The 143884-nt window shown below is 45.0% G+C and overlaps 8 protein-coding genes and 1 long non-coding RNA gene across 11 annotated transcripts in view; 3 read left to right on the plus strand and 6 right to left on the minus strand.

Annotated features, from left to right (window-relative positions):
* Positions 1-697: 697 nt before the first annotated feature.
* On the minus strand, positions 698-5936 carry LOC117840058 (sucrose transport protein SUT3). Its single transcript, XM_034720510.2, has 6 exons — positions 5452-5936; positions 2826-2891; positions 2447-2545; positions 2256-2320; positions 1240-2159; positions 698-1147 (listed from the first exon to the last, which is right to left on the minus strand). The coding sequence occupies exons 1-6, from the start codon at positions 5596-5598 to the stop codon at positions 930-932; spliced, it is 1515 nt and encodes a 504-aa protein (XP_034576401.1). The 5' UTR covers positions 5599-5936; the 3' UTR covers positions 698-929.
* A 14148-nt stretch (positions 5937-20084) lies between these two features.
* On the minus strand, positions 20085-21277 carry LOC117839904 (transcription factor ILI7). Its single transcript, XM_034720338.2, has 2 exons — positions 20723-21277; positions 20085-20559 (listed from the first exon to the last, which is right to left on the minus strand). Exons 1-2 carry the CDS (start codon positions 20852-20854, stop codon positions 20407-20409), a joined length of 285 nt encoding a protein of 94 aa, XP_034576229.1. The 5' UTR covers positions 20855-21277; the 3' UTR covers positions 20085-20406.
* Positions 21278-35246: 13969 nt separating this feature from the next.
* Positions 35247-36923, plus strand: LOC117840758 (uncharacterized). Its single transcript, XR_004637071.2, has 3 exons — positions 35247-35713; positions 36042-36222; positions 36374-36923. It is a non-coding gene; the product is annotated as an uncharacterized lncRNA (long non-coding RNA).
* Positions 36924-47098: 10175 nt separating this feature from the next.
* LOC117838601 (F-box/kelch-repeat protein SKIP11) lies at positions 47099-50566 on the plus strand. Of its 3 annotated transcripts, XM_034718684.2 has the most exons (3): positions 47267-47524; positions 47732-49215; positions 50277-50566. In XM_034718684.2, the coding sequence occupies exon 2, from the start codon at positions 47840-47842 to the stop codon at positions 49169-49171; it is 1332 nt and encodes a 443-aa protein (XP_034574575.1). In that variant the 5' UTR covers positions 47267-47524; positions 47732-47839; the 3' UTR covers positions 49172-49215; positions 50277-50566. The 3 variants fall into 3 exon arrangements, with proteins under 3 accessions (XP_034574576.1, XP_034574575.1, XP_034574574.1); XM_034718685.2 differs by lacking the exons at positions 47267-47524; positions 50277-50566 and adding an exon at positions 47099-47259 and having other exon boundaries at positions 47732-49510; XM_034718683.2 differs by lacking the exon at positions 50277-50566 and having other exon boundaries at positions 47268-47524; positions 47732-49510.
* Positions 50567-66835: 16269 nt separating this feature from the next.
* LOC117840345 (transcription factor ILI3) lies at positions 66836-67973 on the plus strand. The gene is made up of 2 exons (XM_034720851.2): positions 66836-67387; positions 67570-67973. The coding sequence occupies exons 1-2, from the start codon at positions 67280-67282 to the stop codon at positions 67726-67728; spliced, it is 267 nt and encodes an 88-aa protein (XP_034576742.1). The 5' UTR covers positions 66836-67279; the 3' UTR covers positions 67729-67973.
* Positions 67974-71772: 3799 nt separating this feature from the next.
* LOC117836063 (uncharacterized oxidoreductase At4g09670) lies at positions 71773-74624 on the minus strand. Its single transcript, XM_034715424.2, has 2 exons — positions 74019-74624; positions 71773-72604 (listed from the first exon to the last, which is right to left on the minus strand). Exons 1-2 carry the CDS (start codon positions 74511-74513, stop codon positions 71984-71986), a joined length of 1116 nt encoding a protein of 371 aa, XP_034571315.1. The 5' UTR covers positions 74514-74624; the 3' UTR covers positions 71773-71983.
* A 2785-nt stretch (positions 74625-77409) lies between these two features.
* On the minus strand, positions 77410-81027 carry LOC117835073 (uncharacterized oxidoreductase At4g09670). The gene is made up of 2 exons (XM_034714433.2): positions 80436-81027; positions 77410-78209 (listed from the first exon to the last, which is right to left on the minus strand). Exons 1-2 carry the CDS (start codon positions 80922-80924, stop codon positions 77589-77591), a joined length of 1110 nt encoding a protein of 369 aa, XP_034570324.1. The 5' UTR covers positions 80925-81027; the 3' UTR covers positions 77410-77588.
* A 16673-nt stretch (positions 81028-97700) lies between these two features.
* LOC117839923 (uncharacterized protein At4g22758) lies at positions 97701-98691 on the minus strand. The gene is made up of 2 exons (XM_034720358.2): positions 98053-98691; positions 97701-97953 (listed from the first exon to the last, which is right to left on the minus strand). The coding sequence occupies exons 1-2, from the start codon at positions 98399-98401 to the stop codon at positions 97871-97873; spliced, it is 432 nt and encodes a 143-aa protein (XP_034576249.1). The 5' UTR covers positions 98402-98691; the 3' UTR covers positions 97701-97870.
* A 39028-nt stretch (positions 98692-137719) lies between these two features.
* Positions 137720-143884, minus strand: part of LOC117840305 (probable protein transport Sec1b) — an 8182-nt gene continuing 2017 nt past the window's right edge. Inside the window, exons 8-21 of the mRNA XM_072290463.1 lie at positions 143829-143884; positions 142682-142867; positions 142481-142564; positions 142306-142401; positions 142151-142221; positions 140883-140979; positions 140204-140329; positions 140012-140107; positions 139008-139127; positions 138817-138894; positions 138263-138462; positions 138045-138138; positions 137866-137955; positions 137720-137755 (exon numbers count right to left, since the gene is read on the minus strand). The exon at positions 143829-143884 is cut by the window's right edge and continues 73 nt beyond it. Coding sequence (XP_072146564.1) covers positions 137720-137755; positions 137866-137955; positions 138045-138138; positions 138263-138462; positions 138817-138894; positions 139008-139127; positions 140012-140107; positions 140204-140329; positions 140883-140979; positions 142151-142221; positions 142306-142401; positions 142481-142564; positions 142682-142867; positions 143829-143884 — 1430 coding nt within the window. The remainder of the gene's footprint in view (positions 137756-137865; positions 137956-138044; positions 138139-138262; positions 138463-138816; positions 138895-139007; positions 139128-140011; positions 140108-140203; positions 140330-140882; positions 140980-142150; positions 142222-142305; positions 142402-142480; positions 142565-142681; positions 142868-143828) is intronic.

The raw sequence follows: 143884 nt of genomic DNA on the forward strand, positions 1-143884 counted from the left end.
CTTCACCCTGGCGTAAGAGCATTGGTATTTGAATGCAAATAACACAATGTAGCTTGTCTTCTGACAGCAGCCTCAGTTTTGCATGCAAGTTTTGTGGCCCACGGCCATCGAGCAGCTCAGCATTTCTACAAAATACGGTATACTTCAATAATGCGAGGCCTCTAGCTTTCTTTAGGGAATCCAAAGGCCCTCTGTCGTTGTGAAGAACAATTTACGAACTGGGCCATTCTAACAGGATTCCGAATATGGGCCATGATCTTCGGCTTAAACAAAAAATTGGACACGATCAAGCCCAACTAAGGTACCATCGAAGGCTTCTATTTCTTGAGTCGCCTAAGTTGTTACTATAGTTGAATCGGCTGGAGTCGTGCAAGTTCTATTTTTTGAGGAAGGTCATGCAAGTTCTATTGTTTTGTAGGAAGTAGTTCCCAGTAATAGAAGCATAATACTGAGTTATATGAAGCAGCCGATTCAACTACTCGCATGATGTCCCGTCGTTGTGACTTGCTGTCCATGTTGTCATAGGTAGCATGCGCAGTTCAATTGTATGGAAAAATAAAACTGAAAACAAAGATAGTAGAAACTTTCAAATCACCAACATTTGAACTAGATAGTCTACACAACCAGAGTATAATATGCTTATAAGAGCTATAGCTAAGGTTATCAAAGAAAATGCTAAACAACATGGCGCCAAATGTGTACCGATTAGTACCAAACAAGGGTGCTCCTCAAACTGAAATCATCTCACAATTACTACCTCCAACCCTATACCTATTAACTGAGGTCCAACACCCCAAAAGAGAAATAAAATTCTCTGATCAAGCAGTTAACTGAATCGTCAGCGACTAATCAAGGGGTAGTTACGATGTGCTGCATGCAAAAGACGCCCCCTGCAGAGTGGTTACCATGCCCAGCAAGAGTTTGCATGATCAGTGGCCTCCTCCCATGGAGACGGACCGGAAGCTGGTCTTGGACAGCTTGGGCAGCATGAAGATGCCCGCGACGGCGGAGGTGAAGGCGAACACGGAGGCGACCCCGAACGCCGGGATGTTGCCCTTCCCGAACAGCTCGTCCCACGGCCCGGAGCCGACGGCGATGATCATCTGTGGCACCACGATGGAGATGTTGAGGACCCCCGTGCACAGCCCTGCACAACATGCACAAACGCAGCAAGTTCATCAGGGTCCGGCCGGAGCAATCTTATCTTGGAGATTCTTCGATCATCGGCAAGCGACTCACCCTGCCCGCCGCCGTTGCTCGCCGCCAGCTGCGCCGTCACGGCGAACGGGACGCTGCACAGCACCGCGAAGGGGAAGCCGAGGGCGACGAAGAGGGCGAGCGCGGCGCTCTTGAGGCCCTTGTCGGCGGCGGCGGCGTCCTGCACGTTGCCGCCGATGTCCCCGAGCGACCAGGAACCGAGTATGGTGACGAGGGCCATGGCGACGCAGACGATGAAGCTGCTCATGACCCACACCACCTTCGCCGTGAGCTTCCGGCACATGGGCTCGATGAGGAAGGAGCTGAATCCCAGGACGACGGAGTTGAGCAGGAGGCCGAAGGCGCCCTGTCTGACGCCCTCCTGGAAGTTGGCGACCTCGGCGGGGCTCCCGTCGGGCCTGCCGTGGTACATCTCGCGGCCCATCCAGTCGGTGTCGAAGAGGATGAAGGGGAACCAGGAGAGCCAGGTGAGGCCCGTGACGATGAGCACCTGCGGCATGCCGGGGGGGAGGTCCTTGAGGCCCTTGAACACGGCCATCGGGCCCGACGGCTCCCCGTCGCCCTGCTGCTGGGCCACCACCGCCGGGTCCAGCGGCACCTCGTTGGCGAAGATCATGGTCACCACCGTGGAGAGGCCCAGGAACACCACGGAGACCAGGAAGGCGGCCTTGAGGTTGGCGCAGGCCTCGCAGCACGCCCGGGTCTGGAGGAACGGGAACCACTTGTGCCAGTCGTTGGTGGAGCCCGAGGAGTAGCCCAGGATGTTCCCGATCGCCATCCACGACACGAAGATGGCGTTCGCCGCGCTGGGGCCGTGGCTGCCGGCGAGGTCGGCCATCAGCGCGCGCGCAGGGCCCTGCACCGTGTTGTTGGAGAAGTCGAGCAGCCAGAACCCCATCACGAAGAACACCGCAGCGTGCAGCCGCTTCCCCGTGTAAACCCTGAGGCATGCACCCATTTCCATTCCCAGCAGCGTCAGCATCAAGAACGCATCCATGGCTGCTAAGTATCTGGAGACTCTGGATCGAGCAGCTTACTTGCAGTCTTCCGTCGTGTCACCGAGAGCGTACCCGATGTCGGACGAGAAACCAATGACTACCACCTGTTGATGATCGGATCAATCACTTATCTTGATCAAGAACCGTGCAGGCAACAGGGGCAACTGATGAATTATGAGCTAGTGCAAAAGGAACAAGAGACTATTCATGTGTTTTTAATAAGCTCTCACTGATATACAGATGATGATGCATCCTGTAAAGATGAACGGCCTCCGCCTCCCAAGTTTGGAGGTGCATTTGTCGCTGTACAGGCCGACGCAGGGTTGCACCTAAGTGATACAATCGGCAGTGACTGATGAAATTGATGAACAAGATTCCTAACTCCGGAGATTGGTGAAATTAATTTCTAGGATGTAAATACTAGATCGCTTGAAATAATGAAGTATACATACATATCAACATTTCTAAGAACAAGAACAAAAAAAATATTGCATTTGTTCCTAAATTCTATAATCTTGGTTTTTTCCTGTCGAATGCTCAATATAATCTTTTGGATAACATAAAATAAATTCTTCAAATTTTATTTTCCCTAGCTATGAGGGTACTCACAAGTAAGCCGGCAATAGGTCCACAGAGCCACATGACTGAAGTAAGAGCATGAGGAATTCCCAGTGTCTGTCGCAAACAGGGTCAAACAGTTAGCGCAACTGAGTTTGTATATGCAAATGCTGATTTAAAACTAAACTAGGGGTCATCTCTGGCAAACTTTCTCTGCAGTTTCCAAGAAAACTAGAGAAAGTTTGCCAGAGATGACCCCTAGTTTAGATGCAAAACAATTGCACGTCGATCATATGGGCTAGTTTCTTTTCAGGAACTTTTGAGCATTGGTTACTTGCGAGCTGTGATATTTACTATTTGGATTTTGACCGAAACATTGTCCTTCGTCCAAGTTGACCTTGTATGGTTGTTGTCTGGTTCCGCATGCTAGAGTCAGCAGAAGTAGAACTATGCTAATACACTTTGTCTCACTCAGTTAACGCTCACTAGGAATACAGTAACATTCAACCCAGAGCCATACATGCTATAGCCAGTGTATTACTAGTAGCAGAATTACAGGTGTTTTTAGAACAAATCATTAATATGCCCTCAAAAGGTAGAACCCCTATGTTCCATCACTGTCTTTTTTCTGAAATTAAATGGCAAACAACATTACATCAATACTTTTTGGTTTACAGAATTAATCACAGTTTACCTGCAGTATCAAGAATATAGTATTACTTAAGGAATAGCTTACCCAAACTGTAGTTAAGTTTGAGGTAATATAATATGAACGGTATGCTATCACGCACTGAGGTGAATTCAAGGTTTATTTCTATGAGGGATATCCATCTAAAAACTATTGATGAATGTGTTTGTGTAAACCACTTTGTAAACAACTGCCTCAAGCAAATGAAATTACTGCCAAATTTGAAAAACAAAAAAAGGAAAACAATAAAGAACAACAACTTTGACGGCAAGATTTAAGAAATCAACAACTTTGGCATCAAGATTTAAGAGTATGTAGTGCAAAAAATGCAAACTTTCTGAACATGGAGAAAAGAAAATTTCACACAAAGATGACATCCATTGCACTTCTTCAAATTTTACAGCACTCCTGAAGATGTTGATACAAACAAATACATAAATTATTGAGTAAAATACACCAATCAATGTGTCATTTAGGTCCACAAACTCCAAAAATGCATTTCTGCATCCATAAACTTTCTATGTTGTGTCACCTAGGTCCATATCATTCCACGTGACATCTATTGCTGACATGGCATGCTAACCGGATATGTTCTCTATCAACTCTCTCTCTCTCTAGCATGGATGGGATGAACCAAATTAGTCTCAGGCATTTCGTCGAGCACGTCATGAGCAGCGCGAGCTCCTTTCGCCGTCACCCATGAGCTCCACAGCGCCATATCAATCCGTGGTCTGTCGTAGGCCGCGAGCTCTGTTGTCGTGCCGCCTTTGCTGCCGGACGCCACCGTGCCACCGTGCCACACTGTCGCCACCGCCGTCGAGCACACGCGCGCTCTGCGCTCGCCCACGCGCCGTCGCCGCCACGGCCCACAGCGGCAGCGCTCACACCCGAGGCTCAGTACCCACAGCAGCGTCGAGGGGATGGCGGTACGGTTCAGGCTCGCTGATGCCGTTACTCCAGGCGCAGGCAGCCGAGCGTGGCCACAGGCGGGCAGTGACAACTCGCGGCGAAGCGGCCGTGCGGAGTATCCTAGCTAGTTTGTTACTTGCCTGTGTTGATCCATAGCCTGATGGCCAATCCATGCAGCAGGACGAGCATGCTGTCGGGCATTGCACTGAGATAATGTTGCATTAGCACGCCGTACACTACATGCAGAACTCATCCGTCTAACTCTGAACACACCAGTGCCGTCGATGATGTCATGATGACCATCTCCCTGACGGCGGAGAACACCGCGTTCCGGGCATAGAGGGCGATGGTGCTGCCGTTGTACTTGCCGGCCTAGAACACGAAGTTCATGTTCATCATCAGGGACACCGCCTCGTCCTTGCTGGCGCCATTGTAGGTGCCCTCCGTGCGGTCGAGGGCTTAAAGGACTTGAAGTCGGGCCTTGAGTGAGCGGGTCGTCGATGACCACCGCGGCGCTGAAGCCCGTCTTTGAAGTGTTGGTCACCACTGTGCGCGCCATCGGCATGCCGTCGGGTTCAGCCAAGGTGCGGCGGCTAGGATTGGCAGGAGGAACGCGACGACGGCGGCGGCCATAGCGCCTGGGCAAGCGTTCGGCACCTGGGTGCTCGATAGCGGTGGAGTGGTGGCATGAGGACGCAACAGTAGCAGCGGCACGATGACAGATCTCGCGACGCTCACGAGTGCTCGACAAAATGTCCGTGACATGGATAAGAGAGCAGACGTCAGCGTGCCATGTCATCACTAGATGCTCATATGGAGGGGCATGGATCTAAATGACACATGTTTATGGATCCAGAAATGTACTTTCAAAGTTTGTGTACCTAAGTGATACACCATTACAAGATAATGGACCTCCGATGTATTTTACTCTAAATTATTTGCTTTATCATAGAACAAAGGAATAATCGCAACAAAGGTCTTGTGCAGCAAATAAAAAACATGACCCAAGGAAGAAAAGAACAAACACAGAAATGCATGGTCACACTCATTTACGAGCAACATTAACACACATATGGATACCTGGACGTAGGGTGTGAGGAGTGAGAGCTGCAGCGCCCACCCATACTGCACGCCGCCGGCGACCATGCATGCGAGGAACAGCCGCACAAGGCTGATCTGAGGCTGCATCTTGCCGCCGCCGGCAGCAGCCTCCATGCTGTCGCCCATTGACCGGATCTAGTGTGGTAGCCTATAGCTCGAGGGAGATCGTGGGAAGACCTGTGGAGACGGATGGAAGCGCGCGGAGGAAGACGAGGAGACGAAGATGCATGCAACGGAGGGAAACCAGGAGCAGGAGCTTAAAGCCCGGGGAAGCGAGGTAAGGTCGCTGACACGTGGGGCCAGAGAGAGCGCTCCGCGTTGCGCTACTACGCGGCCACAGGGAAAGAGGCCGGCCTCCCAGTTTTATGCGTGGCTTGTTTTGCTGTCCTAGCCAGTTTCTAATTTGGGCAACCTCTAATTTCTAGATAATCATCAGTTCATTCGGATGGCCTGCTCATTGTGAGGTCAGGGGGATGACGGGATTGCTCTGCAAGCTACTCTAATTTTTTAGATGCATACAGGTTAATCAGACATTTTGAACATGCTGGTGGATCGGAGCCTTGGAGGTGTTTGCTAGAGCATGCCATGTCTTTTGTTCCTATCAGACACGACATAGGAAAGCCTCGTCTACCTTACGTGTATACTTAATCCCGAGTTCGCCACCACCTCACGTGCTACTCCATCCTTCCCAATTCGCCTCGCAGGTAACGCCCCCCCCCCCCCCCCCCCCCCCCCCCCCAATTTTCAAACGAGTAATACCGAAGTTTAACAACAGATCGATCCAATTAACTCGAACTCCAATTGTACCTTTGAATTCATAACACAATGTTCTTACTTTGAACTCATCACATGAGGAACTTTGACGCCAATCAGATCAACATTGATATTTCACTCAGTTCATCAAGATTTGAACTCAACAAATGATGAAGTTTAAACTTAATTTAAAACATTTAAATTCAAAATTAGAAAAAAATCAACTACATTTGGAAACATATCGAACTACAAAATCATCAAATTGAAGCCCTAAAGGCCTTGCCCTCCAATATTTTCTTACTCACATGGATAGTAATAAAAATATCCTGCTGATGGTGGTTTAGGACGCATGACGATTGGCGAGGGATTTCACTAGTTGCATAGGAATATATCATTAGGGTGTAGGGACGGGGAAACAAGGGTGATGGAGCTAAAGATGCGGCTGGGACATCACATTACATGAGAGAAGCAAGTGGCTGGGTCAAGAGGAACCTTGTTGCAACCTCAACAAGAAAGGAAACAAGGGATGATATAGAAAGACAAAGGAGGGTTAGTAGGATGCTATGGGATCCTCTGACGTGATTTTGTCACTGACATGTGGACCCATTGCAGTCAAGTATGCATGTCCGTGATAAATGTGATAGTGTGGTTACGTTAAAGGAAAGGCTTCCGCAGATTCGGAAGCACTCTCATTCAGTTCCATCATGACTTATTTCTTATCTATGCAGATCTATATAAGAAAAAATAGTGCAGCTCTATTCAGCAATTTTATAGAACAATGTTCTGAAATCTGTCCTAGGTGAGCACACGGACAGGGATCTGGTTCATTTACTGCACGTGCAGTTGTGCCGCTGACGTGTGGGCTCAGGGAGTGCAGGGTCCACATGACAGCTATAATCAGTCTCAGTCCCAGATGGTTTGTATTGTAATGTGAGCTAGCTATGATAGGAACAATAGTGGAGACAAATAGTGGAGACAGATGGTTTGTATTGTAATGTGAGCCAGCTATGATAGGAACAGTAGCGGAGACTAGTCCCCCACCCACCCACGCACCACGAAATGGAAAATAAATCGAGTTCTAGCTACGTCCTTAAGTAGGAATTATCCCAGCCCTTAGGTAGGAATTATCCCAGAAGGTTTGAAACATGCTACGTGGAGCAATGCACTTGGAGGCCATGTAAGGATGCAATGCAAGGACGAGTTTGAATAATTTGTATGGAGAAAAGCAAGAGTAATGATTATTATTTAAAGTAAAGAAACAATCAAATGCAAAGGAACCATGGTCCAAAAGATGGATTCTAGAGTTTGATATCAATAGATTAATAAAGGAATGCAAAGTTACTATCATTTAGGTGGGCTCCTAAATCTTGTTGCTAGCTTCCTTCTAGTGGTAGCAACACACATTTTCAGACCATTCCATGTCCTTTTCAAATGACGGTACTTGGAAACAGGGTTAAAATATGGACAATAGTGTTGACATCTACGAGATAGGAGAGTTAAAAAGTCACATTCATTTATCCCCATATAGTCTAGTAATACCAAAGCCTAGGCTGTCTCTTGCTCCATCTGAGTCTTTGCATTTTATTATTTTGCATATAGTTGTGTATATTGGTTCTTTAGTTTATTTCTGCACTTATATTTACCTATTCTAAGCTATTCAAAATGTAAGTGGATAATATTGTCAGAATACTTACATACCAACTATGAAAACATTTTCTATAGTAGTTTGCGCAATCTAGTGTCAAAATACAAGTGGATACTCAAAGTTATGGATCATTACTTTGTTTCATTGATTTCCCAAAGTTTGCGCAATCTATTGTCAAAATACAAGTGGACACTCAATAGTTATGGATCACTAGTTTGTTTCATTGATTTCCCAGCATATATGAATTGGAAATGCATTATTAATTAAACAGAATGAGTAAGATAGGTCACTTTTTCATTGATAATATCCACAGTAGAACGGTGGCGCAGCACGATGTTCCTAGAGAGGATGAGGGCCCATTTGTGTGTTTAATCCAGTGAAGTGGGCCTTGTTGATTTCTTGGACCTTTTTGCCTTGCCTGCATGGGCCACAGATAACCCTGCTTATATAAATGGGTAGTTAGGTTCAAGAAAATTTTCTAGTAAAAACAGACCATTTTTGCACTTTGCACAATTGCCATGTGCGAGTACTTTAATTTGAGAAGGAAGATGTTACCTTGATCTACATTTAAAGCTTTGTTTCCTGCATTTTCTTGCTTACTAGGTTTATACTTTAATTTATTGTTTACTATTCGTAATAATTCAATTAAATAACCTCCCATTTATGGGCTTTAATGTAACCTTTTGTGGATACTAGATATTGCAGTGCCAGCCAACACACAAATATATGTATGGGGATGCATCTAATGAAATAATCCCTTACAATGATGGCTAAGTTGTTCTCAGGTTAAAAGAAAATAAAATCAGCTAGCTAGGTGGGCATGTTGGTGTTTAGATCCGGCAACCTACCGAGAGGGTACCCGAGGTAGTGTTTTATGTGTGGGGCTCGCCGAAGACCAAGAACTCGAAGGTGAACTCGAACACACGATTTAGATAGGTTCGGGCCGCTTATATCGCGTAATACCCTACGTCTTGTGTGTGGTTGGATTGGATTGATTGATAATTGTTTGGAGGGGGTCCCTACCTCGCCTTATATTGTCGGGGGGAGGGTTACAGGTCGGTTGTTGTACAAGAGTACTAGTCGGATTCGACTAGAGAGTCCTACTCTAATTGCTACGAGTAGTTTCTTAATCCTTGACTAGTCCTTGTCCTCCAAGTAGACCACATCGTCCGGCACCGTAGTCTCCATGTCTGATACATCTTGGTGTACAGCCCTGTATTGTAGGACTGTCCAAGCCTCCTCGTGGGCCCATAGATGTATGACTGACAAACCCTCGAGTACTTTTTAGTCAAATGCAACCATCCCGAGTACTTCTGTGGACATCTCCAACTAGTTTATGGTGCTCTTTTTGAGTACTCCCTCGGATTGAGTCCTCGAATGTGCTCGAGTACTGCCATACAGCTAGAAGGTGTTAAGCCTCATTTAACTTAGTCTCGAATCGTGGGTCTTCAAACTTGACTTTTATATGGAAGTGTGATGAAAATCGCACTCCATATAGAGTAGCCCCTGAGTCTTATGTTGAATCGAAGAATCAGGTTGGGAGTCAATCTTATAATTTCACATCTTTTTCCCCTTAAAACCCAGAGAAATTTTTTTTTGTCCAACGGGCACGTGGCACACAGCCCCTGAGCCGTTCCACGACTAGTTTGGGTATAAGCGTCAACAATTGGTCCATGTGATCATTTATCTTCAGAAATCTTATCTCTTCCAAAAATATTGGTAACCGTTCCGGCGATAACCGATGGCTTTAAAAATGGAATATTCCCCGTAATTCTCGCCGCTCGGTTACCTGTGCCACGGTTATAAATATCAGAGGAATCTTATCCCTTCCATTTACCCGAGCTAATGCGCCCGAGCCATTCATCTTCTCATTGTTTCCCTAGCGCCGCACCGAGCATTGTTGCCCTAGCGCCGCCACCCCCCACTGTCTAGCCCTCCAGCTCATGTGCTAGAAGACCATCGGAGCAATGGGGTCCAAGAAAGCATCCTCAAGCAAGGCGGTGGAGTCCAAGAAGCGCAAGGCCACCAAGAAGGAGATCCAACTGCCGGCGTGAAGTACGGGAAGACCAACCAGACAACGCCACCGAATCAAGCCAGCGCCTGGAAGCCATCCACCTTGAAAGCGGTGAACATCCAGGTACTGGTGAATGCAAATCTTCTCTAGGAGAAAGAGTTCGCGGATTGGAGGGAAGCAGCTAGAAATCCGTGGTCTTTTGAGATCTACCCGGATAAGACAGTCATCTTCGCGCACTTTGTGGAGCGCGGGCTGGCTCTGCCGTTGTCTGACTTTTTCCAGGGGTTACTGAGGTACTACAATCTAGAGCTAGTCCACCTCAACCCAACTCTATTTTTCACATTGCTATCTTCGTGCACCTCTGCGAGGCCTTCCTGGGCATTCCGCCCCACTTCCAGCTGTTTAGGAAGTTCTTGAGAGTGAAACCCCAACCCTGGATGAACCACACAGAAGTAGTCGGAGGGGTAGGGATCCAGGTTTGGGAGCAGTTCAAGAGCCAATACATCAAGTACGAGCTCATAGACTCCCATTCCGGTTGTTGGCAACGGTGGTTCTACATCGGAAATCATGAGCCCCATCTTCCCAAGGTCACCGGCCACCGTCCCATGTGGAACAATCACTAGCTGGACGAGCCGAATACTTTAGACGGTTTTCTGCTGCCAGAGTTGATTGCCAAGATCGTCCGCCTCAAGAAGGATGGACTAACCGGCATCGGAGTAGCCTTCAGCTTCATGAGAAGGCGTGTCCAGCCCTGCAGTTGCGTTGCACAGCAGGGTATGATTACTCGGGTCCCAACGACCCGTCGCGGATGACGTCAAAGGAGCTGTCCCCTGACAAGGTGATGGCGCACCTGAAGTATTTATTCAAGCGCGTCAAGGATATCCTGGCGATCTTGCGAGAGCACTGCGCCACTAACCCACCGAATCCCGTAAGTACCTGTGGCCTGCAGCCCCTGAGTACTAATTTTGACATCTGTCATTTTGCTGACTACTCATATGTTGCTTACAGGATGAGTTGAACTTGTATGTCTCCAACCCTCCTCCACCTAGAGCTGATGTCACGCCTCGTATGTTGTCCATTGTGGCTGTGCAGAGGGCACTTGAGGAGGAGGAGGAGGAGGAGGAGGAAAAGGACAAGGAGAGGGAAAATTCACCAGACTGGTCCTCCTTCAACAACTCTAACTCAAAGTCTACTGAAAAATTTGTTGTCAAACCCTGTCTTTCCAACAAGGCGGGGTCATCGTCTAGGACGTCCAAGTGTGTGGCGAAGGACATTCCAAAAGTCGGAGTGGCGCCACCCCTAAAGAAGGCGCGTACTGTCGCTGCCAAACGGGTGGCCAAGAAGTCATCGGTCGATGAAGTCCCGCCTCCGGTAAGTTTGTTTGACAAGATCCTGAGGATCGAGTACTCTAGTTTGTTTGCTTTACTCTCAACTTTAACTCTGACATGGCTGACCGACAGGTAGTTGAGGTGGAGACAGAGGTGAGAGAAACGGCTACTGTAGTCGTGCGGCAGAGGCTGCTGACAATATAAGAAGTCCTGTCAGCAAGTACCTAGAGGGAGGAGACGGCAGCTAAGGCTGGCGAGGATCTAGCTACAATCCGGCGAGCCGTGCCAAAGAAGTCACCGCCTACCATCAGGAGACGGTGTCTGGGAACTGGACCCACCAACAAGATGAAGAGGTCCACCAAGTAAGTGTCCATGTATCGATGTTAACTTGATGTCGCGAGTAGTGTCGCCGAGTAGTGTGTTCTGACACTTGTCTCGTTGTAGGAAATCTGCCAGTGTAGAACTTGAAGGCCCGAGTTCAAAGTCTAATGCTGATAGCAGTAGCCGCTCAGCGCCCGAGGTCGCCTTGGAGCCTGCAATTCCACTACCGGAGGAGCAACCCGCGCCTGAAGTTGCTCTAGGTGCGGTATCTCTTGTCGAAGTTCTTATGCACGACATATTGGCTTCACTTGATGTATCTCCAGTGCCAGCCCCTGAGGTGCCAAAGGCTGAACCCAGCGTGGAGAGTACTTCCGCGGTGGTGACGTATTTGGTGGCCATGATGCTGAATCCGGATGGTGAGTAGGAGCCGGAGGTCGAGGTGGAGGTGGCAGCCGCTGGTGAAGTCAAGGCTGCGCATGTAGCCCCCGAGCCATAAGTTGTCGTGGAGGCTGCCTGGGCGCTACATGTGTTGGTACTTGTCCCGCCATCCGAGGCGGGGCCGTCGACTAGTCACGGAGCAACTTCCTCCTTGCTTTCAGAGGCTGATCCATCAACTAGCCAGGCGATGGTCCCTCTCAATGCTCCAGATGCTAAGGAGCACGATGATATTCTACTCCCTCCCGCGGTGAACCCAAAGAAAATCGTGCTGATAGCTGACCGCCTGGCTAACATGGAGTTTGAGGCCACGTTGATGGACATGTATCACCAAGTAGGCGAGTATACATAGGTAAGCTTCACTTATGTTCTCGATCTTCATCTTGAAAGTGGTACTTGATGCTTATACGAGTACTTTGCTCTGTGTTGTAGACACTGATCCAGCGCTCCCGCGAGAAATCAAAAATTCTCGAAGCACTTGGAGACACCATCCAACGGGCCGAGGCGTTGGAGCATAAACTAGCCGAAGAGCGGCAATAGTCCTCCCAGCTGTTGATGAAGTACCACGGCCAAGCCCCCAGGCACCGGAATGCCATGCAGGATGCCACGAAGGAGAAAGATCGTCTGCAAAAACTCAACAAAGGGTTGAGGAACCATAATGAGGGTAGGCTTCTGCAGTTTCTGAGTACAGATCTTGTACTTTGTGATGCTAATTTTATCCCTTTCTTGTGTTCTTGCAGAGCTCACCAAGGAGAATAAGGATCTCCAGGGTCATGCCATAGACTGGCAGAACGCGTACTACCGAGTCACTGATAAATTTGACAAGGTGACCACGAAGTACGAGACTTTGGAGCATAAATTCGATAAGGAGAAGCAGCTGCGCAAAGATGGGGAGGTCCAACTTGTAGATCTGATGCAGAAACTCCGAGCGCAGCAGGCTGAGTTGGAGGCGAAGGATCTTGCTCTCAAAGAGCTAACAGGAGTCGCTCAGCCCATTGCTGATATGGTAGAGCCACCAGAGGAAGGCGTGGGGCCCCGTTCCTTGGCAGAAATACTCAGGGATGTACCTGAGAAGGTCACCGGCTACGTGAAGAAGACTGCGGAGTCCATCTCTAAGCAACTGCTGGCGATGGTGAAGTTATTCTACCCACAAGCCAACTTGGCTCCTGTGTCCGAAGGCATTGCCGAAAACTGCTCCGATGAGCAATTCTAGCAGTATTTGGAGGAGATATCTCCTATTGCTCAAGAAGTAGCCAGTCAAATAGACCTTGAGTAATCTGCAAAAAAACAATTCTTTCTAATATAAACAAGTTATGTGTATGGAATGAAAATTATTTGAAGTCTTGTCACAATTTTGTTTGCTTGTCGACTTTGTTTGAATTTTTCTGGTTTAGTGCATCTCACGAACTACCCTGATATTTGCTCGTGTGATAGTCGTGAGTGTCCGCGCACAAGGCTACTTCTATGAGCCTCTTTAGATACATTATGTAGAGTACCTTTTAGGCTGTGGATCCTTTTGCGGAGTTCCAGTACTCGTATATTTGGGTAGTCAAACTCTTCAGGTGAGTAGACTCTTCAGGACTTCATGGCTTGGAGCCTACCTTTGCAACCTCTCTAGGTTGTCTCGGTATTGTGCTTCGAAGACCTGGAACTTGCAGACTTGTTATTACAAGCCACGGCTAGACAGACTTGACTAGATAAGGACTCGGGTAGTGTAGATAACTTCCCAAGTTGTTTGACAACTTCTGTTTGCGAAGACCATCGATGGACAGATTTGTCCAAGGAGCTGATTAGCTCGAGATTGTGTGTGCAGGCTTGCTTTTGTGCAAGTTGCTGCTATCCGACAAGTTTTATAACCCGAAAGATATGTGTGTAGACTTGTGAATACAAGTTGCGAGTGGGCAGAGACTAGTCTTTTGCGACAAAAAATAACTCTACTTTATTAAGTTGTAACTATACAACTATGGTCGATGGCCAATTTACATGAGTATGTAGGCTGTGGGTAGAATTGACACAAGTGTTCAATGTTCCACGAGTTGTTGACTTCTTCGAGGTGAGAGTTTGGAGCCTATACAACCTAGGTCTAGTGACCTTGGACAGTATCACTTGTGTTGAACGAACATTCCTTGACGTTGCGATCATGATAACGGCGGATTCTTCAAGGTATCTTGCTGATTGGACGAGTGATGCACAACGAGCTTCTTCGAGGTTGTCTAAGTCTAGATGCCTTGTTTCTTCAGCCTCACCTTCCTCGTATTGCTCGACTACTGGAGAGTTCCACATGATGTTGGCAGGGAGGACAACTTCTGATCCATAGACTAGGAAGTAGGGACATTACCCTGTAGCCTTTCACAGTTGTGTGCGAAGCCCCAGAGGACATTTGGTAGCTCCTTGAGCCACTTGCTTCCTTTGGTGTTGCCAATGTCGTGTAGTCTCTTCTTGAGAGATTCCAGTACCATCCCGTTGGCGCGCTAAACCTGGCCGTACCGGACGTCAATCCCGTTGTTCTCCCAGGACTCCCAAAACTTGTGATTGTTGAAATTCTAGCCCATGTCTATGATTATGCGATTGGGGAAGCTGTAGAGATGGACAATCTCATCGAGGAAGTCGAGTACTCTATCTGTCTTCGGGCAGGTTACTGGTTTTATCTCGATCCACTTGGTGAACTTGTCGATCGCCACGAGTACTCGGTTGAAGCCCTCTGGTGCCGTAGGCAGATGGCAAATCATGTCTAACCCCCAGCATGAGAAGGGCTAGGAGGGCGGTACAGTGATCAACTTGTAGGCAGGGATGTGCTGCTGCTTGGTGAAGAATTGACAACCCTAGCACCGATGGACTAGTTCTTCGGCGACCTTGAGAGCTGTAGGCCAATAGAAGCCTACTTTGAAAGCTTTGCCCACGATTGTTCTTGAGGATTCGTGGTTGATAGCAAGGACATACTGGAGGAGATTCACAAAGGCATCTGCATCAACCACTCATCCTCAAGAACGATCATGGGCAAAGTTTTCAGAGCATGCTTCTATTGGCCTACAGCTCTCAAGGATGCCGAAGAACTAGTCCACCGGTGCCAAGGTTGTCAATTCTTTGCCAAGCAGCAGCACGTCCCTACCTACAAGCTAATCACTATACTGTCCTCCTAGCCCTTCGCATGCTGGGGGCTAGACATGATTGGCCCTCTACCTACGGCACCCAGGGGCTTCAACCAAGTACTTGTGGTGATCAACAAGTTCACCAAGTGGATCAAGGTAAAACTAATAACCTGCCCGAAGGCAGACAGAGTACTCGACTTTCTCGACGAGATTGTCCATCGCTACGACTTCTCCAATCACATAATCACAGACATGGGCTAGAATTTCAACAATCATGAGTTTTGGGATTACTGCGAGAATAGCAGAATCGATGTTCGGTACGTCTCTGTTGCACATCGAGAGCCCCTACCTGGCTCGCCAGCTGTCGGTGTTTAGACCTGGCAACCTACCAAGGGGGTACCCGAGGTATATTTTATGCGTGGGGCTCAACGAAGATTAGGAACTCGAAGGTGAACTCGAACACATGATTTAGATAGGTTCAAGCCGCTTATGTCATGTAATACCCTACGTTTGTGTTTTGGTTGGATTGTATTGATTGATGATTGTTTGGAGGGGGTCCCTGCCACGCCTTATATTGCTAGGGGTAGGGTTACAGGTCAGTTGTTGTACAAGAGTACTAGTCGGATTCGACTAGAGAGTCCTACTATAATTGCTACGAGTAGTTTTCTAATCTTCGACTAGTCCTTATCCTCCATGTAAATCACGATATCCTGCACCGTTGTCTCCATGTATGATACGTCTTGGTGCACTGCCCCGTATTGTAGGACTGTACAAACCTCCCGGTGAGCCCATAGATGTATGGCCGACAAGGCCGATTCCTAATACCAACATAGTATGTTGGTAGACTAGTTTATATTGCAAATAATTTATTGAGCTAGCACCAGTATCCATGACATCACGCACCCTTGATTGCTTCAGATGTACATTAGGATGCGTAACCTTCTGGCAGTGTACAACTTCAATAAGATGATGGTGTGAACGATCTTTGGCTTGAAGTGACACGTGGGAGTGTAGTGGCGTGAGATACACCGTGATCCTCGACAATAGCCTATTGATGACGACGTCCTCCTGGGCTTGTTGAGGATGCAGAACGTGATAACCTTTGAGCACCGGCTGTAGGAGCCGATGCGATGATCCTCGGCGACGAGAGCCGCCGATGATGATACGGTTTCGATTATGGCAAAGCGATGAAGGAAGGTTTCCAAGCAAACCAACAAAGAATGCTCTGTTTACGTGGAAGCAAAAGACCGATTTACAAGCTAATCGGCAAAGAGTAACTAACCCTAGCCAAAAAAGTAAGAACCAGAAATAATAGATGTGTTTTTTGATTGTTTGGGGATTTTCCAATCAACTGTGTCCGAAGGCGGCTGGACTTACTTGCCGTATAATTCTAAAAATTCCATCTCATCTAAACCTTATGGGGTGTTTGGCAACACTTCACTCCAAAACACAACAAAACACAACTCCACTCCACCAACTCCATCCTTTTGCAGCTCCACTCCACCAACTTCGCAAAAACATGGAGTTGTTGTACGGGTTTGGCTGGTTGTAGTGCTCCAACTCCAGAAACCTGAGGACTTATTATGAATAGTCTATTTTACCCTTTGTGAATGGTCCCACATGTCAGTCTCTCCTCTTTTCCCCCTTCCCTTCCTCTCCTCGCGCTTGCCTTCCTTTGGCTCGCTCGTGCGGCCACGGCGAGCGGCGACGGCGTGGCTACACCAGCGTGGGAGCTTCCCCTCCCACCTCTTTGACTACCCCAGATGATTCCCTACACCTAAGAGCACCTCCTCCCTCTCCTATCTCCGCGAAACCCAACCCTAGACCTACCCACGGTGAGTGGCGGTGCACGACCGGCGGCGAGCACAAAATTGAGCGTGGAAAGTTGACTAAGATGGCACAAGAACTAGAGCACGAGCACCAGGACCTCACCACGGTTCAGTTTGTGTAGTTTGTTGAGGACGAGGAAGGCTGGAGGGTATTTGTCAATGTGTGGGTGGCCGGCGGTGGCTCGCGGCACACGGTGGGTGGGAAAAGTTCAATCCCCAACCGCAGGAGCCATGGCTGGCGGTAGGTTGCGGCTGAGGGTGGAGCTGGGGAAGTGAGGGAGCTGCGAGTGGAGGTGATTTGATTTTGTTGGAGGGAGTGGGGAGGATTTGGCCGGCAGGCGGATGGTGGTTGAGCTCGGCTCTGCCTTGCTTGCTGTGCCGAAAGAAGAAGAAGGAACAAAATGGGAGAGGGAGAGGAGGCTGGCGACCCGGGCAGGAGATAGGGCCGCGGGGTCGTCGTCCGTGCTCTGCGGAGCAGTGGGCGAGGACAGGGCTGCAGTGCCGCAAGGACGGTGCAAGGACGCCACAGCACTGGGGAGCGCGGGTGAGGTGGCGCTGGTGCGGACATCAGCGTCATAGGCGCACGACACAAGTGGCTGGGTGGGTGGCGTCGTTGCGTAGGGCCGTGCGAAAATCGCCGTGAGAGCTAGCGCGTGGCGGCGGCACAGTTCGCTAGCGGGCCGATGGCCACCGCGCGTCGTGATGGTGACCCGACCGTGGAGGGTAGCGGCAGCGCGGCCACGGTGGGAGGGAGCGACGGGAGGAGGTGAGCGATTCTTTGTTTCGCAAACCAGTAAGTTGTGTAACGAGTGGTAATGGTGGGTAAATAACCCGCAACTCCACGAGCAAGTCTAAAACGAGTGTTTTTGGAGCACCCCTTGAGGTACTCCACTAAAAACGTAGATCTGACCCTTAGCTCCACCTTTTTTCTGGAGCTAGAGTTGGTGGAGCTAGATGTGTTTGGCTGCGAGTTTTTTGAGTTGGAGGAGTGGAGCTAATTTTGCTAAACACCCCCTTAGTCCACGGTCAAGCCTCGTAGCAATCAGGTAAATTTGATTAACCGATGCCTATGGGGTGGCTAAATAACGTGATGCTTAGCTTGTACATGCCGGACAGGTACAGCCTGATCAGGAAATTGATCCGTCATGTAAAACTTGGTGATGATTACACCCTGTCGAACTGGAAAGATATCTATCAATACTAATAATTAATTCAAAGAGGTACCCGAAGCTACACTTCTCATCTCTCATTTTGCTAATTGATTGGCCTTGCTTACAAATGATAATTAATAATAAGACGATCAACTAAACTGTAATAAAATCAACACTTCACCTTGAGCTTGATCATGTAAAACAGCCGAATAATCTAACTATCAACTTAACCAAAATAATCAATTACTCGGCTAATAATATGAGTGTGTTCTATACAAACCTGATATGCCATTTTTTTGCCAACAACTAACACATTTCCTAATTAGACTGAGTAACCGGACCCACAACACCATTATTGCATACCACTCCAGCTAAAAAATATGTAGGGAAATGTATAGCATGAGAAAACGTCTACCACACGTAATTAACTATATTTCCAAGTAGAGTAGTTTGTTATGAAACATTTCGAAAATGGTTCTTCATATGCAAGCAAATTAGCAACGAAATTATGGGAAAATCTATATTAACTACCAATTAACATTACAAATTATGTGCCTTTTCATCGAAGCCATTACGACCTTCGATAGATTTTCAAAATTTATTACTAAAATAACGATCCTATTTTAGGGAGCTTATGCTTTTGCATCTTCATCTTTTAAGGGAAGCAGGTTAGCCCTGGCTCTAAACTTCTAGATGTTGAATGTGTTTTCGTTATCTAAAAGCCTAGCATGGTGGATGAGAATTAAATCTCTCTGTTTGGTACATCCTCAAAGTCACGTGTATTTGATGCTTTATATAACAGCATGATTTCCAAAATAAATAATTTGACCACTATAACTTATCCAAATTTATTGGTAAAATTAAATAAAATTATGGTGCCGTTATTTAGGCAGTTCATATCATCCCATACATAGTGTTTTGATCTAAGATTGTGGAAGCCATCATGTATAGACAAGGCATGTGGACTACTTACCAATTCAACCACAAAACTTTTGGGAATTGATTAGGATCAAAGTTACTGAAAATGTTGCGTGTTTTTTTTTTGTAACGTGAACAAATCAACCTGGTCGGCAGAGCATCTCCTGAAGCGCACAGGTAATGAGGTGCGCATCTGACTCTGGAGTAGTATATGATCATGGATGTGTATATAGCTAGTTAGCTAGGTAGTTAATTAGGCAATCATAGGATGGGGACTGCGTCGGAGGTGGGGGAAAACATATGGGGTGGCAGCAGAATCTCCAGATTTGTCTGAAAATGATATCCTTGTTTAGTTTTCTTTTCCATCCTGGAGGCAATTGAAAAGGTTATCATCTGACCTCTTAGTAAACAAGGCAGATCAACCACCGACGAGTGAAAAATCTAGCACTCACTTTCACTTGTTATTTTACCCTGCATCCTGATCGGGAGGCACAGTGTTTGTCGGTAACTAACAGATATTTCTGTTGAAGTACATTGTACCGTAGGTATTCGGTGGTCACTGACCTTGTCTAGCTCAATGGATGCCTTAAACATGACGCCCGGAATTCAAGTCAGTACGTTTTGTCGTGTACTAATGACCGTAAAAAAGGTGCAAAAATAGGTTCTCTCTGCGCTGAAGCACACCACTCTCATAACCAACACACTGTTTCTTTTTCTATGGTTGCACATTGTCATACAGATCTGCTGCCAGTTCGAATTGTTCCTGCATGACTGTCCTTGAAATCGGCTTTAGTATCACATTGACGCTTTGCTTAGGGAAAGAGGATTGTTCTAGGAATTACCTGGATATATATGTAATTATCGCGATCCTCTATCAAAATGGTCACAGCTTGTAATAATTAAGAATTGTAAAAGAAGGAAGTACAGCAGATTTTGTAATCCAGATAAAGTAACTAAGATCTGAATCCTAATCCCCCTATTACCTTGTACTGCTGAAGGATAAAAAAAATAGAAGTCATAACAAACTCCCTTGATGAGTTGCAACTTGCAAGAGAAAACAAGACAAATTTTAGGAATCTCTCCTTACGAAAAGACAGTCAGTCATGTTAGCACAGCACAAAGCAACGTGTGTCATCGGTGGCTCCATCTGGCACAGGAAATGGCAAACAGCATACGTGCAAAACTTCACGCGGCAAAAATGAATACTGACGGTTCAAGTTACATAGAAATTACTAGGTAGTGAATTCAATTATTTAACTGACTCTAGGAAAAGATTTAATTTATTAACGTAGCCGATGATCCTGACCAAAACATTCTCTCTCCTCTCTGTCTCTAAGCTACAAATTGACTTCCGATGGTCACTGAGCTTTGTCAAGCTCAATGGATGCCTAAACATGATGCCCAGAATTCAAGTGGTCCGACACGGCCTGACGGATCCGCCAGGCGGGCAGCTACATGAGGAGGCTGCGGATGACGGCGGCCTGCGCGGTGCTCACGTCGGCGGTGGCGAGCAGCTCGGAGAGGCGGTCGCTGAGGTCGTCGACCTCGCGGTGGAGGCTCCGGATGTAGCTGCACGTCTCCTGCAGCACCCTCGCCGACGGCACCTGCACGCACACATATGTATAAGCATCGTCGTCGACCATCTAGCTTAATTATCACCAACACTCGTCGTCGACCATCTAGCTTAATTATCACCTCCACCGTCCTACTACGTAATGATTGGCTGCCGGAGTTGCTGACACCGGCGGCAGGATTAACGTAACGTACCCTGTCGTTGCTCCGGAGGCGGGCCTCGGGGAGGAGCGCCTGCAGCTTGGCGACGAGGTCGCTGATCTGCTCGTCGCTGATCCGCGACGCGCCGCCGGACGACGCCCTCGACCGCGACCGCCGGCTGGACATCTCCTCTGAGCTCTAGCTCCTACCTGCCGGCGGCAATGCCGGTGCCCTGGTGGATCTCTAGCTCGTTCACAATGTGTGCACGTGGGTGTCTGCAAAAGGCAGCCCAGTAGAGCTTGTGTGCGTGGGAGGAGACAAGGCTGAGAGCGAGGAGGCAACAAGTAGCTAGGTAACAAGAGTGTAGAAGCAGGATGGTGGTAGAGAGACACTGGGAGGGAGAAGACCGTGTGGTGCTCTAGTGCATCGGCCGTTGGAACGGGCAGGTGCCGGGGGAGTTAAATAGAGAGACGCGGACACGCGGTGGTGGCTGCGGAGAGAAACCTCGAGAACCAGAGACTCGGACAGTAAGATAGCGGCGCCGCAGGGGCACAGTGCTGTTCTTGACTCTCTGCTGACACCGAGGGACAGGCTGAACTGCTAGAGCTAATGTCAATGGCCAGCTTGCTAAGGGTTTTCAGGCAACGAAAGATTGTCTTTTCTACCCCTCCCACGACACTTTCAAAGGTCCCGTTTGGATCCCGCAGGCTAAAGTTTAGATGGCTTGCTGGGAGCAATGAGCTAATAGCTAAACTTTAGCTGGATGGTAGGTAAGGGATTCAAACAGATTCTCAGCTAAAGTTTAGTTGGTGGGATTCAAACAAGATCTAAGTTATTCTTCTCCAACCTCGGAAAGTTCTTGGTAGGGTAGGATTTATTATCAGGGGTTAGAATTTAGGGTTGGAGTCCACCCAAGTCTAATGGTTTAGAGGAAAAATCATAGCAACAAATTAAATCTGCTTCGTGGTGATGGTAAGTGATGGTCGGGGTGGTGAGGGCCAAGTTTTTTTATTTTAGCCCGTTTCGCAAAAAAATTCACAAATACGCCCTTGACGAAACTAATTCTAAAAATGGATCTTCACCTTGGCGCCAAGCTAACATGTCATCTAATATGTACTAAGTATACAACTACTTAACTAAATATCGTAATAACTATATTACTATGTAACTAACTATATATCTAGCTACGTAAACAAGCCTACGTACGAGGAAAATTCTATCTAACTATCTATTTCTCTATCTAACAATTCTATCTTCTTATCTATTTATCTATCTATAAGCACATCCACCTAGTTAAATAGTATCATGAGTATTCTCTATTCCTTCTATCATTGCATTTCATACACAAAACCTACCAAATTAAATTAGTTTTCATATCTAACAATTCTATCTAACTATCAATTTATCTATCTAACTATTTTATCTAACAATTCTACCTACCTATCTAAATTCTACCTAACTATTCTATCGTCTTTATCTATCTATCTATCTAACTAATCAATCTATCTAACTATTCTACTACCTAGCTAACTATTCTACTAACTAACTATTCTACTAACTAACTCTTCTTACCTACTCAGGGACGGTGCATACCGGCGGCCAGGGGCGCGAGCGGCCACCGGCGGGGCCGGGCGCGGGCGGCCTCTGGTGGGGACGGGCGCGGCCGCCCGAGCGGGGGGCAGGCGGCCTCCGGCGGGGGCGAGGGCGGGCGCCCATGGGCGGGGGCGGGCAGCCTCTGACAGGGGCGGGCGCGGGCGGCCACCGGCAGGGGCAGGCGGCGGTGCGGCGGCGGGCTCCGAGGGCGGCGGCGGCGGCGGCGGCGGCGGGCTCTGAAGGTGGCGGCGGCACTGGAGATAGCAAGGAGTTTGAATGAAGAAGCAAGAAAAGAAAGGGACGCGTCTTGTTGCTGTGGTAATAGGCTTGGCGCCAGGCAGCCTGGCGCCAAGCCTTGGCGCCAAGATTGATGGCGCCAAGCCTTGGCGCCAGCCACGCTACCCGCCCGCCATGTAAGCCACGCCACGCCACGTAAGCCACACCATGGTGGGGACTTTGGTGCCATGGAGGCTGGCGCCAAGACGTGTTAGCTTGGCGCTAGCCATCCTGGCGCCAAGGTGAGGATCCATTTTTGGAATTAGTTCCGCCAGGGTTATATTTGTGGAAATTTTTCGCGAAAAGGGCTAAAATAAAACGTTGGGTGGTGAGGGTCCTACTAGTCGTGGTGACGGAGAATTGGTCGTATGAATGATCAAATTAGGGGCATTGACAGTGTTGAGTTGGTGAGGCAATAAATGCAATGGTAATAAGAGCCACTGTGAATGAGAAGAAAGGGTGGTGCGGATATGAGGATGTGGTGGAAACGTTTGCGGAGTCGTGAATGGAGGCACAAGAGGGGGCCAGGGCTAGGGCTTGCTGGTGCTATGGACAATCCAACAAGCAGTGGCTCTGTGGTGATGGAAGAAGGGCATGGTGTAGGAATGTAGGATGAGGACATGGTGGAGTTGCTCGCTTGAGTCATGAAGGGAGGTGGTGAGGGCAATGGTGGGGGTTAGGGATCATTGGGACTGCTTGGTTATATACCTCAATTAGCCATGCCACGGATGGATGCGGTACGTAGCCATGCAAAAAAAAAGGACGTTGCTTTGTTGGTGACTAAAATAAGGCTGTTGCCGCTTTTTGCTTCACATTTCTCGCCAAGGATGTGGTGCCGAATTCCAATGCCACAAACTGTGGTGCCGCCACATGAGGCATGGCTAGTTGTGGCTAGAAAGCAAACAGGCTCATTGTCATTTGGGTGACGGCAGTGAGCGATAGAACAGTGATATGGGGTTGGAAGTACCATTTCTGAAGGGCATTTTTCTCCCCTCCCACACCAGTTTTTCTTACCACCCTTCTTACTTCAGAAAGTCCTTAGGAAGATTAGGATTTATGATTAGGGGGTTATAGTTTAGGGTTGGGTTCAGAGACATGGGTTTAAAGGGAAAATCATAGCAACAGATCCACTTGGAGGCAGTGGCAGGTGATTGCCACGACCCAAAGTTGTTAAACAAGCTTAACATGTTAACATGATAATCATTTGTGCATAATGGAGCATCAATGCATAAGCATTCATTAAATTCATGAAATTGTTGTTTATTGTTGAAATTCAAACTTGTGAAGCAACTCAAATTTCTACTATGCAACTGTGCCTCCTGTTATTTTATTTAAATACTAGATGCAATTTGATGAATTTGTAGTATTTTTACTGAATTTTTGAGTAATGTTTACAAGTGTTAAAATTCATTTAAGTTTCAATTTTAGCTGTTTTCTTTTGTCAATTGCATACAAACCTGATCAGTTCTAGAGGTTATTCTTGTGGCATTATGTTCATTGTGATTTTATCTTTCAAATGAGGATTTTTTTCGTGCCTGTAGCTGGTTCGTTTGAGTGGTGAAAGTTGGACGGTTTCAAAATCGGTCAGGCCCAAGTGTCAGTCGCTCCCTCCTCCTCTCCCGCACCAGCTCGCTCGCCCGTTGGGTAGTGTCGGCGGCGCCTGCAGGCCACCTATCGCCGGACTGGCCACCATGGCCTCGCCCACGCGAAATCCCCCTCATGCCCTCGCCCCGCTCCTCCTTTAAATGATGACGCCGGCCTCCCCCGAAACCCTAGCTGGCCACCATCTCCATCCCTGTCGCCACCTTCTCCCGAGCGCCGCCGCCTCCATCGAAAATCTGCCATCGACGGTGAGTCTCCGGCCAATTCCTTGCAGCTGGAGCTTCCTCTTCGCGCATCCGTTTCACTACTTACCCGCCGTCCTCCCTCACCATGTAGGGCTCCCATCGGCGAGCCTCCACCGCCTCCGTCTGCCAGTCCGCTACCGTCCCCTGGAGCTCACCACGCCACCTTCTCCCGGTTGCGGAGCCCCTGCTGGTGAGCCTCGTGGCCTTGGGGAGCCGCTCCACCACTTCCCCCTCCGTGTCACGCCATCCTCGGCATCGTCGCCGCCAGCCGCGCCGAGCGCGTGCCCGTGGCCATGGCCGGCTAGGCTTCTTGATCAGCTCAGGCTGGTTAACCCCCGCGACCCTACTGTCAGCTGTTGTGGGTGGGGTGGAGCTGAGTAGGTGTAGTTTGGGCTGGGATTTTCAGGGAAAAGAAAAAAGGAAGATTGATGATGTGTTGATTGTTAATGGGTGAATCTTGTTTAATGCATAGAAATATATAGAAAAATGCTAAAAATGCAAAACTTATTTTGTTCTATTCCTGTTGATATCTAGTTTATTTCAAAATTGAGTATGTGCATGCTACTATTGTAGGTCTTGATCTATTATTTATTTTGTTCTAGAATTATTAAATACTTTATAAATCATGTGATGATCCAAAAATTGTGGAACCAATTTTTTTAGCTTCCATTTATCATGTATGCTCCACATCTACAACTTGTTTAAGTAGAACCTATGGTTTTCACACTGTATTAGATCTATTTCTTGCTTGCTATCTTAATCTTGTTATTTGCATAATAAATAGTAGAAAAATGATAAAATGTTGAAAGCACTTCTGTTAGCCTGTGTTTTCTATATAGAATCCAAAAAAATGATATTTAAGTTTTTATGGTTGATTTACATGCCTTTTATGATTTAATGTGTTAATAACAGTTTATATTGTTTATTTTATACTTCATTAATGAAAATAGATTTTAAGGTGAATCCAACTCTCACGATCATGTTTTGGGATCCTCTATCAGTGTGATTTATTTCATAATTGTTGCTCAACCAGTGATTTTAATCTTGCAAGTCATGCTTGCTAGTGGATTAATCATTTAAGTTGATCATTCCATTTAGTCTTAATGATTAGTTACTGTTGTCGGTGTGATTGTTCTGTTAACAATTCATTCCTTGCTATTTCTATTATTTTCCATGCATTTCATGAGCATTTGTACTCATAGCATCATCTCTAATGCATGCGTGCACTTCATTCATTTTAGAGAGCAACTTGCCGGAGAACGTGACCATTGAGCCCGAAGCTGAGGCTGAAGTAGAGGTTGAGGTTGAACTCGAAGAAAACCAAGGCAAGCAGCTATGCATACTTATCCTACTTTTCTAAATAAATTTGTCACTATTTATAGCTATGGGATGCATGTGGGTTACCTACTTATTGCATTGTTAGAACCTATGTTGTTGATATTGGCCTCCCTTGCTTTGTTATCATACACCTTGACGCTCAAGTAGTATCGGTAATAATGAATTAATCTTGTTAGTCGCTTAGCCTTCTTAGGCATAGAATGATCACTTTACTTTGGTAAGGGAATGGTTATAGGTTAATCAACACCGATTATAATATGGTTCTCTAATGTTGTTCAATAAATGAACATGATGGTTAATTGGATACGAGATTTGAGCGATGTGTAGGGTCACGAAAATGGAGTCTCGGTGACATAGACAACTCAAGTCGATTAAGGATCGTCCGTTGTTAATGTTGGTTTGAGCACCTTTTTCGTGCTACCACATGTTCCCGAATGGGATGAATAAGTCTAATACCTTACTTGTCTCGCTCTATGAGGCACGGTCCTAGATGTGTGGTCCTCGGACTATGTAGAGGAGCCTGGGGTGTCCCCAGTGGACCTAGGTCATCCTCCACACAAACTAGACGTGTTTTACTCGTAGCTCGGGACGGTTTGGAAAGGGTTGGCATGAGTACCCCCTTACGCACCATTGATCGGGTGTGCAAGCCGCAAGGTCCTCGAGTCGTGTGGGTAAAGAGTACACCCTTGCAAGGATAAATCAATTCAAATTGCCGCGCTCTCGGTTATGAGCAAGCTCAAGTCCCATGAATTCATCATAGAGTTATCGGATGCTTATGTTACTTGTTCTTATATTTACGCTCTATGTTACCATGTTGATGCAATTGTTTTCAACTAAAATTTGAAGTGGATTTGGGCAAGATTAATAAAACTTGCTAGCTGTCCATGGGGTGTAATTCGCATGCTTATGGTCAAAAATTAAGGATAGGCTGAGATAGGCTTTTGCAAATCTACTTAACCTTGAAGTCTTACTCCTTGTTCAACCCTATGCATGATCCTTGTTATGTATTTGCGTAAGACTTGCGAGTACCTTTTGTACTCATGTTGCTATTGCTCACTAAAGTTGTAGGTGATCTGGAGGCCGTGTTCGGTCACTTTTACCTCTCTGATCCCCGGGTGGGTTATGAGTGACTAGAGTGGTCGTTTGTTGCTTTGGTAGTGTTCTTGGGCAACGACTACATCGTTTCTTTTGCGTTATTCTATCGTATCCGCTGCGTAGTGGTGCTCTTTTCATGAGTTAGATGTTGGGTAAACTTGAACCTTAATATTTAATCTCGTGTTGTTGTTGTCATGAGTCCAGGACTTGTATTTTGGAGCTCATTTATTTAAATTTCAGATTTGACCCATGTATGTCATGAACTTATAATCTTAATTGTTGAACTCGTATAATGTTTAAAATTACTCTTTATGGTTCATGTGGTAATGTGCAATTTGTACGGTTGGTGTTACTCGATCTTGGGCTTGTTGTGAAACACCTACCGGGACTACCGGATGTGTCTCTTGTTATGTCGAATTGCACCGAGTCTTGTATCTCTAGGCGTGAGTTGTCACTCGACACGTCGCAAGATGAGTAAGTGTTGGCTCTCATCCTATTGGCGTGATTGTCAATTCACTTAATTCGAGTTCAAATTGAGCAGTTCTCACAGTGATGGTCGTGGTGGTGAGCGTCCCAGTGGAGTCTAGGTGTAGGACTAGTCAGTTTGGGGGTGTTGTCAGTGTTGAGTTAGTGATGCAATAAATTCGATGGTAAGAGCCATCATGAATGAGAAGAAAGGGTGGCATAAAGATGAGGATGCACTAGAGATGTTAGCAGACATGGGCGGACCTAAGTTGAGATCAGCATGGGCCCAGGCCCTCACTCAATCCTTGGTGTGCAGTGGAAGTAGACATTTTCTCACCATGTATATTCACATATTTTGGATGATTCTATATAATATGCCCTCACTCACATTTTTCTCTAGGTCCACCCCTGTTTGCAGAGTCCTGAACAGAGGCACAAGAGGAGGGCTAGCAGGGCTCGCTGATATTGGGTACCAATAAGCAATAGCCTGGTGGCGGTTGAAGGAGGATGATGTGTGGAAGGATGACGCGGTGGAGTTGCTCACCTGAGTCGTGAATGGAGGTGATGAGATCAAGGGTGGGGGCTAGGGCTCATTGTGCATTTTGGGTGACGGCACCAAGCAATAGAGCAATAATACGGGGCTGGAGCTTGAGAGAACATTTGGGTGCCCGTGGTCCTTAAAATTCCCAAAGTAATGTGTAGATGGATCTTTTCAGAAACTCTCACTATTTCTGTGAACATGTGTTCATTTTCTGATGTGCCTAATGAGCATGTATTTAGGGCCATATATAGGTTAATATATCGTTACAGTTTTTGTTAGGTGCAATCATGCTGATGAAAAAAGTTAGAGTAGACTTATACATACTGCACTTAAAAAGTCGAGGCGGTTGGCTCCATGTCCCAAGAAAAACGAGGTTGTGGCCAAAAAAGGGCCATCTAATTTACCAATATGATCATTTAGGAACCAATCTTAGGGTTTCATTCCCTTTCATTTTTCATAATATTCTTGGGGAAAGGCACGAACAGGAACCAAAATTGTGATGTTAATTTACGGTACTGAACTAAGAGCGCTTTCTTACGACAGAAGATAAAGCGGTAAGAGCAACTCCAAGAGGCTGCTAATCTTACCCCCAATACTTTTTTTAGGAAAAAGGAGAAAAAACGAACTCCAACAGTCCACCCAAACATTCCTCAATTTTTTAGCAACGCTAAAAAACAACCTACCATCGCGTATATTTTAGCGTTGGCATTCCTCCCCCAATCCTGATTCCCGCAAGCTCGCGTGTCCCTTCCGATGGGCCCAATACGACGACGTGACCTGTTTTAAAATATTGGGTCTATTTATTAGCGATCTGCTGTGGATTGGTATGTTTTTGAGGGAAATTTTTTTTTGGAAAAACCCCCAATACATAGTTTTGGGGAAGAATTTTTTGGAGTACTCTTGGAGTTGCTCTAAAGGAAAGGATGATTTTCGCATGCATATAGAAAAATGAAACTCTAAATTTTGTCCAATTTGAATCGATCTCAATTTGGAGTGACAAAAAACTTTCATACTACTGGTGTGAATAAGCATTGACTCTTGGTACCATTCCAAAGGCCGTAAAAGAAGCTACGCTACCATGCAGAAGAGGACAAGGATTATGTCTCACATTTTTCATCTTGCTAGTGTTGAGTGTTAGTTGACTGTCCCGGGCCCCGGCCCGCCTCTTGGCACACACGTAGCCGGTAGTTCCTCGTGCTGTGCTGGGTTTCATATGAAATGAGAGATACTTAAACAAAACATAACAACGAGGCCTTTTTAGTTGCCCAAAGCTTGGAGGTACAAAATTACTGTTATAGTACTGTAGCACACTGTAGTGTTTCGTTTGTATTTGTGAATTATTATCCAAATTTTGACTAATTAGGCTCAAAAGATTCGTCTCGCAAAGTACAACAAAACTGTGCAATTAGTTTTTAATTTCGTCTACATTTAGTACTCCATACATGTACCGCAAGTTTGATGTGATGGAAAATCTTCTTTTTGCATAGTGTTAAAGTAGGGAGCCCCTGAATCAAAGAAGTGACTGGAATTATTAATTATTTATATTCACCCGGACGTACGGGTTGCTTAATCCAGCAGGGAGGAGAGTGTAGACTCTTCTTCACCTTCTCTTCACTTTTGCCTGCAGAATCCACGACGCGATAAGATTTTTCTCTAGTCTCTGTAGACTGTACAATGTCAGTTGACGTTCTTGTGCATGGACCATGCGTGATCCAGGAGACGACGCAGCTCTGGCAGGAACCCTACACGTAGGTCTCCTGCTACAGTGGGCAGTGATCAGTGGCGACGACGGCGACCGGTCGTTGATCGCCTCCTCCTCCTCCTCCTCCTCCGGTGGAGGCGTTGGGATGGATCGGCTGGCGCCCACGGCCGCTGTCTCGCGGCGCCTGACAGGACAATGTGGCCATGTCTCGGGAGCAGTCACGCTCACGCGGCTATGAATTCTCTCCGATCCTGTCATCCTGACACTGGGAAGCATTGAACGCCGGTGCCGGTGGTTCATCGACACACCCATATGTGATGTGTGACCTGGGATCCCTGCACTATAGTGTTCAGCACCAATTGATTGTGGCACAAGTTCAGGTCTGGATAAAATTGCGGCTGCTGGGTCTTACGACGACTGAGCATATATTTACATGCCATTTTCAGTACTTTCAGTAGATTGGGATCCAGAGGCATCCAGCTAATGGTTCAGAACACAACCGATTTTTTGGTGAGTACCCGGCCATTGCTCGTGCTTTATTGGAGAACATGTAAAACAAGTGGTCTTTCTATTGAAACAGTTTTAAAGTTGCAGTTGAGATGGAACAGGCTAGCTAGGCTGCAGATGTGAGGCTTTGTTTCCTGCCAATATATAAAATGCAGTTCTTTTTCCAAAAGAAAAAATGAATGCAGTAAACTGTAAACGTAAGACGAGTATGCCCTGTTTGGCATAGTTTCTTCCTGTTTTTCTTTCCACAGATTAAGGAGGAGCTGTGCAAAATGGCAAGATTCTGCAACCGCTTTACCGTAAGCAGAATACAAGAATAAACTAAATAAGAAGAATAAACAGAGTCTGTTTTCACCAGCAGACGAACTTTTCCAAAAGGCGAAGAATCTGCACAATCAGAATTCTGCATAACATAATAGTGCTTGTTTCAGACTTGTCCAGTGTGGAAGCATCGAGTTTTGACCGGTCAATTCATCATGTACACTACGCTGAACTAGCACTGGCTGGCCTAATCTGCTGTCTGAGCTGCATATATAGCTTTGTTTTAACATACTCCCTCCCTCCATTCCAAATTACAAGTCATTCCAACTTTTTTGGAGAGTCAAACCATTTTATGTTTGACCAACCATTTTATGTTTGACCAAAATTATAAAGAGAATCACAAAGGTTTATGGCACCGAATAGATATATAATGTGAAAATATATTTAATGAAGAAACTAATGGTACTTATTTGATATCATGAATGTTAGTAGTACTTTATTGTATAAATTTGGTCAAATTTGAGATGTTTTAACTCTCAAAAAAGTTAGAATGACTTATAATTTGGAACGGAGGAAGTAATAATTTGTCCATTTCCTTGGTGCATGGAGTATATAATTATATGATTCCTTTTGGATTATTTGGTTACTTAACGGAAGACGATGGTAAGTAGGTTCCTCCCACATGGTAGAAGCAGCCACAGCCATGCATGATTGATCGAGGCTGAAGAAAGAGGGGAGAGATCTAGGATGCGACGAGAGCAGAATTGGCCTTCTGCAGTGCAGGGCGCGGATGCATCATCACTGCATTTAACTAATCTAGATCTGATGAAGTAGCCAGCCAATCACAGCGAATATGCAAGCACTGAAAGTTCTGCCTGTCTCCTCCTGAATACTAAATTCACAGGATCCACTACCAGCTGCTAGAATAAACATATATTGGTTCAGATTTGAGGGTTGATCTATGTAGTATATGCCCCCCTGGTTGCCTTCTTCCCTCTTCGTAGCCTGCAACTTTGTACTGTAGATTGTTATTGTCTGAAATTGCTCATCGGAGACAGTATCATGTCCATGGGAGTATATAGAGTAATTAACTTAACAGTAACAAAAGGAGTTGTTAGGAGCTGGGATGCTCATCATTATCATTGAGTGTGCCCCAGCAGCTAGCTTATTAACGCCACTTGCCGTGTAGATTACTCCGCAGAAATGACTAAACCTGCTAGCAGGTAGTACGTACGATGTTCGATCGCTAAATTTAAAGCGCAGCCTGAGATGCTCACATGGATCTTGACGTCTCAATTAGCAGCAAAAGCCTAGAAATGAAGCACCGTACAAGATGCGATGCCCGAGCGAACATGGTAAACGCCCTGCTATAGTACCAACATGCGTGTCTCGCTAATAAACAAGCGAAAGGATCACCTGCCAGTTAACAGGCAAGAGACGGAAGATGCCTACAGGGATCACACATGCACCCCGCCTTATTCCACAGGCGACGAAGACGCTAGGTTGTTGCTCACATGCATCGATCTCCCACCTCCGAATCTGACACTAAGTTTGGAACTGATGAAAGGAGTGCAGGAATGATCCGCATCCATCAACAAACAGGAGCATACAGTAGCTAGAGATCCATCTGAATTCTGAATCGTCAATTCGTCATGGAAATCATTGGTGATATATATACTGTATGTCCACGACCACGAGGATCACAAGCTTCGCTTCGCTAGCGAAGTGAGAAGCTTGTTCGAATTCAGTTCAGATCTTTCAGAACAATAATAAAACAGCGCGGTAACAGTGAAGAGGAAACAATTCAGGGCTGCCGATACGCGTGCTGTATACGCATGGTATTCAGAGCTGAGACATCGGAGCCGCAGGTGCAAGCGCCAGCTGCTCCGACGACGCCTGACTTGTTGGTCGATCTTGTTTGGCTTTTTTCCCTGAGACCCTGAGCGCCAGCCAATAACCTGTTGGATCTTGGACCGGCACGCGGCGTCGAACGGAATAAACCAGAGATCATCTTCTCTTGTTTGTCCGATCCTTTTGGATGAATGCATTTATAGTAGTGAGGCAATTATCTTTTGAATGGGAACGCGGACGGCGACGGCACGACGAGGATGAAGCTGCGTCGCCGGATACGACTCCCTGCTCCCACATGCATGCGCATCAGGTAGCTGCTGAAGAAGCCGCCGGAGGGACGGACCATGGCGTGAGGCTCTCCGTCTAGCACAGTGCATACAGCCATGGAGGCAGGAACAAGAACGTGAGCGCAACCATTATATCTGCTGACGGTAATAAAAATGCCAAACGAAGCACTTGAGAAAATCGACAAAATAAGGAAAAAGTTTCTATGGGCAGGAGATAAAAACGCTCACAGGCGGTAAATACAAGGTCAACTGTGTCAAATCCAGCCTACCAAAAGTAAACAGAGGACTAGGTGTGCTCGATCTTCATAAGTTCGCAATGCAAGAGCACTGAGACTGCAATGGCTTTGGCACGAGTGGGAGTCACCGCAAAAAACATGGATTGGAACGGAGACATCATGCGATGACACGAATCACCTTTTGTTCGCGGCATGCACAACCATCATAGTGGGGAACGGACGCAAGACGAGCTTATGGCACTCCGCCTGGGTGCAAGGCGTCAAGCCAAAGGACATTGCGCCCAACATATATGCGTTATCCAAAGGGGAAAAAAAGGAATCTAGCACAGGCCTTACATGATAACAGTTGGATTAGGGACATAAACATTCACGGAGGATTGACAACTCAACACCTACAAGAATTCACAACACTTTGGCGTCTAGCAACAACGATTCAGCTGCAACCGCAACAGGAAGACACAATTCGATGGAAGTTTACGTCCGCCGGAAAGTATTCAACAGCCTCGGCATACAAGGCATAATTCCTCATATCCACCAAAGCACCACATTACAAAACAATCTGGTGTTGTTGGGCGCCACCGAAGTGCAAGTTCTTCGCGTGGATGATCTTATAAAACCGAGTATGGTCAACTGATCGACTTGCGCGAAGAGGATGGCCTCACTCCCCTGCATGCCCCTTATGTTGAAGCCAAATGGAGACGGCCCATCACCTACTGGTCGAGTGTAGATTCATCAGGAGAATATGGAGCCTAGTGGCGGCGTGGACGACACAGCCGAGCATACACCCCTCAGAATGGCGACAAACCGACAATGTGCTGGATTGGTGGATAAACATGACTAAAAAACAGGAACCCCTAGGAAGGGCGCATGCTCCATGACGCTACTGATCGTATGGGAAATTTGAAAGTAACAGAATAGGCGAGTATTCAATCGACAAGAGATGACAACAATCACACTAATGGCAAAAATCATGGAGGAAGCGGGAGCATGGATACTAGTAGGGGTAAAAGACTTAGCGGTTTTTTCGTCCAGAGAGTAATCATGTAAAAGTGTGTACTCTAATCGGCTAGCCAACTGTAATTCTCTACTCTATCCATGAAATAGGCACAATGTCGTACGCATTCGTTAAAAAAACTGTGTGCAATGTGCGTCGTGGTTTCGCCGGAATTTAAAGGAGGCCGACGACGAAATGCGACCTCGGCAGAGGCGGCCCGACAAGGGTGGGCTTGGGGCTCTTCGTGGGCGCAATGATTAAGGGTGGTGGGCTGGAGTGTCATTAGAAGAGGTCGGGAGGGAAGTGGGCTATTTGCCACTCGGGCTCGGATGATGGATGATAGGAGGAGAAAACGCGAAACAGCGTGACTCGCGGTCGCGGAGCTGGTCGTTAGCGCGTGCGAGTGCGACCTGGCTCTTTCTGGCTGCCCCGCCGTCACTCACACAGTCACCTACCCGGAAGACGACAAGAGGAAAGAAAGGTTGACTGGACGCGGTCAACATCCATCCATCCATCCATCCAAGGACGTGTACGCCCATGGCAAACGCTAATTGAAGTGGCGTCAACGTGAAGCAAAGGGAGAGAGAGGGGATCTTGGTCGAGAAGACGGCTAGGATTTGGACCACAAAATGACCCTTGATTGATTTGGACCAAGTTAATCCATTGCACACCGTTGAACTGGATTTAGTTTCCAAAATTTCCCACGCACGGCATTCTATTCCAAGGTACGTTTCATCCTGCGCGAAGAAGCCGACAAAGCGCACGTCTGCGTACACGTCGTATGTATGCCACCTCTGCTATTGTGGGACGGATCGACGAGGACGTACGTCGGCATGGCGGCATGCACGCATGCTTGTTTACACGGCACCGCAATGTCAGCACAGCGTCGTATATGCATCATGCCACCTCTGCTTTACACGGCATGTACTCGTCGCCGGCCATGCGCATGCATGCGCGGCGCCGACTGCATGCAGCCCTATCCGTGCGCCTGCACTGGACACAACAGCACGAGCTGCCAAATGTTGGTAGACGTAAAAACAAAGGTCAAGTGTCGTGGCTCTCCGAAAGCATATTTATTTCTGTGATTCTTTGCTCAGTAGCAATTTACCGATAGCTTGTGTTTTATAGTGAACACTCCATAGGCCGTAGCAACTAAATATATTGTTGCCCACCAACAATGACAAGGACACATACGGCAACCATTGCATCAATCAATGAATCTAGTACCCTTAACAATGGAGGAAATTAAAGTTCTCTTCTTTTTTTTTCTTTTGCGAACGGGGAAAGGTGGATATACCCCCCTCTTGAATCCAATACCCTTAACATGGAAAGGAAGAGATGAAGAGATGCCAGCAAGGCCTCGCGAATCCGATACCCTAATAATTAACATGGCAAGCAAAGATGCTATACATCACTACCGGAAAACTCAGCATTCGTCCCGAGGCTTAATACCGGTTGCATTTTGACCCGATACTAATGTGAGCATTAGTACCGGGCCTAACGGCTAGTCCCCGAGGAGCCCCCCGTGCCCCCTTTAGTACCGGGTGGAGGCTTCACCCGGTACTAAAGGTCAGCCTCCACCCGGTACTAAAGGGATACCTCCCCTCACGCGGCAGCCCCCTTCTCTCTCTCTCACCCCACGCTCACCCCCTCCCCACACGTACTTATCCGCTCATCCTCCTCATCCGGCCCCTCACCCGCACCTCTCTCTCTTCTTCTCCCCACACAGATCGATCCCCTTGCCGCCCCTACCGTCGCCACCCCTCTCCTCCCCCCTCCACTTGCCCCTTACCTCTTACATATGGCGAGGAGCGGCGAAGGCAAGAAGGGAGGACGTGGCAAGGTGGCCGAGCGTCCGCAAGGCGTGGCGGAGCAAGGAGCGGCGGCAGGACAAGTAGTGGCGGAGCTCCAGTGGAAGGGCGCGGCGGCGGAGCGTCGGTAGGTGTGGCAGAGCAAGGAGCGCGTGGATCTTGGAGTAGCGGCCACCTCTCCCTCAGATCCGGCGGCGGCAGCAACTGGTGGGCTGAGGAGCAGTGGTGGTGGCTGAGCAGCGTAAGTATGCCGCTTCCCTTCCTCCATCTCTCTCTCTCTTGGGCGGTCGGGCGGACGGCAGTGGCGTGCGGCCGGAGCTCCGGCGCTCTAGCGGACGGTGGCTGCGTGCGGCCGGGGCTCCGGTTGGTAGATATTTTAATTTCTTAATATGCCTTTAGTACCGGTTATTTGACCCGGTACTAAAGCCCCCCTTTAGTATCGAAGTGGCAATATCAGTTGCACAACTAGTACTAAAGTGAGGTTAGTAACCGGTACCGAAGGCGCTTTCCCAACAGTGCATGCTTGTCTCTCTCATTTATTTGTGGGCCTTAAACTCTTTCTTGAGCAGGAAGTGAACCTCATCACATCACATAGAGCAAGAGGGGTTGGATCCTTTGGTTTATACACACCCATGTGCGCCAAAATATAATGGCTTTAGCAACCGGTCCCCGTCTACGCCGTCCTCGTCGATGTGGCTCTTCTCCCGCCCTCCATCGATCCAGCCACACACCAAACTTAACGACGTACAGGTCATTGCTTACTACTACTAATCTTTTGTTTTTGTTGGTTACTTAACTTTAAAGCAGTATGCATGATTGAGACTGACAGAAACGCAGGACCGATATATCACAAGTACACACAGCACGTTTGAATTGAATCCGTGCGTGTAAATTCGTGCAGGCCGGTGGTGGAAGGAAGCTGATGTGGCACCAAGGGAAGAGTCAATGCCGAGCATGTAAAAGAGAGCGAGCGAGGGCGCCGAATAAGACAAGCCCAGCCCAACTGCATCCAATCCGTCCAGATAAGACAGCGACGGCGTGCACGCGCCCAGCCAATGATCCACGCGTTGATTTGATCAAAAAACAGATTAAAGAAATTGATTGGCATGCGTTTGCAATGTCTTTCCATCATGCCAAAGGGCCTAGCCTCCTAGGCTAGGCTAGGCTGGGTTTACCACGCCAGGCACGAGCAAGCATCGTGTACACACGCAGAGCTTCTAGAGGGAGAGAGAGGGAGGTTATTATCAGAGAACATATAGTACGTATATATTCTTTCTCAGTTGAGTGATGTAAATGTGTTCCTAACTTTGGTGCCCCTTTAACTCTCTCTCTCTCTCTCTCTCTCTCTCTCTCTCTCTCTCATGCTAGCTTGCTTTGCTTCTTGTACGTTGTTTCAAGCAGCTATCTTAGCTAGCTTTGATCTTTCAACAAGCCCCGAAAGTTTTGGCTTTGGAATGGTTCTCTTCTTCCCACTGATCAAGTGGCTTCGTCATCGATCAGTCATCGCCAGGCTTTCCAGTTGACATTTGTTGAGCTCTTGTTACTTTGGAGAATTCGCACGGGACTAGCCGGCTTAATTAGCTTATTAGCTCCGTTAATTGCATTGCCGGCCGGCCGAGAGACGCGCACGGAACACCCGCCGCTGATGTTGAACGTACAGAATTTCCGCCTCGTCGATCGGCCAGCCGGGTCGCACATGCCATGGGATCTTTCACTTCTTCCCCGGCACGTGTCTTTAAGCTTCAAGGGAAATGCTAATGCTTTATCAGCTAGGGACAAAGCTGAAAGGAGGTGTGGAAAACACACACATCAGTGGACCAACAACAAATGGGGAAGTGCAGTGCATGTGTATCAGACAATTCATAAACTTTCTGTAAATAAATTTCTACCGTTCCTGCAATCACCCCCCGGGTTGTACAACATACTCCTATATAGTACAAGTAATCCGGGAACGAGAACTTTTTCGTCGAAGGTAGAAGGGTCGGTACGGTGAAGCAAAGCAAAGCAAAGCTACGCTTGTCGTCACAGTTAACAATGGGTGGCGCGTACGCATTGGACGGGCACGTCTTTTGAGGGCAAAACCACTTGCCCCCACGCATTTTCAGTGCCAATCAGACGCAAGGGGCACGATCAATGGAGTGCTATACCTAGAGGGGAAAGCGTTGCTAGTGACCAGCAGGGTTACAGGGCACACTAGTTTATTGGTTTTTTGCCGTGGAGATTACAACATCCGGCACTGGAGCTTGCTCGATCTGGGTGCTTATCCGGTTATTGGTTCATCATCTGCTCAGGTCGTCCAAGAGATGTGACAAAAGTCACGAGTAAAATAATACTCCCCCTTGGCTATGTTTGCCTATAATGTCGGAAGAAAATATCTTACAATGTTTATTCGTTGACAATATCAAAGTGCAGCCATTGTAATATTTTCACTCATCGTTCCTAACTAATAAGTGTTCAAAAGAAGATAATTGGTCGTATCGCATTATATAATGAATAGGGCATGGGGAGTCATTTCGTGTTAAGTTTTACTTGAAGTTAATACCTCTTTGGTTAATACACATAATGTGCTATGATAAACATTGCCAAAGGGAACAATGTGGTACTACACCTTAGTCCCAAAATATAAGGCGTATTTTAGTCCAATGATTACTCAATTAAAATATTATTTATGTGATACAAAATCATATTCATACCCAAGTGCTCTTGAATGCAAATCTAATAGCATAGTGAAAACGATGTGAGTCGTTATCGTGGAGGAGATAACAAGGATATGAAGGAGGCTGACCGTGTACAGCGGATCCAAAGGCGATGAACACCCTTATATAAGCTAGCGTGCACTGGCGCAGCGCGGCCACCGCCGCGTTGCACGGTAGGCTAGATTATGAGCTTGTGAGCGACGGAGACTAGGATTAGACCTGCGGGAGAGGAATATCTTGAAATGGAGGAGCAACTTATTATATTTGGGATAAGAAAGGTAACCGGACTTTATTAAAGACTGTTACAACGTTGCCATAACGGTAATGGCTGTTACCATTATGGCTCGGTTTGGTACGAACCTTGTTAAAGTTCTAACGGTTCTTGTTAATGTATGTTACCCTTCATGAGTTGAAGGTAACCTTTCATGAGTCGAAGGTAATGGTCTTCATCGTTGCTGAGGTCGAGCTTCGATCCAGAGGCCTTGTTAGTAACCGATGTGAAAGAAGTCTGTTTTATTTACGGACCACATACGTCCATTATCTATCCCAAGTTACCTAAAACGTATTTTCGTATAGTGTACGTTTTCTGTGTCCGAATCCACTTGGCCACCCCCTCCCCTTTCTCTCAAGATGTAACCTCCTGAGTTAGGGTGTGTTTGGTTTGAGGATCAATGTGGGTTGGGATGAGTTGGACCCAGATGAACCAGTGTTTGGTTTGAGATTGATCTAACCAAGAGAGCGACGGCCAAGAGGAAGAGGATGGCGTGGCAGCGGCCACCTAGGTGAGCGCCGCGATCAGCCGGGGCAGCGTAGGGGAGGCCCTGGGAGCTCTGCGGCCAACCGGGGCAGCGCGGGCTCCGCCCAGTGAAGCTCCGCCGCCGGCCGGGGCAGCGCAAGCTTTGCTACCGGCTCGGGCAAGCCCGGGCTCCGCGCAGGGGAGCTCCGTGGTCGGTGGGGGCAGTGCAAGCTCCGCCCAGGGGACCTTCGCCGTCGGGACGACGGGGGTGGTGGCATGGGGATACTAGTGGGGGCAGACGGCGCCGCCGGCAGGGAGCAGAGGCAAGGCCGGCAGGGAAGGATGGAGCAGAGGCGAGTGGAGCTCAGGTGGAGGATGAGTGGAGGCTCGGGTGAAGGATGAGGAAGAAGATAAGGTAGAAGAAAAAAATAATACAAGAGAATAACAAGCGGGTCCCACTATTGACATGCGGGCTCCACAATTTATTGGATACGGTGTTAAGATGGCATCATCCTATTCCACTAACCTTTCCAACCAAACAAAAAACTAGGTTGGATCCATACTCATCAACCAAACATGAGATGGGTTGAACCCAACCTAAAAAAGTAGGTTGGAGCCGAAGCAACCCACTTGATCATGAAACTAAACACACGCTTAGATCTTCTCGTAGCTCACGCTCTCGTAGAGGCTGTTTGGTTCCCGACCACACCACGTCACGTCACAGGCTGTGGCGGTGGAAATCGGCGCCAAAGCCGTGCCGGCCTCCGCCGGAAACCAAGCACGCCAATAATCGTAGCGCTAGTATTCACACATGGCGGCGGCAGCAAGACGAATAGGCCCACCTGTCACTTGAAACAAGAGGCCCGCCCGGCTCCAAACAGAGTGTGGAACGACCAGGGAGGCCACATCCTGGGTCCCTTGACACACATAACACGCTGTACGCCGGAAAGGTCGTCTCCGGTGGGCCCCGCCCCTCCAACTGTCACACCAGAAAAAAAATTGCAGGCGCCGCATATAATCATTGCACACCTGCTCTGTACATAGTCCGGACCTGATGCATCACAACAACAACCATACTATTCGATCCAGAACGAATGATTATGCAACCCAAGTTTTCTCTTTTCATTACACTTTTCAACTTTTCCAGCCCTGCAAAAATTTCCTTTCAGTTTTCCTCTAATTGAGAAACAACCATTAGTTACTCCGCTGAGATTAAGGAAAAAAACTTTTAATTTGTTGGGGCAGAGGGGTGTGTCTTGAATTCAAAGACTAATAACCATGTATTCATACAACGAGCTACAAGCACAGGACATTTGGGAATAACTAAAGCCGTCTCGTACATCTAACAGATATATATGGGAGTAGTATAAAACACAATCAGGAACAGAATAAATTAGTAGCAATAATTGGAAGAGTACACTTAGGGTTGATACACTATGCCGTTGACCAAATTAATAAATATGCTATCAAATTGCCATGGAATCTTTTTACACGACATTGCTAAGACGAGTTTAAATCAAAGTTTGCCGCAGATTCATGACATTTTAGCTTATTCACATAATTAAATACAAGCAACAGTACAGTGTATAATTAAATGCAAGCATCATATACAGGCGCCGCATCCAACTAATCATTTGAGGTGCTCTGTGCAGAGTCCGGACCTGAGAGAGCAACAGCACTACTCGATCCAGAATGATTAATACCAAGATTGCTACGGTTTTTCTACTTTTCATCAATGTTTTCCCTCATATAGCACCTTCTCAAATCTCAAGTGGAATTATATCTTACCCATTTCCTTCCTCTTTACAAAACAGTAGCTATTTAACGGAATTTATTCAAACACAATTTTCAAAATAGATATATGTGCAAACTTTATTTTAATTAAATACTCTCTTGCTTTTAAATAGATGATGCTTAGAACAAGCTAGTTAGTTAGTTAAGAAAATGAACTATATTTGTCCTATATTAAGAAAATGAAAAAGGGATATGTGTTGGATGCCAGTTTAATACAAGATATTTTTTGCAACTAATTAATAGGTAAAAAGGTACGGTGACTCAGGGTGATATCAGATTGTACTATACGGTTGGCAAATGTGCAAGGGGGGGAATTAACAGGATCTATCAGAGTGACGTGGAGTCTTTTATTTCACTCGAACTTAAATCGAACTTTGCTGCTTATACGTGGCTACTTAATTTAATGACAGGGAAATCTTGTGCAGTACAAGCGCACAGTAAATTAATGTGTGTTTGTTTGGTTGTATCATTTGATTCATGTATAAAATAATTCAAAATAATAATGATCCTTTTGTTTGGTTGGGTGTTCATCTAGGATGAAGCCATACCACTTAATACATTATTCTACTAATAGGAGTGAATCATATGGTACAAGTAAATTAGTTAAACCCCACCATCTAGGATCATCCATGCATGTATCATGTGGTGCATCCAACCAAACACACCCTTAATAATCTCGCTTGGCATCGAATTTAATTAATCAAACTTGTTCGCTTATACGTGGCTATTTAATCAAGTCATCATAGCAAAGTTGTTGTAGGCAACAAGATGTGTTTGGTTGTGCTGTGAGCTGTGAAAAAGCTGTTGTGGGCTATGGGCTGTGAAAAAGCTGTTGTGAACTATCAGCTGTGAGAAAGCTGAAAGTCGTTTGGTTGAAAACAGTTGTGAAATTGTGAAAGCCCTTTAACTGACATATGGGTCCCACTGTCGGAGACACGTTTTTCTTTTTCACTCTTCTTCTCCTCTCTCTTCCCTCTCGCATAGTCGCATCTCGCAACGGCGTGGTGGGCAGCGGCGCGGCCGGCCGGCGCGGAGAGGTGGCAGTGAGGTTGAATGGCGACGCGACAGTTTGGAGTGGTGGCCGATGCGGTTGGGTGGAGCGGCAACCGACGCGATCTTCTTCTTCTTCCCCATAGCAAAAGGGCGGCGTAGCACTTCCTTCACCCCTCCCCCAGAGAAACCCATCGCATGCTCGCCGGCAAAATTGGTCACACATGGTGAGTTTCCTCTCAATCACTCTTATTGAAAGCTTGCTTAATCTCTTGTGAACCAATTCTAGTATCCAATGTTACAAATCGTGAAAGAGATGAGTGTAATTTCATTTTTTCCTTCCGCCATCGAAGGAGCAATAAAGAAGATGGTGTGGTTTACACCGATGACCACGGAGGCCTATCCTCGCTCCGCCGCCCGCGTGCGGCCTCTCGCGCCGTCCTGCGCTCTCGTCGTCGATGCCCCACCGATGCCAGCGTGCCCCTGCAGCTCCATCCGATGCGCCACCTCAAAACCTGCTGCCCCAATCATGCCGCATCAATTCCCACCTCCCCGAGCTGGGCAGCCGCGCACAGCCCGATTTCCGCCACCCCAAGCTCGAGCGATGGCGTTGCCCCATTTCCTCCACCCTAGCTTCTCCATCAGCACCACCCCAGCCTCCTCCCGCACCCTTGTCGTCGTCGTGGTGGTGCGGGGCGGGGTGGTCGCGGTCGTGCCTGTCTGTTGTCGCGGGTGGGTGGGAGGGGCGGGCACCGGCGGAGGGGAAGGGCGCCGCCAGTAGAGGTGAGGACGGGCGCTGCTGGCAGAGGTGGGACGGGCGCCGGTGGAGCTGCAGAGGAGCGGCGGAGGAGAGGGAGGAGTCGATGATGAGAGCGAAAAGAAACGAACCGGTACAACATAACCGATGGCAGGTGGGTAAATTTCGCGAAAAGTCCAATTCACAGCCGGTCACAGCACCTCCTTCCCCGCTGTGAAAAATGAACTACACAAAAGCAGCTTTCTTTGAAAGTACCTAAGAGGAAGTTAGTCTCTTTGTTAGCTATTAGATTTTTTGGAAGCCAAAGCAGCTTAAAAGCTCAAAGGTGGTGATTTTTGGGTCTGCGCACGGTTGAACAACCACCGGAACTAATCAACCAAGACTCAGTCAGTTTTATTTTGGCAGCCTTGGTCAGTAAATTAGGTCAAAAGGAGGCACATGCTACAAATTAACTCCAAATTAAACCCAAGCATGCGCCCCCACAAGATCTGCACTAGCTAGACGCCGCAATTAATTAGCTAGGGTTCGTCCAGGATCTGGATCCCATGGGTGAAGCAGAGAAAGAGAGAATTAACTAGTTAAAACCCATGCATGCATCACGCAGCTGGTGGTCAGGCAGTGTGCGATATAATCATGGCCCCTGGCGAGTGCTGAGTCACCGGCACCTCACGCACTGCTGCTCGCTTACGGCTAATAATTAATTAATGTAATGCGGGCGGAGCCAAGCTAACCTCAGGATGCCAGCTAGAGGCACACACAATTTAGCCGCGTCCGGACGCGCGTCACGCGGCCGGGTGGTGGTAGTGGTGGCCCGCACATGCATGCGCTCGATCCCTCCATCGCGAGGGGGTTCGCCGTGCAAGAAATCCTCGGCTCGGCTCCGCGCGCGCGCGTGCCTCCATGTGTTCTCCCGCACGCAGCACCATCGTCGTTTCTCATTCGGGTGCACGTGCATTGTGCAAGCACTCGCCGTTTGTTCAGTTTGCTATATACCGCTGGAGTAGGTATTTAGTTCGTCCACTTACCACCTCACACAGAATTGCGTACTATTTAAGCTCCTCAACTTTTTAAGTACACAAGCATTTCAAAAAAAAAGAGAACTTTTTGAGTACAAGAACTCACTCCTAACGTAAAATGGTGGAATAGCCGTTTTCATCTTTAAACTATCAACCGAGGTTCAGTTTTATCCTTGCACTAGCAAAATGACCGTTTTAATCCTCAAACTTTCTTATATGCTACCAATTTCGTCGGAGTCTTGCACCATGTTGACGTGCCATGTTAGCATTCAATCACCTGGATTTCATGGAATACCTTTTTTCTACAATTTATATGATTCGCCATTCATTTGATGTTCGTAAGACACATTCTTCACTTATTGTTGAACTGTAAAGTGAAAAGGTGGTTGAATTATTGTCCAATACAGTTTACTAATATGAGATAAGATGAATCAAACACACAACCTCATTGAACGATGACATGGCAACCAACTGGCGCGACATGTAAGGGCGAAGGATGAAACTGAGCTGTTTGAGAAAGTTCGAGAACTGAAACGACCGTTTCGGCAGTTTAGAGCTTAAACGACTATTTTGACAGTTAAGGGGCTAAACGACCGTTTTGACAGTTTAGGCTCTAAACTACCGTTTTGACAGTTAAGGGACTAAATGACCGGTATAAGATCATTTGCTCTACATTTGTTTGCTTTATTTCTTAGACAATTGTTTCTAGTGGATTTTTAAGGGGAAAAAGGATGGTTTAATTTCCACCTAAAATTCCCGCTACCGCGTCTGCGGAAACAAGGTCAAACATGAATCGAGGAACGTGAAACCCGTCATAGAAATCGAATCGCATGGTTTAAAATGTTTCCACGCGCTCAACATTAACGGACGGAGAAGAAATAAACCGAGGGTGAAGTGAAATAGGGACACAACAACGGCCCGGGCTCGGCATGCATGTCAGCGCTAGCGTTTTCTGAACTCTCTTTTTTCTCTTCATTCACATTGATGAGATGCACGGAATAATATAGCAGTAGCAGAGCGGGGGTGCTAGGTGCAGGAGGAGGCGATCGTGGAGGTCCCTGGCGCGCGCGTACGTGCAGAAGCCCGCACGTGTGGGGCGTACGCCCGCGTCAGGTCCTTGTCCCCCGGCCGAAGCATGCAGCAATGCAACCATGAACCATGCAGCCGCCGGCCGCCTCGAGATCCAAATATTCCTTTCTCCCACCTCAGTTCAGCAGCCTTCGCGCTCAGTCTTCACCTCGAACGCCCAAAAAAGGAAACGTAGAAAGGAGCGACACTGTTCTTTTCCTGCTCATCTAATCCTCCATTATTACATTACGGAGTACGTGCAAAAAAAAAAATGCATGCCCTCACCGGTTCTTATCTGTTGCAAACTTGCAATTTGCCTTCTTGGTAAAAGTATTTCCCTAGAAAGAAAAACCCTTGTTTTACCAACCGTGTAGTAGTGTGCAGAAAAGTTGTTGGTAGAAAATTTGTGTAAACATTGGGCTTTTGAAGAAAAATTTGTAACAAAACCATTGGTGGACATAGCAAAACTTGTTGCAAAACTGAGGCTGATCGAAACCGAAGGTAGCCAACTGGATTCAGGAGCAAACAGAGTACTTGATTAATCGGTAGGTAGGAGTATTTTAGTTGGATGCGGCTTTTGCAAAGCCGAGTGGGCGGCCTCGAATCCTTTGCGTCTGTGGACCATCATCTCCCGCTGGTCGAACCTGGGAAGGACAACTATATTTTACCCTCTACTTTGTCTTACGAGACTTTTAAAACAAATCTCAAACTGAACGAGAAATTTGTAGAAATAAGTACATTATAATTTATAAACAATGTGGTTCCCATCGTATGATGATATATGTGCCATAGTTTTGAACTGCGAGAAACTGTACTACTACATGGTCAGGTCATGTTTAGTTACCCCCAACTCCCAACTTTGACACTATGCAAAAAGAAGATTCCCCATCACATCAAACTTGCGGTACATGCATGTAGTACTAAATGTAGACGAAATTAAAAACTAATTGCACAGTTTTGTTGTACTTTGTGAGACGAATCTTTTGAGCCTAATTAGTCAATATTTGGACAATAATTCACAAATACAAACGAAACGCTACAGTGTGCTACAGTGCTGGAACAAGAATTTTGCATCTCCCAAATTGGCCAACTAAACAAGGCCTCAAAAATGTCGGTTTCAATACATCTTGATATGGCATAGTAGCTGATATTTAGGGCTTGCAGCAAAACCCTGCATTTCTTAGCGATGTTGAAGATGCAATACATTAATCATCTTGTGTTCATGCACGTATGGTGAAGATATAAATATATGCAATGTGTACCATAAATAGACGCTCTAGTTTTGAACTCCAAAAAAATCTGTACATAGTCGATTGTTGGTTTCTAAGACCATAAATTTTATATTTATGAACGGAAATCAACATTCAGGGCTGTTCGGTTGTGCTAGTTTGCAGCGCTGCAAGCCTACGGTTGTGTTGCAGCAACAGCCAACAAATAGTAGCTGCTGCAGCCACATAAACACGTTGGTTTACTGCAACAATTAAAAACAGCATAATGAATAGATTTTATACAAACGAGGAAGTAAAGCTTGCAATTAACATAGATAGCCGAACGGTTGGTCTGAACCTACAACTGTTTGGTCATGCAACCGTAGCCGAAGTTGCTGCAAATAATCTCAAGCAAACAGGTTGAATATTTATAATGCCCAAGATAAGCACTATCTTTGGTATGGCTATAATATTGTATGTACGAAAAGGTTATATAGATTAAGCACCATTCTTGCCAGAAATTTAGTATGGCAATGGCTGCAAACATTGGTATACAAAGGTGCTAAATTAAACGCCTTATCATCCACTTATGGGAAAAGATGTAAATACAACCAATGCACGTGATGGACCAGAGTAGTAGTCTAGTAGCACATGACAACTATTTTTACTTATGTTTTTACGTCTTGAGATGCTAAAATATAATCAAAGAGCAAAACGAGAGAAAATATTTCATAAGAAAGCATTCAAGTAAGATTTTTTTTTGAACTATGAAAAGCCATACATAATCAATTGTAGGTATCTAGGACTCGGTATAGATATTTACAACAGTAATTGACTGTAGCCAGATTGTATATATTTACAATGCGAAAAGCTTTTAAAATACATTTCTTAGCAATACATTAGTACTGTCACGAAATTGTAACATACAAAGGTGACATGTTGAGCACTCGCTCTATTCCACCATGAAAAGATACAAATAAAACACAAACGTGCATCCTATATAAAGGGAAAAAAAGTGGGGTTGTAAAACAACTCAAAATTTATACAAGATATGCATCACATTATTAGAATAGCCAATTTGGACCAATCACTCCCATCTAGAAGTCCAAAATTATACAAAGAAGAAAATCATGGATGAATATTGGCCGGCGCAGCTGGAAATGAATATAAGAATCCCAAAATGGAAAAAAAGTGTGAAGTTTCAAGGACCCAAGGAGCAGAATGCACAACAAGCCTTAAAAAGAAAGGGGGGGAATAATAAAAGCAGGAAAGAAAACAGAACCAAAATAAAATACAAAGCAGTGGGAAAAAAAAGAGGGGAAAAGGAATTAAAATAAGCAAAGGAGAAGAATCCCAAGTACACATTTAGCTGCCTGCACACCGCATCGCAGAGGAGAGAGAGAAAGAGAGCTGCGGCGGCGGCACAGCAGGGGAAGCATCAGACGCCGCAGTAGAAGAGGAGGGCGAGCCCAGGCCACCTATATCCATCTCTTTCCTATCCATCCTCTATATATATATGCAGGTATAATTATATGGCCAATTAGATAGAGATTAGAGAGGGGGGTAGAGAGGCAGTGGCCAGTGGGGGAAAGAAATTTTGTATAGAAAAGAGAGAGAGAGAGAGGAGAGAGGGTAGTTGATGGGAAGGGTTTGATGTGATTGCGCTTTCTTTCCTCTTTGCTTCCTGGATCCAACCGCCGCCGCCGCCGCCGCCGCTGCCACCGCCACCACCGCATATACTCGTCGGCGATTCAGAGTTCTTGGATTGGATGCGTTCTTCTGCCTAGGTGCGTGCGCGGTTTCTTGCGTGCTGGGATTCGTCCGTTCTTGGATCGGTTGGGGGTTGGGATTCTTGGATTGGCTGGGGAAAGGGGGATTCGCGTTGCTGGGGGATGCCTTCGTGGGGATGCTTCTCAGATCTCCGCTTCCTGATCCGTCGCTTGTCGCGATTTCTTGCCCAATTCGCTTACCCCATTTCTCTTTTCTGCGCGCAGATCGGAGCAAGGCGCGCGGTGTAAATCTCGAGAGGAGGAGGAAAGGGATCGAGGCGGCTCGGTCCTTGTTCTTGCCGCGTCCGGTTCTTCCAAGAACCAGCGGTGGGGATGGATCTCTGCGACAAGAGAGAGGACATGGCGCTGCAAGACGGAGACTCTTGCCTCGCGCCCCGCCCTTTGCGCGGCGGCTGCGAGATGGAGTCGCCGTGGGCGGAGGGCCTCCTCCAAGGCGGCGGCCGGAAGCGCAGCGCGCCGGAGGAGTCCGAGGACGATGTCCAGGAAATAGATGAGGTGGATTGCGGCGGCAAGCGGAGCAAGCCACCGTCGCCGCAGCCGCACACACCGGACATCCGTGAGGCTCATGCCCCCGGCCGCCGCCGCACCGTGGCGGCCGGTGGCGGCGACCAAAGCAACGGCGGGGGTGACCTCATAGGAGAAATCGGTCGGGACCTGTCCATCAACTGCCTTCTCCGGCTATCCCGGTCGGAATATGGCTCGGTGGCATCGCTGAACCGGGATTTCCGGTCTCTGGTGCGTGGAGGGGAGATCTACAGGCTGCGGCGGCAGAATAACATCTCTGAGCATTGGGTGTACTTCTCCTGTAATGTTCTGGAGTGGGATGCATATGACCCTTACCGGGAGCGCTGGATCTCGGTGCCCAAGATGCCACCTGACGAGTGTTTCATGTGCTCGGACAAGGAGTCTTTGGCTGTGGGCACCGAGCTGCTCGTGTTTGGGATGGCGCACATTGTCTTCAGATACAGCATACTGACAAACTCTTGGACACGAGGCGAGGTGATGAATTCGCCGAGGTGTCTGTTTGGGTCAGCAAGCGTAGGAGAGAAGGCATATGTTGCTGGTGGCACTGATTCTCTTGGCAGGATCCTCAGCTCAGCAGAATTGTACAACTCCGAAACACATACTTGGACACCCCTTCCTAGCATGAACAGGGCACGGAAAAATTGCTCTGGGGTGTTCATGGATGGCAAGTTTTATGTGATTGGTGGTGTGACCAATAACAACATGATCCTGACCTGCGGTGAAGAGTATGATGTGCAGAGCAAGTCTTGGAGGGTTATCGAGAATATGTCTGTCGGTCTAAATGGAGTGAGTGGTGCACCCCCACTTATTTCAGTGGTGAAGAATGAGCTGTACGCCGCTGATTACAGTGAGAAGGATGTGAAAAAGTATGACAAGCAGAACAATAAGTGGGTCACTCTTGGTAAATTGCCCGAGCGATCTGTGTCCATGAATGGCTGGGGTCTTGCATTCAGGGCATGTGGTGAGAGGCTGATCGTCATTGGTGGACCAAGAACTTCTGTTGGGGGCATGATTGAGCTTAACTCATGGATTCCGGATGACAAGCCACCTGTGTGGAATTTGATTGCCAGACGGCCATCTGGGAATTTTGTGTATAATTGCGCTGTGATGGGCTGCTGAGTTTACTTGATAAAGGGTCCGCACAGTGATGTTTACAAAGAGAGGTATGCACAAAGGCAGGACTGTTTAGCTTCAGAACTCTTCTTCATCATGCATTTCTGCCTTCGACCTGGTAGCTGGTTTAGTTGGCATCAGCAGAGCAGCAGCAGGATCTTGTAACCCTTGAGTTCATACATCAGTTTCCGCCCCAGCTAATCCATTTCTTTCATTTACATTCGGATCAGTGTTATGATCTAGAAGGTGATACCATGCAAAAATGTCATACCAATAATCTAGAAAACATTAAATTTCAGAGGCTTTCCATCATTGATGATGACAGAGCTAGTTATTTTGATCGTATTCCATTGTCTATGTCTGCAGCAAAGCGACCATCATGTTTATTCATGCATGCCTAATTTTTGAGTTATCGTATATTTAAGTAAACTTTGATGTCTTCCTCTATGGGTTGATTTGGCTGAATGACCTTTGGAAATATTGAGTCGCATGAGTTCCAGTTAAACTGTTTTGAGTAGAGCATGATTACAAATTGGAGTTATCTGTTTGGCCAGTAACTGCTTCCCTTAAGACTAACTCAAATAAATCTCCGTAAAGTTACACTATGGACAAGCAGGTATTGAATGCATTTTGTTTGATTCGTTCACTGCTTGTGGAATATTGTTCCTTTTACTTTATCTGCTCTGAGATGCTTGTGCTCATCATGTATTGGAATGCTTTATTTGAACTTTCTATGCTTGATGGTTGTTTTGGTGAAAACAATTCCCAAAAAATATGTGAATCTGTTGATGTTGCATATGGATTGATTTGGTTGTTCTTTGTCTTAATAGGTCCAGTATTACTGTTATCTCAGTTATGTTGAAAGTTTAGTAGTATCACTTGGATGTCAAAGTCTAAGTGAGGATGATACAAAACTGAGACTTAGGCTCCTTGCTATATTCTGAAAAATATCCTTGTAATCACAACCTTAATGACCACTCTAAATGCCTAAGTTTGCACTTTGATCAGGTCGTTTGATTGGCACCTTTATTATGTCTTTGTGGCCTCCATTAGGAATTTATTCAAGGTGGAGCATGATAGTAATTGATAAATGCTCTTTTCTGCTTTGCAGAAGGTGATGATCATGACCTGAATACAAACAAACATGCTTCATGACTCTAAACTTGTGATTCTTGTGAGTGCCAGGTTCTCTTTGGACAAATACCTCTTTGGATTGTCCATCGCATAATACCCATGGATTACTTTGTTGAAATTTCTAGTGGACGCAAATGATACATTTTTCCTTTTGTGAAATGTGATACAGAAGTTTGGAGGGCGAACTAGGCAGATAGAACTATTATATTGTTAACAACTTGGGAATCATTCATAATTTACCAATCATAATGGTTTGGTTGCTTTGCATTGCTAAAATGTCCAAACTATTTAAGCATTTTGTATTTCCAATGCCACTGTAAATCTTACCCCAGAAAGCTACAACAGTAACCAGTGGTATAACTATCAACTAGCTGTAGCAGGAATTTATTTGGTTGATTGCTACATCTCTTATTTTATTTTTTAACTTGACATGGATAGCTGAGTCTATTCTTGATCCACCATTTTCCATGAGCTGTAACATAACTGCAAGCTCATAGTTTAGGGTTCTTTGCACTGTTATATGTGTTTTGGATACCATGTTGATGAGTAATGAGGTTCATCCAGTGTGACATGTTATTTATAAAATAGTTTGATTAAGTTTGAACTGGCAGAGAATTGGATTAGAAGTGCGGCATCATTTGGAAGTAGGGAAATAATCTTTATTTTTTCGTAAAAGGAAAAGGGCACTAGACTTCAACACGCCATTACTAAATTCAAAAGTATTTTGAATCCTTGTTCTTGATGGAAATCTGGCTGGTTTGAGATGCCCACCTGTATGTTTGACAAAACAAGCATGTTTACTTGAATTCAGTTTGTCAGATTCTGACTCAAGTATTGCAACTAAATTTCCATGGGTTCCTTGGCAGCAAATGGTTCAACTTGGTAGAATCAGGTGTGAGGTGTCATTCCATTTGCATTTATAGTCGTTCAACTAGATAGAACTCTTTTCTTATTGCTGAAGCTTTTACCACTTTATCCAAAAAAATGGAATCACTTTATGATGGAGGTATGCAAGTTGTGCATGTATGCATTGTTCTTGTGTGTGGCGTGAAGCTTCCTCCTTTGACTCTGAACGCTGACGTAATAAATTCTCTTTCTCCTTATGATTCGGTGCTTGTTTGAGTTACTGCTGCTGATGTTCGCAACATTTGACAGAATGCATTGCATTTAGAATGGGGCCTAAATAATTTTTCTGTTTGTCATGTGTGCTATTCTGATATGTAGTTCAACTTTGTGCATGCTCCCTTGTTAAAACGCGAAAAAGGTGAATTGTTTGGTAGGAACAACCTTTATCCTGTGTATCTTAGATGGTTGTCTCTGTTTGGCTGTCAGGTCATGCACTTCATGTTTCCGATATTACCATCCGTTTGTTGTACATTCTGGAATGAACAATGTTACATCTCTGCAGAAGTTGAATTATTTTCTGAAGTTTCAAAGCTATATGCAGTTGTCTGAACTATTTTTACCTTTAGTTGGGAATCTTAGGGTGAAGCACCAAAATGTTGCACAGAACCGCATATTTTTCGTGAGAATATCTGAGTGGAGAATTTGATTAAAGCTAGGAAAAATGTGCTGTCCGGTGGAATATTAGGATTGGCATGTGTGAAAGGCATAAATATTACTAGAAGGTCTGGCCAGGAAAAGTTGTTTGTAGCCTCCTCTTGCAGTTGCCAGGGGCGTGGAGAAGAGACGGACGTAATCGTGATGGCTTTTTGCAGATGCAGGGCATTGCCCCGTACTCCCGTAGAATTGCAAAGTGACCAATCTCATGTAATTGGGATGTTCCGGCGTGTATTTCCATTAGCAAAAGCATCTGATTCATGCTCAAGAGAGGTCGGTCAAAGAAAGAAGTAACCGGCGGGGAAGAACGAAGAAAGATCATCAAACTGTTGCGTTGCAAGCCTGAATAGATTTATTTTGTTGTAGGAACAAAAAAGCTTGGTTGTGCCAGATCTTCTAGCCTGATGAAAGGTGCTGTTGTTATTCTAAAGGCCGCCCCTAATCAACAAGGAAGAGGAAACAGTAGGCGATCCAGCCAATGGGGCTGCAGTTGCAACAGCCAAGCAAGCATTTGAGTCTGAGTTGTGGGTCTGCTGTGTCCCGTGCAGCTGCAGCTGCTTATGCAGCCAGCACAAATGAATATCCCCCGAAATTATGGAGAAACAGCCCATTTCCTTAAAAGGACGGCCCAAATTACCTCAGCACAACTCCAGAAACGGCTCAAGCTGTTACGTGGGTGGGAAGGGAGAGAGAACGCGGCGGGATTAGGAGTTTCCCTAATCAACATGGAGAACACTCAGGTGCTCCCGTGCACCACTATGACTTCATGATCGCGAAAGATGACGATGCTGGAGCAGGTCATGGCAATATGTACGCTGTGCTTCCATCTTCTACAAATGTGGACAAGTTCCATACTTCCATGGCTACACCTAGTGTTGACCGACGAGTACATTTTTTTTTTACGGTCACGGGGGGAGAGAATCCCCGCTTAGAATTTCATTTAAAGGGTCTTGATCAGACCAAAACAGTATAAGACCTTCAACAACAAAATAAGAGTACAATTAGACACCACAAAGAAAGAGAAATACAACACGTATACAATTCAGATACAAATCATGACACAAGCCGAAGAACAACCACTCTTCGCCGATTAGAGCCACTATTGAACAACATACTCGCCAATACGCCCTGACCGTTGCACGACCACACCACCCCGTAGCTGCACTGCTTCATTGTTGCCCTCCATCTGAGGAACCATCAACGAACGGGGACTAAAGGTGGCGAGAGGTGCGCAAACCAGAGCCTACCGGACATGACGATCTTCCTTGAAGCTAATGGTAACACCTTTAGAAGGACATCCAAGCTCCACATACCATCATCCAACACCATTCGAGGGGAGGAAGCATCGAAGAGAATGGTGGAAGAGGTGGAAACAGCACCCGGCATAAAACTTGACGGTACCATCAACAAGAAGAGCGCCGACGGAGTAGAGCTGCCAAATGTGGGACACTCGCCGAACCACGACGATAGCCAACAACCAATGTCAAAAAGTACAAGAAATATACCGACAATTAAAAGATGAAGAAGATAGGAGGCACCGAGCAGCCGAGAACCACAACTGATTGTGCAAAGGTGAGACACCCTCACGCTCCGGGCGTGAAAGTTTCGCTACACAACAGCCTCCGCCACATATGTGAATGGCACCGACGATGGAGATGGTATAGGAGTCGCAAGACAACGCCTCCATGGAGGAGAACAACGCTCGCAAGCGTCGTCGTTGTTGCAGGTAGGAAACCAGACTTTCACCGGCGACTCACACCACTGGCGCACATATGTAGACAATAGCCTCACCGCCTGCCGCCACCACGCACGATCCTAGCCCAGTCCCAGGCCCAGGCAATGAACGGTAAGGAGCGCCGGTGGATCCGCCTGCATCGAGCACAACGGAAGCCACAACACGGTGCTGACCGGCGTTAGCCTAGTCCGCGAACTTCGAGAGAGGAACTCAGGGAGCCCCGAGCTTCCCCACTGAGATTTTCCAGATCCAGGACGGACTAGTCCTCCAAAGGCCACGGTCGGCTTACCCCTCGCTGCTCAGGGCGTTGCCCACCTAAGGTGTTCATTGACCTCAACCTACGGTGCTCAGTCACCGTGTGTGGATGAGTAAGTGGTGCCCGTGCAAGCTGGACGAGCAAGTGGTACCCGCGCTAGATCTGCAGGCCTCATCCAGCATCGACGGGGAGCAGCTAGATCCAGATGCTTTGTACTGGATCAAGCCTTAGCAAGCCCCTCGATGTGTCCTTTGCACAGGGAGGAGTAGCTATGTCGGGTGGCCGATCCTCTGATTTGCTCCATCGATAGCCTCAAGGAAGAAATGAGAGGGAGAAACAGAGCTAGTTGGAAGGGGGGAACGATGAGAGCTGTCGTTCGGCCGCCGGCGGCGGCGCGAGGGAGTCGAGCTGGGTTTTTTTGGCTGCCGGTGGTAGTCGCCCTCGGCGCCGACGCGGAGGCCCTCCGGCGCGACGAGTACGTGGCCTTCACGTGCGTTAACCAACTCTGCTGCATTCAAGACTTGTGCTCACCGGGGGCTCCTGTATAATTTCCGTGCGCTAGGAACAGCCGGAAACAAACAGCCCACCACGGCCCAATCTACTGCAATCCTGCAAGCAGCGTGCCAGACCCTGCCAGGCAGCACAATATAGCGTGAAGGACGGTGGTAAGGTTTTTCTTTTTGTTTTTATAGTCCATGTCAACGATTCAATATTTTTGGTAAAATACTTTTTCTCTAGTATGTTCAAAATAAATGAACGTACTCAACATTTTAAATTTCTAGATTCAACATGTATTTAAACTTAGTTCAACAATTTCAATGAACAAGTTCAACATTTTATTTGCAAATGTTGAAATAGTATATCCAAATTGTTGAACACATATAGTAAAAATATTGAAGCAGTACATTCTAAATGTTTACTTTTTAAAAAACTATTTGAAAAACAGAATATATTCACATTGGGTCTTATTTTGTTGCATAAATTCTAACTAAGACCATGGTTTAAAAGTTCAAAGATCAGGAATCTCGGCAATTCATCCGTGCAGCCACCCATGTGCGCACAGCTGTCCAGGTGTATTGCCGCTTGCCCTCCCACCAAACTCGATCGTGTTTGTTCATCTCGGTCTGCGCAAATCTTAAACATTGGAAGTCATGCAGAGAAAAAAATTCCGGAATCCATGCTGCTCACCGCAGAGCTCCAGAAAACAGCCCAATCAGAAGTAGCCCACTTCTGACCCCGCTTAGGGAAACAGCCCAAGCAGAAGTAGCCCATTTCCTTCCACGCTAGCACTTAAAAGAACGGCCCAGATTACCTCACCGCAGCTCCAGAAAACAGCCCAAGCTTTTACTACATGGTAAGGGAGAGGAAATAAATAGGACAAACATCCCTTGGAGGCTTGGATGATTTTCTTGTGTGTTTTTAGTTTTTACTCACCTTTTGGGCTGCTAGGGCTGTTCCAATATTCGTGCTATTGTTATTGCTCAGTTCGATTGATGGGCAAATTGTCGTTGTGCTCTGTTGTTTGTATCGTTTTGGGATGCACCGTTCTCCTTGGTGAAAGTCGATGCCGCAGGAGGTGCGACCGTGATGCACGGACGGACTGTGGTTTCTTGCGACTCTGTGATTCCTGCTGGAAATTTGGCCCTTGTTTACTTCCCAAGTTGGGAGGTGCCAAATTGGCATTTTGTCATAAATGCGACACTGTAGTATTTTGTTTGTATTTGTGAATTATTGTCCAAATATTGACTAATTAGGCTCAAAAGATTCGTCTCGCAAAGTACAACAAAACTGTGCAATTAGTTTTTGATTTCGTCTACATTTAGTACTCCATGCATGTACCGCAAATTTGATGTGATGGGGAATCTTCTTTTTGCATAGTGTCAAAGTTGGGAGTTTGGAGGGAAGTAAACAAGGGCTTGGTCCTGTTCAGTTCCTCCAAACTCCCAACTTTAACACTATGCAAAAAGAAGACTCCCCATCACATCAAACTTACGGTACATGTATGGAGTACTAAATGTAGACGAAATCAAAAACTAATTGCACAGTTTTGTATACTTTGCGAGACGAATCTTTTGAGCCTAATTAGGCAATATTTGGACAATAATTCATAAATACAAACAAAACGCTACAGTGTGCTACAATACTACAACAGTGATTTTGCATCTCCAAACTTTGGGTAACTAAACAAGGCCTTTGTAGGAGGGCGGAGCGGGTCGTCAGCGCCGTCGACCACCTCGCGACGACGGCGAAGTCCAAGAAAGCCAACCACGACGAGGATAACGTGCTTGACCCTGAACGAGGCGGCCAGACCCACCACCATGAACACCACCCTCACATAAGCACCGCAAGGAACACTCTCTTTTAATTATATCTTTTTTAACAAAATATACCCCTAAGAGTGAAAAATATAAACATTCTAAATATCTCTATGCTTCCTTTCTACGTCTCTTTCTCGCGTCTTGCTCCCACCACACATTCCTCTCACTTCGGACCTCTCTCTGTCGCCACGGCTTTAGGAGCAAAGCAAGCTTGCCAGTTTCACCATGGGACATCGCACGCACAACGACGCTCGCCAACGGTCTGTGGGCAGGTAGTAATAGTAGCATACAATTTTCAATTTTCCTAGTAAGTAATATTTGACTTCGGATCTATTTTTATCTTCAATCTTCTGTCTTTTTTATCCACTAGCAAATATGCCCGTGCGTTGCAACGGGAGAATATTTTGTGTGTATTTAGTCAAAAAATATGGATATATTATCACAATGTAAATGTGTATTTGCGGTGTTAAATTTTATTTTGTAGAAGTGTATCCCGATATGTATATTTTTGAACATTTTGAATAACTAAAAGGTAATTGTCCGCATTATTTTTTATTTTAGAATATCGTAATTTAGGAATAACTATTAATTGTTTCATTCTGTTCTTTATGGTTTCGGCCTCATGCAGACCATTATAACCAAATAAAAGAAATGTTCTTCGAATTATCAGCAGATCATTAATTGTTTCAAGTTATGCAGACCATTTGCTAAATGTTTTAGTCATGGTTGAGCTATGAATGAAAAATAGCTTAGAACAGCTTTGCTGGTTTGTATGAAGCTATTTTGTTCTCTAGACGCACAAGTCATCAACTGCTGCATGCGCTGGGAGGTGCCTTTGCGCCGTGATGCAGCCAGCTACCACTGTTATATAAGCTTTAGACATATCGTATATATTTTTTATATAATATAAAACCATCTACAATTGTTATAAAAACTTGCTAATAACACCAGCGATGCCAAAAGCATCAGGCGTGCTGCTGAGGCCTACTACGAATTGTCGACGCATGCATGGCCCGGCAGCCTACCAAGCGCATCTGGCCGGGTCCAGCAGCCCACCAAGCGCATCTGGCCGGGTCCAGCTGCCTGCTTGCTGCTTTGCTGCTGGCATGGGGCCTAGCCCATTGCTGTATTGGTGGAGCAAGGCCAACCCCGTCTCGGCGTAAGCGCCGCCGCCCAATCCATCATGGCTCCTCGTCGAAGTTTCGCCGGAACCGGAATCCGGTATTCGGTCGCCGCTGGTTGTACGGACAACACCAGATGGGAGAGAAGGATGTGGGCAACTCATTTTTGGGGTGAGGGAGAGGAGATATGGGTCGGGATGGTGCTGCTACGGGATCTAGGGTTTAAACATTTGTGGGGCTTCGTTGTTGCTTGACGTAGGCGCCTGGTCTCTGGAGTCGGAGTAGCTTGGGAGAGCATGTGGATTCGTTTCGGATAGATAGACGACAGTCTGACAGTCTCCAGCTGTGGATCGCAATGCACGTGGCAGCCGTGTTCATGTCGGTGCCTTCATACGCGACGGACCAAAAAGCATGTAGAGATATACAGAGGATTGAGGGTTAATATGAAAAAAATGAGGAACTTTTTTTGCAAAATAACTGCGACGGTTGGAAGAAACAACCGTACTTTACTAGGTAGCAATTCGGGACAGAGGAGACCAAGAGTAGTGCAATGCCAAACTGGGGGGAAGGGCACACACGGCGCGGGTCCAAGTAGGGGAGCATGAGATTGGGGATGTGTTGCTACGTTCACTTGTACCGATCGAAAGACAAATACAATTTTATGAGGTGGATGGAAAGCCATATATGCTAGACGCTATGCGCGGCCAAGTCCCGACTCCCGATTGAAATTGCGCGGACTAAGCAAACATGATGGATATGAGGCCTTCAACCACAGGCCGGTGAGTATACACCAATATAAATGGGTTACTATGCACTTGTGCAAACCATTTTTATAGTAGTGGGAATCGAGGTTCTTTGAGCCAAGCCAGCTTAAGATTGAAGCAGTATCTTGATAGAGGAACATTCAGAAGATTTAATCCATCTCAAGTTCTCAACATGAATTAGGAGTGATTGGCAAGTCATTGGCACCACAAAATAAAAGTTTTTCTCTTGTGCTCTGTTATATTTCTTAAGCTCAATTTATATTCCTAGAGACTAATTTAATACTTGTCGCACTAGATTGCGAACTATGACATATAGCATGGCTCGTTTAGCCTGCTAGCAATAGACGCCGGTCAATCTTGAATCTTTTCATTTTGCTGCACGCCGATCAAATATGGATGGATGGATGGATAGTCTATAGCATAATTTTAAGGTACATGCAGAATTAAATAGCTCTGTCACATGTGGACCGTCCCAAATTAGGAGAGTGGTCTCCAAAGTTTTGTGCAAGCCCGCGACAAGCAATCGGTGGCAAATCCTGTGCATGGGACATATGTGTGTCTCAGAAATTGAAGGAAGTGTGTGGCAAAGATTGCTTGACATCGATCTTGGAAGAAAAACTTGCCAATCAGCTATATGCGCATGTCTGCCAAGAGGTCGACCGTATAATCTTAGCTACTACGCTTCAAAATCATTGCCATGTGACACCCCGACCACCTAAAAGTTTGTGTCGATCGTGACAGAGATCATCTTGCTACGTAGTACTCTCTCTCCTCATATCGATCAGTACTGTTAATGACATGGCGCTTGCATCATTTCTTTCTAAGCACTGTATCCATGTGAAGTACCATACATCAAATAATGCAAGTTTGCAAGCAAATAAAATCCCAATTAAGATGCCCATTTGTAGCGGACATATGCATAGCCTGCAGGCATTCCCATGATGCGTGTGCGTCTTGAGCCATGGATTTGTCATTAATGAATTTTTGTAAAGGGTTCCGGCCGTCAGCCGAGACAGTAAAGTAGTATATATTTCGAAGCCTGTTTTTGTGAGGAAATTTAGATATACGACATGTGATGAGATAATATTTTATTTTTCTTTTTGTTACAAAGAAAAAGCGACATGTACGCACGTGAATGATTGCACTAGCACCACAGACAAGTATGCGACATGTGGAACCGATTGTGAAGGTGATGGACCATGCGTGCCTTGGGCCTTAGCTACACAGTTTTTTAAACCACCTCCCAAATTAGCTTCTTGCCTTTGGGCACCTGTATGGTGGTGTTATTGTAGGTGTGTAAACCTGCCTATCTGGATTCAAAATGCTATCGGATTAGTTCAAAAAAAAAAAAGAAGCTATCGCATACATTTTAAAAAGATAAAATTGTTGTGTGCATTGTCTAAAAAATTATTATCTCCGAGTTACAACAATTTTCTCTAGAGATCAAAATTTAAAAAATTTCATTTATTTCAGTTCCAAATGTAGTTATAAAATTTATTTCACCAAACCAGTTACTTGGCATATATAACATTACACCACAAATATTCTCCTAATTAACACAACAAACACAAACAGAGCATATAAGAAATTCTCGATGTGCCATCTCAAATACCTAATAAGATTTTTCTTGTTAGGTAAAATCCATTCTACATGCGTGTTTAGCTACTCCCACCTAAGAATGTCATGATATCGAACTAGTCGGTGCGAAATCTGGCCGACAAGTAAATATTTGTAGTTTTTCCGTGCGTTAGATCGGATGTGGCCTAGCACACAATGACACAGGATGTATACTGGTTCGGGCAACGTGCCCTACTTCCAGTCGGGGTCGGTCGGTCAACTTTATTCGTGAGCCCAGGTGCTCAAAGTTTGCAGTGGGGGTACAAACGAGAGTAGGATGAGAGGGGGTGCCTGAGTCCTGACCTTGTTCTCGTCTCAGTGGAAAAGAGTGGCAGGAGCTCAGACGAGCGCTAAGTGCGAGAGAGTGTGACAACGTAAGAGTGTAAGAGGGTGTGTGTCTGGGCCTCTCCCCTAGAGGTGGAGGGTCCGTCCCTTTTTATAGTACAAGGGAACGGCCTTACAGGTTAGAAAGGATAAGAGAGCGAGTGTATGGGTGCTGCCTAGTCTTGTCGAAGTTCACGTCGTCGGACGTGGTATGGCCTCCGTCCTTGGTACCAATTCTCCTCGACAGGCCAATCCGTCGTAGCGAGTAGGTTTACGGCGGCAATGTATAGGCGTGCACAGGGCGTGGCACAGTACAACTCTGCGTATGGCCGGCTAACCCGGGTGCTTCCTCGTTATCCATTCTACCTGCTCCTTGGACTGACACTGAGCAGGCGTTCTTGGTCGGTTGTCCCAATCGGCCCCGACCAAGTCAGTCGGGGAGGGGGGGGGGGGAGGTACGGGCGGTACGGCGTATCCCCGGTCGGGAGGACTCGGTCGGGAGATCTCAGTTGGGAGAGCTCGGTCGGGAGGACTCAGTCGGGGTTGGAATGCGGCCCCACCGCCGACTGACTCCTGGTCGGGGCGCCAACCAGGCTTTCTGGTCGGAGGAGCCGGCTGGTGGTCAGATCGTGGTCTCGGCCTGGCTTCGTGTAGCTGGGCCGGCCTAGGTACGGGTTGTTGTTGTGCCCTTCGTTGGGCCAAATGTCGCGGGAAAGTAGTCCTGTTGGGGACCCCGGGTCAATAGGCCCGTCAAGAGCCCCCGAGCCCCTTTGGAGCTTTGTTGAAGCCGTGAAGGGGCTTTCGGTCGGAATATTTCGCCAGGGGGAACACACGGGGGCGTTCTTTGTTTTTGTCTTGTTTGCGGAGTGGGCAAGCCGAGCAGGTTCAGGCGTTTTAGCCCCCGAGTAGGTACAGGCGCCCAGCACTCGAGGGGCTGACTGGCAGAGGCTGTTGGGGCGCGTCAGATAGATACTGACGCCCAGCTCCTAAGGAGATGACTGGCGTGGGCCGCAGGGGCATGCCGAATTGCAGAGGGTGCCTGACTCCCGAGGAGGAGACTTGTTTGTAGTCCGTTTACTGCCGGGTTTGTGCAAGCGAACCCGGTGGATCTAGCCCCCGAGCCTGCGGCCGACTAAGGAGTCGGCCGAAGGCTGAGCATTTTGGTACCCCCTTTGACCAGAAGCAAGTTGAGTGGACACTAGCGCCCTTCTCCCGAGGAGGAGGACCCGTTGTCAGTTCGGTTTCTGCTGGGTGTGCAAGAGCGCACCCGGTGGGTGTAGCCCCCGAGCCTACGGTCGACTCGAGAGTCGGTCGGAGGCTGAAAACTTAGGTACTCTTTTCTGGGGCCGCGAACTTTGGCATCCCCATCGGTCGGGATGAGGTGGTCTCTCTTGCGAGTCAGGGTGCTTGCCTTGTGTTCGTTCCGACGGCAACTTGCGTCGTTGGTCACTTTCCCGAGTCAGGATATGGTCGGCATCGGTCGAGTTTCATACGTCACTCCGTCCGCGGTCTCCGCGACTGGAAGGGCTGAACTAACGTTGCTTACCTTGATGGCTCGAGTGACGTGCTCGATGAGCTCACTAACAGGCATGTCCCAGTGGAATCCAGGTCCGTCGTTCGTAACGGGGTTGGCATAGCTCCCATGTGGCATTCCACTGCTCCTTAACCCACCTCCCGACAGATGCCCGAGCCATTCCGGAGATTGGCTCAGGTGGCCCGCTGGCCTCCCCTCGATGGAGATTTTGTGGGCGTGGCTCGAGGTTAGGATCGAACAAGAAGGTTGAGATGATCCCATCCGCTTCTGAGCGGGTCGGGCGAAGGCCGCTGGGGCTTCATCTGCGTTTTCCCCTGGCTCTGTTTGATGCGAGGCGGCCTCGAGCCCTTCGCGGGCTAGCCTTCGAACCCCGGTCGATCGCAGTTCATATTGAATGAACTGCTATTGCTTTGTGATGCAATGCAAAGCAATTGAAATGCAATGATAGCATGTATGGGATGAATGTACGATGCATAAATGCATGCACATATGAGATGGATGAATGAATGAGTGCTTGTTTGCAAAGCAAGTGAACGGGGGGTCGGTAATGTTACCTCGATCGAACTCTCAGGCATCACCCCGTCCGCAGTTTTCGCAACCGAAGGGGCCAAGCTAGCATTGCTTGTTTCGATAGTTCGAGTGATAGGCTCGAGGCACCCTTAGCAGGTACACCCGAGCGGAATCCGTATTCATTGTTCGTGACGGGGTCGGCATGTCCTGCATGTTAGTTTTCCACTATTTTTACTTGTCTCCCGTCAGATGCCCGAACCGTCCGATCCGACCCGAGTGGCCTACTGGCCTCGGTTCGATGGAGGCTCTGATGGTGGGTCCCTTCACTTCGTTCGACTGACCTGAGCATCGACCTGACTGTGACAGGGGAGCCCTCGTCCTTGTCAGTTGCGCCGCCAACCGAGCCCGCCGAGGGGGAGCGGTAGAATAGGGGTAGTTAGTTTCTTGGTGTGTGAAAGAAATTTGCGGGGGTCTATGAGCCCCCAAGTGAACAATTTTAAGTTCGTTTGTGATTGTGATGGGGAGCTTGTCCCACCCATCCTCTTTTTCGCCCTTAAGCAATTTCTGCTTTTCACCCTTTTTCTTTCAGACCTGCCTGTTGACCGTAGGCTGCAACCTTAAGAACCCAGGCGTGGCCCGCGAGGCTCAGCTGCTCATAACCGTAGTTGTGGCAGGGTTCGATCGGTCCGCAAGCTAGAGCATAAGTTGCTTTTAGGGTGAATTAGAGGATGGGATGCCCTTTCATTTGGGTGCGCCATTTCATTCGGGCGAGGTGCGTGGTTACGCAAAAAATAAAGAGGGGGTGGTGCCGCACCCCCGTGGAGCCTCCGAGCGACCCGAGCCGAGAGTGCTCGGGACGACCCCCGTGGAGCCTCCGAGCGACCCAAGCCGAGAGTGCTCGGGCCGGGGTGCTGTAGGAGCAAGTGTCGAATAGAAAAGGATTGGTAAAGAACCGAATTAGGGAAAGAAACAATGTCACTACTCAATGTTCCATGTGTTGGTGAGGATGTTGCCGTCGTCGTCCTTCAGTCGGTAGGCGCCTGGTAGAATCACCTTGGCTACCGTGTACGGTCCTTCTTGTTCTTCTTGCCTCTTTGTGTGGAGGGGCCCTCGTCCTGGACTTCGCGCTTGGCCTTACTCTTGTCCTGATCGCTGTTGAAGACCGTCCCGACCGCCTCCTCGCCGGAGGCATGGTTTGTGGCGATGACGAGCAGGTTGCGGGTGGTCCGACACTTCACATAGCTGAGCTTGTGGACCAGGGACTTGCAGGTCGTCCCGGAGAGGAACGCGCTGGCAACGTCTGCGTCGACGACATCAGGGAGGAAGTTGCATTGCCTTGAGAACTTGCGGATGTAATCCCGCAGAGTCTCGTTAGGCTCCTGCTTGCAGCTCTTAAGGTCCCAGGAGTTCCCGGGGCGGACGTACATCCCTTGGAAGTTCCCTACGAAAACCTTCTTCAGTTCCGCCCAGTCGCGGATGCTGTCGGGTGGAAGGAACTCAAGCCATGCCCGAATGAACTCCCCTACGCAAATGGGGAGGTACTGGATGATGAAATAGTCATCATCGGCTCCTTTTGACTCGCCAGGCGAGCTGGAAGTCTTCAAGCCACACTCTGGGATTCGTCTCCCTAGTGTACCTGGTGATGTTGGTGGGCGGTCAGAACCACTGTGGGAAAGGTGCCTTTTGGATGTGGCGACCGAAGGCTCGTGGTCCTGGTCCATCCGAGCTAGGGCTCCGGTCACCGTTTCGGTAGCTCGGTCGACCACCTCGCCTAGGGCGCACTTCTTCGCGCTCCTCATCAGACCGGTCATGGGCCATGTTGGCCGCTCTTGCCGCCATCTGTTCAACGTTGGCGTCGTGCCGTGCCAGGTGTAGCGTGTGGATGACGCTGCACGCGTCATGGTTCAGCCCGATCGGCTCGCACGCAGGCTGTCGCCGCGGTGCTGGTGCCGGGTCGGGCTGTGGAGTTGCCGCAGCGCTCCGCCCTACCCGACACACCCACGGGGGTGAGCGGATGGAGTGGTTCGGCTGGTGTGGCCCTAGCATGCCGATTGGGCAAGAGGCTGCATGTCGCTGTCGCGACGCGGAGCTCTCCGCCTGCTATATGGCGGCGGTCTCCACCAGGACCCGGAGGTTTCGGTGTATTGCGTGCTCCTGGGGGTTGGCTGGCTCGGGGAGGCTACGCAGAAGCATTGCTGTGGGGGCGATGTTCTGTCCGGCCCGAGCAACTTGCGGGAGGTCATCCCCTCCTGCCAGGATGTTGCGCTAGACCTGGTGGGTACGACCCCAAGCGCCTCCTACCAGGTTGTGTGCGTGCGGTGCGGAGTGATGCGCCGGGTGCGCTGGCGGTGGCGGTTGCTGGCCTTGCTGCCGCTGTCGCAGTTCATCGCCGTGCGCTTGCGCCAGGGCCTCCGCGTGGTGGTTCAGCAGGGTGTGAGTCTTGACAGACCCCACTACCTCCAGAAGCTATTCCGGAGCGTCCGCCATGGTGCACTCCCAGGACAGAGGATGGTCAAGTGCCATCACGTCGCCAATGTTGGAGTCGTTGCTTTTGAGCTCTTCGTCGCAGAGGTCATGGAAGGAGGCGAGAGCGTAGTCCGCCATTCCCACGAACTCACACGGGTGGAGAGACAATGTCATGACCCTCCAGAGCCCCCGTGTGTACGCGTCCGCGGTGGACGCAAGACCGAAGGGAACCCAGGCGCACGACGAGCGCGGTGGAGACATCGGAGCGCCTTCGGAGAGCTGGCTGAAAATTTCAGCTAGTGAATAAATGACAATATCCACGTCATTAACCGTGGGGCTCGTGCCCAACACGGACTCAATGCGGAGTGCAAGCGTCTCCACATCGAGATCATAGACCGGCTTGCGGACGACGATGCGAGCCACCTTTCCTGGGGATGCTGGGGAAGTCGTCTCCTCGCGGAGGCGGAGTACGCCGAGCTGATCGACGACGAAGTCTAGACTTTCGAAGCAGAAGGCCTGGGATGGCACGAAGACAGGTGGAACCCACATCCCACCGAGGGTGGGAGCGGGAAACTCCAGCGAGCCGAAGCGAATCGTGTCGCTCGAGCTCGTCATGCCGAAAGTAGTGGGAAGATGGGCTATCCGACGACCTGCAAAACGTGAACGCAACAGCATCCTCCCCACGAATGGTACCAACTGTCGGTGCGAAATATGGCCGACAAGTAAATATTTGTAGTTTTGCCATGCATTAGATCGGATGTGGCCTAGCACACAATGACACAGGATGTATACTGGTTCGAGCAACGCGCCCTACGTCCAGTCGGGGTCGGTTGGTCGACTTCATTCCTGAGCCCAGGTGCTCAAAGTTTGCAGTGGGGGTACAAACGAGAGAAGGATGAGAGGGGGTGCCTGAGTCCTGGCCTTGTTCTTGTCTCAGTGGAAGAGAGTGGCAGGAGCTTAGACGAGCGCTAAGTGCGAGAGAGTGTGACAACGTAAGAGTGTAAGAGGGTGTGTGTCTGGGCCTCTCCTCTAGAGGTGGAGGGTCCGTCCCCTTTTATAGTACAAGGGAACGGCCTTACAGGTCGAAAAGTATAAGAGAGCGAGTGTACGGGCGCTGCCTAGTCTTGTCGAAGTCCACGTCGCCGGGCGTGTTATGGCCTCTGTCCTCGGTCCTTGTTCTCCTCGTCAATCCACTTCGTCGTAGCGAGTATGTTTACAGCGACACTCTACAGGCGTGCGTAGGGCGTGGCATGGTACGGCTCTGCGTACGGCCGACTGACCCGGATGCTTCCTCGTTATCCGTTCTACCTGCTCCCTAGACCCACACTGAGCGGGCGTCCTTGGTCGGTTGTCCCAGTCGGCCCTGACTGAGTCAGTCGGGGGGGGGGGAGCGGTACAGGCAGTACGGCGTATCCCTGGTTGGGAGGACTCGGTCGGGAGAGCTCAGTTCGGGAGAGCTCAGTCGGGAGAGCTCGGTCGGGAGGACTCGGTCGGGGTTGGACTGCGGCCCTACCCCCGACTGACTCCTAGTCGGGGTGCCAACCAAGCTTCCTGGTTGGAGGAGCCGGCTGGTGGCCGGATCGTGGTCTCGGCCTGGCTTCGCGTAGCTGGGCCGGCCCAGGTACGGGTTGTTGCTGCGCCCTTCGTTGGGCCAAGTGTCGCGAGAAAGTAGTCCTGTTGGGGACCCCGGGTCTATGGACCATCAGGACGTGTCTAACCCGATGATAAGTAGTACATGTAGTATGTGATCATACAAGACCATCTGAGATGATACATATGTTGGATACGTGGGCATATATGAAATATGTGGACATACTTTTTAATGCTAGTATCACATTATAATTAAAATATATTCCAAAAAATGTGCGATATCGAAATGTTTCATATAGATCACTTTGGAGTATCTTAAAATCAGTATATATGAACATAATCAAAGCAATAAATGAGCATGCAAACATATACATAGTGATAAATTAATGATGGAAGTAGCTACACACGCGTGTAAGGAAAACTCATCATTTCTTGTTATATGTTTGAAATGTTAACCAAAAGAGTTTGGTATATGATGTGTAGTCACGGCAACATGTAAATATAGCAGTCAAAACTTAGATGCAGAGTGTGTGTTGCACGAGAGAGAGATTCTTGGCGTGAGAAACATCATATTTGTAGTTGCAAAAAGAAGAAAAAAGTGATTATGATTAATACTTATTGCAATGCTCGGTTACCAAATGAACCGTTCTCTTTGTTGGTAGATAAGCTTTAGTTCAACAACTGACCTCGAAGATGTGTGTAATGGAATTGCCAATTAGGGCAAGTTGGAATGGCGCATGTAAGTCTGTAACACTTTCTAATATGAAATTTCTCCATTGCCCACCCTTGCTCCGACGCCCAAACTCCGGGGAGGTCAAGGCCACTGCTCGGTTGATCTACACATGAAATTTCTATCAGGTTCCGACCATAGTTGGAGTTGTAAAACACATAGTTTAATGAAAAAAATGGACTTTCAATTTAAACACGCCCTCTTGTACTTCCAATCCCATGACATCTGGTCCCACGAGCAGCAGCGAGCCCGAACAGGGGGACGGCGTAGGCCATCGCTCCACCTCCTATTAATACACATCTTACTCAGTTCCTCACACCTACAAACTTCTCTCTCGCGGTCTTAATACTCTCCTTTTTGGAGTCCCTTTCACCTTTATTTTCCACCAATCTTCTCACCCGTTTGTGTCTGAGCTCAAAATAAGAGAGTGAGATCCACGGCTCGCAGCACCGGAGATGTCGGGGCACCGAGCCGGCAGGATCAACGACGATGAGATCAACGAGCTCATCTCCAAGCTCCAGTCCGTCCTCCCCGAGTCATCCCGCCGCGGAGCCGCCGGTCGGGTATGACATCTAAAATGGAATGACAGGCTCTTTCATCCGCTCAACGCTATACTTTAGGTAGAATCCATGTGCATGTAACGGCACTATGGCTGCTAGGTTAATTTGTTGCTCATCATCTGCACATGCATTCTGATCACGTGTTGATTAATCGTCTCTCTGTGAAATGCTTTTGCTCCTCGCAGTCGTCGGCGTCAAAGCTGCTGCAGGAGACGTGCCAGTACATCAGGAGGCTGCACCGGGAGGTCGACGACCTCAACAACAGGCTGTCAGAGCTCATGGAGACCATGGACGGCGACAGCCCCCAGGCCGACATCATCCGCAGCCTCCTCCGCTCGCTCTAGCTAGAGTAACTGCCCTCAGAACAGAAGCAATGGATGGAGAACGAGAAGCCTCTTCAGACTCTGGAAGGCATGCATTAAAGACTATGTGGTTCGTGAAGGTTGAAGAAGCACAAACAAGAGAACCACGTACTTAGAGTATGTTTGTATATATGTGATGCAAACTAGGGCCATTTCTGTTGCTGGCGTGCTAATTAATGTAGTGCTTTATTGGATGTTTCTCCTTCATCTAAATGAAATAATGAATTGATACAGCATCTTTCTTTATTGTCATTTTGCTAAGTACATATAGTATATAGAGAATGGTACAAGTTGCTTGTGATCTCAAGCCACCAAGTGTCTAAACATGTTTGAGGAGTGGCTAGCTGTGGGGGTGGAGAAAAAGTTGAAACACAATATAGATCTTGGTTAGGGCTTCTCTTTGTTGAAATGATATGGTTTCAGACAAGGCATCGACATATTCTTCCATATAGGTAATTTTGAGGGGTAATAACTCATTTGATTCACTTTTGGTTATTATTACACAGAGGAGCACCACCACATCAAAATGGCAGCCAATAGCTTCATACCATCACCATGATGATGGACATAACATTTTTGCTACGGTTGAGGTTTATGAAGAAATTCTTTATGTTCTAGACTATTAATGATTGTATTTTCTTTCCCATGAGCTAGCCAATGGCCACGAGGTTCTAAGAATAAACATTTTTGTGCATCATTTGTTGATGTAGTAGCTAGGATACTCCCTCTGTCCTAAAATATAAGATATTTAAGCATTCAAAATTTATCATCAAATATAATGTGTTCTAGACACATTTAAACAATTCTCCAAAGATTCATTTAAGGCCTGGTTTGGTTCACTGACTTAAATTTAAGCACCCGTCACATCGAATGTTTAGATACTAATTAGGAGTATTAAACGTAGACTATTTATAAAACCGATTACATAAGTGGAGGCTAAACGGCGAGATGAATCTATTAAACCTAATTAGTCCATGATTTGACAATGTGTTGCTACAGTAAACATTTGCTAATGATGGATTAATTAGGCTTAATAGATTCGTCTCGCCGTTTAGCCTCCACTTATGTAATGGGTTTTGTAAATAGTCTACGTTTAATACCCCTAATTAGTATCTAAACATTCGATGTGACACGTGCTAAAAATAAGCAAAGGGAACCAAACGCCACCTAATTCTCCTCATAGCTTTCCCCACCCCACATCCTACTTTGGTTTAAACTTGGGCATTGCCATCCTTAGTTATCATTAACTGCTTGGCCTAGATCTATCTCAGTGCAGACAGAACAACTCCCCTGTTAAAAATTAAAATAAAGATCACATGCATATTTCGCTCTCTTCCTTAACCAGTAAAAAAAATGCTTGGATACCTTATAGGAATTTGACAAGATTATGAGTTTTTGCCGAGCGTATGTACCTATGTACAAAATAGTACGGATCATAATCCCGTCGGCCACCTCAAAGAGACCCTAAGAAAAAGCTGTTGTGTAGTGGAGGATGGAGTAATTTTTATTCTTTCATTTAAGAAATAAACATAATCCTTTATGTTCAGATAGTAATTCTTTCTGTAGTGGAGGATGGATCATAATTCTTTCATTTAGAGTCTTGGCCATTGAGAAATAATAAACATAATCTTTGTGTAGTGGAGGATGGATCATAATTCTTTCATTTAGAGTCTTGACCATTGAGAAATGAATTGAAGTGGAAGATGCAAAAGAGAAATTCAGATATGATTGAAAGTCTCCTGTGAAAAAACTTTTCAAAAAATCATGATACCTCTTTTACTGCTCAAGAGAGGCTGAAGACAATTTCTAAATTAACTAAATTTCATATCAATACGAGGGGGAATTAGATTTTTCCTGACAGCTTCTTGATGGATCAAGAACAGTAGCGTAGGCGGGGTGGGGGGGGGGGGGGCAGCCATGCAAGTTTTGAGTATGAAATTTAAATTTTGAGCAAATTTTGAAAACTTTAACACTATTGATCCCCCTAACAAGCTATACAGAAAACAGTTTCTGGCTACGCCACTGATCAAGAACGTGGTAACCTACACGAACCATGCTATAACAATGACTGGTATTAATTAGTGACGCTAGGAAATACGAGTACTCATCACCCTAATGGGGTTCTAAGAAGCACTGACAAGAATCTCAGATGAATCATGTATTTTTACGAAGTCAAGTGTCCACGCTAATGGAGTAGGCACGCAGTAAAGAGTACAACTACAAACTAGGACCTCATTGCTCAAGTTCCTTCTAGGAAAGACAAAAGTTTCACATACCAATCTTGTAAGGATATAATTCGTTCATTAGGATAAGGCTTTGATCAACTGTACGTTACTCTATCGATGTTTTATTTGTGCGATACAAAATTAGAACCCTAAGCAAGTGTTTTTTATGAATCTTAAATGTTACTTATGTCACATCCAGACTTGTTTCACATGTGTATTTGGTTGATCGTAGAAGTAGTTATTGTTTCATTCTTAGATAACACATGCAAGATGGTAAATATGTTGGAAAGATTGTCCATCTAATTTTCATGAATCTGGATGAAAAAACCCCTCTCTACTCTTTGTTCATTATTTCTTTGCCTAATTTCAACGGAGCGTACCTCTAAGGGCTTACTACACTGATCTGCTGCATATCCATGCAAGGCGGAAATTATAAGGAATCTTACATGAAGTTCCCGTACTGTAGGCATATGCCCTTCGATCATCAGGTACCAAATAATGACGATGCAAGTACCTTTCTTTTCCCAAGACATGTATCAACGGAAGTTAAAACAGCTTCTGCATGGCCACAATGGCCGGGGTGATCTGATCGCTGTCGGATCTGGCTTCCTGGGCGGGATCACGCGTGGCCCAGCGCCCATTCGGCCGGCGCGTGACACGGTCCGCGAGCAAGGCCGGCCGGAATCATTGCCGGCTGACAGCACCGGCGAGCCCACCTGTATTGTACCGCCAGCTCCCTGCATAGGCTGCGTTAGAGCAGGCATTTTTTGCTATATATGCCCAACACGACCTTTCATTCGTTTGGGGAACACGCAACGACATGCTTTGTCTTACTGTGCAATCACTATGGAAAGCTCTTGAGTTCACAAACATAATGGTCCTAGTTTTGTACAAAGTTTAAACCTGATTTCAACTATATTTTTGTTATGCTTTGGCATGCCGGTTACACAGATGAAGACAATTAGACAATGTGGCAAATTCGTGTCGAGTCTTGCAAATTCTTCCCAGAATTGACCACTATAACTGGTGTTAAAAGCTCCTAAGTCTGGGAAAAGCAAAAACATATCACTATATATAGAATCCCAACATTTTAGGCTTTTCCCCCAGATGATACTTCTCGTAGAAACCTTCGCTACCCATCATGGACATGGTCTCCAAAGCTCCCTCCATTGAAGAAATTTCTGACCGAACTGATCTGGTGACAAATTTCTGACAGATGGGATCATTGGCCATTTTGGTAACCTACAACGCTGAAGACATCATAGCAAATTGAAGAAATAAGGTAACTGATCGATGGATAATGACAGTCCTAAATTTCTGACTCCACATCCAGCCTTGGAATCGCCACTCAGAGAATTCCTTGGCGAACCTATCAGTATCAGAGCGACAAACTCAAGCATACGGCCTCTAGCATGAAGAATTCTCGGAATTCTTAACTGATGAACCACCAATCTCTGAATAACCATCAGCAGCTACCTCTTACAAAACCAACAACAAAGGCAGCCGCAAACCGCTTCTGTTGGTACTCAGTTCTGACAGAAGTTGGAGCACACCTGCCAATTCACCACCATGTCAAGGGAAGCGTACCTCAGATGTTGCCCAGCCCAGCACAGAAGTTACTTGTGCACAAAAAAAGAATATAGGACGATTAGTCTCATTGTTGCAATCTTCATTTGTTTTGCATACTTAAGCTGAAAAAATGCCAGCTTCCATTGCTTGTATGCAGCATAGAACGCAAACAATTGAACAAATTTCTGATACATGAACCCCCCTTTCCATGAACAAAATGCCAGAACGTGAATGACCGACCACTCAGTGCTCTACCCCCATCTATTACAGAATTTATTCGTAATAACCACCGATTCAGTACACTGTTATGTACTCCTCAATTTAACCAAATTCCTTAAAATTATTACAATTAGGTCATGTGAGGCACAAAAGTGTAGTTCAAGCAAATACATGTGGAAGCCATGAAGTACAGACTTAACAGCAGGAGCTGCCATTTGTTATATTTAGCCAGCAACCTCAATCGGCTCAGATCCCTTGTCAATAGAAGCTTTCACGGCATCCAACACAACCTGCGTCTTCCGGGTGATAGCCGGCCACTTCCCCTCAGGCCTGCCGCCAGCATCCCGGATGTTCTTCACGAGCCTCGAGAATTCCTTGACCATGAGCGCCTCCTGTGGCAGATCTGTAGTAACAATATGCTTACTTGGGATAGGATCCCATCCGATGGTGGGTTTGACAAATGTTGACTTTGAGGCCAAACTGAACTCTGCAGACTTCTCTTCATATGGAATGACCAAGTCAGTGACGTGGAGAGTACCATTTGTGCCATATATGGTGACATCAAAAGCAAGGTTGGTAAGAAAGGAGCAGTTGAAGGTGGCAGTCTTGCCATCTGCCCAGTACAATGTTGCACCACAAGCAAGAATAACGCCAGCTTGGTTCTTGACAGGATGACCCTGAGCAATAACAGTCTCGGGAAGCTCATAATCAACAGCCCACAAGATCGAGCGTATGCAGTACCATCCAACATCACCGAGCACACCCAGGGCATCAAGGTCTGGTTTTACCCTGATGTCATTCTGGAGAAAATATTCGGATGCCCGAAATCCACACATACTGTGTATCTGCAGTGGAAAAAGAAAAGGCATGATATTTGTTGACCTATAAAATTATGTGAAAAAAGATCACTCTATAGTACATTAAGGCTAGAGAGCACATGATAACCTATAACATTACATATGCACTCCTCAAGTCACATACTACCATAAAACAAACAATTTCTGGCTTTTTTCATGGTTTTGAGAAAAATTTCTATGTGCATAAACCAAGAATCACATCGATTTACTATTTACCCGGCTCAAATTAAGCTAATAACAAGAGATCAACGGACTCTTTGGAGTGGAATCATTTAATCAATATCTATTCTTTTCTGTGTAGCTGGAAATCATATAGCCATATTCATATCCTATCCTTTTCTTCATAGCTGGAATGATATAGCTAAACTCTATCCATACAAAATCAGATGAATTCATATCATGCAGTTAACATAAGGTGTAAAATTTAAACTGGTGAAGCTACAACAGAACAAAATACCTTCCTGAGTTTAATTGCTTCCTTATGAATGGTGGTTCATGGCCTTAAAAAATGGTGGTTCATTTTCTTAAAAATGGTGGTTGAATATTTTAAGCTCATCAATGTGTCATAAACATCCGAGCTCCAGAGAATTATATCAACACTAAACCCCTAAGTAGCTAAGCTGACATAAATTATGATTGTTTGTAGGGTGTGTGTATATAACTTCCAAAAGGGTGGTGTTGTGTTGGGTGTGTTGTACATCTCTATTCTCCTTTTAATGCAATGATACATGGGTCTCTTGCGTATTCAAGGTTTCAATATGAAACAACTTCAAGTGGAATATAGAACATCAAATCTCAGCTACATGAACAAGTATTCAAACATGACTGAAAATACGTACACGAATTGAATGCATATGCGGTGTTCCAGCTGCATTCATTCTTACAAGTAACTATAACTGAAATGAACTGCTAAGTTGTGTCATTGTCATTTCAGCTCAATTCAGAAGCCAACATATCTCAAGACAATAACAAGCCCTATTTCAGCAGCAAGAGTGCACGAGGTTCCTAGCTATATTTTTTGCTGCCAAGCAGCAACAAGCCCTTGCTAGACACGAGAAAACCTATAATAAGGTACACGTCACTCTTAATTATCAAACTTGACTAATTAAGGCAACACGACAGTTGATTGATAAACAAGCCCAATCAGTCTGGATCGGCATTAACGATGCCAAGAAGTTAATTTTTTCTCTATATATCTATTTCTTAGTTTATAACCGAACTAGAAAATAGAAATCCGTTCATAGGTCCTTCTAATACTGTTAAATATATATATTCCTTGGTGTTTCTCTTCATACTAGCAATTGATATGAGGCAGCATTTCTTTCCATACTGGTTTTTGACATGAGGCATTTCCAAATTTTCACCAAAATCAAGCAGCGAAAATGTGTTTTCAAGAACTGACCACTCTGACGTCGCCGAAGGCGTCCTTGTCGGCGACGATCTCCCGCATCTTGGCGGTGCGCGGGTTGTGGATCCACATTGTAGTGTCCATGAACTGGACCCCCGAGGCGTCGCAGGCGTCGAGGATGGCGTCGAGGTCGGCGGCGCACAGCGCGGTGGGCTTCTCGAGGAGCAGGTGCTTGCCCCGCGCGGCGGCGGCCGTGGCCCAGGGCACGTGGAGGCTGGTGGGGAGCGGGAGGTAGACGGCCTCCACGTCCGGGTCGCCGAGGAGGGACTCGTAGGAGCCGTGGGGGCGCGCCGCCGGGAGGCCCGTCTCGGCGACGAAGCGGCGGGCCTTATCCTCGGAGCGGCTGCCGACGGCGGCGACGGTGGCGGCGCCGGGCGGGAGCATCAGGAGGGCGCGCGAGACCTTGCGCGCGATGTCGGCGCAGCCAAGGATGCCGAAGCGCACCGGGCGCGGGGGCGCCGGCTGCACCGGCGCGGCGGGGGACGACATTGACCTCGGGTGGCGCGGCGGCGGTGGCCTTCGGCTGGCGGCTTGGCGCGGTGGCCTCTCCCCTTCTCGGTGTCGGGACTCACGAGTGATCGTCTGCGTCAGTGACTCAGTGTGTGTGTGGTGCGGAGTGTTCAGATCATTGACACGACAGGTTGGATTCGTTAAACACGACAACACGGGAGTTGGGGCTACGTAGAATGTCTTCGCATTCTTGACTCGATGGATTACTTTTTAGCAACACTTTAATCCTTAAAGGTTCATCTGATAGTGATTGCAACCAGTAGAGTAAAAAATGAAGATAATAGGAAAATTGTGGGAAGTTTAACCGGAATGGCTATCACGTTAACGTCTCTCACCTTTGTCGTGGTTAAGGGTCACTTTCTTTTTAACACATTATAGATACACATGCTCACGCATGCTACTCATCCTTAGAATACACACACAACAATACTTTTTATGAGCATCAACAAAAACTGAATCAACAAATCTTGAGATAAAGAAAGTCATCACTGATACCTCAGCAAAAGAAAACCACTAGTTAAATTTTAAATAAATTCAAAAAAAAAGAGCACTTAGGACTCGAACGTAGATGGACAGGTTCCAAAAAATAACATTTGATTAGTTGTCTCATTTTTCTCTTTTTTTGATGTGTGCATATTTAATTGTCTATTTTTTCTTTCCATTGTGCATCCATATTTGATTACTTGATTTTTCCTCTTTCTAAGATTTGGTTTATTGTTGTTAAGAAAAAGGTCTAGTCTATTAAGATGCATGTGGTAGGTTTGGTTAATTAGCAGTTTTAGTTAGGAATATCTGACGAGTGATGATTAGTCTACAGAAAATCTAGAAAATATATTTATTTATTTTTCACACCATAGGTCCCTAAACTGTTCCCACATTTTCATTTGGACCTTTGAACTTTCAAAGTGATTCGTTTAGGTCCTTCAACTTTTAAGTGGTTCATTCTAACTTCTAAGTGTAAATTAAGGTTCATGGTTGGACCTTGAATGAACTTAGACTAAATCGCTTGACAAGTTGAAGGATCTAGATGATTATTTTGAAAATTTATGAATTTAAATAAAAATGTGAAAATAGTTGAAGGACCTATAATGCATTTCAATCTTTATTTTTGGGAGGGATGGAGTGGTTCGTCCTTCGGGGAAGAGCACCCGTTGACGGAAATGTTTGGGTCGGTATTGGTTGATTTTTAGATGTGTGGCATTTTTTGTTCTTTTAATGCTGGGCCTATTCCCCGGTTGACGGTCTGTGGGCCTTGTTCTCATTCCGATGTTGGTATGGCCTTTATTTCGGCCTATTTAGGTTTAACTCAACCTTCCTACAATCTCCTGCAAAAACCTATATGACCTACAGTCTCCACCTGCAGCCCATTTAGGTTTAACTCAACCTTCCTACAATCTCCTGCAAAAACCTATATGACCTACAGTCTCCACCTCAACCTCCTGCAGTCTGGACTGGCCCAAAGAAATTTTCTTCGTCTGCAAGAACCTGTGACCCCCTTACTCTCTCCACCTGTGGACTCAAACCTCCTACTTCATCTGCAAGAACCTATAACCTTACTCTCTCCACCTGCAAGAACCACTGGCTGAGCTAGTTTGTGTTACAACACTAGTACATTTAACTTGCAGCAAGGCAGGAGGAACGAGTAGCTGGTATCTGATCTCCGAAATTCCCTTTGCATTGGCAACTTGATATGTCTTTTGGATGGCCTGATCTTCACGGCAGTAGGTTTCGTAACAAGGATAACTTGCTGCAAATAGCGAGTAAGTAGCTTATAACATGATAAAGGTTGGATGCGACCAAGTGACGGGGAGAGAGGCATCGAAGTAAGCTTCGACTCGATCTCCGAACGACTGCAAAACCACGATCCGAGGTAGCTTTATACCAGCTAAGGTTGGATGCGACCAAGCAACAGGGTGAGGGGCACCAAAACCTTAAAGACTTCGACTCAATCACTGAACGACCGTAGAACCATAATCCGGTACTAATCCACACAATGTGGTGCAGCCTAACTGGAAGCCGTAGAGCACGAACTAGGGGACCTCGCTCGGCTGCAAAAAACCATATAGGTTAACAATTCATAAAGATCAAAGATCGAGTTTTCGGTAGTACATAGGGGGTATTTATACTAGGAACATCCCTCCTAGATAGGTGTAGGATAAGTATGAACTGAAGTGACCACATTGGGAGGTGAAAGACCCAACTGTGGAAGCATTCATGGAGTCTTCGGTTCACGCGCGTGTTCTCAGCTTCTGCGCAGTCTTCAGTAAAATGGTCATAACTCCTAGCTCGGAAATCCAAACGATGCTCCGTTTGTTGCATTGGAAAATAGACTTGAAGGAGCTTCCAACCATGTATGACTTGGCCCCCATCTCTTCTCGAGATGGTACAGACTTGGACGTGAAGTTAACGCTTCTGCCATGTAAACTTGAGTCTTGTGTGCATAAACCTTCTCAGTTTGGATAGCAGTCTTGGTGCCTTCCATGTAACCTTCTACGTCCTCCATGTAACCCAATGGCGAAACCTCTTGTGTAAATCTAAGTAGGAATAGAGTACAAGACTTAGGCAGTATATGATTCTCATCAATATTGCAATGTAACTCAAAGAGATAAGCACGCACCTCTTGTTAGAGTTTCTTAGCACGGCTAATCGGTCTTTCATATACATGTGCTTGTGCATCCGATGCATGATTCTGTGTAACTAGTCTTGCACTCGATTCTTGATGCGTAACTCGAGGTGAACTTGGCGTAACCAGATGAGCGATGCATCTGGTGTAACCAACGCGTCTGGGTTGAATGTCCTGATCACAACTTTTGGCAGCCGAATTATCAGTGGGTTACTTACGAGGTTCCATCTGCCCACACACTACCGCAACAAATATCCGAAATAACGTGTGACTTGATACGTTGCAACTTTCCCCTGAGTTTGACAGATTATTATTACAAGTAATGATTTCGTGTAGGATAGATAAGTATAATTAGAGTAAATATATATCAAGTACAAGCCAAAGCCATTGCGTTCAGAGTTTTCACCCGGACGAGCAGTCGTTTGTGGCATTTAGCTGGCAATCTCGACTGGCTCAGACCCCTTGTCGATGGAAGCTTTCACTGCATCCAACACCACCTGCGTTTTCCTGGTGATAGCCGGCCACTTCCCCTCAGGCTTGCCACCAGCGTCCCGGATGCTCTGCACAAGCCTCGCGAGTTCCTGGACCATGAGGGCCTCCTGCGGCAGGTCCGTCGCGACGACGTGCTTGCTTGGCAGAGGATCCCATCCAATGTGGAGATTGGCAAAGCTTGACTTCGAAGCCACAGAGAACTCTGCAGATTTCTCTTCATATGGGATGACAAAGTCAGTGACATGGAGAGTGCCATTCGTGCCAACCAAGGTGATGTCCATGGTGAGATTGGTGAGGAAGGAGCAGTTGAATGTGGCGGTCTTGCCATCCGCCCAGTACAACGTCGCACCACAGGCAAGAAGCACGCCAGCTCGGTTCTTGACAGGATCACGCAGTGCAATCACTGTCCTGGGCAGCTCATAGTCGACAGCCCACAAGATTGCACGGATGCAGTACCACCCAACGTCACCGAGCGCGCCCAGGGCATCGAGGTCTGGCTTTACCCTGATGTCATTCTGGAGGAAATCTTCGTTTGCCCGAAAGCCGAACACGCTGTTTATCTGCAGCTCAGGAAGAAAAGCTGATGAACTTTGTTAACCTACAGAGCTTTGGAGGACATAAGAAATGAAGTGGAATCAAACAGTTTGGGTCAAGCAAAACATCATTCCAAGCTATGTGAATTGTAACATACATGTTAACCCATAACATTTCATAAACGCTTTGCAGTTCATATATTAGTTTGCATTCTGCTAAGAGGTCAGATGAGTACAGCAAGCTCATTTTCTGCTTCTAGTGGTTGCATGTTTTTTTTCATGCACATTCACATTAATGATAGCTAACAAGACACGGAGTCATACCAATATACAGAACATGATAAAGATATGGACTTCAAAAATCACTAATCACCACACAATTTCACCTAACTGTGCCTAATGACGAAGTACTAACTAATAATGAAAGGAAAGGGTGAGCACAGAAGTAAATTTTTAACTGATTTTGCAGAATCAGATAATGATCCTTCTAGTGAACATTCCGCCTTCATTAGAGGTACAGATTAGAAAGAAACTAAGCTGTTCAGTTGTGCCTATATTGCTATGCTCTTCAGGCCTTCATCATTCTAACACCATGACAATTTATTTTGGAAATGTAATCAGGAGAGGACACACCATTAAATGAGAAAGATATTAACTAGCGAGGAGTTTGGTACTAAAGAATTATGATGCAAAACCAACTTCTAGTTAGGAGTGAATTGGTATGACTATGACATACACATATATAGACTTCAAGGGGCAGACAGTACCAGCTGTGTTAACCTGTTTGGACAAGAGGAGACCTAGGGACTCAATTTCTAAAAAGATTACTCTACTGAACATCTGCAACACATTCCACAGCTTTAGTGCACTTTGGTATTTAAACAAAGACCCACTATTGTTATATGCCAAGCCTTCAAGCATTCCATTTGTTATTCCAAGAAAAGAGAACAGAACAATCTAAAACAACTCCAGGAATGCTGAAATATGCTTCTTCCAATTGCCCAACATCCTTTGTGAGACCATGGAGAAGATCATCCTCTAAACAACACTTCCAAAAGCAGCACCAGCAAGCCAAATTAGTTCTAAAGTCCCTTTTACACGCATACGCCTTTTGCTGGCTTATCATTTTCTTTACAAACTTATTTTATGATATGACATTTATATGGTTATTCAGGGCAACATGCCGGCCTCCAGCTTGTCACCACTCAACTGTAACAAAAGTCAGAACCGTGTGGCAAAGGAACTCATTTACATATTCATAAAAATGGCATGATCAAAGCGTAGGGGAGTCTTTAGGCATAGAATTAATCTGATCCGTTGCTATGCTTCATCTGATCAAATTGGTCACTGGGACAAGGATATATTGGTCCTGTAACTTGATCAATAATGGCATTGATAAGGACAGGGACCTTTAATGGAGAAATAAACAGATTAACAAAGTCTAAATTTCAAACAAGATACAAGATAGTAGTTCCAAGTAGCTACATATAAAAGGTCACCGTTTGTATGCTGTAGCCAACATGGCAAGGAGACATAGAAAGGTACAGGTACCTAATATATCTTGCCTAGTAGCTCTAACATCATTCTTTATGTGGTGTTTGAGTACCATGCCAGTTAATCATGGTTCTAATTGGGTTTGTAGCGAAGCCTTTAAAATCTTAAAATCTATCTGTTGTATTGCCTGGAAAAACAATAGTTCTCTGTTGTATGGTCAGGTTGCGTTTTCGATGGTTTCTGTAAGAATATTTTGATGGGGGTGGTAAGAGCATCACATGGAAATAGAAAACGAACTTTCTCAATAACCTTCATCTAACCATTGACTGCTTGGTACAAAATTTGAAATTAAGTCCTTTATCTTGTGCTACTAAGTTGTGAAATTTTGCCTTGTGTCAGAGGCAAACATAACTCAATCCAGTAAAAGCTTTCAGTAGTAAGAGCGTGAAGTGCTCGCCTCAACGTATTTCTTACTGCTAAGTAGCAGCAAGCGCCTGCTAAATACAATCATACAAGGACAAATTATATGATAAGATATAATGCCCCAGGGAATCTTATCACACACTAGCAAAGTTGTGCCAAACTGGAAACACGACAGTTTGTTGATGATAAAAAAGCAAATCACTCGAGTCTATACGGCATTAACAATATGGGAAAAAAAAACAGTTTTTCCTTGGTTCCTTCTTGTCTTACTGGTAATTGAAATCAGGCAATTTCCAAGTTCCATTCAACTCGAGCAAGAAGGTTTGGAGAACTCACCACTTTGATGTCGCCGATGGCGTCCTTGTCGCCGACGAGCTCCCGCATCTTGGCGGTGCGTGGGTGGTGCATCCACATGGTGGAGTCCATGAACTGGACCCCCGCGGCGTCGCAGGCGGCGAGGATGGCGTCGAGGTCGGCGGCGCAGAGCGCGGTGGGCTTCTCGAGGAGCACGTGCTTGCCCCGCGCGGCAGCGGCGGTGGCCCAGCGCACGTGGAGGCTGGTGGGGAGCGGGAGGTAGACGACGTCGACGTCCGGATCGTCGAGGAGCGCCTCGTAGGTCCCGTGGAGGCGGGTGGTGGCGGCGTCGAGGCCGTTGTCGGCGGCGAAGAGGCGGGCCTTCTCCTCGGAGCGGCTGCCCACGGCGGCGACGGCGGCGCCCGGGGCCAGCAGCATGGCGCGCGCCAGCTTGCGCGCGATGGCGGCACAGCCCAGGATGCCGAAGCGCACGGGGCGCGGCGACTGGTCCGGCGCCGCCGCGGACGCCATTGGTGGGCTCTCTCCGCGCGGCCGCGTGGGTCAGTTGTGTGTGGTAGTCTTCCTCGGTAGGGAGGGAGACGAGCGGCTGCGTTCCACTGACTGCCGTTGCCTTTTCTTGTGTTTGGACTTTGGACAACGGACTCGTCTCGATGTGCGTGTCGCTAGATGCATCGAGATCGAGAGCGAGAGCGAGAGAGACACGCAAGCCTGCTGTTTGATACTAGTCAGAGTAATTAAACATAATCTAATTATAATTATAAAACTAATTGCATAGTTGGAGGGGACGTTTTCTTCCACTGACTTATTTTTAGCACGTGTCACATCGAATGTTTAGATACTAATTAAGAGTATTAAACGTAGACTATTTACAAAACTCATTACATAAGACGAATCTAAACGGCGAGACGAATCTATTAAGCCTAATTACACCTAATTAATCCATCATTAGCAAATGTTTACTGTAGCAACATATTGTCAAATTATGGACTAATTAGGCTTAATAGATTCGTCTCGCCGTTTAGATTCGTCTTATGTAATGGGTTTTGTAAATAGTCTACGTTTAATACTCCTAATTAGTATCTAAACATTCGATGTGATGGGTGCTAAAAATAAGTCAGTGGAAGAAAACGGGGCTGGAGTCTGGACGAATCTGTTAAGCCTAATTAGTCCATGATTTGATAATGTGGTGCTACAATAACCATTTGCTAATGATAGATTAATTAGGCTTAATAAATACGTCTCGCAAATTAAACTCCATTTGTGCAATTAGTTTTGTAATTAGCTCATATTTAGTCCTCCTAATTAGTATCCGAATATCTGATGTGACTCTGCTAAAGTTTAGCACCTCGTATCCAAACACCTCCGAATTTTTCTTCTGTGCGTTAGGCCCTGTTTGGTTTTGTTTCGGTGTATTGATACACCCTGTTCAAGTTTAGCACCTGCCACATTGGAGGTCTGGATGCTAATTAGGAGTATTAAACATAGGCTAATTACAAAACTAATTGCACAGATGGAGTCTAATTCGCGAGACGAATCTATTAAGCCTAATTAGTCCATGATTTGACAATGCGGTGCTAATGATGGATTAATTAGGCTTAATAGATTCGTCTCGCGAATTAGCACAGGATGTGCAATTAGTTTTATAATTAGCTCATGTTTAGTCCTCCTAATTAGCATCCGAATATCCAATGTGACACTGCTAAAGTCACTGTTACATCGAATGTTTAGATACTGATTAGGAGTATTAAACATAGACTAATTACAAAGCCAATTGCATAGATGGAGGCTAATTTGTGAGACGAATCTATTAAACCTAATTAGTTCATGATTTGATAATGTGATGCTACAGTAAAAATGTGCTAATGATGGATTAATTAGGCTTAATAGATTCGTCTCGCGAATTAGCCTCCATTTGTGTAATTAGTTTTATACTTAGCTCATATTTAGTCCTCCTAATTAGCCTCCGAATATTCGATGTGATATGAACTTTAGTGCGAACTAAAGATCCAAATACCCTCCATTCTTGGTGTGAGCGTCGCTACTAGTCTACACCGAGTCATCATGGTTGTTTTGCAAAAAAGTCCCTCAATTTTTTTATAATCAACCCGCAGTCCTTGGAATATGTCTTGACAATTTTTCAATAAGATCCCCAAACTTTACTGCAATTGACTCAAGGTCCACCGAAGACGCCTCTTGCAGTCTTGCTTCCTTCCGGCTCGGTTTTCTTCGCTGCCGCTGGCGATGTTGCGCGCCTACGCTCGAGTACGGAGATGCTGCGGTGGTCAAGCAGACACGCTCCACCACCTCAGCTTTCTCGACTCCTAGGTTCTCCCCACCGGCACCAGCCCTGAGGATGCCACCTTCGTCGTCCCATCCACGTCGTGGCCTTCGACCTCCGTGCGATTCCCTGGTTCCTGCCCGGTGGGGCTATAGCTCCGCTGGTGCCGACTTCCCCCCATCTTCTGCACCGCCAAATCCAAGATCGATCAGCAAGAGCTACTATCACCGCTCCTGCTGGAAAACAACTACAGCTATCTTGGAACCACTCGTTATCTGTTACAGAGATATATATTAGTATCTTTGTTCCAGTTTGTTTCTAGGATGGCGATGCAAGCCATTCAAGACTGTAGATAGTAGATGACGCCTACTTCACGCCAAGCCACCTCAGAGTCATCTGGATTTGAAGTGCAAGTCTACAACTATATTTAAGGCAACAATTATTAGCTACTGCAGGAATTTTTCATCGTGGTTGTTCTGCAAAAAAGTCCCTCAATTTTTTCGTAATCAACCCACAGTCCTTGAAATATGTCTTGACAATTTTTCAAAAAAGTCCCCAAACTTTACTGCAATTGACCCGAGGTCCACCGAAGACGCCTCTTGCAGTCTTGCTTCCCTCCAGCTCGGTTTTCTTCGCTGCCGCTAGTACTGCTGTGCGCCTGCGCTCGAGCACGGAGATGTTGCGGTGGTCAAGCAGACGCGCTCCGCGCCTTGGCTTTCTCTCGACTCCTAGGCTCTCTCCACCGGCACCGCCACCAAGGACGCCACCTCCGTCATCCCCATCCACGTCGTGGCCTCCGACCTCCGCGCAATTCCCTGGTTCCTGCCTAGTGGGGCTATAGCTTCGCTGGCACCGACTCCCCCCGTCTTCTGCACCGCCAAATCCAAGATCGTACAGCAGGAGCTACTATCACCGCTCCTGCCACCGATCTACCCGGACCGCTGGTGCTCCTGCTAGAAAACAACTACAGCTATCTCGGAACCACTCGTTATCTGTTGCAGAGATATATTAGTATCTTTGTTCCAATTTGTTTCTAGGATGGCGATGGAGGCCATTCAAGACTGTAGATAGTAGACGATGCCTACTTCACGCCAAGCCACCGCAAGTCATCTGGATTTCATTTGCAAGTCTACAACTATATTCAAGGCAACAATTATTAGCTACCATAGAAATTTTTTTTGGAAACGTACTAAGGACTTATTGTTGTTGCGTTATTGCAAAGTTATGATCTCATTGTTTTCTTATCTATGAATAAATTAAGAGATTATAGAGTAAACTATTGTACTATACAAGCTGTATATTAAGTTGTCTAAACATTAACATGTCAAAATGCGTGAAATTAATTAATATACATAATCTAAACCCATATATGTGTTATCTTAGTGTATCCTCCGTTGAAGAACCCATCAACACTACGATTTGGAGTGGATTATAAAGGGAGGTGGATGAAACGAGAAGAAGAGGAGAACGCACTCCTGCTCATGGCGGTCAGAGGCGCTATGGCCTAGCGCTCGAAGCGGGAATGAGGCTAGGCACGGGGAGGACAAGCACTTGCCTGGGCGATAGCGAGGATGGAAAGATGCGCAATGCCTGGGCGACGGCGGGGATGGGGCCAGATGTGGGTGGCGTCGATGGATAAAGAGGCAGCGACTGGTTGAATGACGATGAGTACGGGGGAAATCGAATGAATGGATACAGCGGAGGTTAAGCGGTGATTTTTTTATTTTCATGTGTGGATCCCACATAATAAACAGATGACATCAAACCACCCACAAATATCTTCTACTACCATATTTGCAAAGAGAGGACTAATAGGGATAACGCACCAACATATTGTGAAGCGAAGCCTGTGAGAGCAAGTAAGGACTAGATCTAAAAAGACTAAAATAAGTCAATTTTGCATTATAAAAAATCTATTTTGACCCTCCAATCCAACTATTGCCTCTGTTTGAATTTGACCATCCGATTCCAAAATCAGAAAACTTAGATCACCCAACTATCTAGCTATTTTAATGGGTGATTTTGCTGACGTGGACGACACATGGTGGTAGGCCCACATGTCAGGTACTCTTCTTTCTTCTCTTTCTCCTCTCCTTTCTTCAGCTCATGGACGCTAGTGCCGACGCAGTGGCTAGGGCGCCGTACACGTGCGCCAAGCCACCGCTGCCGTTCGCATACGCGTTGGCCTACCGCCATCCACCCTCGTGTCGAGCATTCAAGCTTCGCAGCCCCAGCCGACCAGGCCTTCGATTCAATCCAGCACCATCAATCGACCGGTCGCTCCACCTCGATTCGCCTCCAATCGCGACGCTAGGGTTAGGGGACAGGGGGAGTTTAGCGGGGGAATAGAGTAGCAGCCAGGTAGTATCTATTCGGACAGGAGCATGTCGGACCATACGACTGCCGGTGGCCCCAAACCCGTCCAAGACGTACACAATGGCATGTATCAAACAAGCGCGAAATGGTAATGGCGTGTATCATGTAAGTCAAATAGTAATGGCGCGACTCAAAAACTTGAAAATTGTAATGGCACACATCCAATTAACCCTACAAGTTAAATGACAAGGCAGCCACAGTGGCATCGGCGGCCAGGACCTCGGGCCACAGGCTCCTTGTAACATCCTGCTTTTTAGAACAATTAAAAATGCGGCTTTTTAAAAATTTTCTTTAATTATGACATAACTCCTTTTCCCGAAATATTCAAAACTCTTTTTACAAATTAAACCCTGCATTAAGTCAGCATGAGTGTTGCATTTGTTTGCTTCTAGGAAACCCTATCCTAAATTCTCAACCTTCAACAAATCCTAGGAGTAATTTCTCCCCAATTCCCCCTCATTGAAAACCCTTGAATTAATATTAACTCTATTCAAACCCCTATGAAGCCCTTGTCCAACCATAGGTACATTGAAATAGCATCTAATCTCAAAAATCCCTCCGGAAAGGTCTCAATTTTACACCCATTTGAAGCCACACTACAAACTGCGTTCAAATTTGAAAATCCATTTCAAATTTGGATTCAAAGCCCATTCCAAACAAATCAGAAGCTATCCTAAACGTTCACGGGCTGCAACCTCTATTTTGGCCTGCTCCTGGTGTCGGCCCGGCTTGCTTCCGCCTTCTCCTCCGCACGTACGCGGCCCGCTTCCCTTCCCCGGCCTAGCGGCCCACCAAACTCCACCTCGGCCCGCCTCCACCCACGCGGCCCAGCTACACTGCGGCCCAGCCTGCCCTGCCTGCCACGCGCGCAGTCGGCGCTGCCGCCGTGGCCCGCCGCCGCGCCGTTTCTACCACGCCGGTGCGCCGGCTCACCACGGCACCACAACACCGCGCGCCCGTGCACCCCCCTGCTTAGCCTCCAAGCCTCATCCCTCTCCACCCCGGCGCTACCTCACCTCTGCCACCGCCGGCCACCCTTGTCCCCGTGCCACCCTGCACCGCCTGCCACCGTCGTGCCTGCCACCGCGCGTGCACGCCCTGCCGCCCCTGCCCCGGCTCTGGGATACCGCCAGCACCGCACTCCTTCGCCCTTAAGCAACGCCAGCCAATCTTCCCCACCCCTTCTCACCTGACCACCTCACCTTATCCTCACCGGCAGCCATCAATGCCGGCGGCAGAAGCACCCCCCCTCTCTCCCTTGGCCGCCACGGCGCTCCGCCCGTCCTGATCTCTCCGCCGCGACGTGGTGGACGCCCCACCTATAAATAGCCCCTCCAGCTCCTCTCCCCGGCACCCCACCCCTCACCGAGCTAAGGAGCTCGAGCTCTGCGCGGCCACGCCGCTTCCCCCTCCTTTCTCTTCCCACTACCACCACCAGAGGATGCCCCGAGAGCTCCTCTACCTCCTAGCGCCACCAGCCCGGCCCTTAGTGGCCCGGAGCACTCTCCCGCCCTGAAGTCTAGCCGCCCCCTTCTCCCCTCCCATGGTGGGCAGGCTCGAGGAGGAAGATGACGGGGTGCCGTTTACCCTAGTGCCGCACCGTCCCGCCCCCTCCTCCTGCCCTACGGCCCCGGCCCTGACGCCGTCCGCTCCACCATCTACCCTCCCACACCCCCACCGCATACACCCAATCTACCAAAACCGCAGACACAAGTCACCCCCCCCGGTCCACAGCCAAGGACCACGGGCGCACCGCACAGACACCGCTGACCCCGCCCCTGCGTCAGTTCATTCCAAATCACTACGTGCACCCAACTGAGTGTATCCCAAATCTATGTTTTAGCCCTTCCACATCTCCAAAAATTCTCAAAAAGTCACCAAAAATCCTATAAAATCCCAAAAGCCTACACATGCCTTTATTTTCTATAATTCACCTTATATGAGTCCCTTTTGTATCTTTTACTCAGATCTTAAAGCCCAACCTCACGGGGAAAGATGTCGTACCGCTTCCACCTGCCGCCGTGCCCTAACCCCTAGGTGCCAGGTCGGGTCGAAGTCGACTGCGCCGTGTGGCCTCTAGCCACTTTAACCACGTTGTTAACAACACCCAACCAGCTGTTTCTCGCTGCCCTATCGTCGCCACTAACCCCTATCACTGCTGCACATCTGCCAGATCTTATATCGGCCCCTCTGTCACCATGTGTGCTATCCCCTAGCACCAGGATAAAGTGGTGTCTGTCGTATAAGCTCTCGGGTTTCTATCCCACTTAATCTTGCCCGACTGCGTCAGTCGCTATGTGTGCTATCTCCTAGTGCTGGGACAGAACAACTGTTGCACAAGCTCTCAAGTTCTACTTTTTAGGATCATTCCACAATTCCTTAGTGACCCCAACCTCTTAAGGATCTATCTAAGCCTTTGGTCCATTCTATCACGCAGCCGTTGTGCTGCCCAAGTTAAACCCCAAATATCACCTAGGTATAGTCACTATGCCGCCCGACCTAAGTCTCAATTCTCGTCCCAACCTAGCTGTAGTGCCGCCCATCCAAAACCTCGGTTATCATCCAAAACCTCGGTTATCATCCAAACCTAGTTGTTGTGCTGCTCGATCAAAACCTCAAAAACCCGTAGGAAATTAACCAATATTTTCCTCTAAAATCCAACTACTCAACCCATTAATTATTTAGAATTAATTCTAAATAATTAATAAATCCTTCAACATTTACCCGGGAATTCACCTTTAATTATCATGTAATTCCTAGAATACTCATCCTTTTCCTTTCTTTTCATTCCTTAGGAATTGCTTGGTGTATTGTTTTATTGATTGTTATTGTATGCATTTCTGATAGCTGTTAGACGACTAGGCTCCACCCCGAAGCTGATGATCCGGAAGGCGTGATGCCAAGCACCTTGGTCTCCCTAGGAAACGTTAAGGATCATCAATGAAGGAAAGTCTGACCCCTAGCTCATGTTTTATCCTATTGAGTGCGAGAGTTAGTAATATTGCCAACATAATATGAACTGCATTATCTGCCTTTTAAGAACTATTTCTTTAGAAATACGTGCGGGCTAGATTTCTCCCCTTTTTGCTATTAAAATGCCACATGCCATATAACGCTAGGCAACCACTTTTCCATAAGCCATCGCATGTTAAAAATGCTAGGCCATTTTTGTCATGCCCCATAAAGGGGAATAAACACCTATTGGATCCTCTGTGGAGAGGATCTAGCAAAATATCATTTTATATTAAACAAGATGATTAGGAAGGGTTTTCTCTTTGGAAAAGCGTGAGTTAATTAAAAGATGAAATAATAGTAATGACAACCCCTAGGGTGTGTTTTGGACCTGGGCGTAAGGGGACGACCTCAGTGGAGAATATTCTGTCCTAGAGCTTACTCCGGTCACATAAGGACCGGTTCATTGGGTGAGTCTTTCTTGTGATATGTACAGCGATACGTACCAAAAAGGTACAACCTTCAGGAGTGCCTACTTATGTGAGGCCTTGGTTCAAACCCCGCTAGCTGAACCTAGTCATCCATCCCAAGGGGTCAAGGTGGGCAACGGGTATACTGGAGTAGGACCTTCACATAGTTTCAGGTCTGGTCAGCACAGGTCGACTGTTGAGAGGGCCGGAGGCCCTAATAATTTGTTTATGCTTGCATTTCCCGAGATAGTATCCGCAAGGCGGATGTTAGTGGCCCCTGTTTAGACCCTAGTATATCCGTGGATGGATCTAGGGGATGCTGTCCAGAGATGGACACTGGCGGGTATGGATCTTGTAGGCCAGTACCACCTGAGTACTAGGTATGGGCTGGCCGGACGTATGGGAAAAGTGTACACATCTGCACAGAGTATAATCTATTCGAATAGCCGAGGCTCATGGTCACGAGACCACTAAGTTAAAGCCCCCATTACTCTGAAACTTTTGGGTGGGATTAGTATTTGAAAATATTGGAGGAAGGTCGATGGACTGGAATCCGGAATAAAACCTAGGGACTGGTAGGGGAGGCCCTCCAGGACCACAACTTTCATTCTATAAAATAATAGTAATCTTCTTAGAAAATCTTTTCAAAACTCACCTTTTTAAATTAACCTTGCATATGAGAGATGCTTTAGGCTTAGGATAATACCCATTAACATCTTCCTTGTCCACATCCTAAAATGCATATATTTACTTAGTAAATGTTGGGATTTGCTGAGTACCAACTATAAGTTTACTCAGCCTTACTTTCATTTTGCAGGTATAGTTCTCCGGGTGTTTCAACCATCTTGTTAATGGATGGGCACCTGCGCTTCTCATCACTGCATTAAGGTGAAATCTTATTTAATTATTCATCTTTTATTACTTGAAATATTGAACTGTGATGATAACCATATTAGCCTATTGATCCAGGGACTAATATAGGTGATTAGTGGGACTTCCGGAGGGAGCTCCCCACACTCCGATCCAGCGGCACCGTGCGCTCAAGCAGGTGGAAGCAGTGTTGGTACTCTGCTAGCTCCCCGCCACCTACGTGCGCTGTCGGCGCCAATGCCTGCGTCAAGCCGCTTGCCGGCATAGTGAGCTGGTGGTTCTTGTTGGAGTTAGTTGTTTTTTTTAAAAAAAATTGATATTCATTTTGGCATTGGTTCTTGTTGGATTATAGTTTTTAAGTTTCCAAACTAGTTTTTGTTTTTATTTACACTACAAGAAATCTTTTGATCTATGATGAAAATTTTATGACGCATTGTTTTGGTCATATATCTATGACGTTTCTGGCTGAAAACATCATAAAGTTTCACATTCGATCAAATTTAGTGATAAAGTTACGGAATGTCATAAAAGTTGCCACTGTAGCCAAAAAGAAATCATCAATCGCTATTGCATGGTGGTTTTGTGATGATATAAGGTATGCAAAAATATCATAAACCTACAAAGGTCCCACATGTAAGTTTAAGCTGATAAATAGGATGGTAAAATAAAATGAAAAACGTGCTCCTCCAGTGGGTCAAACCTGTTACCGATTGAATGGGAAATTTTTACCGCAACCGGATCCCACATGTAAGGTAAGTTTCATGTGAGTGTGGTAGTTGGCGGCAGAAAAGCCCTCGCTGCAGTCAAAAAATAGTTTACCCGCTGTCGCGCTCCCACGATAGGGAAAAAAAAAGAAGAACAGAGAGAAGGCGCCCAGGATGGAGCACTCCGGCGGAGATCTGCGCCTCCCCGCGGCGGCTCAGTCCTACAGAAGCATAAATCTGATGCTTCCTGCTAGGGCGCATCAAGCTGGTTAGTAATTTTGAGTTGAATTCGCCAAAAATTTATTTTGCATTAAGGTCTTTCAATCTGGTCTGGAATTTTGAGTTGAATTCGCCAAAATTTCCCAGATGGATAGACGTTGGATACACGATTGTCAACTATTTACCCCCGAGCATGAGAAAGGGGTCAATGATTTCATGGAATATGTTAAGAGTAGATACTCTGACGATGAACAAATACTATGCCAGTGTCGTGGATGCCTAAATCAGTCTAGATGTACTATAGAAGTGGTGAACATGCACTTACTTAGAACTGGGATGGTAAGCACCTACACTAGGTGGATCCATCATGGAGAAACATTCGAGGATAGGGTTTAGGAAAATGCAAATCTGCAGGATAATAGGGTTCAGGAAAATAGAATTCTGCAGGACGATGGGGTTGAGGAAATTGCAATTCTGCCGGATGAGGGGGTTGAGGATAATGCAGTTCTGCACGAAGATGGTGATCAGGAAATGGTTTAGGAAAACGAACACATATCGGGTATGGAGGAGGATAAAGGCACTGAAGATGGACTTCCTGAAATGATAGTTGACATGTGCGACGCTAAAGATCTTGAAGGGAAAATGTTAGAATCTATAAAGGATCATTAAAAACATAAGGTGTCATCGGGATCTAAATATACACAATTTATATTTGTTATGAAGTTACTTCATATCAAGTCTTTCTATCGGATCAGCAATGTCGCATTCAATGCGATTCTGAAGGTGTTATCCGTTGCTTTCCTAGGAGCATGAGTTCCGACATCTTATGATGAGGCAACAAAGTACATACGTGCCATAGGACTTGTCTATGAATCTATCCATGTTTGCAAGAGTAATTGTGTATTGTTTCGCAAGATGCTAGCGAAACATGATGTGTGCCCCTGTGTGTTGAGAAGCGGATTTAAGATAGAAAGATGCAGACAACAAAAAGTGCATTCCTTAGAAGGGATTGAGGCATTTTTCGCTGGTTTCAAGGTTGAAGAGGATGTTTCTTTCATAAAAAAATCGCAAAGGATGCACAATGGCACAAGTTGAAGTGAATACCGGTGGACAATGAGCTTAGCCATCCAGCTGATGGTGAGGCATGGAAAGGCTTCAATAAAAATTGGTCGAAATTTGCACAAGATGCTAAGAACATTAGACTTGGCCTTGCAACCGATGGTTTCAATCCATTCGGCAACATGACCAACTCATATAGTATGTGGTTAGTATTTGTTGTGTCATATAACATGCCACCATGGGTATGAATGGAAGAATCAAACTTCATTATGGCATTATTGATCCCTGAGCCGAGTTCTCCATCAAAGGATTTTGATGTCTTCTTGCAACCTCTCGTAGATGAGCTGTTGGACTTTTGGAAGGGTGTCGATGCATATGATGCTTGTAGTCATCAATCCTTTAAACTGCATGCTGCGATTATTTGGTGCATACATGATTATCCAGCACTGAGCACATTGGTGGGGCGAGTCACGAAAGGTTATTATGCATGTGTGCGTTGTGACAAGGACCCTTGCTCAAGGAGATTGAAGAACAAGATATGTTATATTAGCCATTGTCGTTTCCTTCCAACTAACCATCCATGGAGAAGAAAGAAAGCAGAGTTTGATAGTAATGCTAAAAACTGAGAGAGGCCAGGGCAATTTACTACTGAGGAGCTTTAGTAGCAACTCGAGAAGGTTAAAGATGTTAAACCAGAAAAGCCTCCTCAAGGTCAGAAAAGGAAGCGAGAACTTGGATAGTGTTGGAGCCAAAGGGTTTGTTTGTTTGACTTGCCATATTGGACAGCTCTGAAGCTGCCACATAATCTTGATGTCATGCACATTGAGAAAAACATATGCGAAAACCTCATTGGAACATTGCTTAAAATTTTTGGGAAGACAAAGGACACGATCAATGCTAGGGTTGATTTGGAAGAGATAGGCATTAGACCACATCTACACATGCTGAATACTACGTAAGGAGGGTCATGCAAGATGCCAGAAGCTCCATATACAATGGGTAAAAAGATATAGAAGGTGTTCTGTGATTTTATAAGTCAGGTGAAGTTCTCAGATGGATATGCTTCTAACTTATCAAGATGTAGTGCCGCTGATGGATGCAAACTCCAAAGACTGAAAACTCATGATTGTCATATCCTACTCCAAAGGATTTGCCTGCTTTCCTTCGAGGTTTAATGGATAAAGATATATACTCAGTTATTTCAGAATTAGAAAACTTCTTTCGTCAACTATGTTTCAAAACTCTGAAGTTGGATGTTTTAAATAAACTGAAAACAGATATCCCAATAATTTTGTGCAACCTTGAGAAATTTTTCCCTCCTGCCTTCTTTGATGTTATGGTGCACTTGGCTGTCCATTTGCCTAACGAAGCAATCTTTAGAGGCCCAGTACAATATGGATGGATGTATCCCATCGAAAGAAAGATATGCACATTAAAGCATTTCGTGAGAAACATGTACTAAACAATTGCGAAGAAGTTGAGCCATGTATCAGGTACGTAATCCGTTATGCAATTATTGTACTGCAATTAATTTGGTCTAATTTTTAGATGGATGTGTTTTTGCACGATATACAGGGATTAGTTAAAGAAGAAGGTGTGTTGGACCAGGTTATTGACCGTAGAATTCAGAAAGAATTTGACTGATGGTTTAAATCGCATGTAAATTTTCTACTTTTTTAGAACAAACTTATATTAGCTCGCAAGGACCTATATATAAAACTATATATAAAACTATGGTTTTGTTGTACAGATTGAAAAGGTGCCTGAAGGATAGGTCTTTGAGGACCTATATGCATTATCAGCTTTACCAAATAAGCGAGGAAGAAAATATGGCCGAGAGGAAAATAGGAAGACACAGAATAGTGGGATTATGGCTGCAGGCTTTCATAACAGTGAGCCATTTGAGTTTTATGGTTGTCTAAAACAAATTATTGAGTTGTGGTATAACTCATCAAGGCTGTTGCATTATTCCACTGTGATTGGTATGATCTGGGAGGGATCAAAAGGGAACCGAGGATTAGAAAGGATGGGTACTTCACAAGCATTAATGCTGGAAGGTACAAAAGTAATCTCTACATTTTTGCTGAACAAGCAATGAAGGTGTTCTACTTGCTAGACACCCTCCTACAAGACTCTTGGAGAGTGGTGCAAAAATTTGAGCACAGGCATTTGTGGAGCTTTAATGAAAATGAGCAGAAACGCTAGTGGCATAGTACTTGCATATCAAGATGATGAAATTGAAGAATGTGATGATGATGGTATTGGTGATGGTTCGGAGGCTCCGGTGCCTTTTACTGACGAGGAGGAGTGGACTGTCGTTCCATCGAATCAAGTTACTTCCATTCGCCAGCAAAGCATGGATGATTTGGACGAATTAGATTCTGACGATGAGGAGGAGGACAGCTGGAACGACAGTCCACTCCTCCTCGTCAGTAAAAGGCACCGGAACCTCCGAACCATCACTAATACCATCATCATCATATTCTTCAATTTCATCATCTTGATATGCAAGTACCATGCCACTGGGCGTTTCTCCTGCTCATTTTCATTAAAGCTCCACAAATGCCTGTGCTCAAATTTTTACACCACCCTCCAAGGGTCTTGTAGCAGGATGTCTGGCAAGTAGAACACCTTCGTTGCTTGTTTAGCAAAAATGTAAGGATCACTTTTGTACCAGTACCTTCCAGCATTAATGCTTGTGAAGTACCCATCCTTTCTAATCCTCGGTTCCCTTTTGATCCCTCCCAGATCATACCAATCACAGTGGAATAATGCAACAGCCTTGATGAGTTATACCACAACTCAATAATTTGTTTTAGACAACCATAAAACTCAAATGGCTCACTGTTATGAAAGCATACAACCATCATATTAGAGGGAGAAGCATGTTGAAGGAGACCTAACTCCAATAGATTTTTTCAAGAATTTCCATTGCAGCAAAAATGGCTACACTGCTCCAGTACAGGTTGCCATTGTAAGTACTTGTTTACTTTGCATTCTTCTCTGCAACAATGACACTAGAAACATTTATGAGTACTTTTTGTGAGACCTTTCATTTTCTTTCTTTTATTAGGCTCGGATGGAACAAATCGTCGCCCAACCTGGAGACGATCAACCAAAGACTGCTGCTGAAGCAGTAGCTGAAGTTGTCCAATTTAGGACATTTCGGGAGGTTGCTAGCATTCACCTGCCCTCGAAGAAAAGGACTAGGTTTGGTACTGCGCTGTAGGAAGAAGAAATCCAAGCTAACCTTGAGAGTGAGAAATAAGGGGGGCACAACTTCGGCAAAAGATTGCTGAATAGGAGTCAGAGATGGGTGCACTGAGATTGAGGGCTAAAACATAAGAAACAACATTGAAGTCTCAGACAGAAGAGCTCGAAGCTTTGAAGAACACCACAAAGCAGTTGTATTCTCTGATTTCTATCAGCACCAGTCTGAGTCAGGTGAATCCTTCCCTCAACTGAAGTGTGTTACTGGTGAACTTGTTATTTGTTGCTGATGAACTTTTATTGTATGTTGCATTGTTGATGCTGAACTTGTTGTATGTTGCATTATTGTTGCTGGTGAACTATTCATTGATTGTGATGTGAACAATGTGGAAGTTGGAAATGGGCTGTTTTTATGTCTGTGATTGTGATGATGATAAGTAGTCAAAATTAAATATAATGTCATCGCGAAATGCAATAATGGGCTAGGGCCTAGGAAAAAAGACCTAATATGGTACTACGAAGTGCAATAATAGCTCTTTGTTAGATGGGCTAGGGCTTAGAAAAGAACGGCCCAATATGGCATGCAACAAACATTTTTGACCCAAAAAAATAGCACGAAAATCTAAAATGGGTTAAAAATGGCCCAACAAAATTAGGCTCATAAAGACTCTTACATGGATAGAACTTCAATTTGTGACGAACTGAAATCGTGACAACACCGTTGCCACCTTCGGAACAGTTTTATGATGATTTGTGGGCTGAATTTTCATTCGTCATTATCTTAGTGATGCACCGAAATAAAGAACATCACTAGTCGCAGTTTATGACGCTTGACTAGTGACGAAGGGTTTTCGTCACTCGAGCATCATCAATCACAGTTTATGACGCAAAAAATACGTTTGCGACGCTTTTCGATGCATCATAGATCGGAAGATGTCTTGTATTGCAGGTAAACAATGGCCAGGGAGAGTTTGAGCACAACTCAGGTGATGTGAAGAACACTCTTGAGCTTTCTATACTCCAAAATTAAGACCATAAAATCAATTTAGTGATATGATCACCACTAACAGGGACTCAATTATAAGGAGAGATGCATAAGTTTTCCTGGTTAAATATTACTTATCAATTCTTTCAATGGAGAAATGAAGGTCGAACGTACGCTTTTCGATTCATCATAGATCGGAAGATGTCTTGTATTGCAGGTAAACAATGGCCAGGGAGAGTTTGAGCACAACTCAGGTGATGTGAAGAACACTCTTGAGCTTTCTATACTCCAAAATTAAGACCATAAAATCAATTTAGTGATATGATCACCACTAACAGGGACTCAATTATAAGGAGAGATGCATAAGTTTTCCTGGTTAAATATTACTTATCAATTCTTTCAATGGAGAAATGAAGGTCGAACAGTCTAGAGAGTTTACATTTCCGGAAGCCGCCGTTCATTACGATGGTGGTCGATAGAAGTTTCAGCTTCCTGTAAGCTGTGAAATGGTCCGCCCAGGTCAGGGATTACAATTCTTCCTCATGTAAAATTCCTGATACCAATTTGGGGGATCACGGAACAAAATGGGAGACGCAACAGATGAATGTGATGGATGAGAGTCGTCAACTGTGTCGTGCAGCTCATTACTTGCACAGGCAGCAATTGATTCTATAGATGATGTAGTTTCAAGCGACTCCTCGGATGAGTCTGCATCTGCCGAGTCTGCTTCTGCCACAAGATCCTCCTCGCTGAATTGTAAAGAGCTCAATGGGCCATCAACGGTGTTATTGGGCACTGTCCCTGGACTGGCAGTGATCGACTCCTCCGAGGATGAAACATCTGCCCCTTTGCAGAGTTAGCGCAGATTCAGACTCGGCAACACCGGCCAAAAGTTTGTCAGACCTGAAGGGGAAAAGGGCTCGATTTAGCACAGAGAACCTTACGAATACGAAATCTACATTCCAGAATGTCCATTGAGCAGTACGTAATGTAACAGAGGTCAAACATGCATGTATAAACTCTGGAACCAATTCCATTGAAATCTGTATGGATGCATGACGTTGATTTCGGCCCTTCGATCGTGGTGAGCGGGCACTTGTCTAAAAGAGAAGGCACACATGCATTAGGTACGGGGACTTGGGGAGGGGAGACACTTGCATTAAACTGACCATTTTTACAATGATCCTCTTCTTCCAGACTCGTGAGAGCGAAGATGGTTGATCTCGCCGCCTGTTCGCCGAAAAACCAGGCGTGCATGACGTGAGAACGACTCGTCGCGCAGCCTTGAAAACCTCCGAGGGCGAAAGAACGCACAGCATTGGGCTCGACGCTTATCGTATGGATGGATGGATGATGGATCGTTTGCGTGCCCCGGCGACGCGTGTGCTGCTTTTTGGGCCGGGCTGAAAAGTCCCTTTTCACATAAACCGTGGCAGCAATTGAGGCAGACGACGACCTGCTGCACGCCGCGCCGCCGAACAACAACCGAGACGCACGGGTGGTTGCCACGGCCGCTCCGCTCACATCGGATGGGGCCGCCGGCCGGAAACGACGGACGACACGCTCACATCAGCTGAATCCATGGCCATGCCAGGGCCGACAATCCGACACGTTTCACGGACTCCATGCCGCTGGTGCTGAACCACTAACAAGCGTCAGGTAAACGATGGCCAGGAAGAGTTTGAGCACAACTCAGGTGATGCGAAGAACAGAGACCACCCCACAGCGATAACCAACCGAGCTGTACTCAGTTCGTAGATGACATTTTGAGTTACAAAAAACGTAGAAAAGTTGAAATTTTTTACATGGAGGCAGACGACACACGCAGGGAACCCGAGACCGCGAGCCCTCGCGGTCGGCGGCCGGAGCGGCGCAGCCCGCAGAACAACGAAACGAGCACCCGCTGATGGCGATCGCTGCGGGAAACTGCCGGCGCGCGGCTCGTCGTGGTCGCGCGCTTGACTACTACTAGTAGCGAACCGGCCGGGCACACGCGGCGTCACGTGATACACGCACGCAGCCTGCCCACAGCGCCCCGCTGCAGGCCCCTCCATTCCATGACCGACACGTCTCGCGAGTCCAGGCCAGGGCGCCGCCGCCGGCCGCCGCTGCGTCCGCGCGCGGGAGCCACCAGCAAGCGTCAGGTAAACAGAGGCCAGGAAAGAGCTCGAGCACAACAACTCACGTGGGAACATATCCACCAATTCTCTACAAAGTTTAATTTCGAAATGCAAATCCAGGTGCCTCGACCTGCTGATCAAGATCAACTTAACGTTGCTGCTCTACTAGTTTACAACGGCGACCCATGTGCTCCGACCGATGGAATCAGAAGCTCAAGCAGCGGCTGAAGATCTCCGCGCGCAGAGGAAGAAGTTGCGAGACCCCAGATCCAGCACCTTCTCCTCGGGCCTCAAACCTGACAAAAATCACCAGGATCTTGATCAGTTTCAAACTACGGCAATCCATATTTCAGAACACAAAACATCAGAGCTTAATTAAGCTTGGATGCACTCACTCTCGAGGGAGTACTTGGAGAAATGCAGCTCGAACCCGTCGGCCGCGTCGCCGCCGCCGCCCCCGGGGTGCTGGAGCGGCGAGCGGCGGCCCTCGCGCCCGTAGGCCGCGACGGCGGCGCGCACGAGGTCGGCCACGGTGGCGTCGGCGCCCAGCACCAGGTGCACGGGCCACAGGCTCCGGTCCACCGTCACGTTCACCAGCAGCCGCGTCAGCCGCCTGTCCGCCGCCGCCGGCTCGGGCGCGCCCTCGGCGGCCACCCGCAGCGGCGCCATGCGCTCCAGCAGGTGGTGGAGGTAGTGCGGGTGCGCCGTCGGCGCCAGCGCCTGCGTCCAGCCGCTCGCCGGCATGGATGGTCCTTGTAGGAGGCGTCGTTGGTTGGAGATGGCCGGGAATGCGAGATCGATCGAGATGAGCTGAAGCTGAGCTCGTGCGTGCAGGTGCGGTGGTGGTGGTGAGGGTGGGCGCGGGAAGATATAGGCGTAGGCGAAGAGATACGTGTTCGGCAGGAGAGATATTGTTTGATTCGTTGGGTAGGCTGTAGGCACAGCTGACGGTCACAGTCACCGAGTGACGCAGCTGAGCAGATGATGTATCTCATCCACGTGGGCTGGCTCTTGGCTGCAGGCGAGATCAGATAGTACTGCAGAGCCTGTGTCCGTCCGTGGCGAATTGAGTGATGGCTTCGTGTTCGAGAAAAAAAATTGAGTGATGGCTTCATGATGGGACGAGACACGGATTAAGCTACGTGGCCGGTTGATTAACCAGCTCATCACAGTGAATTACTGCATGCTATTACTACGTGGGCAATTAAGAGGGTGTTTGGCTCCGGAATTAAAGTTTAGTCTTGTCACATTAAATGTTTAAGATATTAAATATAGTTTAATTATAAAACTAATTACACAGATGGAGTCTAATTCGTGAGACGAATTTATTAAACGTAATTAGTCCATAATTTGATAATGTGGTGTTACAGTAAATATTTGCTAATGATGAATTAATTAGATTTAAGAGATTCGTCTCGCGAATTAGCCTAGAAATTCTACAATTAATTTTATAATTAGTTCATGTTTAATCCTCCTAATTAGTATCCGAGTATCCGATGTGATAGGACTAAACTTTAACCGTGTTATCAAACACTCCTAATTCACGGCCACGGAACAGAGACAATGAATGAATCATCGTGTTATCAAACACTCCTAATTCACGGCCAAATATAGGAGCTGCGAAATTTAGAGAGTTGTCGCGAAGAGAAGCTTGGACTCTGCGCTCGCGCGCGTGGAACCTTCATGGGAGGGGAGGACGGGACGGGACGGGCCACGAGGCCATCTAGCGGCCGTAGGCTCGTGCCCGCTGTGAAGAGTTACAGCGGCGAGCGAGAGGGAACCACCAGACACCAATCGCGGCTGGACGAGACGCCTGATTTGCCCCAACCAGTCGCGTCGCGCTCGCGCTCGCGGCCGCGCCGTGGGTTGACGTGTCGCCGTGGAACCTTTCCCGTCGCCTCTCGCAACGGAATGGATGGATGCCGTTGCTTTTCTTTTTCCCTCCGCCGGGGCCCGGGATGGGCGACTTCTCTCGAACCTGCCGTGGCCCGTGGGTTGACGTGTCGCGGCGCCTCGCGCGCCGGCCGTGGTCCAAATCTGGGAGGATGGCAAAACCTTCTTTCCCCGGGCAGCGGAGTCCATATCGCAGTTTTGCACACAGCACAGCTGCACAGGGGCACCCGACACACCGTGCGCCGCGGTGGGCTCTGGCCACGTGTTGCTGCGTCGTGCACGGCAGCTGCTCATCCTTGGCATGTCCCCGGTTACGCGCTCGATTTGATCTTGACAGCTCTCAAAGTCTCGAACCTTTTGATTTTTTTCCCATTAGGATAATGCCAGGACGTTGCTACAAGCCATAAAAATCATGTCCCATAGAAGAAAAAGTATACGGTGCAATACAATCATGAACAAACTTCCAAGATTCACGTTGCTTACACATTTTATGGAGCATACAAGTGATTGAGCAATGCATTTCAAACTTCACTTATTGCTTATGTTCAAGTTTCATGTTACGCGGATTTCGATGATCATGTATTGCTTGCTCCTGCTTAGGTGTTATATTTGCATGCTGTGCCCTATCTTTTTGCACGCCTTGATTTGCATTGCTCATTCGTTAATCCTTGCCTTATTGAGATGTTGGTATAATGCAATATCATATGCACACTTTTTCCTTAGTGCTAATATAAATGGAAATATTTTTCAGTTGTTCTTTCAGCTTCAAAATATTTAAATATACAAAAAAACCTTCTTTTTATATTATATATATATGTATATATATACACACGCTACTTCGTGGAGGGCCACACAATAGGGTGGCCAGCCCACCTGGCGCACAAGCTGAACTGTCTCCTGCACGTTCGGCTTTCAATGCGCAGCAAGCCATCCGGGCATCCAGCCGAGCAGGAAGCCAGCAAGCCGGTGTGCCGCACGAGCTGGGGAGTCGGACTTTCGTGTTAAATGTTTCATTTACCCATACCGTGATTTCAGCCAGATATATACTGACGAAAACCGATTACGAGAAAGACCAGACCCTATGGCAAGTGTAACGTATACGTACATGCAGATTGCCAGAATACCTTCACGTATACCTTCATTACTCGTGTGCGTGCATGTGTATACGAGAGTATATACAAGCACCATCTTCGCGTGCATGGAAGTGTAATTGTTATGGTTAGAGATTACGAGAATACAAGCACCAGGGTTTGGGTTTCCTACCTTTTTCAGAACAGGGCTGATATCCTCATATCCATGCAGTTACGTGAATGCATCAAGTGGCCTGCATTATGCGCTGCCGTGTAAATTGTGGTAAATACAAAGTTATTTGCTTGCATGACCCTTGACCCCTTCATGCCATTTGTATTTGAGTGTTCAGTTTGCGCCAATATTGTCCGTAGAAATGGCACAATGTCATTTACTCATTTACCACAATCGAGTTACCAGTGTCATATTCAATTTACTATAATGTCTACTGAGAAATTTCACTGTCATTTACAACTATCAAGTTACCATAATTATCATTTACGCGAGTGGTGGAGAAGAGCCGGCCGGGTTCTTAAGCTGCAAGTTGTGCGGATGTCGAAGTAGTCATTGTAGCACGAGGTGACGATGGGTGTGGTTGGCGCCGGTTAGGCAAATGGTGTGAGACAGTGATTATGATGGGAAGTTACCACCAACTTAGGTTCATGAAGTTCTGAATAATGCCTTTACATCTCGGGTGTTTTTTGTTAGTAAATAAGTTAGACGGTGATTTGGCTCACAAACGAAAACAGCTGTTGTTTTCGTTCACGGAGCTGCATATTGGTTTTGCTATAATGCACTGGGTGCATTTGTATACAAAATACACCCACCCTCTTGTTGCAACTCGCTTACTCTCGTTGTTCCAACTGGCTCTATCCGAATTGCAACTAGTACGCGTCCGGTTGTAAACCGGTTCGAACCCGGTTGCAACCGGCTCATTTGAGTCGCAATTGGTTTGCGTCTAGTTGCAACCTACTCGGTCTGAGTTGCAACTAGTTCGATCCAGTTGCAATCAGTTTTGTGGAGTTGCAATTGGTCTAGTCTCTCAGTTGCAACTATGGGATCTGGACATTCTGAACAAAGAATGCACATAGGTGCATTTTAGCCTCGCTATATGTATAGAGAGATAGTGTATATTCTACACCCTGTGCGTTAAATATTATTTATCGCGATGGCGGAGTGCCACCCACTTCCGGCCACGCCAACCAACAAAATCCGCCGCCATAAATACCTCAGCGAAATCGTAAAACCTTCTCGATAAAATCCCCAGTCCCAATTAAGGCTGCTAATGGTCCGAGAACCGCCCCAAAACCAAACCAAACCATATATAAAAGAAAATTAATTTCAAACCACACCAACCAGCCTGATTACTCTTATATATCTAAACCAAACCAACTTAGTGGTGTAAAATTCTAAAAACCAAACAAATTCATATCTCAAACCGGTTCTAAACAACTTAAAACCTAACTTCCATATATATCATATGGTTAAATTTTGACATGGATCCACATGTAGATCTAGCAGTACCAATTTGCACGAAGTAGCTTACCGTTATTTTGAGACATCTTTAACAAATTTCAGCCAAATTTGTTAAAATTTTAAGGTGTGAACACGAGCTTTTAGTTTTAGGGTCCGGCTTTCAATGTGGGGCCCACGTGTAGATCCAGGCATGCTAATCTGCACGAAGTAGCTGATTCTAAGATATCTCCAACAAATTTCAGTCAAATTCGCTACAATTTTAAGGTGTGAACGTGAGGTTTTAGTTAGGGTGCAGCTTTCGACGTGGGGCCCACATGTAGATCTAGGCATGCAAATCTACAGAAAGTAGCTGACTATAGTTCTAAGATATCTCCAACAAATTTCAATCAAATTCGCTAAAATTTTAGGGTGTGAATGCGAGGTTTTAGTTTTGGGGTCCGGCTTTCGACGTGGGGCCCACATGTAGCTCTAGGCACGACAATTTGCACGAAGTAGCTGATTGTGATTCTGAGACATCTCGAACAAATTTAAGTTAATTTCGCTAAAAATTTTAGGTGTGAGCGCGATATTTAAATTTTAGGATCTGGCTTTTGACCTAGGTCACACATATAGCCATACTAATTTTACTATTGTTGAATATTTTGAATTAGTCAAACCACTTCCAACCGGCCCAAACCATTACAATCGCTAAACCAAACCAAACTCAACCATTATATATCGCCTGTTTGGTTACCATGGACTAAACTTTAGTCCACCCATTTGGCCCCTTTTAGTCCCTAAAATGCTAAACAGGTGGACTAAAATATAGACTAAATCCTTTAGTCCTCTAGTCTAAGAGGGGTGGATTAAAGTGGACTAAAAGGCCTCGGAGACACCCCTGCCCCTCATTTAACCTCCCTCCGGCCTAGTCCCCTCCGCCATCCTCCCTCTCGCCCAACCCCCGCCGCCCACCGTCCTCTCACCCGCTGCCCCCGCCCCCCGCCTACCTCCCACCTGCCGCCCTCCCGCCCGCTGTCCCCCCTCCCCCCCCCCCCCCGCCACCCTCCCGCCCGCCACCCCCGCCGCATCGACCTCCGCGGGGCAAGCTCGAGATCCCACCGGGCTTCGGCTATGAGGAGGCGGAGCCGGATGTGAGGAGGAGAGGAGGAGGAGGAGCCGGACGCGAACGCCGAGGCGCGGAGTAAGGCGGAGGAAGCGGAGGTGAAACGGAAGGTGGAGGAGGCTGAGGCTAGGAGGGAGGAGGAGGAGGGTAATATCGTCTTTGTTCATCTGCTTTAATAGACTTTAGTCCATGAATCCAAACAAGATAGGTATTAAAGTTTAGTCGATGGACTAAAAGAACCAAACAAAAGCTATGTCACACCATTATCCACCAAACCAACCAATACCAATTAAGAAAACCAAACCACTAAACCTGGTTTGAGACCAAACCATTACCAAGCTTATTTGCAGGTAAAGCTGATAATGGTTCAGTGGGAAACTGGGTTTTTGGTTTGGGCCTCCGTCTGGTTGTCCATGGTCCAGTGGAAAATGGACACCTACAGCGCACAAATTTTTGCCCCTAGTTCTTTACATCCAGCATGCACTAAAGCAGGAACCAGCCTGGCAATCAACTGACTTGCTCAAGGAATTGGCAGCATCCATGTGTTCTAAATTTGAGAAGTAATGGGACCCGGATGAAGATAACCTTCAAAGTAAAGATATCCCCCTTAGAAAGAACAAAGAGATCGCATTTAACCTTGCTCTGGTCATTGCCACCGTACTAGATCCAAGAAGGAAGAAACTTTATTTGGATTTCTTTTTTCAGAAGGTGCGCAAAAAAGCGGATCAGATTGGTATGCGTGTGAACTTTTACCGTGGAGTGGATGAGAAAGTACTTCACACAGTACTCGCAAGAGCACCAAAGGACAAGTAGCACAGACACGGTGACATGTTCTAGCAAAGTCTCCATAAGGGCTAACCAGTTCTAGGAAAAGGGAACATTGAAGCTGAATTTGCTCGATACAAGTCACAAGTGATGGTTGCACATTCATCAAAATCCGAGATTGATGTCAACTTAGAAGAAGAGTCTGAGTCGGATATCGAAGATTTTGATGCTTTAGCATGGTGGAAAAGCAAATCAGAAAAGTATCCTGTACTGTTTGTTATGGCTCGCGACTTTCTAGCGATTCCCCTTAGTCTAAGTTGACAGAAAAGTATCCTGTATCATTTGAATCGGCCTTCAGTTGTGGCGGAAGGATTCTTGGAGGCCATAGAAGCTCACACATCCAGAAATGCCTGAAGCTCTTGTCTGTGCGAAGGATTGGCTCAAACTTTGTTTTGCAATGTTTGTTTTGTTTCCTCCTTTTCTACTAATTTTTTTTTGTTACAGAGGATTCAGAGGATATCTGAACAGCAGGTGGCTGCAGATTTCTTCGGTATGTTTGATTTGAACTGCCCATAAACTTGCACGTTAAATCTGGCAGATTTAAACATAACTCTCCAACAGTTTGATGATCAGTTTACTGTTATGTGGCATGGCTTCTCAAGCTCTTAGTTTATCAAACTCTTCAAAATATGTTCAGTCTAGTTGAGTTTCCTTTGAAAGGGACGGTAGTGACCCCTGCATACTACTGTCTTGGCACTAGTCTAATTTTTTCTCCAATGTGTCCTGCTTACTGTCCTTCTATGAGATGCCTTATAGTTTTGTAAGCAATGGCTGCTTTGTTGAAGTCTTACTTGCAGTCTGCTATTGTAATCCTTGAAGTTGAATTTTGAAGTGTTTGGTTAATTCTACTGGAATCTGGTTGCACATATTTTTTAAATTAAGTTTGCTAGTCCTTCATGGATGGGTATCATATGATGTTGTACTTATGCTGTATTTACCTTGTTCAAGAAATATCTTCATGATGGGTTTGATTATTTACTTTGTATCTGGTGCAGCCAAGAGCTCAAGAGAAGCCTGGAGAGCCTGGCTGCATGATGAATCATTGTGACACCCAGCCGAAATTTGACACCCAGCCGAAATTTGGATGGCTCAGTAGTGGCCCATGAGCGCAGGTGCGCATGTTTAGTACATTTTACTAGTTGAGCAAGGATGGATCCAACTCATAAGCTTTTGTCTTCCAGCCATAGCACCTTCGCGTTAACTCTTTTTGTGGGGGATATAACTCTCGGGTACCACTCGGATGGGCCTAGCCGCCCTCCAAAGGGGGTGACACGACCCATACGAGGGGGAGTCGGGATAGGTGTATGGATTAAGATGAAGGATCGACACCAAGAGATATAGTTGTAGATAGGCATGTTTAAATCTGTAAAGAGATAACTTGTATCAAAAGACAGTAAATCCTTGTAACCGACTAGGATTAGGTCGAATCAGATCTGGTACCCTGCCCCTAATACTATATAAAGGCGGCAGGGGTCCCCCTAAAAGACCCGAGCCATATTCAATACGCTATACGCTAAGAATACAACCCCGAGCACAGGACGTAGGGTATTACACCAATCTGGTGGCCCGAACCTGGTAAAGTCCCCTGTGTCTTTGTGTTCATCCATCTAGCTCTAGGTGCGGTGATGCCCTCTACACAATCTACCACCTTACTCTACCTTGTGGTGGACTGCCGGATATTCCCCCGACAGTTGGCGTGCCAGGTAGGGGTTCGCCGTGTCAGTTGGTGAGCTTGATGGACGCTGTCGAGATCCCGAAGAGCTGCATCATCTTCGCTGCGATGGGAGTAGCAATTCCCTTCTGGGGACATCACACTGCCTCCGCCGCCGGCGATCATGCGGCCAACCACTCGGTCCCTCTCGGGGACCAGCTTCTCATCGGGGAGGTGCCTTGCATCATCCCCAGTCCCTCGGTCGAGAAGATCGAAACCTCCGATCGGGCTACAATACCGGTCGCGGGTAACTCAGGTCTGGCTAACAGATCCAATCTGATTGGCAACCAGGTCCAGGCTAACCAAGGAATCTTCGGTAGCCCTCTATAGACTAGGAACCCACGAGTTCCAATCGACAATCTGTTGTACCCTACAATAGAAAAGGACGGAGCCCCCGTGGCTCTCTCTACTGACGATCTTGTCCAAGCTATGGATTGGATCGCATCCCAGCTGGCTGAGTGCATAACCCTTTGCAAGTCTACTCTTGGAGGGGCGCCAATTGGTTTGACCCCTCAGACCCGTTTCCCTTACAAAGCGTACATGTTGTGTAAAGAGAGAACTACTTCTCGTGTTGGGTCTGTCCTAGCACATGTCTTTACATATGCCTACATTATTAGTTTGACATCTCCATGTCCATGACTTGTGAAACATAGTCATCAACTAATACATGTGCTAGTCTAATATTCATGTGTGTCCTCACATGAACTCCGACTAGGGACAACTTTTGAATAATCATACAAGTAAAGAGATTCACATACAATTCACATAATTGCAAATCAATTCAAGTAGCCTTTAATGGATATTCAAGGAACACAATATAAATCATGGATACAAATGGAATATCATCATCTCTATGATTGCCTCTAGGACATACCTCCAACAGTCTCCCACTTGCACTAGAGTCAATCTAGAAGGTATCTAATACCCATAGCTCTTACATGCGCATCATGCTTAGCCTGTGGGAGTGGTTTTGTTAACGGATCAGAAATATTCAGATCCGTGTGTATTTTGCATACCTTGATCTCATCCCGGTTAACGAAGTCTCGAATGAGATGAAATCGCCACATTATGTGTTTGTTCTTTTAGTGATTCCTTAGCTCCTTTGCTTGCGCAATAGCCCCATTGTTATCACACTAGAGATTCAATGGGCTAGATGCATTCAAGAACACACCAAGCTTAATAAGGAAATTCCTTATCCAAACACCCTCCTTCGCGGCTTCTGAAGCCGCGATGTACTCGGCTTCTGTTGTAGAATCAGCCACTGTCTCCTACTTGGAACTCTTCCATCTAACAGCACCACCATTTAGCATGAACACAAATCCTGATTGTGACTTTGAATTGTCTCTGTCGGTTTGGAAACTAGCATCAGTGTAACCTATTACAACGAGCTCCTCCTCACCTCCATAGATAAGGAACATATCTTTAGTCCTTCTAAAGTACTTAAGAATGTTTTTCACCGCTGTCTAGTGACTCTCACCCGGATCAGACAGGTGTCTGCTTGTAATACTTAGCGCATATGAAACATCTGGGCGAGTACTTATCATTGCATACGTGATAGATCCGATAGCCGAAGCATATGGCACTCTACTCATGCAATCTCGATCATCAATAGTTGAAGGACACTGAGTCTTGCTAAGGTGTATGCCATGTGACATAGGCAAGAACCCTTTCTTCGCCTCTTCCATGTTGAACCGCTTTAACACTTTGTCAATGTAAGTATCTTGCTTAATCCTATAAGCCTTCTTGATCTATCTCTATAGATTTTGATGCCAGAATATATGCTGCTTCCCCTAAGTCCTTCATCGAAAAACTATTTTTTAGTGAAGTCTTTACGGATTCAAGCATAGGAATATTGTTTCCAATCAGTAATATATCATCCACATATAAGATTAGAAATACTACAGAGCTCCCACTAATCTTCTTGTAAACACAAGACTATTCTTCATTCTTAATGAAGCCAAACCCTTTGACCACTTCATCAAAACGAATGTTCCAACTCTTAGATGCTTGCTTCAATCCATAAATGGATCTCTGAAACCTGCATACCTATTCAGCATTTTTCGGATTGACAAAACCCTCGGGTTGTATCATATTCACGTTCTCAGTTAGGTTTTTCATTCAGGAAAGCTATTTTGACATCCATCTACCATATCTCATAATCGAAATATGCAGCTATAGCTAGAATAATTTGAATGGACTTAAGCATCACTATGGGCGAGAAGGTCTTGTCGTATTCAACTCCTTGAACTTGTTGAAAACCTTTTGTGACAAGTCGTGCTTTATAGATGTGAACATTTTCATCCATGTCCTTTTTCTTCTTATAGATCCACTTGCACTCTATGGCTTTAACACCATCAGGCTGGTCAACCAAGTTCCAAACTTGATTGTCTCCCATGGACTCTATTTTAGATTGCATGGCACTCTGCCATTTTTCGGAGTCTGGGTCCATCATTGCTTCTGCATTTGTCGCATGCTCATCATTGTCCAACAATAATATTTCCCGCATTTTGCGGAGCCTTACCGACCCTCGTGGTTGTGGTGATGCTTCTCTTGCCATGGGTATCTCAACTTGTTCTACTACGTTAGCATCACTTGTTGAATCTTGCCTGATTGGCTCATCCCGAACTTCTTCAAGATGCACTATCTTTCCACTCTTCTCCCCTTTGAGAAACTCTTTCTCTAGGAAAACACCGTTCCGAGCGACAAACACTTTGCCCTCTGATCGGTTGTAGAAATACTATCCTAAAGTTTCCTTTGGATATCCCACGAAAATGCACTTATCCGACTTGGGTGTAATCTTGTTCGACTGAAGTCACTTGACAAAAATTTCACATCCCCAAATCTTAAGAAAAGACAAATTGGGAGTCTTTCCATTCACATCTCATATGGTGTCTTAACTACGAATTTAGACGGTACCCTATTAAGTGTGAAAGCTGCTGTTTCTAGCGCGTATGCCCAAAATGATAACGGTAGGTCCGACTAGCTCATCATTGATCGAACCATGTCTAACAAAGTTCGATTATGTTGCTCGGATACACCGTTTCTCTAAGGTGTTCCAGGCGGCGTAAGCTGTGGAACAATTTTGCAACTCTTCAGATGATTGCTAAATTTGTGGCTCAAATACTCGCCTCCATGATCAGATCGCAAGGCCTTAATTTTCTTGCCACGCTGATTTTCAACTTCATTCTGAAATTCCTTGAACTTTTCAAAGGTTTCAGACTTGTGTCTCATTAAGTAGACATATCCATATCTCTTAAAATCATCAGTAAAAGTTATGAAGTATTGGTACCCTACTCTGGCTGTCGTGCTCATTGATCTGCATACATCAGTATGTACAAGTTTCAACAAGTCTAATGCTCTCTCAGGAAAACCTGTGAAAGGTGCCTTGGTCATCTTGCCTAGTAAGCAAGCCTCACATGTCTCGTATGATTCAAAATCAAACGAAGTTAAAAGTCCATCAATATGGAGCTTCTTCATGCGTTTCTCACTTATATGACCCAAACGACAATGCCACATGTAGGTAGTACTCAAATCATTAGGCCGAGGCCTTTTAGCACTTATGTTACAGACAGGTGAACCATCAAGATTTAAAACAAACAATCCATTCACAATGGGTGCAAAAGCCACAAACATATCATTCTTAGAGATCATACAACCATTGTTTTCACTCGGAAAAGAATAACCATCCTTCATCAAGCATGAAGGAGACAAAATGTTTCGACTTAAACTAGGAACGAAATAACAATTATTCAACTCCATAGTAAATCCTGACGGGAGGTGGAGTTGCATTGTCTCGACGGTCAACACAGCAACTTTTGCATTATTGCCCACGCGGAAATCAACTTCTCCTCTTTCAACGCTTCGACTTCTTATCATTCCCTGCATCAAATTGCAAATATGGGCAACTGATCCGGTATCAAATACCCAAGAATGAATAATTGTATCAGCGAGAAATATGTTGTCTATAACATTAATCACAAGCGTACCTGAGGTGGCAGTACTCTTACTTCCGCCATTCTTCAACGAAGCTAGGTACAGCTTGCAATTTCTCTTCCAGTGACCAGGTTCATGACAATAAAATCCCTCTTTATCTGGAGCAGGTCCAGGTTTAACCTTGGGCGCTAGGTTTGGCTTGGACACTCCAGCCTTGCCCTTCTTGTTTCAAGAATTGCCCTTTTTTTTAAAGCTAGGCTTGTTCTGTACAACCATCACATGGCTACTACCAACGCTTTTCTTAATGTCAACCTCTGCTGTTTTAAGCATACCACACAGTTCATTCAGATCCTTCTCTGTCCCATGCATATGGTAGTTCGAGATGAAGTTCCCATAGCTAGGCGGAAGAGACGAAAGAATGAAGTCAGTGGCAAACTCTTTGCCCATTGGGAAGCCCAGCTTCTTCAATCACTGAGTGTAACCAACCATCTTGATTACGTGTGGTCGTACTGCTACGCCTTCTGCTAGCTTGCACTCCAGAAAAGCCTTGGACACATTGAACCTCTCAGTCCTGGCCTGTGTCTGGAACATATCCTTGAGCGCCATGATCATATCGTGCGCCCCATGATTTGTTTCGAACTGCATCTGTAGCTCGGGTTCCATGCAAGCAAGCATAAGGCAGCTTACCTCAGGATTAGCATCAAATGCTTTCTCTTAAGTGGCCTTAACGACAGCAGATGCATCATCATCAGTTACTTGTGGTAATGGGGTGTCTAGAACATCTTCCTTTTTATCGGCCCTGAGAACAATTCTCAGGTTACAGATCCAATCCGTATAGTTTGTTCCATTCAACTTGTCCTTCTCAAGGACCGAACGCAAAGCAAACGGTGTGGTGTTGCTAGGTGCCATTTAATATACAACAAAGTATTGCAAAATACACTAAGACAAACGTATCCATGGCAGAGTAAATCATATTAATCTATTTAACAAAATCTACTCCCACTAAAATCAATATCCCTCTATTGATACTTAGTGATTCAGGATCGACAACTAACAAGTCTACTAGTGAGCTTTAGCATCACCGCTAGCAAACAAGGTAGATCGATAAGCAACTCCTAGCTAATCATATCATATATGACTCCTGTTGTTGGGTGACATCTCCATGTCTCGGCACCCAACCTTTATGCCCCAAGGTCCTTAACCGTTAAGATGACCTTGTTAAGCAAACCAACACTTATGCGTGTAAGTGTCCGACACAAAACCGTCTAGTCAAGGAAAACTAGTGGCACCCTAATTTCATAGACCCACCACCAATTGTACAAGACATGGGATGGTGCAAGTTTTAGTTGGGAGTGCATACAAACTTAAACTTTGTGAGGGATCATTCTACTTCTAACATCACATTATGCAGGAACTAAAATATAAAGAATACCATTCACACAGTTGTGACACAGTATGGCCCGTTTTCTTATGGTGATCTCCATCTCCATAGAACTTGTTCACGACAGTGATCTCCATCTCCATGTTCCATGTGAGCCATCCTCCTGGTGATGAGTCCTCCAAGAACTAGAACATGCTATTACAGCTAATAGTTAGTAATGTAGTTTACATAGTTGCTTGGATCATCACATATTGATACGCAGACCATTAAATACATTAAGGTGACAACACATATGGCTCTAGCCGTGTTGCCGTACGCGCGACACGCAGGTCATGAATGAGTTACACACATGCATCACATACACAAGGGGCCATACCGATCACAGAATCATAGCATCCTGCAAAACAGAGTTAGGCGTTCTAACATTTCAAACTACAGAGGCCCGAAACTCCATCTTCCAAGCCGAATTTGGGAAATCTAATTTCACCAAATCTGACATGATCGGTTGCAATCATGTGTAACCTTTTCTATAGATCAATTTTCATATAAAATTCACCTTGATCTGAGATCGTACCAAAAAGTTAAGGTTGTTTTACCGAAGCACACGCATACGGTAAAAATTCCGACCCAGTAGTAGATCCAATCTACTATTGCGCATCATATGCGCCTGGCGTATGATCCTGGGTTTCAATTCGATCAATCATATTGATCTTCGCTCACTGCAACTGGCATTACATGTATGACTTAACTCCGATGGTGGAAATCCGACCTGTAGGAGTATGTCGTTACACAACCATTGCAGCAAGAACAAGAAACCAGGTCATAGATCAATCTGAAAACTCGCATATCTCTATATGCACACATCCTGAATCCATAACTAGACAGCCACATCTCTGATACCACTGTTGGGATATGAGGTAGGCTACGCTAGCGCAAAATAAAAATTTTCTACCGCGTAAACCAGGAAAACTACTGTATATGGATCACGGGATTACCACTCGACGCACTGGTGCGGAAGATGTAGAATCGCGTTGGGCAGCGAAATTGATCAGTGTAGTCGAACACGTAGTCGATCTTGTTGACGTCGAGCTGCTCCTCAGCAGCTTGTCCAAGTACAGCGAGGTCGTCCTCGTGCCGCGGCTCGTCGTGGCTCGTCCAAGTGCTGCAGGTGCAACACCTCCAAGGTATCCACACGTCTAGGAAGGAAGTGTCTCAAGCCGGATTGCTAGGTTCACGAATTGCAACAGGGCGAGGGCGTGGGAGGCGCTGCAGATGTGTTTTCGGCCAAAGGGATGAAACCTTAGGGCGCCCCACCCCTCTATTTATAGAGGTTCCTGATGGGCCTTTGGGTCTGAGGCCCATTAGTACTTCTAAACCTGATCCAACTCGGATCATATCTGAATTGGGCTTCCAGCCCCTTAAGTGTGTGACCCTATGGGTTCGGATACGTATAGACATGGCCCGAGTACTCCTACTCAGCCCAATAGTCGGTAGCAGCCTCTAGCAAGACGTGCCAACTCCTATATGCACACGAAGATCATATCAGATGAACCGTCAAAACATTATGTACATGCTATTCCCTTTGCCTCACGATATTTGGTCTAGCTTCAAGCCGACCGCTCTTTCTCAATCCTGTGATTCGGAATCCCTTTGTAGGTTAACTCTTAACCGTACGTAGCATGGCCATGCATTTCCGGATCCGATCACTCAAGGGGCCCAGAGATATCACTCTCAATCAGAGACGGGCAAATCCCATCTTGATTGACCATGCCTCACAGCATGCTTCCTAACAAACCTGAAAGCTACCTTTTTAATTACCCTGTTACGGTGTAGCATTTGATAGCCCCTAAGTAAGTCGATCCACATCTTGAGTACATGCGACAATCTCAGGTCTAAGGACAAAGCGTACATGTTGTGTAAAGAGAGAACTACTTCTCGTGTTGGGTTAGTCCTAGCACATGTCTCTACATATGCCTACATTATTAGTTTGACATCTCCATGTCCATGACTTATGAAACATAGTGATCAACTACTACATGTGCTAGTCTAATATTCATGTGTGTCCTCACATGAACTCCGGCTAGGGACAACTTTTGAATAATCATACAAGTAAAGAGTTTCACATACAATCCACATAATTGCAAATCAATTCAAGTAGCCTTTAATGCATATTCAAGGAACACAATATAAATCATGGATACAAATGGAATATCATCATCTCTATGATTGCCTTTAGGGCATACGTCCAACACGGCCTGCCTCCTTGCAAATGGTCAGGAGCCCGGGGAGGGGCATATATAATGCCCCCCGGTAGCCGTCCTCCATTCCTCAAACCCAAGCTGCATTCCCCACCCACCGCCACTTCCGCCGCCTCCTCGGCTCTCCTCTCTCTTGGCTTCTCACCTCCTCCGCCGCTGCTCACCGCCTTCTCGCCTTCGGCTCCGGTGAGAACTCCGGCTCTCCGCGCCACAAGACCACGACTCCGCTCCGCATCTTGCATCTCTTCCTCCTATCTCCTCCTCATGACTCCGGTCCACATCTTGGATCTCGTCGCCTCCTCTCCTCGTCCTCCTCCAATCCTCCGCATTTCGCCGTAGTTGGCAGTCGTCTTTGCCGTCTCACCGTTGACCTCTCGTCCCTCTCCGACTCTGAGCTCCGACTGCATAGGTAACTCCCTAACCCTAACCCTAGTCCCTGGATCTAGATCTCGAGTTCATGTTCTTGTCCTTGTGTTTGTGTTCTTGTTCTCTTGTTTGTGTTCGTGTGTCCGTGTGTCCGTGTTCTGGAATCTTGAGTCTTGACTTCCCTCACCTACTTCTGCTTGGCTGTAGGTCTCGGGCTGGTGCACCGCGAGGCCGCACGCTATTGAGGAACGGAGCTATCGAGGGCGGAGGCGGAGGCGGAGGCAGGCTGCAGCACAAGGTCATCGTGATAGATGACATGGAAAAGTACACCATCAACGACAACCTCAGAGCCTGTGGGCTGCCCAGCGATGACGAGGATGACCTAGCTGCCGGCGGTGAGGCATTGTTCGGTAGCTCTGCTGCTCCGATCAATGAGGCTAAGACCAAAGAATGGGAGTTGGGAGATGCAAGGGCACAACATGAGGTTGAGAAGGGGATGCAAGAGCTGGAGGAAGCATTTGACAAGTTCCTGGAGGAAGGAGAAGGGAAAGCTAAAGATAAGCAGTAAGTACTTGGCTTTGGCTACTTGCACAACTAAATGTTTTATTCTTTTCATCTACTAATTCATGTTTTGTTGTTCAAGACTTCAAGTTCCTGATCTTTGACTCTTTGTTTGCTAGGCCTGCCACTGCCAATTCCTAGTGAAGAAGTGATGGCAAGCAAGAAGCAACTAAGCAAGGTAGCAAGTCAGCAAGCTACTGGAGTTACCCGCAAAAAAAAAGCAAGGTACTGGAGTTATCTTTTGCGTTTGTGATCTATTCATGTGATGTAATGTAATGTTGAACAATTGAACTTCAAATTTTGAATTATAGAGCTAGGCTGTACTCTTTTTCCCTTCCTAGGGTTTTCTCACAAGGGTCAGTTTTTACCTAGAAAGGTTTTTAATGAGGCAGCCAACACTTGATCACATAGTTCAAGTGTTTAAACAGTTCTAAATTTTCCGCCATCACTTTCTTATCAATTATGAAGTGATGAACTTGTGTTGATTTGGTGCCTGTTGGAGACTTGGAGTGTTGGTCAATTTGTGTCATCAATTTGTATCATCACTTTCTTATCAGTTATGAAGTGATGAACTCTATGAATTTGTATCAATTGTGTTTATTTGTCAAATTTGGAGCTAATGAAGTAGTTGATGTGGCAGCAAGCTGTGGGCCAGCACGGCACGCTGATTGTGCCCATGCCAAACAGGATGGCACGGCACGAAATAGGCCCGTGGGCCTATGCCTGGGCCGTTGGTGCAGCCCATGGGCTGGAATGGCTTGGCACGATGGGGGTGTAGCTGAGCCAGGCCCATGCCAGGCCGGGCTAGGCTGCCCGTTTGGATATCTATAGTTATGCCTCACCGTCAGTCCCGGGGGTTTCTGGTCCACTGAGTACTACCATCGTAGGAGGCATAAATTATCCATAGGATGAGGCTGGGTCAACTAAACTTTCGTGTTCGCTACCCAATGATGCTTAAATTCCTCCTCGGTAGTACTCAGTGGATGGTTTGCCGTTTGGGTCTGAACTTTAAATTTGTGTATTTCTATCTATACTTTCAACAGCATTTGAGTCCCTATGAAATTTGTATCATGTTTGTTATGCTTCATAGTTCTATGAATGATCAAAATATCTTTTTCGATAATACTTTGTAGATGGATTGGCAATGGATGTACAGTGCAGACAAATGCTCCATGGAGTACATTATTGGCTTGCATGGTTTTGTCGATCTGGCAAAGTACAACAAGCCGTTGTCTGGTTTCATTTATTGTCCATGCAGAAATTACAAAAATGAGAAGGATTACTCATCCAAAAAGACTATTCACGCTGGAAATGCTGCAATGGAAGGCAACAAATGGAGTTTCTGACAAGGGTTTTAATGAGTTAATAAAAATCATAAAGAAAAATGCTTCCCAAGGGGAACAAATTGCCATCCTCAATGTAAGAAGCTAAAAATGTTGTTTGCCCTCTAGGTTTGGAGGTACAAAAGATACATGCATGGCCTAATGAATGTATCCATTATGGCGGTGCGGATTATGAGAAATTGGAGGCTTGTCCTGTGTGCGTGCGCTGCATTATAAGATCAGGCGAGATGACCCTAGTGATGTTGAGGGGCAGCCCAGCAAGAAGAAAGTTCTTGCGAAGGTAATGTGGTATTTCCCTATAGTACCGTGCTTGAAGCTGTTGTTTAGAAACAAGACACATGCAAAGTTGATGCGTTGGCACAAAGAAGAATGTAAGCAAGATGAAATGATGAGACACCTTGCTAATGGGTCCCAGTGGAGAATAGTTGACAGAGAATTTCCCAAGTTTGGGATGCAAGGAACATAACGTTTGGTCTAAGTACGGATGGATTCAATCCATTCGGTGAGTTTAGTTGTGGTCATAGCACTTGGCCTGTGACCTTATGTATATTCAACCTTCTGCCTTGGCTGTGCATGAAGTGGAAGTTCATTATGATACTGGTAATTATCCAAGGCCCAAAATAATTTGGAAACAACATTGACGTATACCTACGATCATTGGTTCAAGAACTTTTACTGTTATGGAAGGAAGAAGGTGTACTTGTGTAGGAAAAAAAGAAGCCTTTTAGTCTACGAGCATTGCTGTTCGTAACCATCCATGATTGGCTGGCACTCAGGACAGACAAATAAGAGATATCGAGCCTGCACGCATTGTTTAGATGATACTAACAGTATGTATTTGAAACACTGTAGGAAGGTTGTGTATACAGGCCATCATCGATTTCTTCTTGCTAACCACCCGTTAAGAAAGAAAGGGAAGCATTTTGAAGGGATGTAAGATAAACATACTAAGCTCATGCACCATAATGGAAAACATGTTTTTCTATGATAAAGGATGTGAGGGTAGTCTTTGGCAAGGGCACTGGTAGTCAACCTATTCCGAACAATGAGGACGGACATGCACCCATGTGGAAGAAGTCTATATTTTGGGAGCTACCTTATTGGGACGTCCTTGAGGTCCGTAATCAAATCGATGTGATGCACCTGATGAAAAATCATTGTGTGAACGTGCTTGGTTTTCTAGGTACATATGGAAAGGGAAAAGATACAATTGAAGCACGTCGAGACCTGAAACATATGAAACAACAAGATGGCCTACATCGGGAAAAGGGAGATGATGGACATTACTTATATCCTGCTAGTTGCACTCTCAGCATGGAAGAGGAGGAAAGCATGTTTAAATGCTTGAATAGTATCAAGGTCCCATCAGGCTACTTCTCGAATATACAAGAAATAATAAATATTAAAGAGAAAAATTCATAAATCTAAAGACCCATGACTGCCACGTCCTGATGACACAACTGCCACCTATTGCACTGAGGGTTATTGTACCAGAGAATGTGAGAGTGGCAATCATGAAGCTATGTGCATTTCTCGACATGATTTCTCAAAAGGCAATCCATCCAAACAATCTACTAAAGCTGTAGAATGACATGGTGCAATGCCTTGTCAGCTTTGAGATGGTCTTTCCACCTTCCTTTTTTAATATCATGACCCACCTTCTAGTCCACCTTGTTGAAGAGATTTTTATTCTTGGTCCTGTATTTATACACAATATGTTCCCTTTTGAGAGGTTTATGTCAGCTGTGAAGAAGTATGTTCGTAATTGTGCCCATCCAGAAGGAAGCATCATAGAGGGATATGGAATAGAGGAGGTTATTGAGTTTTGTGTTGACTTTATTGACAACCTGAGTTCGATTGGTGTCCCTGTATCACGCTATGAGGGGAGACTCAAGGGAAAGGGCACAGTAGGGGGAAGCTCGGATGGACATCGATGAGAGTACATTTTGTAAAGAACACTTCACGGTCCTGCAACAATCATCCTTGGTGGCTCCATATATGGAGGAGCACAAGACTATTGTACAGTTCTCAAACCAGGGGAAGACTGAGGCCTGCATTACATGTCATCACATTGACACTTTTGCCTCTTGGTTGCGGCGATGACTGATGGGTGATGACACGATTGAAGAGCAACTAGCATGGTTGGCTAGGGGTCCATCTATCTCAGTATTGACATTCCAAGGATACGAGATAAATGGGTACACATTTTACACAAGAGTCCAAGACCAAAAGAGCACAAACCAAAATTGTGGTGTCGTATAGATGCAATAGACAACTATGGAAAAAAAAAGACAGATACTATGGTGTCATTGAGGAGATATGGGAACTCGACTATGGACCTTTGAAAATCACTCTATTTCGGTGCCAATGGGTGAAACTTACAAGAGGAGGCGTAACGATAGACAACTATGGGATGACAATAGTGGACCTTAACAAGATTGGATATAGAGACAAACCATTCATCGTAGCCAATGATGTGACTCAAGTTTTCTATGTGAAGGGCATATCAAGCAAACCAAAACAGAATGGTGCTAATAAGTTAGATGACTAGCCAAAGCACCACATAGTTCTTCCAGGGAAAAGGAAAAATCATTGGAGTTGAGGACAAGACTGACATTTCAGAAGATTATGATCAGTTCGATGATCTTCCTCCATTTTTAGTCGAGGTTAACCCAACCATCCTGTTAGCCAAAGAGGATGCTCCATACTTACGCTGCGATCACAACCAAGGGATGTTTATCAAGAGGAAGGTTATTAACGTTCCATTAGATGTTGATGTGTAATGTATTAGAATCATTAGGCTGTGTTTTGTGGTCAAATGACAAATTAATGTAATAACGTATTGTAATGATATGTAATGCATTCTATGAGCTTATTAACAATACTATTTGCAAAAATCTCACCCTATTAAACAAGACTAATTTTTTGTAGCACCATTAAATGTTAAACAATAAATTTAGGTACAATTAAATAAGTACATGACTAAGTCATGGTAAACATGTTAATAACACTATAGGCACATTTTTCTATATTTTTGCATGGTCAAAATATCTATTTTTTCAAATTTTAAAGTTAACATAAGTATTACAACCATTATAACCTCTTACTAAATTAAAATTAAAAATTTGACTATGTTTGATATTTAGCTGCATCTAATATTTTATAGTGTATATCTAGTTAATATCAAGCTAACAATTTATTCTTGCAATTTTTATGAATGTTATTTGATTTACTACGCAGTAAATTAATATAATAGCAATTGTAAAAGAAAGAAAATAAAAAGGTATTGAGGCGGGAAGCTAAAACAGTGGGCTACAAAGCCCTTTAGTACTGGGTGATAACAATACCCGGTACGCTCTTCCCCCCTTTAGTACTGGTTGCTAGCTGGACCCGGTACTAAAGGATCGACCTTTAGTACCGGTGCTAGCCACACCCAAAGGGCCTTTAGTACTGGGTGCAGGCTAGCACCGGCACTAAAGGGTAGGGGGGATAAAAGCCCCACCGCCTTCCTCCCAAACACTAGCGAAATTCACCCTCCACGACGATGGCCCCTCTCCTCCTGGATCCGCCGCCGCCGCCGCCCCTACGTCCTCCCTATCCTCCATGCCGCCGTCGTCCCGTCGTCGCGCCTCCACTGCCTTCTCCGACAACCCCTATGCCACGGCGCACCCCACAACCCTGTCCCAGCCTACCCGCGCCAGCGCTAGCCATGTCGTCCCCACGCCTGGCCCCATCATCGTGCCTCCGTCGCCTTCCCCGACGCCCCAGCCCACGCTCCCGATGCCGGCCCCAACAACCCCGACGCCTCGCGCCCCTCCTCCACCGACCATCGCCTTCTCTGACGCCTCGCGCCCCCGGCGCCGGCCCCTCCTCCACCAGAACTGCGCACCCCTCCTCCACTGACCGCTGCCTTCTCCGACGCCCCATGCCCCTGGCACTGGCCCCGACAACCTCAATGCCGCACGCCCTTCTCCACCGACGCCGCGCTTCAAGGGATCGAGTCGCGCATGGCCGCGAATGCCATCTCTACTGACGTAAGCCCATGACCACGCTGACGACATCTTTTTTTTAATAATTTCTTTATATTTAGGATTTAGGATAAATGTTTCCCTGTTGAAAATATTGCTAGGAAAATTATAGAAATGGTGTTAGGAAAAATAGAAAATTTATAAGTACTATTGTTGAATATAGAAATTGTGTTATGAAAAGTAGAAAATTTATAAATAGTGCTAGGAAATTAATGTACATTATTTCCATGCATTGTTTTATTAGCGAAAGAAATTAGTGGAAAAGACTATTAATTGTAATTTGATCTATGTACAACATTGATTAGTCATTTATTATAACAAATTGTATAAGTATTAATCATTTATTGTAACAAATTGTATAATTATTAGTCATTTATTTTTATAAAATGTTTTAGTTATAGCCATTCTTCTTTGTAGTCAATTGTTGTTAAAAATGTATAAATATTAGTCATTCATTTTTTAGTGAATTATTGTTACAAAATGTATAAGTTTTATTTAGTCATTCCTTTTTTTTGTCATTTACTAGCAATTCACTATAAATATTGTTGTAGTCATTTATTGTTACAAATTGTATAAGCGTTTTCTTTTTTTTAGTCATTTACTAGCAATTCACTGTAAATATTGTTGTAGTAATTTATTGTAATAAATTGTATAAGTGTTTCATTCCTTTTTGTTCATTTATTGTTTGAAAATGTATAACTATTAGTCATTCATTTTGGTAGTCATTTATTCTAACAAAATTGTATAGGTTATAGTCATTCTTAGAATAAATCCTACTATTTCTTAGTATAATTCTTTTTATATTATATTAGTTACAATGGCACGATCAGAGGACGAGCATGCTTGATTGGACGAGGAATACCTAATGGACTTCATTGCTCAAGGTCCCACGAACGATCAACCAAACAAAGAGGTCGATCATAGCCAGATTGACATCTACCTCAACATATCTGGTGATGGTAATAATGAGGAGGCAATGATGGTAATAAGGCGAGGTATAGCAATTATTATATGTAAACATTATTTGAATTCTCTACTTATCAAGATTATTGGGAATTAATAGTTCTTTCATTTTCAGCCATTCGGATCGAGCAGGCCTAAACGGAAAAAGAGGCAAGAAGACATAGCTAGAGGGACGTATAATCATCACGGAACTTAATGAAGAGGGTGAACCAACTGCTCTTGACAATGCTAGAACCAAATTGGAGAATCAAATTGGGTTTCTTGTTAGGGATAACATCCCAATAAGCTTTCAGAATGGGAAAAGCCCTGAACTTGATGAGAGCGTGGTCCCCATACACAAGGTACCCATAAACGTGGACCCTAATCGAGAGAAGGAAATGATATGGGAGCAGATAAAAGAAAACTTCACATTCAAAGGTGTAGATGAAGCTGTCGTGAAAGATTGGGCCTTTAGGAAGGCTGCAATTGCTTTTCAAACGTACAAGAAGAACCTGCACAAAGACTACATAAAGAAGGGCCTTACACCAGATTTCACAAAGCACCCAAAGTTAAGAGATCACTAGGATTCATTTATGCAGTACAAGCAGTCGCAAAAGAGCGCTAAGGCAACTAAAACTAACACCGACAATGCTCATCAAAGGAAATACTTTCATCATCTTGGGGCAGGAGGTTACAAGAAGGGGCTCATCAAATGGCAGAAGATGGAAGATGACATAATTGCTAAGGGAATCATACTGGCGAAGGCTACGGCTGAAGGAACTTTCATGCCTGATCGAGAGAAGGACGAGCTGACTATGGCACTAGGTAATCCAGAACACCCTGGACGTTGCCAAGGCAAAGGCGTAATTCCATGGAAGTATGCCTTTAGTGAGCACATTGATTCCTATAGAAGTCGTCAAAGAAGTAAGGCCGAACACGCACGATAGCTGCGAGAGTTGCAACAACATGTAGCTTTGACAGACGCAAGAATGGAGGAAGCAATCGCACGGTGTGTGGCTATGACACTTAGTGTTGATGGTTGTTAAGTACCAAATATGACCGTAAATATACTCAAGAATAAAGGAGGATTGGCATTTCTTACACACATATTTGGTTTCAAATATTGTAGTTCCACTTGTCCTTGGAGAATATTTGGTTGCAGGTGAAATAGCACAAAAGGATGGAGAAAGCACCCTCTACGGATCCAAAAAACACACTTCTAACCAATGGGAGGTTGCCATGTGTGCATCCCATGGATTGAAGGGCCCACAAACTACCACAACCACCTCAATCCGCTGGATAACGCACACAGCCGCTATTGGGACCCATCAGGTAGTCACTTGGAGAAAGGCGGTTGCGAGGAGGGCCCATAAGGGGTCAGCCGAACCATGTGGCGACAGTTGACGGGTCCCCTACATCAATTGTGGGATATTCCTTGAAGGTTCCCTGGCAGAACTGCCTCATGGAGCCTATAAATATGAGGGTAGGGGCTCCATTCTAGGACACACACCACAAGTGAATCATTCTCTCCCACTTAGTTTCTAGGTTAGTAGAGTTAGGCTAGGGTAACTCTCCTTCAGGTTCTAGGTCTCCTTGGATTCCAGGGTATGGCTCTTGTATCTTTTATTCGTAGGTTGACTTTATTCTATTCAAAGTATGCATCTTCTTTATATAGTGTTGTGCTTGGTTCTTGAAAGTGCATCTTGTCCCCCTAAGTGGGTTTTGGTGTTGATGACATGCATAATGAAGGAACTAATAATTTTATTGAGAAATTGATAGGCTCAAAGCAAAAGAAATAAAAATATGCAAGAAAGTACCCCAAATTTGTTGAAGAATGGTGTTGAAGATTAAGAGAAGATCGTTTATCATTTTCTAATTTTGAATTTGAGTATATGAACACCGTACTATCAAGGCGGACACGGCTTGTTGACTTGAAGATGTCAAAGTGCTCATTTGAGATACTAACCACCTATGAGAGACACTTTGATCACACACATGCACATGCAGTTTCTCACAAATTTTGCATTTGTTGGAAGTTCCGACATGTGCCGGAAGTTTCCAGTAACTTCTAACTAGGGGTGCTCAGTGGATTTAATTAATCTAGATCAGAAGTTCCAACCAAGTGTTGGAAGTTCCGACAATCACTTAATAGAACAGCAACGACTAGTTTTTGGGGCTCGGGTATTTATACTCCCTCAGCCCCCCATTCATTTGTTGCTGACCTAACTTGAGACAAACACCTCCAAGAGCATTCAATACTGCTTCTCACTCCCTCCTTGAGCTAAATCTTTGAGAGTTTTGAGCTAGAGCTTGGGTGAGAGAAGGATTTGAGGTGTGTGACTCTAGCTTTGAGTGTGAGATCAACCAAGTTCATCTCAAGAGCACTTGAAGCATGTTTGGTCTTCGATTCGCGTTTGTTACTCTTGAAGCTTGCTTCTAGACGGTTTGGCATCACCCGTTTTAGTGCCCTCTTGTTGTGGTGCACTCGGAAAGTTTGTATTGCTCATCCTCTTGGAGGATTCATAGTAAGTGACTCAATCCTCCTTTGTGGTTAATTAAGAGAGGTAAAGGGTTAGTGAGGACCTGGCTCTTTGTGAGCTCCTCAACGGAGATGTAGCTTCCTTTGTGGGAGTGAACTTCAGTAAACAAATCCTTTGTCTCGTGTGCTTATTGTGTTCTTCAAGTTCTTGTTGACCTAGAGCTTGATTTGTGCCGATCTACATACTTGTGTAGTTTCTCTCATAAAGATCATCTGCAGCAGTCTCTGTACTTCATTGCTGAAATTTTGATTCAAATAGTTTCTATTGAAACCTTTTTTATTTTAAATTTCATAGAGTACTTTTTACTCTATCAGAATTTCCACCCCTATACCGGAAGTTCCAACCCCATCGAAAGTTCCAGCACAGCATCGGAAGTTCCGACACATTTAACACCGCTGCGAAGAATTTTCAAGTTTTAAAGATCGAGCCTATTCACCCCCCACCCCTCTAGGTATCACACGATCCTTTCAATTGGTATCAGAGTCTAATATCTTGATTAAGGCTTAACCGCTAAGGGATTCAAGATGTCTCAAGTTGGAGATGGTGCCACCGCCGTCGGAGAAGCCGCTGCTATAGTTAATGCTAATGCAAGTCTTGGAGGAGGTCCCATGGATCATCAAGGCCAGCTACCAAGGAGTCGTCCACCCTCTATTTATGAAGCAAGCTCCAATGATGATTCTAGCTTAAGTGATGATCTTGAGGGTGAGAACTTGGAAGCAAGGAGAAGAAGAAAAGAGAAGATGAAAGCCAAGATTGAGAAGAAGGTGAAGAAGTTGATGAAGAAGAGGATCAAGGAAGAAAGAGACAAGCATCCTTTCTACGGGTTACATCAAGTTCCTCATAATTATGAAAATGCATCATCTCCATATCTTCCTTCACAATTTCAATCGATCCACTTGAGAGAACCTCCTTACTTTGATGGGATGGATTATCCCAAGTGATCATATGATATAAAAATGCATCTCTACAGGCTTCACCCTTATATTTGGGAAGTTGTGGTTGTAGGTGTAACTCCACCCAAGAATGGTGTACCGACAGCCGAGCAAGCTCAAGATTACTTCCGCAATGCACAAGCCGTAAGGGCCATCACAAGAACTCTGTGTGCTCAAGAGTTCAGCAAGGTCTGGTTCGTTGAGATTGCCAAGGTGATTTGGGACACACTAAATGAGGCACATAAGGGGATCGATCAAGTTAGAGAAGGCAAGATGGATTTGATTCATGGAGAGCTAGAGCACTTTGTCATGCTTGATGAAGAAACCGTGAGGCAAATGTTTGATAGGCTAATGCTCCTTGTGTCGGATATTACATCTCTTGGAAGCACAGATTAGGATGGTCACAAGGTCAAAAAAAAGATTCTTAGGTCTTTCACACCAAGGAACCCTACTCTTGCCACTATGATTAGAAGGGATCCAAGCTTCAAAACAAAGACACCTAATCAACTTCTTGGTGAAATCTTACATCAAGAATTAGTTGAAAGAGATATGGCCAAGTCACTTAGTCTAAAAATGAACAAGAGTGTTGCTCTCAACGCTAGCTCAAGTGTCATAATTGGGTCAAGCACCCAAGCTCTCAAGTCAAAGAAAGAAGACTCAAGTGATGAGGGAAGCACCGATGAAGAAACTGCCTTGAACTTGAGAAATTTCAATAAGTTCATGAAGAATAAGAATTTCAAGAAAGGTGGTGATGATAGGAAGAAAACATCACAAAGAAGATGCTATGGGTGCAAGGAATTGGGTCACTACATTGCTGATTATCCATACAAGAAAAATAAGGACAAGGAAGAGAAGAGGTACAAGGAGAAGAGCAAGGACTACAAGAAGAAAATATCAAGGTCAAGCTCATATTGGTTAAGAATGGGATTCAATTGATGAAGAATCCAACTAGGAATGCATGACAACTCTAGCCATACTCCAGTCTCCTACACCAACAAAACTCTTCAACAACAGTTCTGACAATGAGGATGACACTCTTTTTTATCTCATTGCAAGAGGAACCAAGGTATAAGAAACAACCACCTCCTCTTCTCTCTCTTCCTCCATATCTAGTAATGTGCAAAATGATTTGGAAGATGAAGAAAAAAGTATAAAGCTAACATGATAAAAGAATTTGGAAAGAAAGGTTACAAAGAGATTAAAAATCTTATGGAGAAATTGGATAAAAAGTAGTCTCTCGATAGGCAAGAAGATTTGCTCATCCTTGAAAATGAGAGAAACCTTGCTTTAGAGAAGGCCCTTGCCTAAGAAAAGGTGAAAGTTGAAAAACTGGCTATTGAATTATCTCTAGCTAATGATTCAAATGAGAGGATGTCAAAGGAGCACATTTTGGCAAATGAATCTCTAGCTTCTCTAAAGGCCACTCATAGTGAACTTCAAGAAAGCTTCTCATGCTTAACGGTCAAATACAAGGACCTTGAAGTTAACTATAGTGCTCTTTGGGAAAGCACCAAAACTAATTCCAAGGAAAATCTTTACTTCAATGTCTTCACAAGTGAAGGTTGCTCAAGATGTTATAAAGTTGATGTAAATTCTTGTGTTTCTAAGATTGCTAAGCTACAAGAGTCAATCCAAGCAAGGGATGTTCAAATCAAAAGATTGAACGTGCTAGTGGCACAAGGTTATGAAGGTAGTGTCAAGCCCGAGCCAAAGATCAAGTATAAGGCCGGGAGGCATCCTAACCATATGGATGGGCTTGGACACTACAAGGGAAGCAAGGTAAATTACCGGAAGATGGTAAATGGTATGGAGGTCCTCATGTTCAACAAGGGTGCAAACCTTGGTGACTTGATGGACATGGTACATGATGTGACAAAGACCAATCCAACTCAAGTTAAGTCAATGATCAAAGCAACTATCGAGGTAAACGTTGCTGAAAAATCTATAGCAAGATCAAAGGATAAGGTGGTAGCACATGATCCCTCACCAAACTATACCACCGACTACATGGTTACAATGGACCACGATGGTAAAATAGTGGTCAAGTATGTTGGTGCCTACATGAAAAAGGCTATCTTTAGAAGTATGTGGGTTCCAAAGATGTATCCCTCGAACCAACAAGGACCCAAATCTTTTTGGGTACCTAAATTTTGAGCTTAACTTGTTTTGTAGGTCTACTCCTCCGGTGGCACCGCATGGTTGTTTGATAGTGGATGCTCAAATCATATGACCGGGGAGAAGGATATGTTTTCATCCCTAGAGCATTATGACACGCCTAAAGAAAATATTGTCTATGGAGACAATAGCAAAGGGGATATAATTGGAATGGGTAATATTGCTATCTCAAATGACAATTTTCTCTCTAATGTTTATTTGGTTGAATATTTAGGATACAATTTGTTGTCCGTCTCACAACTTTGTGAGAAGGGCTATAATTATCTCTTTACTAATGAGGGTGTGACTGTCTTTAAAAGGGAGGATTCCACTATTGCTTTTATGGGTCACTTGAAGGGCAAGATGTATCTAGTTGATTTCACAACGGATAAAGTTCAGCCCGAGACTTGTTTAGTGGCAAAAACTAACTTGGGTTGGCTTTGGCATCGCTGACAAGCCCATGTTAGAATGAGGAGCTTGGTCAAACTTCAAAAGGGCGATCACATCCTAGGTTATGTAGTAAATGTCAAGCTGGGAAGCAAGTTGGTGCTTCACACCCCGCCAAGAACATCATGACTACTTCAAGGCCATTGAAGCTTCTACACATGGATTTATTTGGACCCATTGCTTACATTAGCATTGGCGGTAACAAATATGGTCTTATTATTGTTGATGATTTTTCCCGTTTCACTTAGGTATTCTTTTTTCATGATAAAAGTGAAGCTCAAGGGATAGTCAAGAAATTCATTAAAAGAGCTCAAAATGAATATGAGTTGAAGATCAAGACGATAAGGAGTGACAATGGCTCAGAGTTTCGAAACACCAATGTTGAAGAATTTCTTGATGAAGAAGGGATGAAGCATGAGTTCTCCGCTCCATACACTTCTCAACAAAATGGCATTCTGGAGAGGAAGAACAGAACCTTAATTGAAGCTGCAAGAACTATGCTTGATGAGTACAAGACCCCGGATAGTTTTTGGGTGGAAGCAATTAACACGGCTTGCCATGCCATCAACCGTCGCTACCTCCACAAATATTTGCGCAAGACATCCTACGAGATCATCACTGGTAACAAACCCAAGGTGCACTACTTTAGAGTTTTTGGGAGTAAATGTTTTAATCTAAACAATAAACCCAAAAGCTCCAAGTTTCCACCAAAGGTTGATAAAGGCTTTCTATTTGATTATGGTACTAACGAACATACTGATCATGTTTTCAACAAAACCACCGGTTGTGTTAAGATCACGGTAGATGTGCCTTTTGATGAATCCAATGGCTCTCAAGTAGAGAAAGTTGATAAAAATCTTGTAGATGATGAGGAGCCGCCAAATCAATCAATCATGATAATAGGCTTGGGTGAAGTGAGACCGCCTGAAGTTGAGGCTCAAACACCGGTCAAAAAGGACAACAATGATCCATCATCATCAACAAGAGTTGAACCACCAAGTTCTCAACAAAGCCAAGATCAAATTAAAGTTCATGGTGATGACCAAGCTCTTGGCATTGATCAAGGGGAGAACAAATTGGTGAAGCTCAAAAAATACTCTAGAATTTGAAGATGATGATGATGGACCAATTCAATGTCAATCACAAGTGCCTCATCCAAGAGTTCATCAAAGCATTCAACGGGATCCCGTTGACAACATCATTGAAAGTATCCAAAGAGGAGTAACTACTCGTTCACGTTTAGCAACCTTTTAAGGGTGTTACTCGTTTGTTTCTTCTTTGGAACCTCTCAAGGTAGATGAAGCACTTGATGATCTGAATTGGGTGATTGCTATGCAAGAAGAATTAAACAACTTCACAAGAAATGAGGTATGAGAGTTGGTTGAAAGACCCAAGAAAAATGTGATTGGCACCTAGTGGGTTTTCCAGAACAAACAAGATGAACATGGTGTAGTCACAAAAAACAAGGCAAGGTTAGTTGCACAAGGTTTCACTCAAATTGAAGGTTCGGATTTTGGTGAGACCTATGCACCTGTAGCTAGGCTTGAGTTAATTTGTATTTTATTAGCCTATGCTACTCACCATGATTTCAAGCTTTATCAAATGGATGTAAAAAGTGCATTCTTGAATGCCCCCCTATCCGAGTTGGTGTATGTGGAACAACAGTCGGGCTTTAAAGATCCTAAATTTCCCAACTTTGTGTACAAGCTCCATAAGACACTCTATGGGATCAAGCAAGCTCCTAGAGCATGGTATGAATGCCTTAAGGATTTTATTCTCAAGAACGACTTTGTAATGGGCAAAGCCGATTCTACTCTTTTTACTCATAAAGTTGATAAGGATATCTTTGTTTGCCAAATATATGTTGATGAAAACATATTTGGTTCTACTAATAAAAAGTTTTGTGAGGAATTTAGTAGGATCATGACCAAAAGATTTGTAATGTCCATGATGGGTGAATTGAAGTTATTTCTTGAATTTCAAGTCAAGCAAATGGCGGAAGGGATTTTCATATGTCAAATCAAGTACGTAAAGGATATGCTCAAAAAGTTTGACATGGCCGATGCTAAGCCCATCAAGACACCCATGGCATTGAATGGACATCTCGATCTCCATGAAGAAGGAAAGTTGGTTGATCAAAAGGTATATCACTCCATGATTGGCTCTCTACTTTACCTTTGTGCATCTAGGTCGGATATTATGCTTAGTATGTGCATGTGTGCAAGATTTCAAGACAATCCTATGGAATGTCATTTGATGGCTGTTAAGAGAATTTTGAGATATTTAGTATACATTCCTAACCTTGGCTTATGGTATCCCAAGGGCTCCACTTTTGATCTACTTGGCTATTCCGATTCAGATTATGCCGGTTGCAAAGTAGACCGAAAGATTATAACGGGGACTTGCCAATTTCTTGGTAGATCCTTGGTGTCTTGGAGCTTTAAGAAGAAAAATTCGGTTGCTTTATCCACCGCCGAAGCTGAATATGTGGCAGCCGGTGCTTGTTGTGCCCAACTGTTGTGGATGAAGCAAATGTTAAGTGACTTCAGTTGTGAGTTTAGCAAGATTCTACTCTTGTGTGACAATGAAAGTGCCACCAAGCTAGCTAACAATCCAGTGCAACACTCCCGAATAAAGCACATAGATATTAGACACCACTTCTTAAGGGATCATGAGGCTAAGGGAGATATTGCTTTACATCATGTGAGCACCGAAATGCAACTTGCCGATATCTTCACTAAGCCTCTAGATGAGCAAAGATTTTGTGCTTTGAGGAATGAGCTAAATATCTTGGATTCTCGTAACTTGGCTTGACTTATTGCACATACTTGATTGTTAACTAGATAGGAAAAATGGATTTCTTTATGTTGAGTTTCTTTCAAAACTTGGATTTTGATCTTTGGATCAAAACTTGACTCAAGTGATCATTGTTATGTAATGTTGCTTGTTGCCTAATCAGTAAGTGTCAAGTTGTCGTATATGTCCATAAGCCATAAATCTCAAAATCTCAATCTTTATCTATCTCAAAATCAATCCTTTTGGAGCTGTCAAGTACCTATCAGAACTTCTGGCACCCCACCGAAACTTCTAACAACCACTAGAAGTATCAGCAATGTGCCGACAGAAGGTTCTCACGAGAATTGAAATTAATCTACTTTAACTTCCAACACATGGTCAGAACTTCCGATGACCACCAGAAGTTTCAATAAACTTCTAGTAGAGGGTTCTTAGGAGTCTGAATTAACTATCGTCGAAACTTCCGACGCTTAATCGGAACTTTCGATGACCATCAGAACTATCAGATTTCCTCCAACAGAGGGCGCTCGGGAGATTGGTTTAATTATCATCGAAATTTTTGATATACTGCCAGGGACTATATATACCCATTGGATACCCCTTAGAACCCTAACCCCTCTCTCACTCCAAACATCGGTGCCTCCCTCTCTCTTCTCTCAATCATGTGAGGAGATCTCGAGTTCTAGCCGTGGGAATTCTTTGCTAGTGCTATCTTTGGATTGCCCACTCCTCAGAGGTTTCGATCCTCATAGGAGTTCTTTCAATTCGCAAGGGAAATCTTCGAGGTAATTCATTAAAAAATCTTGTCGCTCGATCTCTCATTGTAGTTAGGGTTAAGTGATTTCCTTTGGGGGATAGACTATAGATATGCTCTAGAACTCATGCCTATGATCTTGTCAAAATTGGTGGGTGAAATCTCTGGTTCCATGAATCTTTGAGTGGACTCGGGCTCTATCAGATGTTCTAACCCCGAGTCGGAAGTTCCGGCAGGTGCCTGGTGTTTCTATTTTGGTTTATGTGTAGACTTCATCCTAATCCCTTTGTAAACCATGTCAGATGGGTCGTGACAAGAGAGGAAAACAGCCATAGGAGACACCGGAGATTGAATCAAGTTCATCTACTGAATCCAAAGATGAAGTGCCTATTGCCCAATGCAAGGGGAAGAGGAAGGCAGTCCCTAAGGTTTCCATGCATGCTCAAGGAAGGGGGAAGCCTATTCCAACTGGAGGCCCTAGTCAAGGTGGTAGACCTCGCATGAAGAATGCCTCCACTTCGGGTGCTCATTTGGATGACAATGAGAGGATCTCGTTGGATTTTCTTGAACAAGTCATTCTTCGCATGTCAAAACCTATTCCACAAGAGAGGAAGGGATACAATGGAGTTTGTATGGTTGATTGTCAAAAAGGCAAGCATGACATAAGAGTTCTGCGGTATGACAGGCCCTCTCAATATCAAAAGTTCTTTGGTGACATTCGGTTTTTTGCTGCGCTTTCACGCTGATTGGTATGAGTCCGTGATCTTTTGCAAGAGTCATCCTACCACTGAAATGAAATCTATTCATTAGCCATACTTCAATGCTATTGACCTGCTGGTAATCGAGCAAGTTTGGAAAGCTTGTAGGGATAAAAATCTTGCCCATCTCATGAAGTTCAATTGTGCTTGAAATGAACTAGTCATTGCTCAATTCTATGCAAATCTTTACATTAACCTTGTAAATAAGATAATGCATTGGACTCTTCAAGGAAAGCCTCTCTCCGTGACATATGCAGAATTTGGGAGTATCCTGGGCTATGAAGAAGATGATCTCAATAGATACAAGATTCATGAGATGAAGAATGTTATTGAAGATGGTGAGATGTCCTTCATGTATGATAGTGCTTATAAGCCAATTGAGCATGGTACTACCAAGGGATTGATTCCTTACTAGAAGTTTCTCAACCAACTCTTCCGATATACTCTTTGTCCTAAAGGTGGTGATGCGGACAATATCTCCAACATGTCAAATAACTTTCTTACAAGAATGGCCCCCGGCAAGTGTGATTTTAGTGTCTTTGACTTCATTTGGGAAGAAATTATTATTTATTCTTACTCACCCAAGAAGAGTTATCACTATGCTCCCTATATATTTGCAATGATCAAGGAGGTGACACAATTGGAGATTCTAACGGATAAAGGCCATCCGATATACAAGCCCAAGAAAGGTCACATTGAACATGTATGCAAGATTGGTTCTCATGCTATTTGTCCTCCACCTCCAGAAGGACCTTCTCATGGGGCTTCATCTTCTCAAGGACCATCTCATGGAGCTTCACCTTCTCAAATGCCATCATCCTCTCATAGACCATCTAGCTCTAGAGGTCCTCCACCCTCCCGTGCTCCTAAGAAGAAAGGAATCTTCAATTTCTTATCTCAAGGTTTATTTGCATGTTTCAATATGAACCGCCACAATGCGGAAGAGATGTATGCCCACAAGAAATATGTTGATGAGCAGCTTTTGAAGATTGAGAAAAGGCAAAAGGAGATCATGGCTAAAAATGATATACCACATTCTCCCATTCGTGCTCCTATGGATTATCATCCTCCACCGGTGTTCTACAACCCTTGGGAGGAAATAGGACAGCCCTCCATGGTCTTTGGAGCCCAACAAGACGAGGATGATGGAGATGATGAAGACTTGGGTGGGCGATAGAAAAATGATAAAGAAGAAGAAGATGTCCCTAAAGCAAACACTCCTACCAATGAAGGTGAGAATGAAGATGATGATGACGACGATGATGAGAATAATGAGTGATAGCTATGGAAGGGCCTCTCCTTTTTGGCGCTTGATGCCAAAGGGGGAGTGACCTCACCATATGCTATGGTGCTTGGAGTTGCAGCTGCTATATCTATCTATCTTTATCATGGTCTTTAGTTTGTTGGCTTGTGGACATGTAAGACATTAATATGGTGTGATGTGTGGTGTGCAAAGTGAGACTTTTAAATTTGTAAGACTTATTTATGCTTTACTATGTTAGTGTGGATCTGGAACTTAATTCCTATGTGATGATCATGGTTTGATGTATTGTTTATTTCAACTTTGTTGATGTGATATATCTTGTAATATGCATCACGTTGATATTAATGTCACACTTTGCACCCCACGAATGCAAGAATATAGGGGGAGCTCTCAATGATATGTGCAAATGGCATTTGAGGCCAGTCTTGATTTCATTTTAAAAAATGCACATATTGAGGGGGAGCTTGCCTATATGGTTGGATTCAAAATTATTATACATTTTTTTTGTGAGCCTTAATTGTGTTGTCATCAATCACCAAAAAGGGGGAGATTGAAAGTGCATCTTGGCCCCCTAAGTGGGTTTTGGTGTTGACGACATGCATAATGAAGGAACTAATGATTTTATCGAGAAATTGATAGGTTAAAAACAAAAGAAATAAAAATGTGCAAGAAAGTACCCTAAATTTGTTGAAGAACGGTGTTGGAGCTTAAGAGAAGATCGTTTATCATTTTCTAATTTTGAATTTGAGTATTGGAACACCGCACTATAAAGGGGAACATGGCTTGTTGACTTGAAGATGTCAAAGTGCTCATTTGAGATACTAACCACCTAAGAGAGACACCTTGATCACACGCATGCACATGCAGTTTCTCACATATTTTGCATTTGTCGGAAGTTCCGACTGGGTGTCGGAAGTTTTGACAGGTGCTGGAAGTTCCCAGTAACTTCCGATCGAGGGTGCTCAGCGGATTTAATTGATCTAGGTAGGAAGTTCCGACCCGACATTAGAACTTCTGACAATAAGTGTCGGAAGTTCCCAGTAACTTCTTACAGGGGATGCTCAGCTGTTTTATTTGAACAGGGTCGGAAGTTCTGACCCAGTGTTAGAAGTTCCGACAACCACTTAACAGAATAGCAACGACTAGTTTTTAGGGCTCGGGTATTTATACCCCCTCAGCCCCTCTTCATTTGTTGCTGACCTAACCCGAGACAAACACCTCCAAGAGCATTCAATACTCCTCTACACTCCCTTCTTGAGCTAAATCTTTGAAAGTTTTGAGCTAGGGCTTGGGTGAGAGAAGGATTTGAGGTGCGTGACTCTAGCTTTGAGTGTGAGGTCAACCAAGTTCATCTCAAGAGCACTTAAAGCATCTTCGGTCTTCGATTCACGTTTGTTACTCTTGAATCTTGCTTCTAAACAGTTCGGCGTCGCCCGTTTAAGCGCCCTCTTGTTGTGGTGCGCCTGGGAAGTTTGTATTGCCCATCCTATTGGAGGATTCATAGTAAGTAATTCAATCTTTGTGGTTGATTGAGTGAGGTAAAGGGTTAGTGAGGATCCGGCTCTTTGTGAGCTCCTCAACGGAGACGTAGCTTCCTTGTGGGAGTGAACTTCGATAAACAAATTCTTTGTCTCATGTGCTTATTGTGTTCTTCAAGTTCTTGTTGACCTAGAGCTTAATTTGTGTCGATCTACATACTTGTGTAGTTTCTCTCATAAAGATCATCTGCGGTAGTCTCTATACTTCATTGCTGAACTTTTGATTCAATAATTTCTGCTGAAACCTATTTTATTTTTAATTTCGTAGAGTACTTTTTACTCTGTCGGAAGTTCCGCCCCTGTTGTGGAAGTTCCAACCCCATCAGAAGTTCCGATACACAGTCAGAAGTTCCAACACATGTAACACTGCTGCGAAGAATTTTCAGGTTTTAAAGATTGAGCCTATTCATCTCCCCCCTCTAGGCAACCCACGATTCTTTCAGTTCTTATATGCATGAGTTAGATGTATACCCTTGCTATGTTGATGTGCTAGGATTATACGCTCGTATGCTAGTTGTATATCCTTGCTATCATAGTATAGGCTTATATACCCTCATGTATGCCTTGAGACCATGCTTCAGTACATACTCTGTGTGCATATATATCTTGTATAGCTTAATTGATCTATGCTACGTCATCGGTTCAATGGCCATGTTTATGGTAGCTTCAGCCATAGTCACAATAGCTCGGGATGGCTGGAGTGTTGTTAACAATGCAAGCATGGTGCTTGGATTGCTTAGCTTCATTGGATATGAGTTTGCCCCACGGGCCACAAAGGTAGGCCACAAGTGGTGACAGCCCTATTGGTCCTTTGTAATCCTCCTCGTTCGGGTATGCTGTAGGTGTTTGTAAATTAGTAGTAACTTTGCTGGGTGGAACTAGCACAGATACTGTTTTCCCGTGTGTGCCTGGGTGCATAGTCCTGAGTTCTATAAAATGTGTATGTATGTTATGCTTGTATGATCTATGTAGTATATAGGAAGTACATATAAACCTAGAGCTAACTCTTAGTCATTCTCCCTAGCTTAGTTATCTAGAGATGATTCCTGTGTGTGTCACACTACATATCTATCATTATTTTACCCCTGCCTTGAGTATTGTCTCTATCCATCTATGGTATACTCATATGCATAGTAAACTCTTTTGACCTACACACCTTCCTTTGGGAAATACAATACCCTTGAGAATATTCTTGGGTGAAATGCTACAACGGTATATCCGTTCGTGATCGTTAAATATACCAACACTTATCAAACAAGCTAGTGAACAAGCAGCTGCATCATCAGGGGCTAATGTCAACATAAGCCCCTCTCAGCGTCGAAGTAGCATCGCTTCCACGGAATTCCCAGCGGGAGGATCTTTTGACATGGTTGAGGACAACCAACATCACCTCATGGACGACATCACTGGGAGGGTCCCTTGTGAGCTTGTTACTCCCATGAAAAACAAGCTCATCGTGGTAGCTTATGATGTGACTAAACAACCGACACAAGACCAAACAATTCATAGCTTGGAGATTCCAACTCGGGTTACACTAAAGTTGAGGTGGACCGAGTGGTCGATGGTTGGGATGACCTGGAACTAGAGATCCCTGGAGGTGATAGGGAAAAGAATCTAGGAGAAGCCATCCACGATTGGATTCTATGGCCCAAGCGATACATAAGGATTCCGCAGTCAAATCCCCCGACTTTAGGATCATCTCCTCAGGGCTCAAGGGAAAGATCACCTACACCATCTGCTAGGGCACCCTGTCCACTAGATGACAGGGATCCTAGCATGAGTCCACGCATTCCACCAACTAACAAGGATCGTAGCATGAGTCCACGCTCTCCACCAGCTGATAGGGATTCTGGCATGAGTCCACCTCCCCCTGTTATGAGCAAGGCTACACAGCAAAAGATGCCTTCAGATTCGCCTACTGCGGCTACAAAGAGTCCACCTCCCCCTGTTTAATTTGCTCTAACTTCAAAATCCTCACTCTAGTCATTGTGCGATGTCTTATCTCCTATTCTATTTTGTATCATGCAAGATGGAGATTCAATTTTGCTGGAGGAAAGGATACTATGACATTGGCTTCATGGACCCGGTTGTTATAAACAAGGCAACTATAAGAGATAAACCAAATCGAACCTTGAAGAATATATATAATATCTTAGACAAGCAACACTACGAGAAGTACATACTTCTATCATACAACTTCAAGTGGCGTGTTTCCCATATCTTTTCTTTTTCGAACTAGCAGTTAAAAATAAGACTAACTAGCTTTTAACTATGCATATATGTACAGCTTTCATTGGATACTCCTTTGTTATCGTGGTTGATCAAAGCGCGGTCTATATCCGGACTCTTTGAGGAGACCAAGAAATCAATACACCAACCTCATAGTCATGCTTAACAGAGCATGGACTCGCTTTCATCAACATCACTCAGGTGATTTCAAGGAGCAACTTGATATCAAGCTTGAATTCCCGGTATGTATTGAATTTGCACATCTCGTGTCACTTCCTTGAACACAACAAATATTTCATAACTTCTTTTGTCATATATATAGTGTTTGAGACAGGATCCGAGGAATAATTTATGCGGATACTACGTATGTGAGTTCATCCATGACTTTGTAGGTCCGAAGCGTGTGACCGACCACGAACTCAGAGTACGTAGACAAAATTCTTAACAATATATTAGTTCTAGTTGTGCAGATCCATTGATCTAACATAATAACCTTTGCTAATGACACAGGTAATGCACATGAAGGAAGCACTCCTCGAGACGAAAAAAATCAGGGCAATTCAAGAACAACTCAGTGGATTTCTTCTATACAAGGTAGTAAATCCAGCGGGAGAGTTCCATAATGATGGATTAAATTTGCATCACCGTCAGGACTCGGGTTCAAAATAGTTGATCCAAAATGTTGAACTTGGAAAGTTGATGCAATGTAATATTATTTATATATGTGTATGCACAATATGTATATGTATAATATTATCTCAAATGTAATATTATAAATTAAATATAACTTTATATAGATTAGCGTATTAGTATTAGAACTAGTATACGTAAAGAAAACAAATACGAAATATTAATATAGAATAAAGAAACAAAAAATAAAATGAGAAAATAAATAGAAAAGAAAAAAGAACATACCAACCGATACTAAATTGGCTTCCGTCACGCGTGACGTGGTAGCTAAATTAGTACCGTTTGGTATAAACAACCGGTACTAAAGGTCCTCCTTTAATACTAAAATAGCAATACCAGTTGCACAACTGGTACTAAAGGAAGGTTTGGACCCGATACTTAAGGCGCATTCTCCGGCAGCACATGCTTGACATCCAACTAGGAACGGAGGAAATGCATGAGCCGTGCAAACACGTTGCAACGCTATCACGCAAGCCATTTTAGATTATTCCTTCGCATGGATAAGCCTTATACACCTCAGTGACATTCTAGTTTCATCATCAGTGAAACTATTTATTCTCAAAATAGTATTTTATCTATGATCGGAGTGGCGAGAGTCGAGACCAGGCTCATATATATGGTGGCGCCCAGTTCACAGAGCCAGGAGACGGGAGCAATCAGATGGCGAAAGCGCTGCATTCATAAACATTTTTTTGCAAAATCCTATCAATTTTTTTTCTATTAATCTCATCGTCAATAACAACACCAAAAACGAAGAAAGTGTTGTACACGTCTCTTATTTTACATCCTGATATGCCAGCTCACTTCCTCAATTCACAAATAAAGAAAAATAACTAACGTGTGATTAATTCGACAGACATCAGTCGTTGGTGACAATTGACAACATCAACCTGATAAGATGTAGAACTGTTCATTGGCCAATTATGTCTGCTGTTAGCTGCAAAAGCAAACCCATCAACATACTCCGAACTGAGTAAATATAACAGAAAGAAAGGGAACCAAGAAGAAGAGAATGTACCTTACATCGAGTACTATAAGGTGAGAGTTTTTCATTCCATCGCTCGGCATGCAAACTAGTTGTTATTGGCGCTACCTATCGACTTCAGCTTCTGCACTTGGCAGAGTCGTTGCATGAACATAGCAGGCTGAATTTCAGCAATCGAGTGGAAAGATTTGATGAAAAAGAAAATGATAAACCTTAAGACAAATCGAATTTTACCGAAATAAATTGCGGAGGATCGTCGATGCTAGAAGAGCCCAAAACTATTTCACGCTTCATTTTCATTGTAAGCTTGTGCACTGTGCGCAGCTGATCCATTGAAGTATGAAATGATAAATATCGATCTATACGCACAACGGGAGTGGAAATTAGTATTTTGCAGTAAAGACGTGACGTACTTCAGATCTAGTGGCTCCACCAATCATGAAGACGAAAATCCTGTTGCCTAGCCTTTTGAAGTCACCAGATGAGTGTCTCAAGACTGAGGAATCACTGTCAATCCAATTTATCATGATATAAGAAAGTAGCTAAAGCTTGAAACTGTTTGAAGTCGGTGCGTTATTCGAAAATAATAAGGCCCAGTAGGTCCAAATATAAAATTATGTTTAGTCACTACCTTGATTGAGAATCACCGGAGTTCCTAGACTTTGCCCATGTTGGAGTCCGCCTTGATCTCATAGACATCGGCTGTGGGTTTTGTGATGGTGCTGCCGTTGATGCAGTTTCAGTGGTACCTTGAGGTGCAGAACTTGGCTCGCTCATTGATGGGTATTCTTTCAGAGGTAATTCACCTTTGCTCAGTTTCTCAATTAGCTCCTGTTAACAAAGCATGGAACTCCAATTATTACAACTGATTCAACATGCAACGAAAATTGAGAAGAAAAAAATTCAATATAGAAAAGTACACACGCACTTAAGAAAAATTCTAAAGAATAAAGACGGTATACTTAATCATACATTTTAAATAATAATTTTATTTTATTTAGCAATGGCAAGCAATTCTTGACTGCAAGCACCTGAGGAGATACACCCTTCAGTCAGGACTATATGATGTTCAGACAGCAAAATATAACTTCAATACTGCATGCATGCCAATCTTGCTGTTGGAACGTCATATAATTCTGACATGAGGTTTTTGTTGAAGACAAGGGAAGGTCAGTAGTCACATGCCTCAATAAGTGGGAAAAATCGTGATAATGCCCATGTTTCCTCCCCATCCTGTTTTTCTGTCCTGGCAGCATTTTTCTTCTGGTATAAAAATTAGAAACATTTTAATACAGTGGAAGGCTGTAGAAAGTATTTTTCTACAAAGTCACGAATGTCATCTCTGTACATGGAAAAGAAACAAATCATGAGATCACCTTTTGCGCATCGAATTTTAGAGAGAAAGTACCAGTCATTGATGACTTTTTTAAATCTGAGCCTTCCAAGTATCTTAAACACTTAATTACATCCATATCATCATGTGGAAGCTTTGCTAGCTGCATATAAGTAAATTAGCTCACTCTCATATAGCTAAAGAACCATTAACATAACATGAAATTTGTCAACAGAAAATATAGATGCTATTTTACAAATTTGTTAACAAAGATCTAATGACAGAATAATCCTTAGCTTGTGAGGAATCTTCTGTATTGCAAGTTGAAGTTAACAGTATATATGGCCTAGGCTTATCCCAATCTAGGTTAATGGATTTTTTTGCAGGTAGCACTATAAGATGTCTTACAAGGAAAAAATATTTTAGATGAACTCGGATGTAAGTACCTAATTGGAAGATGTAAAAGCTACACCTTACTAGCTTTAACCTCCTTCAGATTAAACTTATTTTAAGCCTATTACTAAGTTGGATCTATGTCCAAGATTTAGTAACCACATCAATCAAATAGTCAAAATAGTCGCATGTGCATTTTCTACCTCACAAAAAAGAAGGATCATGATATGGGACCTTTAGTTATTGCCATGCTGGAGAGTTGTTAACATGTTTCTAATTTATATGGAAGCAACGTGCATTACACTTTTATTATTTCCTACAAATAATCAAGAGCTGATATGAGATTAGTCTACCATCCATAGTGCAAATAATCACATGATAATTCTAAGAACAAGTAGCTTTTGTATTGACATATACTAATCCGAGAGAAGCATATAGGAATTATGCTGGAGTCTGCAACTAGAATAAGGTATAACATATATGTTACATTCTAAATATCTAGTCCCTACTAATAAGCCCTATATTCCGACGCTCATAATTAGTGCAAGCAGAGGTTTACTTCCTATGTGATTGTACATCTTTGCATCTTGAATCATACCTGCATTGTTATACAATCAATAGCTCATAACCAGTGGAAAAATTGTTGTGCAATACCTGCATCAACTTTTCACCTTTGTCACCTTCAAACTTTTCTGGATATACAATTGCATATATAATCAGCAACCTCAGTTTGTTTTCTGGACTCATATCCTTGATAGAAGAACAAGCCTGTCAAGCAAAGAATAAAATCAAACTGGGAGGGGCTTAGCAGAAATCCTGTTATTCGTTTCTCTTTCTGAAACAAACCTGCTTTGACCTAAGGATGCTGATCACCTCCTTTGCTCCTGCATCTCCAAAAACCAGGTCCTGCTCTAACTGCCCAATGTCACGCAGCCCATATTCCCTGATAAACCTGTTAATTTTTCCAGCAATCTGAACAGGAGACCATCAATAGTTTTAGTACTCATCATTTGAAATTAGAGGGAAGTATACCAAAGGATGTTGTTCCAAGTAAGCAGTTGGGGCCTGTAACCTAACAAATTTATTTCTTCTATAATAAATAAAATGACACACAACTCTCCTGCATGTTCCAAAAAATGTACCAAAAGATGTTGTATAAACTAAATATGAAAAGCATTAAGGTGAAAACAAATGCCTTTAAACAGCAACCGCTTGCTTTGAACCATATTATATGCATAACTATGTGAGTAAAACATGTAAATGTGCAATGAATGATAATGAAATTTCGTACCATGTTAAATGATTTATGAACCATCTTTTGATGCCCCTTTATGATTATGTACCATAAATATAATATGTTTTAATGATAATAAATTTTTCTTTTTGCATTTATATGAAAGTCAACTTCTCGATTCCTGTAAATTTATAAATATAGGAAATTTTAAGTTATGACTAGTAAAGATAGAGATTAAACATCAGAACATAAATAATGTAGGGCAGATATTTTTTTAGAGCAACCATCTACCTCTATATGTAGAGTCAGTTTCTCAACTTGATCACTATATTGAGGCAAAGCTTGAACAATTTTCTGCAGATCCCTTGTTGAGATTTCACCGCCATCTCTAGTTGAAAATGGAAGCACCACAATCATTTCTTATGAAAGAATTTGGAATTTGGAAATATAATGCATTTTGTGGTCTGGCAAAACTAGCAAATGCTATGCCAACACCTAGCGAATCAGTGATAAACCTTCTTTTACCAAATACAAACTAAGGCTACAGTTTAACTTAAGTGTTTCAGTATCACTTGTCTTGCAGCATTAGATCTAAAATTAGTTGTTCAAAAGAATGATGTATGCTAATGAGATGCATATGGTCATATTTGACATTTGAATTATTGTGCCACAGATAAATATCCAGCACAAGGGGTACCCGAAAGGTGAGATAGAATATGACTAACATCAGAAGCCCAGAACCGTAGATAACATTATACTTTAAAAAAACCATCATTATACTAAACCATAGATAACACCAGTAATAAATAATATGAGGCATTCTTATAAATAATATGATGCTTATTTTCTAGGGACCATCAAGTTTGCCCCATGGAATTGGGCTCCCATGAAGTGTAAATTCTTCATTTGGCTTGCCACCAACAAAAGGTGCTGGACCTCGAGCCGCCTTGCCAAACATGTCTTGCCACACCCGCCGGCTTGCCCTCTGTGTGATCAAGCTGACGAAACCATCCAACACATTCTCAACTCTTGTGTGTTTGCCAGGGAGGTCTGGACTTTGGTTTTTAGGAAATTGAACTTAGCTGCAGTGGGCACACCTCTACAAGTCGTTTCATGGTGCTGAGCAAGGAGATCGGTTACCAAGGAGTTGCGCAAGGGACTCAATTCCTTAGTCATTCTTGTTGCCTGTGAACTATGGAAGCACAGGAATGTGGCTGTTTTTGAAGGGACTTGCCCGAATGTCCATTTTGTTCTCCAGAGGGTGGAGGAGGAATGCCATTTGTGGTGTCTGGCCGGTGCTTCTGCTCTACAGGAGCTTATCTTGAGGTCGCTTGCCCCAACCCCTTAGTGGTCTACTATGGCAAGTAGGTCATGGCCGGGCTGTAACCATGGCTTAGTATGAGTGGAGTGTGTTGGGGAGGTTACGGCCTCTCCACTTACCTTTGTACATTTTGTACGACTTTCTTTCTTAATAAAATGACATGCAGTTCTCCTTCGTTGTTCAAGAAAAAAAAGAAAAATATTCGCAATTAGATTCAAAATTGAGAAAGGTTATGCACCTTGAATGTAGTTGCGCTGCTTTATTCTTGGAAACAAAATTATTCATCTTTTCATACAATCTCTCACTAGCCTGCCATTTTAGCTAGTGTTAGGAATAATAGACCAAAATATACTTAGGTGATCGAAATGCACTAATGTAACACATGTAACTCACATCAGCTATGTGAGTATGGCGAAGCTCAAGCCAAAGAGGATCATGATCCTCCAATACAGCCTCCTTCTGTTCAGGTTCCGAACCCGCCTTTGATACCTTCCAACACATAATAACACCGAGAATAAGGAAACTAACGAGAATTTTTAGCTCGTTAACAATATGATATTACAATTACCTCGTATGTGTATTTGGTACCATCCATTTCGAGTAGATCGTGGCACATTGCATCATAGGTCCATTCGTGAATAACAGGTGCTATCTTTGCAGTCATATGAAATTGTTGTAAGCTCTCATGATTATATTGACGATCTTTGCTATACTTTCAAGATGAATAAACTCTTAAATTAATTTTAGCATTAAGGTTATACTTTAGCACCTTATCTATAGGCCTGTCAACAATGAGCAGTTCACATGTGTCCTTTTGGGGAAATTCAGGAATTGTTGATTTATATTTTGACACAATATCCCAAACAGCAGTAGCAAGCCACTTTGGAACCATGTCAAATTTAGTTGTTGTAGAAGCATCTCCTTTTGGGGCCCGATACCGCACACATGGAAATTCCTGCAAAGTACTTAAATGAGCTTTCATGTTCAATAAGAAAAGGGAATATAAGGCTGTTTATTCATAGAATAGGGTAATGAGATAAACACCCAGCTGTCTGTTGCTAAATAAGGAGATACTCATAAGTGCTGGAAATCTAAAGTTAGCATTGTAGTCTAGTCCCTCCATTCCAAAATCTAAGAAGCTTTATTGCCCTAAGTCAAACGTCTTTAACTTTGACCAAGTAAAATGTACCAACATCTATGACATCAATTTAGTTTCATTAGATCCACCATACAATATGTCTTGATAGTGCATTTATTTGGTTGTAGATGTCAATATATTTTTCTATAAACTTGACCAAAGTTAGAGAAGTTTGACTTAGGACAAAACTAACCTTTTACATTTTGAAACAGAGGTAGCTTATTTTAAGATGGTTTGTATAGCCTGCAAGATGAGGCTTGAAGAGATTGCCAAAACCATGTATTTCCACTTAAAACATTTGCAATAAATATATCTATATCACAGTTTTAATCAAGTTCCATGTAGAGTATACTGATGTCATACTATCTGCATTTGAATCCAAACCACCTGCAAGTTTAGTTCAAGTGAGGAGTTTCTCGTTTGGCACTTCTAGCCTGTAGTTCTCCAACATGAGAGGTGCACCCAGGTAAATTGTAATGCAAATCAAGGCAAAACGTGCTGGTGCAAACAATATTTAGGTAAATGAGCATATATCAAAATGGTACCATCCCACTATCTAACATGTTTGTCAGTAAAGATTCAAACAATAAGTATGAATGCTAACTATGAACAACATATGCTGAAACTTAGTGCCTTTTCTGATAATTTTACACTGCTTGCCTTATGGAAGTAGACACAGTACCTCAGCTAGCTGTGTAGAACTAAAAAAAGAGAGGAATTTTCTGCTAATTAGCACTGGGCATGAATAGATTATAGCAAATGGAGTTCACTAACATACTTTCAATGAAGCAAATGTGGTCGCAATGCGAGTTGCCATCGTGCTTATAGTATCGT

This window comes from Setaria viridis, chromosome 9, assembly GCF_005286985.2.
Source record: "Setaria viridis chromosome 9, Setaria_viridis_v4.0, whole genome shotgun sequence".
NCBI lineage: Eukaryota > Viridiplantae > Streptophyta > Magnoliopsida > Poales > Poaceae > Setaria > Setaria viridis.

Coding starts and splice junctions, on each gene's coding strand:
- LOC117840058 (XM_034720510.2), bottom strand. CDS start 5,598: ATGGGCGACAGCATGGAGGCTGCTGCCGGCGGCGGCAAGATGCAGCCT. Junction 2,546..2,825: donor GACCTATTGCCGGCTTACTT/GTGAGTACCCTC, acceptor TGTATCACTTAG/GTGCAACCCTGCGTCGGCCT. Junction 2,321..2,446: donor GCATCATCATCTGTATATCA/GTGAGAGCTTAT, acceptor GATCATCAACAG/GTGGTAGTCATTGGTTTCTC.
- LOC117839904 (XM_034720338.2), bottom strand. CDS start 20,854: ATGTCCAGCCGGCGGTCGCGGTCGAGGGCGTCGTCCGGCGGCGCGTCG. Junction 20,560..20,722: donor GCCTCCGGAGCAACGACAGG/GTACGTTACGTT, acceptor GTGTGCGTGCAG/GTGCCGTCGGCGAGGGTGCT.
- LOC117838601 (XM_034718685.2), top strand. CDS start 47,840: ATGGATCTCTGCGACAAGAGAGAGGACATGGCGCTGCAAGACGGAGAC.
- LOC117840345 (XM_034720851.2), top strand. CDS start 67,280: ATGTCGGGGCACCGAGCCGGCAGGATCAACGACGATGAGATCAACGAG. Junction 67,388..67,569: donor GCCGCGGAGCCGCCGGTCGG/GTATGACATCTA, acceptor TGCTCCTCGCAG/TCGTCGGCGTCAAAGCTGCT.
- LOC117836063 (XM_034715424.2), bottom strand. CDS start 74,513: ATGTCGTCCCCCGCCGCGCCGGTGCAGCCGGCGCCCCCGCGCCCGGTG. Junction 72,605..74,018: donor CCTTCGGCGACGTCAGAGTG/GTCAGTTCTTGA, acceptor TTTCCACTGCAG/ATACACAGTATGTGTGGATT.
- LOC117835073 (XM_034714433.2), bottom strand. CDS start 80,924: ATGGCGTCCGCGGCGGCGCCGGACCAGTCGCCGCGCCCCGTGCGCTTC. Junction 78,210..80,435: donor CCATCGGCGACATCAAAGTG/GTGAGTTCTCCA, acceptor CCTGAGCTGCAG/ATAAACAGCGTGTTCGGCTT.
- LOC117839923 (XM_034720358.2), bottom strand. CDS start 98,401: ATGCCGGCGAGCGGCTGGACGCAGGCGCTGGCGCCGACGGCGCACCCG. Junction 97,954..98,052: donor CTCCAAGTACTCCCTCGAGA/GTGAGTGCATCC, acceptor GATTTTTGTCAG/GTTTGAGGCCCGAGGAGAAG.